The sequence below is a fragment of the Lynx canadensis genome, chromosome A1 (assembly GCF_007474595.2).
Source record: "Lynx canadensis isolate LIC74 chromosome A1, mLynCan4.pri.v2, whole genome shotgun sequence".
NCBI lineage: Eukaryota > Metazoa > Chordata > Mammalia > Carnivora > Felidae > Lynx > Lynx canadensis.
In genome coordinates this window covers 100,208,088-100,352,266 of record NC_044303.2, presented here as the reverse complement: position 1 = coordinate 100,352,266, position 144,179 = coordinate 100,208,088, and the positions used below count along the sequence as shown (strand labels likewise).

The following is a 144,179-nucleotide window of genomic DNA, read 5'->3' as shown; positions in this document are numbered from 1 at the left end:
CCAATTGAAATGATGGCTGTGAAAAAAGGAGGGCTGAGGAGACTCACAACATGGAAAAGCCATCTAATAAAATGTTAACTAACTACAACATAAGATACTAAACTGTACCAACATCATTATTTTAACTGTGAAAACATGCATGTAAAAAGAAATAAAATAAGGATTGCATTAGAATGGTTTGGCTGTGGGTTATTTTCTTCTTTAGCCCACATTTGAAATTCATGCGCTTATGTTACTTTTCTAATTAAAGCATGTACTAAAGGTATTTGTGATTTTAAACGCCAATTATTATGTATTGTGGGTGACGAAATAGGAATCTGAGTAACAGTTATAGTTGAAAGTTTAAAAGTTAAGGTGCTAAGACTGCAAGCTACTATTGACTGGATAAAAGTAGACAATTTACTTAATGTGACAATTTTTTTAAATTTTTAAAAATGTTTATTTCTTTTTGAGAGAGAGAGAAATAGAGTGTGAGCGAGGGAGGGGCAGAGAGAGAGGGAGACACAGAATCCGAAGCAGGCTCCAGGCTCTGCGCTAATAGGGCAGAGCCTGACGGGGCGGGGCTCGAACTCACAAACCATGAGATCATGACCTTATCCGAAGTCAGACGCTGAACCCACTGAGCCACCCAGGCGCCCCTTAATGTGATACATTAATAGAAAATAAATTATTAGTCTAATAACAAAGGTTCCTTTTGCAGAACTCTTTTTCCAAGACAGAATGAAGACAATTGCATTACTTCCCCAGTGAGAACGAAAACATACCAGGAAGGTAGCAATTTGGAGTCATGAGAGGAAAATGCTTGGGCATGTGTTTTCAGAAACAGAAATGGTATGTTTTCATGTGAAACACCTGAACAATTGGGTGCCAAAAAAAGCTGAAGAGATGTAAAGGTAGAACAAGCAAATAACTAAACAAGGGAGTGTTTCAGAAAGGAAATACCATGCCAGGCCTTGGCTCAAAAGCACAAGTCTTTCTGTGCAGGGAAGGGTTCACAGCATCTATTAAATGCACAGTCAATCACAAAAACAAAATCCATCTGTTTAAGATTAACATTCGTAGTAAACATTAAGGAAGGAATGTAGAAGGCAAATACATATTGTGAAACAAAATCTACACTCCTGGAACAAGTAATACTTCCTTTAAAACAATTGCAGTGCTCCAAAACTGATTCTTTATACAAAAAGAAGTAACAATTAGATGCAGGACAGCACGTTAGCAGGGCCATATTCAGTATTTCAGAGGAAAGAAGATTAAGCCCTAAATCAAGCACATGTTCCCATTGTATAAAATGCCAAACCTCCTTAGATGCAACTGACAAAAGAAAAACATATATACCTGGAGAGTATCCGAAAAATTAGAAACACAAATCGCATATTTTAAAACCATGGCTTAGATCTATTAAATTATTTGGCTACTCTAAGAAGTTATTTATCAAGGATTTCAACACAGAATCATGATTTACTAATTTATATTTGGACAATGGCATGTAGAGGCATATATTTTAAAAGATGTATTTGAGAGGGCGAGGCTGGCGCAAACAGAATAATAAAGGCCAAATTGAGGGTTGTTTTTTTCTCATTTTTAAAATATTTTTATGGCTAAGTTTCATGCACAGGGACACAAACCATACTAGATATTTAGCAAGTGGAAAGAAAAAAAAATTTTTCCTGTTTTTTATATTCCTGTTTTTAAACTATTGCTGTTTTTAAATATCTTTGCTGAGAAACATATTTTAATAAGTCTGTCCAGTTCTGAAAAAGTGGCCTCTTGGTCAATAGTGAATGGTCTGGAGCTGTGCTGTCCAATATACTACATGTAGCTACCAAATGTAAATATAAATTAATTAAAATTAAATGTGACATTTTATTCATTTTTTTTTTTTTTAATTTTTTTTTTTCAACGTTTATTTATTTTTGGGACAGAGAGAGACAGAGCATGAACGGGCGAGGGGCAGAGAGAGAGGGAGACACAGAATCGGAAACAGGCTCCAGGCTCCGAGCCATCAGCCCAGAGCCTGACGCGGGGCTCGAACTCACGGACCGCGAGATCGTGACCTGGCTGAAGTCGGACGCTTAACCGACTGCGCCACCCAGGCGCCCCGACATTTTATTCATTTTAAGTACTCAATAGACACATGTGGCTACCATATTGCATAGCTCAGGTTATAGAAATTTTCCATCACAGAAAGTTCTACCGGATAGCACTGGTCTGGGGTGAGTTTGAGACAGGAACTACACGACAGGATCTTGGCTTTGGGGCCAATAAAACTTTAAAGAAGGGGTAATGAGATCTAAAAGGAGAGGGGGTGAAAGTAGCACTGTGGAGGGGAGTTCAGGTCTTTATTTTAGAAAAGAGGGCCTGCTGGTTATAGAAGTGTCTAGGGTAGGTTTATAAACACAGATACCTACCACTCACTGTGAAGGGCTCCACGCTGCTGCACCCACATGTGTGTTCCAAATCTTTGGGAAATTCTCCTCTACACACAGCCTTGGGTCAGTGGTATTTAGAAAAGCAAAAGCCAGGGTTCATACACTGCAAGTCAGATGAGAAGAGATTAAAACTTCAGTAGAAGTAGGAATTTGAGATCAGAGGTAATCAGATCTCTGATCAGAGACAGAGATAAAGATCAGAGATCATCCCCCTCCTTATTCCAACCTGCCCCCAAGTTAGAATCTCCCAGAGAGGTTTACATCAATTATCATTTAAAGTTTATTTATGTTTGAGAGAGAGAGAGAGAGAGCGAGCATGTGCATAAGCAGGGGAGGGAGAGAGAGAGAGGGAGAGAGAGAATCCCAAGCAGGCTCTGAGCTGTCCGCACAGAGCCCAATGTGACGCTTGATCCCACAAACCATGAGATCATGACCTGAGCAGATATCAAGAGTCCGTTGCTCAACCGACTGAGTGACCCAGGTGCCCCTACATCATTTATCATTTAAACTAATCAAAGGATAGCTGACTCCAACTGATTCCAGAGTTATTTTGATTCATCAAGACAATGGTTATACATGCACGAAAAAAATTATAAATTACTATTCCTTTGTCTTTATTTTTCTGGAGACAATAAACACTTTATTAGCCATTAAGATGGGTAAAGAACCCAAATGTACTCTCTTCTGTTTATCCAGCCCAGAAAAGGCTTAAGTTAAAAAGAGCTAAAGATAATGTTTTTGAGGGGGAAATTCCTTGATTGCCAATGAGAGACTGATTTTTGGAAACTGCTTCTTAGCCTTGTTTTATCTCTGTCTGCTCTTTGCTACCAGTTTCAGGAATGTTCAGAATAGAAAGGGCCTTCCTGCAGAGCCTCCTTTTTGAGGGAGATGTTCTAATTCAGAAATAAGGCTTCTGTCATGAGGTTTCTGGGCTGTCAATACCAGAAAGGGCTTTTGCTTTTTGGTTGGGTTCAAGAGTGACTATTCTTTTTTTTTTTTTTTTTTTTTTCCAAAAACCAATAGCATCCACCATATTAAACAGGAATTTCATGTTTATTTGTGGATTTTTTTTAAAGCCTTTTGGTCAGCCCTGCAAATAATAGAGGTTTCCAAAATTAAAGGAATACCAAAATAACTATGGCATTTCCTCAGTTGAACATAGAATGGTTTCTTCAGAGCAGATTTGCTGCATAAACACTGAGCACTTTCCCTCCAGTAACATCTGTGAACAAGTTTACCACTTGGGACAATGAAGGACTAATAACCACGTCCAGACATGGGTAGGCACAGGTGCTCCAACATGTACCTCCATTCTAGTTCCAACAGGTGGGCGATTTCTGAAGAAGCCCTTTAGACTTGGGTCATACTGTGTGGTTGGCCAGGGAGAAGGGCCGTCCACTGGCAGGGTTGCCAGCAGCAGCATCTAAAGTGACTGACTTTTTACTGGCAGAGAGCACTCCCTGAACATATTGACTCTCAGAACAGAGAACATCAGCCCAACAATTTATTAAAAGCAATTGTGTGTTTCCTAGGCCCAGCCAAACATTTGGTGCATGTTATACAATCCTCCAAGACCAAATTTCGGGCCCACTTCTTTCAAGAAAAGCTGCCCCAAACAGCCCAGATGATGATGAACCTCAGATTTCTCATGGCAACCATGGTCTGGAATGTTCCCGGGACATTTAACCATGTAGTGCCTTAGGAGAAGTACCTCTTCCATCTGTAAAGAACAGTTACTCTAAATTTGTATTCTACTTAATTTCTCTCATTGAAAACTTTTGCTTCTTAGCTGTAGCTACATTTCCCACTCTTTGATGACAGAGATGACTTTTTACACTTATTTGTGAGTTTGTCTAATAATACTCAGCAGGATAGATTATACTTAATTGGCCTTAATATATTTGTGTTGATTTGAAAACAGAGTTTTAAAATGGCAATTTAGAAAAAAGCATAAACTCTTAGCCCGTTATACACTTTGGGTAGCAAGATGACATTTGTCTAGCACTCTAGTAGGACAGAGGAAAAGAAATTAATTTCATTTTTTAAAATGATTGTTTATTTATTTTGAGAGAGACAGAGAGCATGAGCAGTGGAGGGGCAGAGAGGGAGAAAGAGAGAATCCCTAGTAGGCTCTGTGCCATCAGCATGGTGCTCAACATAGGGCTTGATCCCATAAACCATGAGATCATGACCTGAGCTGAAATCAAGAGGTGGATGCTTAACAAATTGAGTTATTCAGGTGCCCCAAGAAATTAATTTAATTTTTATTAAAATTGAGAAGTTGCTGGGTATGTAAAGGAAGACAGAACAGTAATGCATATATCAGAAGTTTCAGACTAATCATCTGAGGTACTAGCTGGAGGAAGCCTACTGAAGCAATCAGTACTTGAACACCTTCTACCTGGCTTTATCACTAATCACCATGCTAGGGGCACTTGGGTGGCTCAGTTTGTTAAGTGTATGACTCTTGATTTTGGCTCAGGTCATGATTTCAAGGTTCCATTCCTGAGATTGAGTCTCACCTTGGGGTTCTGTGCTGTCAGCTGACAAAGCTGGAGCCTGCTTAGGATTTTCTCTCTCTCTCTCTCTCTCTCTCTCTTTCTCTCTTTCTGCCCCTCTCCTGCTCACTCTCTCTCACTTGAAAATAAATAAATAAACTTAAAAAAAAAGCAGTTAATCACCAACTTATAAATGAGACCCTCTTCTCTTGCTTCCTAATATCCGGTATTAGAGGTTGATCATTTTGTAATAGCCTGTTAAAATATTTTTGCTATTTACAATTTTTGATTGTTTATCCATTATTAAATTTTGAGTGTTCCTTATATATTTTGGATATAAGCCCTTTATCAGATAAATGATTTACAAGTATTTTCCCCAGTCTCTGACTTGTCTTAATTCTCTTAAAAGTGTCTTTTGAAAAAGCTTTAAATTTTTAAAATTCTAATATAAATTCCAGTTAGTTAACATACTGTAATATTAGTTTCAGGTGTACAAATTCAGTGATTCAATACTTACCTACAACACGGGATGCTCATCACTACAAGTGGTCTCCTTAATCCCCATCACCTATTTAACCCATCCCCCCCCACCTACCTCCCCTCTGGGTACCATCAGTTTGTTCTCTACAGTCGAGAGTCTGTTTCTTGCTTTCTCTCTCTCTCTCTCTCTCTCTTCTTCCCGATGATCCTTTGTTTTGTTTCTGAAATTGCACATATGAGTGAAATAATATGGTATTTGTCTTTGACTGACTTATTTTTCTTAGCATAATACTCTCTAGCTCCAACCACATTGTTGCAAATGGCAAGATTCCATTCTTTTTTTTGGCTGAGTAATATTCCGTGTGTGTGTGTTTGTGTGTGTGTGTGTGTGTGTGTGTGTTTACTACAACTTTATGCATTCATCAATTGATGGACATTTGGGCTGTTTCCATAATTTGGCTACTGTAGATAAAGGTTTTAATTTTGATAGAGTCAAATTTATCAATTTTTTTGTGTGTATGAATCCTGCTTTTGGTGTTGTATCTAAAATAACTTTGCCTAAACCAAGGTCAAAAAATGTTTCCCCTGTGTTTTCTTCTGGGAAATTTATAGTTCTAGAGTATACATTTGAATTCATTTTTGTATGTGGTGTGAAATATACATTGGAATTTATTTGTTTGCATATGGATAGCCATTTGTTCAAGCGCCATCTGTTGAGAAGATAATTTGAATTGTGTTTGTATCATTTTGAAAACCAACTGACCATAAGTGTGTGGGCTTGTTTCTGGACCATCTACTCTATTCCACTGATTAGTTTATCTATATTTAAATCAATACCATATTGCCTTGTTTTCTGGAGCTTTATAAATGTTCGAATTTGGTAGTGTTGGTCTCCTGATTTGGTTCCTCTTTTTCAAAAGTGTTGTGGCTGACTCTTTTATTTCCATATGAATTTCCATATGAACAACTTCTCAGTTTCTACAAAACCACCTGCTGGGATATTTTTGTTGTTGTTTTGTTTTTTAGATTCAGTGCAACTATACATTAATTGGGGTGAATTAACATCTTTATAGTATCTTAACATCTCCTGAGCTGTGAACAAGCAGTATCTCTCTGTTAATTTCATTCTTCTTGAATTTCAACACCATTTTATAGTTTTCAGGACTTATAGTATCTAAAGAAACAGGAAATGATACTGTTTTTAATTTTGATCATTGATGAATTATTGCTAGCATAAAGAAATACAATTGATTTCTGTATATCAATTCAATATTTTGCAGCTGTGTTAAACTTGTTTATTATTTCTATAAACTTTTTTTTGTAGATTCCAAGAGGTTTTTTGCAAAGATAATCATGTCATCTGTGAATATCATTTTATTTCTTCCTTTTCATATTGGATGCCTTTATTTGTCTTGCCCTGTTGAACTGGCTAGATCCTCTAGTATAATGGCAAATAGATGTGGGGACAGTAGACTTCCTCGTTTTGTCCCTTGTCTATGGGGAAACATTCAATATTTCCCCATTAAGCAAGATGTAAGCTGTAGTTTGTTTGTTTGTTCTTCTGTAAATCCCCTTTCTCAGGTTGAAGAAGTTCCCTTGTATACCTGGTCCATTCAGAGTTTTGAGTATTTTTTATTTAGTTTTTAATCAGGAATGGATATTGGATTTCTCAAATGACTTTTGTGCATCTATTCAGTTGCTCCTACATTATTTGTTTTGTAGTCACAAATTTTCGGTTGTTTTCAATATCTCTCTCCGTGCTTTAGAGTTAAGTATTTTTATGTTTCCAATTTTCACTCCTTTTTTTCTGCTTATTACTTATAACCTTTTGTTTTGTTATTTTACTGGTTTCTTTCAGATTTATAGTATACACCTTTTACTTATCACATTCCACTATCAAGTGTTCTTAGACAATTTTATGTATAGTTTAAAAACCTTAGAATAATACATTTCATTTCTCCCCCTGTGGTTGTTATACTATTGTTTCCATACATTTTTATTACACATCTATTACTCTTTAAATAGTTATTTATTCATTCATTCATTCAGACAGAGTAATAACACATGAGCAGGGGAAGGGCACAGAGACAAAGAATCCCAAGCAGACTCTGTGCTATCAGCACAGAACCTGAGGCAGGGCTCTATCTCATGAACTGTGAGATCATGACCTGACCCCAAATCAAGAGTTAGATGCCTAACTGACTGAGGCACTTAGGTGCCCAAACAGTCATTATCTTTTAAAGATATTTAAATAATTTTTAAAAATATTACATACTTGCCTGTATATAATTGTACCTTTTCTGGTGTTCTTCTTTTATGTATATCCATATTTCCAGCACTATTATTTTCTGTCTTAGGGTCTTGCTGTAAATTTTTATATTATACAGGTCTCTTGGTGATGAATTCTTTCAGCATTTGTACCTTTTAGACAGTTTTTATTTTACCTTCATTTTTGAAAACTATCGTGACTGGGTATAAAATTCTAAACTAACACATTTTTTTTTTTCTTTCAAAACCTCAAAGATGTTCTATTGTCATCTCACTTGTATTGTTTCATTAAGAAATGTGGTGTAATTCTGGTCTTTGTTCCTAGTTAGGTAATGTTTCTTTTCTTTCTCTGGCTCTCAAAACAATTTTTTATCACAAATTTTGTGCCACTTATGGGGCTCCTGGGCAGCTTAATCAGTTAAGCATCTGACTTCGGCTCAGGTCATGACCTCGCAGTCCATGAGTTTGAGCCCTGCGTTGGGCTCTGTGCTGACAGCTCAGGGAATGCAGCCTGCTTCCGATTCTATGTCTCCACCTATCTCTGTCCCTGCCCCACTGTCTCTCTCTCAGAAGTAAATAAACATTAAAAAAATTTTTTTTAAATGCTGTTGCTCAGAGGTGAGTCTAAAAGCAAATTCTTTTGAGTCTTTTGTGAAATAACAGCACTGAGATCCAGACCTTGTTGAAATAGAGTTTTTAAAAGTAAATCGTAAACTCTCCTTTATGTATAAAGAACAAAATGTGAAGGTCTGAGCATATTTATTGTAAACCATAGTAAAGTGAAGGATGAAGAATGGTGTGAGGGAAGGCTCAAACCAACAGAATAAAGGAGAGATTCTTCCAGTTTGTATGCATCAGAGCCAAGAAAGGTCGAATTGAGTAAGGGGTCATGGCCAAGTATTCCAGCTTACCTCTTAGGGTCAGTGTTCCAGGGCTGAAGTGGAAAGATATCAAACAAGTCATGGGATGATTCAAGAGCTGATAGTCTCTGTCCACAAAACCCGTCAGGGAGAATACATTCCTTAGCAAAGCCCCACATCGAGTTTGGTGAGAGAGTAACAGCGAAGGCTGAGGGAAGGGCCTTGAGCTGGCTCACAGAATCCTGCACCCTGCCATATTGTGTGCAGAAGTCAGGCAAACACTCTGGAGTTTCCCAGTGGGACACTCATGAACAAGACACACAGACCCAGGAGACTGTGGAACGGGGGTCACTGTAAAATAAAGACAATGGCTACATCCATGATCACTGGCGTATGCATGCCAGCAGAACACCACAGCACTAGTACAGACAAGACCCACTCCAACTCAGCAGACACCACACACTTTCCCAGGAACAAGGCAAGATGAGGGCATCTGAGCAAAAGCTGGTGAGAAAGACTGCCCTCCTCCAGTGTTCAAAGGCTGCTTTAGCTTCCCCTTATATCCAGATGCCAGTGTGGGCAGAGAGAAAGGAAGTACAAAATCTTGAAAGCGAAAGTTAACCCTGATTAACATTTTTGAATTTTAAGAGAATAACGTGCTTTTAATTGGCAAGTGCCATTATTTTTCTGGCATCAGCAGGAATAGGGTTGCCAAGGCAAGAAGAGAATTTTAAAGAAAAAAGAAACCACATTTGGTGTAGATTTGAGTCTTGGTGTGTACTTTTTAACCCCTCCACTCACTGTATTATACATTCCTAAGTGTTAGCAATCACCTCTGGGGCAGAATTCTCTGGAGAAAGTCTGGTCCCTTAGGGTGATGCAGATTCCTTCAATCTCCTGAAGTCAGAGCCTAGAGCCAGATCCTGGAGCACCAGGGCCACTCCCCTCTCTGAGCAACTCATACTGCTGCCCAGTGCACAACAAGAACCTCCTGGAACAGGTAAACACAGATCATAGCGCCTTGTTGGATCAGTTTCCCTTTTTCTTGCACTTTCTCCCACACAGGAGAGGATGAAACATTAGACTCTTGTTCCGATCCTCTTCAAACACGAATAGTGTACGCGGGAGACACAACGTTTATATGAGTCTCTAGTCCCTTCTGTTAGTCTTATAAATAGTTCTATATAGAACATTTATGACTATAACAAAACTCATACTTTTAACTTCTAGTTGGTTCTGTCACATACAGTAGAAATCCTGATGTAATCTGAATTGATAGTTGGTTATTAACTTAAAAATTCAGTTCAAGCACTTATTCACAAAAAATTGGGCTTATCTTTAACTTTCTTTTTCAATTTAAAAATAGACATTTATTCACTATTATGCAAATGCATGCACATTTATGCACAATCTTTTGATGTGTAGCCATTAGGTCAAATGATTGAATACATGCTGTTTTTTTTAAATAAACCTCTTCATCATGCATTACCTATAGTTTCTAATTTTTATTTCTTTAACGTTGAGAGTTTGAAGATTGCTTGTAAAGCAATCTGACTGTACAATCTTTCTCCCCTATCCCAATTTTTTACACTAATTGTCCACATGTAATGCAAAAGCAGTTTTTAGTGACTCACCTCCATCAAGTGTTTTAAAAGCTTTCAACTTAATTTTCTTGGGAACAACTATCTTATTTTATTAACTTATATAGTAACTTATAAGTTAAAGTTGTAAATACATCTTCCATCAATTTTACTAATTTGTGTAAAAATTTATAAAAGTTGTAAATACAGCTGACAAAACCAGACTGGAGAAAGAATACAGCTGTTATATACGGGTAGGCATTTACCTCAACTGGTAAGAGCTTGATAGCCTGGAGAAGAGCCTGATGTCCATGAACATTCAGCAAAAGCTGTGAGCACCAGTAAGGGTGCTTTCCAGAGAGGAAGGTAAAATATTGGTTAGCATGGCAAGTGAATGAAGTAGTCATAAGCTAATAAAGTTTCTTACAAAACCATTCTTGGCAAATTTATATTGCATTACATAAGCAAATTTTTTTTTCTTTTCTTTCCTTTGTTTTACAGTGCCTACCAGCAGCATCTTTTATCAACAAAGTCAACTGAGCTTGGGTACCTGGGTAGCTCAGTTTGCTAAACATCAAACTCTTGATTTCAGCTCAGGTCAAGATCTCACCGTTGTGAGATTGAGCTCTGCATTGGGCTCTGTGTTGGGCTCCGTGCTGGGCATGGAGCCTATTTAAGATGTTCTCTCTCTACAAAAAAAAAAAAAAAAAAAAAAAAAAAAAAAAAAAAAAAAAAAAGAAAGGAAAGGAAGGGAAAGGAAGGGAAGGGAAAGGAAGGGAAGGGAAAGGAAGGGAAGGGAAGGAGGCAGGGCAGGTCAGGGAGGAAGGAAGAAAGGAAGGGAGGGAAGAAAAGAAAAGAAAAAAGAAAAGAAAAGAAAAGAGAAGAAAAGTCAGCTAGCACTCTTTATACAATCCTCCTGTGAATTTTTTAATTATTACCTCTATAATCTATTTCTGGTCTTCTCACATTGAAGTAAAAAGTTGCTTTTTTTTTTTTTTTTTTGTAATGCACATAGGAAGCTCTTAGCCAGGCTATCTAGTTATCTCCAACCTGCTTTTCTGGGACTTGCCTTCTTTTCCTGCCACAGTTTGTTCCACATTTCTATCTACTCCCTGGATCAGTTCTATATCATCTTCTAAACTTGAGCAGGTTTTCAAAATATTTACAAGCAGTGAGGCAATCAGATCATGGAAGTGCCTAATGCTAGAACAGGGTCATGCAGGTTCTCAATGGGGCTACATTCTAACCTTTTAGTTACTGGATCATGGGAGATCCAAAAGCCTGATGTAGCAGGAACGTAGGAGGTTTAGAAATGCAGCTAGTCTCCTATAAGTATCTTAATATTTTACCAAGTATGGCCAAACTTATATGTGCTGACTGAACATAAGCTAACAAACTATAGCATTATCTTACAATTCTAAGGCATTTTCACTGTGTGTTTACATAAGCACTCAAATACATACACATACCAACATCACTTCTCAAAATTGTTTCTTTTGACAAATTATAACAACAGGAGTTTTTTTAAAAACAAGTCAGTGTGGCTGTTTTAGTAGACAAAAATAATTATGTTAGGATTTTCCTTCACAGAGGTCAAATATTAACAATTTTACCCTAAAAGTGGTGGTAACTGGAAAATATTCTTACTTCTGATAGAAAGCTTTATTAAAATTGAAGTGCTTTCATTTGGGTTTAATAACGTGGATCTAGTGAAATCATCAATATATCCTAAATTCAGTGATACAAATTAGAGGGGAAAAAAGAGCAAGGAGAACTTTAAAATTTCTTGGGGCACCTGGGTGGCTCAGTCTATTAAGTGTCTGACTTCGGTTCAGGTCATATCTCACAGTTTCTGAGTTTGAGCCCCATTTTGGGCTCTCAACTGACAGCACAGTGCCTAGAGCCTGCTTTGGATTCTGTGTTTCCCTCTCTCTCTACCTCTCTCCTGCTCGCGTTCTCTCTCTCTCAAAAATAAAATTAAAAACGTTAAAAAAAATTTCTCCCTGCTTGAGTAGAAGTTAGAGCTGGTCATACCAAAAATGTAATAGTACTTTTTAGGGTGAAATCCCATTGTTGCTCATGCTTTGCTTTGACTAGAAATATTAAGTTCATGACAATCATCTATCCTTTCTGGCATATTTTATATTTTTCATTAACAAGTGCGTTTGTTCTCAAGAATGTGTAGAGAAAGTGATATGCACTCACGAATTGCTTTCAAAATAATCCAGGGGCAGAGTGCGGGGTCTCCAGATGAAGTGAGATTGGCATGTTTGGTAAGTGCTGAAGCTGGATGGTGGGTGCCTGAGAGTTCATCCTATTATTCTCTCTACTTTTATTGATGTTTAAAATTTTCCATAATAGAAAGATTTTTTTCTCTTCCATTTTCTGGTTTTAACTTTAGGCATAATTATACTTATGCTTCTAATTCATTTTCTTAATGGAAAAGAAAAGATCATTGGAACAGTATGTATTCAGTTAAAATAAAATCCATCTTAAAATAATGAGTCCTTTCCCATAACCATACCCATCATTATTTGTAATTTACTTATGGTAGTCATTTTTATGGTGACTGAAAAAAATTATCTTGGGCTTATTATCACAGAATTAACAAAATTTAGACTATGTCTTTAAAAATTTTTTTTTAATGTTTGTTTATTTTGAAAGAGAGTGATAGCATGAGCAGGGGAGGGGCAGGGAGAGAGGGAGACACAGAATCTGAAGCAGGCTCCAGGCTCTGAGCTGTCAGCACAGAGCCCAATGCAGGTCTCAAACTCACAAACTGTGAGATCATGACCTGAGCCAAGGCTGGACACTCAACCAACTGAGCCACCCAGGCGCCCCTAGAGTATTTCTGTTCATAAATTCATTAAACAAACATTAATGGAGGACCTCCTTTGTACCAGTAACAGTGCGGTGGGCACTAGGGTTATCTGTGGTAAATGAACAGATACATTTTCAGAATCTTAGTGTGAGAAACAGACATTTATCAAATCTGTGCTGGATTTTATCTATTTTCCTGTTTGGAAGAACAAGGTGTACAGAATGCCTTCTTAAAATTTTCCCCAAATTTTGCTTTCTAACAGGAAATACACTTTTTATAACATTAACATATTTTCACATTACTTCAAAATTAATTTTCAAGAATAGCTTCTCATCACAGTGGGATAAACTGCTAAGATAAATTAATCGGCTTCTGGAATTGGTCAGCAAAATACTAACTGTAGAATGGTACAATATAAAAATATTAACAACTTGGGGAGGAAACTATTGTCAGGTCAGGGATTTGATTTTACCCCACTTACAAACTAACAAATGAGCCTGTTGTTATATTTCATGAGCGCTGGCTGAAGACTTGAGATCCTGAATCAGAAACACAGGACGCTATGACTCATTGCACAGCAAGCAGCATGAGGTTCAGCATATTTACATTGGCTCCCTTGTCCCCACGTCCCCCCAGTATGACCCAATATGCTCACTGGATTCAATGCATACAGTGGATTTGCATCACAGCCAAAGAACAGTGAACTTGGAGAACCACTACTTTGTTTTAACAAACAGGAAGCGAGCCTGTTCTTTGTCTGGGGGAATACGCTTACCTCATCCTTTCAGAAGAGATTGGAAGTTCAATTCTATCCTAGACTAGAGTGTAGACTACAGGACATGTGCATTCACCCTGGCATGTATGCTAATCTCTGTGATCGAAAATTGTGTTTTCCTGTTGAGATACGAAAGACCGTAATTCAATCATGGTTTTTAAACAGGCTTATGAAGATAGGCTTTTGCAGTTATAGATCTCACGTGATTTCATGCCAAAAACTAGGGTAAAATGAGTAAAATTCAGCTGATTTCACAGATACTGAAGATTAACACACAATGGCATTGGAATGCCCCCCACACTGCCCCCCCCCCCACCAGGGTTTGAAGCTCCTGAGGCTTATTATACAAAGGTGGTGGTATCAGCGACAGTGGGGAAGGTGTTCACTGTCCAAGGCTGGCTTCCTGTTCCACCTGTCACTCTTGTCACGTACAAACAGGCCATATGCGGGATGCTCTCCGATTGATGGTGAAGTCATGAGAAAAAGAGAAGAGATTAGCAGGTAACAAACGAAAATATTACCCTACCACACACAGCTAAGCAAACACCGTCTGATGATCAAAAGGGCGAGGACATGGAATGGAATGAGGTCACTTACCTTCAGGTTTCTTTCCTCACATAGGAAGCCCGGCATGGAGTACCTGTGCGGAGGCACCTCATGCTGCCTAGCAAAGCAGAATCTAGAAATAAGCTCCTGAACATTACTCTCACTGACCAGGAGAGGGCACCTAGCACTAATGAATGAAAAAATCCTGTCTACAACAGATTCCTCGTGGACTCTACTACCTGTACTTTACAAATCAATTTATTTCATGGGTCCGTTGCAAACGCCTTTCGATCTCAGGATAATTGCAGTCACACCTTCTTCTTGATGACAGTCCTGTGCGATATAATGTACCAGGTGGCCGAGATAACTGATTTTCCTGTACAGGGCACAGAAAGAAGTCCCTATGAGTAAAAAATAATTTCAGAGGGAAGAATTTATTTGTATTGACAATTTCCCCCCAAAAAAGGAACACATTAGACAAATTAAAATGTATTTAAGCCATCTTTCAGAAGAGGGAGAACATACTTATTAAAACCTTCCTGTACCGAAGCACTTCTGATTCATTCTCCCTCCCATTTCTTACACACACATATGTGGCTTGGTTTAGACTGTGAGTTCAAAGAATTCACCTCTAAACACGTTAAAACAGGGGAAGTCATATTCTACCATAAAACAAAATGTGACACTATATTTGTACCATCCTTTCCCATGCCAAAAAAAAAAAAAAAAAAAGGAAGAAATAAAGAAAGAAACTTGAATTCTATGTATTTCCTTTTAGGTCTAGCACAGACATAAACAACAATAAATTGGCCAACCATATTCTTCAGGCATATAATTTTCTTTCTTCCCAAAGTGGACACTCCCTGGGAAAATACAAATAACTTCTAATTGCAAAGCCCTTCAACACACAAAAAAAGTAGGCCACCTTGACCAGAGCACAAAATAATCTTTTCCAAGAGCACTTGAATGAGAGCCTCATTATCCAAGGAAAAAATACATACCAAGATTTTTTACTACTTTATTTTGTTTCATTTTCAAATACTTTTTATAGCCATGGAAAAAAAACATATTGATGAATCGATTTTTCCAAAACAAAACCATGATGTCTTTTAATTTTAGCCTGAAAGTAGCTCCCCATCTCCAGCATTTGAGAAATAATAACACTGTGGCAGAGTGTGGCTGAAAGACTTGCTCAGGGACCCACAATGTGTCCAACTCTGGAGGTAATATTTCCACACACCAAGCACTGATTTCATATTATAAAATTACCTAGAAATTCCCAACTATTTGTGTCCTACTGGATATAAAGAAATCTCTGTAATCCAAAGTCGTGATGGCTTAATTCACATTATAGCAACTGGAACCAACTTCAGTTTAGGAACCTAATTATTTAACACTCAAAGAAAGTACATTTGGCTCTTGGTTGACAATTATCTTCCCTGTTATTAATGATAATAAACAATGCCCTTAAGGAGTGGCTGCTATGTGTCACTGTCCCCTCGATTATCTTCCAAAGTAGTTTTTATTGTCTCCATTTTATAGAAGACAAGACTGAAAGGCTCAGAGATGTTAAGTAACTGTCCCAAAGTACACAGCAATTAGCAGCAGAGGCAGAAATGGCACCAGCTGCGTCTGACTTCTCGACATTGCTGTCTCCAGTACCCCTCACTTGTCCTTAACTGCATAAATTATTCTATGAAATTGAACCATAGATGCTATTTTCTTTAATCGCATCAGTACCTGCTTTCCTAATTCCTAATTTTTTCAGTTTAGAGCAGAAAGAGATTGCAAAGCAAATTACCTGTATAGGGCACCTCATAAAAATCCAGAAAGGACTATGAATTCTTATGATAAAAAGTATACTTGTATTACTAGTTTGAGGACACAATACCACAATATCCATTTTCTGAGAGATCTTGTTTTTACTATTAAGGCATTTTTGCCTACTTATTTATTTATTTATTTCACTTTTAAGCTCAGGTAAAACTCTTGTTGTTAGTTACAGCCCTGATGATCTAATAATCAAGTTCTTGAAACAACAATGCACATTTATCTGTGATGAAATACAAATTTCAGGAGGTTTCAGCAGATCCTCTCAAAAATCTGTCCATGTGCTTATGCTTGGAGAACCATACAAGTGTTTAAATTGCTTTTCTATGCTTTCATCAAGTTCAAACTAGGTGACATTATCCGCTTTAGCAAACCCAGGGCCTATTTTTAAAAGATTAGGTACATAAAATCTCAGAAGTGCATACAATCCTTTCCAACAGTTGCCATCTTCCCAAGAGCCACGAGTGTCAAAACAACAGGCAAGGTTTTTCATGTGGTTACTGGCTGCTCAAGTCACTCCTTGGCAGGAGTGTTCAAGACCAGCTGAGCCTTGGGGAAAATATTCAGAAGATGAAAAGACAAAAGATAGAATTCTGGGGCTTCAAGCCATGTCAGACTAGCCCCCTGCCCCCGGCCCCGGCTCCTTCCCTCTCCCACGGGTTATGGCAATCGGAGCCCAGCCCTTACCAGGTATCTGGAGGAAGTGTCTGTAAGCGGCCTCTCTGTGGTTAGAGAGCTGGTGTGTCCAAGCAGATGCAGGAGAGAGGCTTTTCCTGCATGTCTCCGGAGCTCTTTATGGACATGGAGGAAGTGGTGGGCTCCCAGCCAGCGCTGGCCTGAGGGCGGCTTAGCCGTGGGGAAGGATGGGATCTGGCATTCCCTCTCACCAGGCTGTCCACCTGTTTTCTTCACACAAGCTACTCCAAGAAAGGGAATTCACCACCTTCTGTTCTGCTGTGCTCACTCCAGCTCTGCCCTCCACCTTGGGTTTGCCCCTGGGATGGAAACGAGAGAGACAGCCGGCTGTGGGGGTATGCCCCCTAGGAGGACTGAGCCCAGGCCCCGGGTCACCAGAGTGGCAGATAAACCGGTATCTTGAAAGGCCGGGGTGTAAGGGAAATTTGTTTCTCATCATATATTCCTTGAATATTGAATACAGTGAATATTGAATATAGTGAATACTGAATATTGAATATTCCTTGAATATTCTTTTGAATTTTATAGCATGTGCATGATTTACTTCTTTTCCTTTAAAGTGGCCAAACACCTCTCTATAAAGTCTCATGTCTACTAGTCTAGACAGACAACTTAACCTTGGATCTGTACAATGATGATAAGACCCTAAGTTAGAACGTGCTCACCATTTTTAAAAGGGACAAAGCTAAAATATATTAGTTATGAGTGGCTTGTGATGGGTTTTCAGGCACTAGGGTGGTAGGTCGTATACATGGGGCAATAGCTTCCTGGATGACACAACAGTTGCTTTCCCTTCTTCTGGCAATCATATCCACATATTCCTTTGGAGAACTACCATCTTCCCAATTCTCAAACCCTGTGTTTTGAGTGGACTTCATGTTTGCTACTGGAGGCTGACAATTAGACCTGGCCAATCAGAGCTTCCCATGCCCCAGTCATACTGAGACAGAAAGCAACAATTTGGCAAGATTGTCCTCAACATACCATGAATAGTAACCCCCCTTCCTGCCCAGACCGCACATACATTGGGCACTGGTGGGAAGACATTTCCTCTTCTATGTGGACCCCAACTCAGAAGAAGTTGAGCTCCATCTAGCGCCAGAAGCACTGTCTTCAATAAGCCATTTCTTTCTTCTACCAGGCCAGATCCTTCTGTGCAGTGAGGTTCCTGGTGAGTTCTCTAAATCTTGTGAGCATCAGCACATTTCTTTACGTCTTTAGTAAGATTTTAAGGGTTTGGAAGTGCAAAGCATTTGTTTCTAAGGTGTGGCTTTGTCACTGGCACCCTCTGGTATCTGAGATTAGATTCTACTTATGGTGGTGTACATAGGATGGGTCATGAGGCAAATTAGCATCCCCAGGAAGGGTGACTACATCAGCAAAGGTCATGACAGGCTTTTAAAGCACTGAAAGACTAGTACACTAGGTAGAAGGAGCTGTACCTGCTGTCATGGGAAGGTCAGGGGCTTTAGTTTGGGATATTAGAAACTTACTCTTCCCAAACAATGTATTTTTAAAATTTTTTAATGTTTATTTATTTTTGGAAGAGAGACAGAGAGAGAGCACAAGCAGGGGAGGGGCAGAGAGCAAGGAGACACAGAATCTGAAGCAGGCTCCAGGCTCTGGGCTGTCAGCACAGAGCCTGACATAGGGCTTGAACCCACGAACCGTGAGATCATGACCCGAGCTGAAGTAGGATGCTTAACCAACTGAGCCAGCCAGCCACCTCTCAAACGATGCATTTTAACATAAGAAATGTGGCAAGTCTTTGAATTCAACCTATGGAGTAATTTGACAGGCTGTAGGGTCAGACTCTGTGATTGATTTCTGTACCAACAACCACAAAAAGAAAATTTGTTTAAGGCTAAAAAAATCCCTGGCTCTCTAGCCATACTGAGTGGAAAATTTAAACCCCTCAATTTCTCATTTCTTTAATCTCGCCAGTGCACTTTTCAGTAGCCAGTTTAACCTCTATTCCTCATGTCATACTGTGCCATGGCCCTTATCACTCGGTTATGAAAGCTGTATTCTCTGTAGGCGCTTTATTCCAGGTGCTGTGGATTATTATTATTCCATCATTTCATGGTTAAGTCAGTATTCATTTCCGAGAGCCCCAAATTGGCTAAATATCTAACCTATTGCCTCCGCTGCTATTGTCAATCAGGATACAGTCAGAGATAACAGAAAACTCTCCATTTTAAGCAGGATGTAACTTAAAGCAGGGAGTTCGGTCTTTATAAAATCCTTGAAAGAGATGGAGAATTGGATGCTAGCCTGGCCTCCAGCAATAATTTCAGAATGATTCTGTAACACTGGCTCGCCAAAGGCGCCGTTACCTAGACCACATTTAGAAAAGCTGGGAATCTGGAAGCCGTCCCTGGAGCTTTTGCTCTGGGAACACGTACCTTAGCAGCAGTCCAGGGATCTGGAAAGTATTGTCGGCTCCAGAGCCATCTTGCCCCTCCTGGGCTCTCTACTAGCCCTAGACCCATAAAGCTACAGAATCGATCCCGTGACCACATCATCACTCTTGCCAGCAAACTCAGCAGAAACGGAAAAGGGAGAAACCCTGCCTTGCCCCAGTGTCGGGTTTTGTGCAGCCCATCTGACTGCAGAGACAAATCCTCGAACCCCAGCTTCAGGGGGCTCTGAAAGGTGTAGATGTTAGCTTTCCTACCTCAGCGGTTCAGGAAGGCTCACGAGGGGGAACCGCACCCCTGACAAAATCCCCAAGCAAAATTCTAACAAGCCTGAAACAGATGACCTCGTTTCTTCTTGGATTTGGAATAAATGTAGTTCTTGGATGCCTCGCAGTTACAAAATGTTAATAAGCTGCATTCTGAGCCTAGCATAGGCTTAAGCACCATGTTTTTTCCCAGCTAACTGCCATTGGGTTGAGCCTAAACTACTTCTTGAGCTTTCTTCCTGATGTGGTCAAGGGCTGAATTCTAAGCAAAGTAAATTAACTTCTAGGGATTTATGAACTGAAAGGTTCTACAAACATCCTTTTAAATAATGTTTACATTTATTTAAAGTAGTTTTGAGGGTAGGCTTCCTATGTCTCAATGGAGGAGGTAAGGAAATATTTCAGATACTACGGATGTAAGGGAGAACTCCTATTTCCTTGAGCATTTTTTGTTTTACCTGTTTCCTAGAAAATGTATTGATCTTTTTATTTACATTAACTGACAAAGAAACCAGATAATATCCTGTTTACGTATAACAATTTTCCAAAATAATGGATATTAAAGTGGATTATGTGCAAGGGAAAAATAGAATGGATGAGAACCCATAGGTGCCCTGAAGCCCCTATAAAGACCCAGGTCCCTGGGCAAGTGGTGCCACATATGTACAAATTCTCTGATGAGAGACCCACAACCACATTACATGGTTTAGAATTTTTTTAAGTATGGATTAGTCAGAGAAAGACTTTGTACTTCTTAGTTGCTTATGTTAATGGTTTGACTTTTAAAAGCAAAAATGAGGGGTGCCTGGGTGACTCCATCCACTGAACATCCAACTCTTGATTTGGGCTCAGGTCATGATCATACAGTTTGTGGGATCAAGCCCCACATCAGGCTCTGTGCTAACAGTGCGGAGCCTGCGTGGCATTCTTTGTCTCCCTCTATCTCTTCCCTTACCCCGATCATGTGGACACATGCATGTTCTCTTTCTCTCAAAATAAAGAAATAAACTTTAAAAAAATTAAAAATAAAAGCAAAAATGAATTGTTCACAAAGATGTTCAATAGATTGAAATACCCAGGGGGAGGAAACAAAAGGTATTCTAACCACATTCAGAACCTCAAAAAGGTGCAATCGTGAAAAACTATTTAAAATTTAAAATTGTTCTTTAATTGTTCTCTACACTTGGGCACATGCCAACGAATACTTTGGAGATAAAAGAGCCCATTCACAAGTGAACTTTTTGAAATGACCTTTGGAGCTCAGGGTATATACCATTTGCTGCTGAGGTGCTTACCTTTATAGTCTGCCTTTCCACAGGTTTGGTCCACACGCTGCCAAACTGGAAAGGGCAACGAGGAAATTCAGAGAGAAAAAGGTCAAAGCTCAGACTTGGACACTGTGACTGAGAACTGTGTAGCCCGTATCACGTGGTTTAGCAGTGATGCCTACGGTCCTTGTCACTGCCTCCATTCCTCTGCATTTCTCGAGTTCCTCACAGCTCTGGGGTTAGTCCCGGTCCGTGTGTGTTATTAAATAATTGACTTACCCTTCTTAACTTGACCTAACTGTGGTCTTTGTACTTACACATCTAAAAGAGTATAAGTTAATAAACAGTGTATTGTTCTAGTATAGAGAATAACAACCAAAAAGAGGAGTAGAGGAAAAAAAAGGCAAAGAAATGGTTAAGAGAAAAGGGGAACTAATAGCAATAGGTGAGTGAAATTCAATGTTCAATTTGCAGAAAACATATACTCCTTTTCTTGGATGTGCTGAGTGAATCCATAAATCTCTTCTTCCAGCATATGGGCTTGACCTACCCACCAACTTTCCAACAGACGAATGTCTCCACCCAGCTACTCGCTCCAGAGTTTTAGTTATTGAGTCAAATGCCTTGGCCATTCTAAGAAAATTCCACAAGTAACAATTACTGTACTTGGCAGGCAGCCTGGTAATACCCGGCTGGAACTTTATTTTTTTATTGATTTAAAAATACATTTCTAAAATATTTCTCAGATCTATTGCTACTTAGGAAAGTGTATTATTATCAAAACATAAAGTGAAGAGAGAGCTAGAAGAAGTAATTTTGGCAAATAAGTAGATAATAGTATTCTAAATCAGTATGTTATTTAATTATAATCTAAATGTAATTGAGTCCCTGTCCCCAAATGGCCTATTTTCAAATAGTAAATAAAAGCAGTTGGAATCTTCAGTAAGTCTCTTGGTGGGGGAAAATGCCTACAAACAGATAGTGTGTTGTTAATACAAGCCACATGACTTAACATTCTTTTTAATGGATAGTTTTCTTACTCCTCATCTCTTTATAAATTTCATCTCAGCCCCTCAGCATGGTCTTTCCACTGCTATCCTCTCTCTCATCTTCCTCCTCTGGAGGAGAGGGACCCTGCGCCCAGTCTATAACCAACAGCTCGAGCTGCATACACAGACCGTCCCTGCTGCATGACTTTCCCTCTGTCACGTTTACTCTTGTCCTGTGCTTTGACTATTTTTCTCATAAGAATCATCCCATCACTCAAACTCTGCATAGAAAATGAGATGCAACCAGTAAGACTTTTTTCTCCTTGGAAGAGAACAAAGTGATGAGGGAGTCTCTGGATATTTGCCAAGTACACTCTTCTATTTTCTCTGTTACCTTTGGCCCACTTAGATCTTTATTCCCACTACCAAGAGGAGAATGCCATATGTGTTTGTACAACTCACCACCACCAGGCATCACACGCCAACCTGGTTTTCTTCTTTGCTTGGGTCAGACAGGTTACTACCATGTGTTGAGGAAAGTTTCTCCTATAAAACTGGAAAGTAGATGCATCAGCAGTTGGATTTTAACGCCCACCCAGTGTCCTTATTTTCAGTAACACGAGGATAAAGGTGATTTCACAGAATTCTTTCTATTACACGGGCATGTGACCACTAGATAACCTGCACCAACAGAAGTGAGGCAGTATGGGACCATGAGGAGCCATCAAAGTTTTGGGGAATCAGAAGTGGTCCAGAGCACTTTTTCTCCTATTCTAGGTACTATCAACTGTAGGGAATTGGGTAGCTGGAAAATTATACTGCTGTTAAATGCGGAGGACCCTTCCCAACCTGGCACTCCTCTAGTAAGATATGGTTAGAAACCTCACTTTAAATAAAACAACGCACCTAACGAGGCTGAGTCAGCCTTGCCTCATCCCTTTCTCTTGAAGTCCTCCCTAGATCTGGGGTTTAGCCTCCTTCATGTGTAATGCTCTTGTAGGGCAGCTACACTCAGCTCATGGTCTACTTCACTAACCACAAACATTCAAGGAGATTCTGAGTGACTATAGTAAACATGAAGCCTGCTTAATGTATTCTCCAGTCTAAGACTGTTTAACAATTCTTCCTAATCAGTCCTTCCCTCAGGAACTTGATCCTGGCAATTATGAGCCTATATCAGACTCTATTGCCCCCTAGAGGATGACTCATTTCAGTGGTTTTCTGTAGGAACGCAAGAGCAGTTTCTCCCCACTCACAGTTAGGAACTTGACATATGACCTCCAGCAACACTCCATCCTGCCATACACTCATTCCTGAGCAGTGAGGAAGTCCACTATGGAAAGGAAAGTATTGTGTGGCTTCAAGCCCACAAGACCTATAGAAAACATTTTTCTGTCTGCAAGGAGGTCTACTAAAGCAGTTTTAAGTCATTTGCTAGCCACACCTAAAATTCCACTTCTTGGGTTCCTGGTGAGACACCTCCCAAGAATTTCTCAAATTCCTAGTAGTAAGTAGCCTGCATCAGTAAATCCAGAAGCTGTTTGACTTCAAGTGTCCCAGTGGAAGCCATGTTCTGAGGACAGGAAATTTTCAGAAGGGGAGTAGAAACATTTAAATAATAAAAGCATGTCTGCTATTGTCTTCTTTTCTTTTAGGAAAAATTGTTACAAAAAGTTGAGACAAATACCAAGCAACCGAGAGTCTGTTTAGAATGGATTAAAAACCAAGCTCAGAGATCCCCTCACTACAACTCTACATAAATCTAGTTCTACATGAGAGCATCCTGTCCCCAAAATTGACATTTTGCCCAGTACGTCTCCACATTTCACTGGCTTTCAGTATTACTCTAAAAACTACTGGCACTTTTTTGGGACCATTTTCTCATTTATAACCATTCTGTTAATAGTATGGCAGGCATGGGGTAAGTATGTAGTTCTAGTAATTATTATGTACTAGCCTCAAAATTCTAAAAAGTGGTCCTTAACACGTGACTCAAATAGAACTTGGGCTCCATGCCAACTCAGCAGGATGTTAATTCAATAAACAATAGTCAATCATCCTAATAGCAATTAAGCAATTAGAAACTTTAGTCAATCTCCAAGGAAAATGTCAAAATAGGGGGTACATTCTTAAGACATAGACAGTTTTCTTATAGTTTTCTCTTTAGACATCACAGTCTCAATCTCTAGCCAATATGAAATAAACATTGAATATTTAATACAGATCTCTGTTCTCAGAAATTAATTTAGAGTACCAGCATGACAGAAAAATCTTTTTGTTAGAGGTGATTCAGAATAATGCAGCACATTGTAGCAGTATTTTATTTAGTGGTCCCTTAGTATCATCAGCAAAGTATATTATTTCCTTCCAGAAATAAATGACTTAATAATAATACCCATTTATCAATACAGAAATGAGCAAATTTTGTCAATTCATTCTCACTAATCACTTATTTAAACTGATTATTGTATTTTTAAGGTTTATTTTTGAAAGAGAGAGAGAGAGAGAGACGGAGAGAGAGAGATGCAGAAGGAGATGGAGACACAGAATCTGAAACAGGCTGCAGGCTCCGAGCTGTCAGCACAGAGCCTGGTGCAGGGCTCAAACCCACGAACCATGAGATCATGACTTGTGCTGAAATCAGACGATTAACTGACTGAGCCACTCAGGTGCCCTAAAACTGATTATTAGTACAAGGTTATAGCACAGTAAAAATGTATTGATAAAAAAAGCAGTAATTTCTGTTTCTGTTTACTCTTTGTTCCTATAGCTACTTCTAGGCAATATTTTTCCATTTTGAAAGCAAGCCTTTAATGGAGACACTTAGAGAAAAGCCTATTTGATTGTGTACATAAGTGTCAACACAAAATCTGCTGTAGTAATTTGTGGATTTCCTCTGTGGTTTGCTTGAAAGATCACTAAATGATCGTTTAGCACTTCACATATGAAAATATCACCATTTGGAATGCAGCTGGAACTGCTCTTAGCAGGGCTTTGTTATTTCCCAGGACAAGTCACAGCATTTTTAGGAACCCTATCTCAATGCTCATACATGTATTTTGCCACATAAGCTTTGCAGTTTACTGTTAGATCATCTTCAAGTTTCTTCTCATCTCATTTACAATTCATCACATAGTTATTGTTGAGCTGCCTAAACACCATTCTCAATAAAGGGCAGTGCACAAAATATCCAAAGTCCTAAGAAGATGTGAATAACAGTTCAGTTGAATGAATTATTCAATTTATAAATGAAAATTTAAATAGGATAAGGGTAAAATTCTTTATTATAGAACTGCTTTGTTTACAATTAAGTTACCCTTACCCTTTTTAAGTTAAGAAACATGTAGCTATTGGTACATGTAAATGTGAGAGCCTGACTAAAGTCAGCTTGGTGTGGTCAAGTATTGGGCAAGATTTCCCATTCACCTCCGCCAAGACCCTGTCATTTTAGTGATATTAAGCTTCCAATTGCTTCAGCCCAAGACCTCTGGAGCAGATGCTCTACTAGTCTGGTTAAATTATGCCCATTTCTCTCCCAAGTGAGAAAACACAAGTTCCCATGCTGAGACAACTGAAGGGATTTTTCATTTGGTACGCTGATTCTGGGAGTGTAATACATGTTTGTTGAAACCATACCAAGCTGAGACAAAGTATTCTTATGATTAATGCTTACTAACATGTATTGAGAACAGATATTGTACTTGGTCCATACACAATACATAAAGTCATCATTCCTAGAGATGGAAATAAACAGCTTGGATGAATATATTGATGAAATTTATATCCTTATGGAAATGATAGTTCAGGTGGGAAGACAGACACTGAACATGTAATTACAGGTGAGGCCAGCTTTACAAAGAAGGGCAGTATACTATATATGTGCAAAAGATAAGGAACTGACATTGTCTAGAGGTTAAGGGAAAGTCTCCAGAAAGAAATTCTGAATTGAGACTTAGAGGAATTGATGAGGCTGGTTAGCAAAAAAGAAGAGGGAAGTGTGGTTTATGTAAAAAAGGTCCTGTTGGAAAAAGGGCAGTTTGGCCTGGAAATTGCAACAAATAGTAGCAGGTGTAAAGGACATAGCACTGTGAGGAGAAGGGGGTGGTGGTACCCTTGAACCCGAGAGGTAGGCAAGAGTAGGGTCCATAAGGCATGGGGTTTCCACTTTATCTTAAGGGGTGTGAGATTCTCCTAAACCATTGTAATGACAGGAATGATAGGGTCAGAAGTGTGTTTGTAATAAAATCATCCTGGCTGCTGTATGGAATATGTGAATGGTGGGCATGGGTGAATATGGGAAAATTGGTTAGGAAGTTATTGCCTAAGAGAGAGACAATTGGTGATGTGGACAGGGGCATTTGAAATGAAGATGGGGAGAAGTAGAAATGCCTAAAAAATTAAAGCAGGTCCAATGAACAATTTGGTAGGTTGCATATTGAGGGTAAAGGACAGAGCAACTTGCAGGATGACTTCCTGGTATCTGGACTAGCCAGATGGGACTGTGGTTATTAAGATAAATGACAATAAAGGAAAAACTGAGGGGCAGAAAAATAATGTTTAGACATATTATATATTAAAAGTTTTGGAACAGATCCATATGCATCAAAGTATTATTAACCATTCATTTAAAAATTATTTCCTTCTTATTCCAGGATTAAGCACAACTTTCATATATATATAAATATTGCTCCTTCCTCCTCTTGTGAAACTCTTTAATTACTCTGTGTGGGGTTAAAATTATTTAAAAAGTAACTATAACACCTTATAATGTTTTATCTTTTAATGAATTACCATAACTATTTGAAGTATTAATATTTTAGATGAAAGAACAAATGAATATTTTTGAAAACGTCTGGCCATTTTCAATATTCTGATTATGTGAAATGAATTATTCATGTTCTTTCCAATAGATTTTTTTATGGTCAAAATTATTTTCCCCAATAAAATGATTCATTCACAGACAGAATAAATTATGTATCATATATATCTCTGAGAAAAAGATATAACTGAATTATGAGTGACTTCATGTGAAAATAGCAGAAGAACCACTCAGCTAACTCAAAGATTGTGAAATAACAGTATGTGCATTCTTTAAAGCACAATGTTTTGGGTTGGTTTGTTATATAGCAAAAGTTAACTGATATGGAATTGTTTTTTTCATTACCTATTTCCTAAAATGGCCTATATAGAATCATTCTGGGTATTTCCTGATATTTTCTTTCTCTTATTTACATCCATCACACCTCTTCTGCAGTCTCTTGTTACTCTGCTCCCTAAATCTTAAAGAAGAAAAGTTTTTAAGAAGTTAAAAAATCAACTTATAAAATCAGTTGTATTACTATAAACTAGCAACAAACAACAAGAAAATTAAATTTAAATATTTTCAGTCACAATAACCTCAACACACATAAAATACTTAGGAATAAATTTAAAACAAAAGACACATAGTTTCTATACTGAACATTACAAAACAGTGCTGAAAGAAATTAAAGAAGACCTGAATAAGTGGAGTGATATACCATGTTCATGGATTGGAAATTTTATTTATTTATTTTGAGAGAGAGAGACACAGAGAGCATAATTGGGGGAGGGGCAGAGAGAGAGGAAGAGAGGGAGAATCCCAAACAGGCTCCACGCACACTATCAGTGTGAAGAGCCTGATGCAAAAACTTGAACTCATGAAACTGTGAGATCATGACCTGAGCTGAAATCAAGAGTTGGATGCTCAACCAAACAAGCCACCCAGGCAGCGCTGGAAAACTCATGTTATTTAAATATAAATGGTCCCCAAACTGATCTATAGATTCAATGCAACCTCAGTCAAAATTTCAGCAGTATTTTAGGTGGAAATTGACAGGCTGTTTCTGAAGTGCAAGTAGAAACGCAAAGAACCTAAAACACTCAGAATATTTTTAGAAAAAAATGATAAAATTGGAGGACTTTCACTACTTAATTGCAAGACTTACTATCTATGATAATCAAGACAGTGTGGTACTAGCATAAGAATAAGTAAATACATCAGTGAAAAATAGTAAGAAGTCCAGAAAGAGATCTACACATTTAAGGCAAATTGATTTTTGAAATCGGTGTCAAGGGGCCGCTTAGAGAAAGAATAGTCTTTTCAAAAAATAATGCTGTATCAACTGGATATCCATGTGGAAACAAATAAACCTCAACTCCTATCTCATACTATATCCCCCAAATATTTCTAAATGGGTCACAGACCTACAGATAAAGTTAACTCATAAAGCTTTTAGAAGAAAACAAGGAAGAAAATCTTGTGAACTTGGGCTGGAAAAAGATTTCTTTGACAGGATATAAAAAGCACTAACCACAAAAGAAACAAACTGGTAAACCAGATTTTATCAAAATTACAAACTCCTGTTCTTCAAAAGACATAATTAAGAAAATGAATAGGTAAGCCACAGACAGAGAAAATATTTGTAATACATACGTCTCACATAAGTCTGTATCCAGAATATATAAAACACTCTTACTCCTCAGAAGGAACATAAAAAAATTAAAAACTGGGCAAAAAGTCAAAACATATATTTCACAAATGTGTAGCGCATGAAAAATAGCACACAAAAGAAATGCTCAAAATCATTAGTCATTAAAGAAATGCAAATTAAAACAACAATGAAATACCATTATAAAGCCAATTGTTAAAATGGAAAAAGACTGAGCTATCAGGGGATGCCAAGCATGTGGAACAATGGGAACTTTTTATGTAGCTTCTATGAAGGTAAATAATACAATTACTTATAAAAATATTTAATAGTTCCTTATGAAATTAAACATGTACCTACTCTAAAGCTGCAGCAATTCTGCCCTTAAGTATTTATCACAAAGAAATGAAAAATACATCCACAGAATTATTTGTAGATGAATGCTCATATCAGCTTTATTCATAATACCGATCTGGAAAACAAATCATTGTATGTTCATAGCATGAAATACTACTCACTAAGAAAAACAAATGAACCTCTGATTGAGCAACATATGTATGAATTTAACAGAGATGATGAGCAAAGGAACAGACACAAAAGGGTACCCTCTGTATAATTCCCAACCATATGAACTTCCAGAGGAGATAAAACTAGTCTAAGTGGAAAAAATAAATCAGAACTGTGGTTTCCTGGGGCAAGGGTGGAGTGGGCTCATGGGGACTTTGTGAAATAATAAGGAAATAACCTGTGTATTGACTGTGGTGCCAGTTTCAAAGGCATACCATTTGCGAAAATTCTTCAAAGTATACACTTAAAAATTATACGTTTTAATTTATTTAAATTATATCTCAATAAAATTTATTTTTTCAAGGAATGTTCGTGCCCCGAAGTAACAAAATGGGCACTTTAAAAAGTAAAGACTGTTTCTGTTTCTATATATATAGAAAGCCTTTTAGCATGATTGTCTATATACACATAGTCTTTGTTGACTTTTCAAGTTGAATACCCAAGTACCAAGTAGTAACAATGGTCATTACGTACTTAGTGCCTGCTATAAGCTAGAATCTCTGCCATACACTTACATTTAATCCACACAACAATCCTGCAAGGTAGGACTTACTATCTTTATTTCTGGTGGAGTAACTTAAGTCTCAGAATAAAGTAATTCGTCCAAGAACTACTTACTAGTAAATAGTAGAGGTAAGAGTTTCTCCAGGGACTGTCGGTCTCCATCACCCAGCTTCCTTCTACTATGTGCCACCTTCCAGTTGACTTGTATGTCACACCTATTCCAAAGCCATTTAACTACAGGCACTAGGTAAGTAGTCACTGCTCGTCTACTCATTTAGTTGGCCTGCCCACAATCTCCTTATCGTGTAACCTTTAATAAGCCAAATTTCTCCAATAATTAACACACTGAAAATCCCCAAAAATTGGAACTTACCTCCTTTCTACCTCACATGGCAAGAGTTTCATATAATGTGTATCATAGGATAGAGCTGGGTTCAAGGTCCAGCTCTGTCAGTTTTTAACGGAGCATGTTACTTAATCTCTCTAAGATTCAGCCCTTTATCCATTAAATCAAAGTATTAACAACTACTTTCACCGGGGTGTTGTGAGGATAAAATGAGGTAATGCCCTTAAGCATTATGCATTGTGCCAAAAACGTAGTTAATGACAAGAAATAGAAATGTGTCTTATTAATGAGAAGACAGGTATTGTCCTTTTAGAGAGGGTGCTTATTTTTCTTATTATTGCATATTTCCTTATTATTTCCTTCCTCTGCTAGGGAACAATTTAGCAAGTGTGGAAAGGCCCTGGGTAGTCAACTCAATCATTCCAGCACTGGCGATTCCTTAGCTGCGGATCGTTTTGATGTATATATTCATTTAAGATTTTTCACTTGATATTTACTATCTACATTTAATATTTTTCAATATGTCACTGTTACAGGCCCCTGTACTAATTACTTGCAAAAACTTACATAGACCAGGGACAATAGAGTATAAAAGATGGGTCAGTGTAGAAAAACCTGTCTGGTTCCCATACACATATCCCATAAACTGACAGTTTCACCACTCCTCAAAGAGTGGTCTTTGAGTGGTCAAACTGTCCAGAGGAGTGGAAAAACTATCCAGGGCCATTAGATGACCTGTAGGAGACACTACTCCCAAAGACTTTATGAATTTCAGTTTTTCTCTTTTTATCAGCTACCTTATGGAAGAAATTACTATGATCCATGAAACAGGAGAAAGGTACAAAAATAAAACAGGTAGAAGGCAAAAAAAAAAACAAACAAACCATGTTTACAACAATGTCCTAACTGTAACTAACTGGGTGTGCTTTAAGAGACTCCCACTGCTTTAAGAACCATTATATATAAAGCTTTGATTCTGTGCTTAAGGTGCTATATCATCAAGAGGAAGTAGATGGTTTAAATGAGTAGTATTCTAATAATAACAAAAAGAGAAAGAACTATGATTCTCAAAACTGATGTCAAGTACAATCAGGAAACAGGTTTTTTCCTTCATAGCCTCACCAAATCTTCCTTCCACTCTGCCTCTACTCCAAACATGCATAACACTCTCAAATGTTCTGAGATCTATTTCTTTGCAGGGGAGGAAAAAAAAAAACCCTCCATATAATTTGGATTAGGTTGTTAGTAATTTGTTGTCTTGTTCTTCCGGGCCCTAGGGTTAAGTTAAAACAGAGAGATGACTAATGGTCGGCTGCAATCATCGCATGTGATGGGCAAAGAAAGAGATGCCCGAGTTAAGCATAAATGTCCTCCTAACTTCTAACCCACCCTCTTAGAGGATCACACCCAGGTTATATGAAATTCAGTAACTTCCAGGGTTCTAGGATGATAGAATGCAGGAAGAGCTGAGGGGCAGCTAATAGACCAGGACATGGACTGAGGAGATCGGTGGGCTCTCCGTTAAAAACAGAAATGAGCCTAGTACACTACAGGGTGAGACAAAGAGTTGCTTCTTTGCCATTGGACAGTCCATCAGGCCCAGTCAAATCACTTGGACTTCACTCGTGGGCAGTTTTGCCAACTGGCTGACCCCTCATTTTTGTGGTCAATATAACCAAACTACTGTGAACTCTGGTTCAGTGAATTTCAAAGAGCCATTCTCCTATCATAAGTTCATCTCTTCTCGTTTTTCCATTTTGTTATAAAGACTACCATTATTTACTTAATCACATATGAATATGCAGAAAGACACTAGAATGAAATACTTTTCCATTCCCTAGGGTTAAGTTCCACATTTCCATTCCCTAGGTGGCCCAAGGGGATGGGTAACCAAACAAGATATACTTAAAATTCATAATTTCTGGAATTCTTCTACTCAGTCTGTTTACAGATTTTTTTTTCAGTTCCGCCTTGACACACAGACAAGTGTGTACCAACTGTCTACTTTTTATATTTGGGTGAGCACCTGGAGGTGGTAATGTGGCATAAGACAAGAATGAGGAGAGAACACAAGCACACTGTGAACTTTAAGGCGAACTCTCTTCCATTTTACTCCAAGTCAAATGATTTCTAGCTCTTGATTTCACTCTTGTTACCCTTTCTGAACTACTTGTTAAAAATGTGCCTCTTATTCACCTCTCAAGACCCACCTTGTGTTGACGGCATACTTCCCTCTTTCCTCGTTTTCCCCTACGCACCTCCAAATTCCCACCTTCTTTATTTGATTCCCTGTGGTGCTTCCCAGGGACGTGGCCCCAAAGCACATAAGTGCATTCGTCTTTACCAAAGAACAAGTTTGATATGAGCTTCCTGAGCCCCAAACAAAAGAATTAATGCTCAGCCTGAGTTCTTTGACTATAGCATTAGTGTTCTGGCCTTGGTCATTCAACAGCACTGTTATATGGTTTGGGCTTCTTGCATAATTCTACTTTCCATTTATATGAATTATCCCAGAACTATAAATACAGTTAACAAACATGGTGTACATAGCTTTAGGGCAAATTCCACTTCTTGGTCAATGGGGCAAACAATATTTCTGTTTAAATTCTTGATATTGATCGGGTACCTGGCTGGCTCATTCAGTAGAGCAAGCGACTTTTGATTGCAGAGCAAGCGATTCTTGATTGAAGGGTTGTAAGTTTGAGCCCCATGTTGTTTGTAGAGATTACTTAAAAATGAAATCTTAAAAAAAATAAATTCTTGACTTTGATAGCCTAGAATAGAAAAAGAGGATTAGTATCATTTCAACATTCTTCTGCATATGGTATATGCCATATGCAGAACTGTCTATGAAAACAAAGTACCAAGGTCAAAGTGGAACCAGGTATGGCTCTTAGCAAAACTAAAATGCTAAAGGTATTTTGATGTAGCTACCATTGTTGTTGTTGTTGTTGTTATTGTTGTTGTGATTGTCATTATTGTTATTATTTCAGTGTATAGAAGGAAGTGTGGTTTCTCCCATTTTGTGAATAATAGTTTTGTCATTGAACAGAGAGCACAATGTGTGGCTAGATTGTCTCCTATAGGGCTTGCACACACTTTACATTGTCCCCCATGTGGTAGCCATATGTTTGTTTTCACCTGGCTGAGTCTTAAGTCACAGAGAGTTTAGAGAAAGTGGAAGAGAGAGAAAACTAAGTAAACATCTCATTAGGATGGGTGACAAAGGGTAATGTGTCTTCTCCCCTAAAGTACTATGTGTGTATTTTAAAGAAAATAAAAATAAATATTGAATACCAAAAATAAAGATTGCATACCACTACTGTTCTAGTTATTTATACTCTAGTTATTTATACTTGTACTGATAAGAATTTTTAAGTCTGTTAGAGCAAATTTGAAACAAATGATAACCCTCATTCAGCTATAAATTCTCCAAATGAGTGCATCAGTTGACATTCATTGAGTATTCATGAGTGTAAACCAGCATTATGATATATTACACTTCAGAGCATAAGTGTGTTCAAGAAATATTTGTAAAACAAAAATGTATACTGAATTTCAGTGAAGGGAAATCTATAAAAAGGGAAGATAGTCTGCAGACTCTAACTCACACATAAAATACATCCAATGTTTTAAAGTCCAACTAAAGGAGTAATTTAATGAAATATTAATAATCATAATGCAACATTATAGTGAATGAATTGAAAGTTGCTGGAATTACTTAGACACACAAAAATCAGCAGTTTTAAAGCTAGGAAAAACACTTGAGAGAGAATTTGGGTTAACCCTCGAGTCCTACAGATAACTAACAGCCAGGGAAAGTAAATCAGCTGTCCGAAGATACACAGCTTTTCTTATTTGAGCACCAGGATGGGAAACAAGAGTATTTTACTCAACATCCAGCATAAACTGTCTACCCTCCCATTAAGGGCTGCTCTGGTCTGCCAATCCGATGGTCACATCTCACAGAAAAGATCTTGCCTCAGCGATGTGTGGTCAACCACTGGCAGTTACGAGACTCTTTCCTGAGGAATAAGCTGTTCACGGGCAGATGAGAGATAATTACAAATTATACTCTCTCCCTTCCTGCTTCCCCCATCATTCGACCTGTCCATCCAAATTATATACACCTGTTTCTTCTTTTAAATCCATCTTCTCTTAGGGGGGGTTGGAGAAATTGAATAGTTTAAGCACTACAGAAAGTCTACAAAATGTCTCTGACTTTCAGAAAGAGATGCAGCACTGTTCACCTGCCATCAGTGGGATTTCCACTTGCATTTTTGCCTTTATCATATAAGCAATAGACTTGCCAATCCACTGGGAAGCGTTCATCTGAAACTCTTTTGTAACCAAGGATGCTGTGCAGTCATGGGCAGAGCAAATCTAGCCCGACTCAAAAAGAACTAAACCCATCATGTTTGGTGCAGAGTCATGAGATCTAATTATCTCAGAGAACCAATCACAACCCCCTTCAGTGTCAGTCATGGTTCTTAAGTGGCAGATAACAGCAACTGACTCTGACCATGTCATAACAGCCACACACACACACACACACACACACACACACACACTGGAAAAATGTAAGGAAAAGCTGAAGAATCAGTTCTTGGAAGGTACTGGCCTGAAACAGCTCAAGGGCAGTCTGTGTAGCAAGAAGTCATAGAAACTTTCTCCAGTAGTGGGAAGGGTGAATTCCAACATTTTTGACCCTTGTGTCCCCCTGCTCATAATCCAATTGTAGGGAGATGGTTTGATGAGCCAAGCTCGGATCTCACTGTCATTGCTCGAAGTGGCAAAACTCTCATGAATTCTCAGTAAGTCCCACCATGCAGTTGAGTAGGAGAGTTTTACCAAAGGAAAATACAGTTGCTCTTACCAGAAAATAAATAAATAAATAAACAAATAAATAAACAAATAAATGAAGCAAGGAAGGAAGGAAGGAAGGATGGTAGGCATTCAAGTCAGCAGCTGTCCACCACATCATCAAAATGTGGTGATTAGGGGCACCTGGGTGGCTCAGCCGGTTGAGTGTTTGACTTCAGCTCAGGTCATGATCTCGTGGCTTGTGAGTTCGAGCCCTGCATCTGGCTCTGTGCTGACAGCTCAGAGCCTGGAGCCTGCTTCAGATTCTCATTCTCTTTCTCTCTCTCTCTCTCTCTCTCTGCTCCCCGCCCCACCCCCCAACTCATGCTCTGTCTCTCTCTCTCAAAAATAAATAAACATTAAAAATTTTTTTAAATGTGGTGGTTAAATACAGAGAGATAGAGACCAACAGTGACAGACGAATAATGAAGTATATGTAGACAACATCTCAATGATGAGACCAATAAAAAGGTTATTAAAGCCTGGTTTTGAGTCACAGCTTTCAATCAGGCTGGTTAAAGATTCTTTTTTTTTTTTTTTTTTTTTTTTTTTTAATGCTTCCAACACTACCTAAACCCTTCCTCCTATGTGAATAACTGCTCCATGAAACATCTCTTTCCAGGGGGCATTACATACCTCCAACCCATCTTCCACCCATTCTTGCCTGGCCACTCCTACTCCCTTGTCCTTACCAGAATCTGAACCCCAAGGCTGTTTCTTCAGCACCCCCTTTGTTTACACTGGAAGATCAAACAAACACCATAGGGTGTTTTATGGGACTTTTCAGCATTTAACAAACAGTAATTTAATTATAAATTCCAAAGTCAATCCTCCTAAATAGTCGTACAAAGAGAAAAGTCAGATAAAATGCTTCTTTGAAGCTGCCTTCTGAGTGCTGTAGCTCGCTTTGCTGAAATATGCTGGGAGACACTGTCCAGAAGAAGGATGGTTCTTCACTCCCACTCACAGTACAAATCAGGCCGGCATTTTGAAAAAGAGACAGGTTTATTCATCCCTTCAGCGTTAGATGGCTTGGTTCCCTGCAAAATTTCACTTTTGGTTATTAAAATATTCACTGTAGGAAACAAATTTGTAACCCATTTCTCATATTACCTACACACAGAAAAACAAAATCTGATATCTCAGGGTTTATTTGCCGAGGGCGCTTCCCATAAAAGCGAGTGAGTATGCATTGGGAAATTTGTCTGGTTAACTCCTTATGGATAAACGTTAGTCACAATCGTCCCTCCCCGCCCCCTCTTCCCCCGACTCTCTCGCCCCCAGCACCCTCCCCACCTCCCGACTTCCCGCCTCTCCAGGGCTGGTGACCTAATAGCATTTTTCTTCGTGCATATTTTGGCGTCGCCCCACGGCCTGGCTGCCTTCGCCTGTCTGAGTCTTTTGAAATTCCTGCATGTTCGCCCCAGATTAAGCCGAGTGTGTCTCAGGATGTGTGTTCCGTTTTGTTCTTTCCCCTTAACGCTGCCTGTGCAACGTGTCTGGGGGGAGGAGGACAGGACGGGGAGGGAGGGGCAGAGGCGAGGAGCTGTCCGCCTCGCACGTTTCCAATCGCATTACGTGAACAAATAGCGGAGGGGCTGCCGGGCCAGAACTGCTTGTGTAACTTTGCAAACGTGCCAGAAAGTTTAAAATCTCTCCTCCTTCCTTCACTCCAGACGCTGCCCGCTCGCCGGGGCCGCTGCGCCGCTCCCCGTCGCCTTCCAGAAAGAAGGACTGGGAAAGAGGAGCCGGGCGGGTGCCACGTCCCGGCAGCCGCCTGTACCGGACGAGGGTCTGCAGCCCACCCTTGGCGTCGCTTGCTGGGGACTGAGTTACCCGCGCTGCGCCCGCCTCCCCGGTTGGAGAGTTGTCCCTCTCTCTCACGTTTGGGCCCCGTTTTTCTGGTCTCCGAGCTACGTCCTCCCGGAGTGGGGACAATCGGGCAAAGGGAGCGATGCGCTTCGCCTGGACCGCGCTCGTGCTCGGGCCGCTGCAGCTCTGCGCGCTCCTGCGCTGCGCCCAGCCGGCCGCCGGCCAGCAACAGCCCCCTCGCCAGCCGCCGGCGGCCCCGGCCGCCTGGCGCCAGCGGATCCAATGGGAGAACAACGGGCAGGTGTTCAGCCTGCTGAGCCTGGGCTCGCAGTACCAGCCGCAGCGCCGAAGGGACCCGGGCGCCACCGCCCCGGGCGCTGCCAACGCCGCCGTCCCGCAGCCGCGCACGCCCATCCTGCTGCTTCGCAACCGCACGGCGGCAGCACGGGAGCGGACCCCGGGCTCGTCGGGGGCCACCGGCCGACCCCGACCCGCCGCTCGCCACTGGTTCCAAGCCGGGTACTCGCCGTCCGGGGCCCGCGACGCTGGGGACTCGCGCGACGGCAATGGGACGGAGCCAGGAGAGCGCCCGGCGCTCAGTAACCTGCGGCCGCCTAGCCGCGTAGACGGCATGGTGGGCGACGACCCCTACAACCCCTACAAGTACACCGACGACAACCCTTATTACAACTACTACGACACGTACGAAAGGCCCCGACCTGGGAGCAGGTACCGGCCCGGATACGGTACCGGCTACTTCCAGTACGGTAAGCACCCCCAAGTCGCCCGAAGCAGCCGGGCACCCCTTCCCCAATTCTGGCTCCCCGACGTGGCTGCCTGGGCGCGGCAGGCCTGAGTCCCGCAGATCCGATCCCTCCCCCTGCGCCTGCAGAGGCAGCCCTGGAATCTGGTGCAAACCGCACTCCCGGCCCCTCCTGCTTTCTTTCCACTTTGCTTTGCAGCCCAGGGCGTCCCGTTCTCCTGCTACCCGCAGCCCGGTTGGGTGAAGGGTGAAGGGTAAGGGACATGGAGGGACCCAAAGCCGGGGGGGTGGGGGTGGGGGGCTGGGTTGTCTCAATGCTACCTCTCCCCCTGCCCCCCCCCCCCAATCGCCTGGTGACGTTTAGGTCTCCCGGACCTGGTGCCAGACCCATACTACATCCAGGCTTCCACGTACGTGCAGAAGATGTCCATGTACAACCTGAGATGCGCCGCGGAGGAAAACTGCTTGGCCAGGTACCGACAAGGATCTCTTCGGCCTGGCTACATGCACCCGTCTTGGTTCAGGCGCTGCTCGAATGCCTGGTTCCCACAGCTCTTGTTCCATGAAGACAAGAGTTGGGCAATGGGGCAAGTGGAATGTGGAATGTGGTCTGCTGGGCATGCTGACCTGGATGGAGAGTGTTTAACATTTTGAAGATGTCTGTGGGTTCTTCTGTCTTTCAAACTCTGCCACAAATCAGGGAGGTGGAGCAAACCCTTACGGTGGAGAGTTGGGATCTCATGATCTTTTTCCAAGATCTTCATACTTTGGAGCTAAAGAACTGTACAATAAGGTGGAAAAAAATATTGTAATGGAAGAGCTTGTTAATATCCCCTTAAAAAACCGAGGGCTAACTTGCCAGTGTGGCAGCCCTCAGAGCAAAGCTTCGGTTTTCTTCTTTTGTTTAAGGCCACAGTTTAGCTTCGTTGTTTTGGTATTACTTCAGCCAGAATAAGCCCGAGCAAGAGCTTTGTTTTTGAATCCGTCCTAAAATAAAATCATAGCAATTTGGGGAATGGAATCCTCTGACTTTGCCGCTGGGAAACCAGCAGAGGGAGCAAACGATGTTTTGATAGGTCTCATAAAAAAACTGTTCAAGTGCAAAGTGAAAATATTCAGTAGTATTTGAATATATATCCACACAACATATATTAGAAGGAGCAAAGTAATGTTGATGTGTTCAGCTGGATCTTTCTCCCACTTTGACCCTCTGTAACTGGCAGGAGGAAGGAAGAGAAGAAAGCCAAAGTTACCATTTTCATTCCTGAGTCTCGCATCACTTACTCCGCTGCTCTCCCTATGATATTATTACAGTCATGCCATTGTTTTGCAGATAGCAAAGTTACAAAATTATTTATCTAATCTGGGCGTATGCTTTTAGAATTATTTCCTCACTTTAAGAAGAAACAATGTTAAATTCAAAGTTCTTTAAAAAAATTTTTTTTAAGTTTATTTATTTATTTTGAGAAAGAGAACAAGCAGGGGAGGGGTAGAGAGAGAGGGAGAGAGAAAATCCCAAGCAGGCTCGGTGGGGTCAGCATAGAGCCCGATGTGGGGCTTGAACTTAAGAACCATCAGATCATGAGCTGAGCAGAAACCAAAAGTCGGACGCTTAACCTACTTAGCCACCCAGGTACCCCAAAATTCAAAGTTCTTAATAAGGGCATACTTTTTTCTTTTTTTTTTTTCTTTTTTTTTTTTTTAATTTGCAATCATTTCTACTCATTCATGTGGTTCAACAAGAACTGATTACAAATACAGAATTTACTGATCGCGCATACACATTTAATGCTGATTTTGTTACTTTTTTTTTCACTTTTTAACTGCAGATGTCCCTAGTTGTCATGCATTTACTCATTCCACAAACATTCACAACTGAGATCGGGCCACTTGCCAGGCACCATTCTGGGACCCAGGGATTCAGCAGTAAACAAAATAAGCAAAATGCGCTGGGCTTTTGCAACTGATAGTCTAGTGGGGGGTGGGAGGCAGTCGCCATTATAAACTGGAAAGGTTTTGCTTGTACTTTGTCTTGAGTTAATATCCTGTGGAAATTAAAGTGCTTCCTTTTTCAAAATCACAGCTCAGCATACCGGGCAGATGTCAGAGATTATGATCACAGGGTGTTGCTGCGATTCCCCCAAAGAGTGAAAAACCAAGGGACATCAGATTTCTTACCAAGCAGACCAAGATACTCCTGGGAGTGGCACAGCTGTCACCAGTAAGTGGATGGGCCTCCTGTCACCAGTAAGTGGGCGGGCATCCTGTCACCAGTAAGTGGACGGGCCTCCTGGGTACTTGTGAGTTGTTTTTTCCTTTTTCAGGTGGTCCTGGAGGTGAAAAATGCCAAGGTTTAGTTTTTATAGAAGAGGGAGAACACTGCTGTTGGGTATTTTACATTTAGAATTTTCTCTGTGTAATGTGACATCATCAAGGGAATCTGTATTTAAGAAAATACATTAGCTACAAGATCCTTTTATCTTTTAAAATGGAAACTCTAAGTCCAGCTGATTAAAACTGCTATAGGATACAACAGTGGGCTTCATGAGAATTTTATTCCAACATACTACAGGTAAGATTTCTAAAAACAACAATAACAACAACAACAACAAAAAACTTGTTAACAACAGCCAAGATCATCTACAGTGAGATAACATTTCAGAAAGACCGCAAGTTGTTAGTAGAAGGATTTATATGCCAATTGCAAAGAAAGAGATGATTATACTCCATGAGGTGACAAGGACTGACCTCTGTTTTACAAGGCCTGTATCAAACCCAGGGTAAATGCCAGTTCTGTCCTGAATTTAAAGATCCTTACATTAGGCAATTCTATAATTCGCCTTGGTAACTTGCCCAGGTATTTAATGACAGGAAATCCTGAAGGATGCCCCTTAAACCTTCTGCAATTTGAACGTTTTTTTTTTTTTTTCTCGTTCCTTCCTTCTGTGAGAAGATAAACAGCTCAGCACCTTTCCTTTAACAAGATGAGAAAAACAGATATGAACACCCAATTTTCTGATCAAGTAGAATTATTTTATTTATAAATAAAAGTTTACACTAGTTAAATAACAGTGGTGGGGAAAACACACCATTATTTCTCCTTTGTATTTGAGTAAAGGTTTTAAATACGTGAGAACTCACTTTTTTAAAAACTCACAGAAACCTCCCAAGAGTGCTCTTCTTTTATTTGGAATGAAACATGAGTACTGGCAGCCAAAAGAAATATCCTAGAGAGCATATGGCAAGGTCTACTTAAACACAGATAGTTTAATGTCTATTTCTATTAAATATTCAAAGATGAAACAGGGTATAATAGGAAAGCAAAATGCTCAAAATAAGTCTGTTTTTCCTAAAAGCAAAGTTAGATCGCTGTCCCTGGGGTGGGGAGGGAAAGCTAGCATGAATCTGGCTTTAAGATAAACTTGATCTTGGGGTGCCTGGGTGGCTCAGTCAGTTAAGTGTTGGACTTCAGCTCAGGTCATGATCTCATGGTTCGTGGGTTCAAGCCCCACGTCAGGCTCTGTGCTGACAGCTCAGAGCCTGGAGCCTGCTCCAGATTCTGTCTCTGTCTCTCTCTGCCCACCCCCCCCACTCGCACTCTCTCTCTCTCTCGAAAATAAACATTAAAAAAAAGAGGTAAACTTTATTTCAATTTCTATGAGTTTCTTTTTTTTAAGTTTATTTACTGTGAGAGAGAGAGAGAGAGAGAGAGAGAGAGAGAGAATCCCAAGCAGGCTCTGCACTGTCAGTGCAGATCCTGACATGGGGCTCACAAAATGTGAGATCAGAGTCGGATGCTCAACCCACTAAGCCACCCAGGCACCCCAAACTTGATCTCAATTTTAATGAGAAAACAAGTGTGGGAGGCAGTGGGGAATTCGTCTAAAATCCTCATGGCTTTCTCTGTATGTTCTGTCTCTGTGTTGTGTGGGACATCAGACATTACCACAGCATGGATGAATTCAGCCACTATGACCTACTCGATGCCAGTACCCAGAGGAGGGTGGCTGAAGGCCACAAAGCGAGTTTCTGTCTTGAGGACACCTCCTGTGACTATGGCTACCACAGGCGATTTGCATGTACTGCCCACACACAGGTAGGTTGGCTGCCTGAAATCGGGAACCCACAGGGGGTCATCCGGTCAGGATGGAAAATAATTGGGAAAAGGAAACTGGTGGCTTGGTGATCTGAATTATTCTTAAAGCATTTCCTCATCACAGAAGGTCAATGTGCATAATCGCTATGCTCCACGATGAAAAGTAGTGGTTTAGCCTCTGAAAAAAGCCAAATGGTTTCCAGTATCTGCACTCATTCTGTATTCTGTAACTGGCTTGGTAAGTAACTGTGGAAAAGACACCTCTGTGTTCTCCCCTTCAAAACCATTCCTCCCTCCACCTATTAAGTTAGCGACAGAATGGTGATTGGGGCTCGCCAACAAAGAGAATCCTGTTTCTTGAAAAGCTCCTCAAAATCAGTCTCTTTTAAGCATGAAAATAAGAATAGAAGGACACAGTTTCTTTCTCCACGCATATATATTTAAACCTACAGTATAATTGATGTCAGATGTTCCTTGGATGGATTTTTAAAAATAGTGCTGACCTCAGCAGTGTGTATGCCTTATAACGGGAAAATGTGTGTCAGTTAAAAGCCAGGCCAGTATTTCCATAAGAAGCCCTCATTTGTAAAAGGACATTATAATTTTACTCTAGCCGGAATCTTGGCAAGGAGTAGAGAATGTACATCAGGCAGGGCACAAAGGGATGAGCAGCTGGTATCTTGGGGAGTAAATTCTAGGGCTGTGGCAGGAAGCTTTTTGGTGACCTAAATGTCACCACTGTTTCTTTCTCTGAGCTTAAAACACCATAGCAATTGGAGGGGGCAAAAGGTTCAATTCTACATGCCCTGGAGGCAGCACTTATTGTTCAAATAAAAGATGTAACCTACCCACACATTACACATATGTGGGCAGAGAGGTTCCCTTTTCATTCGGCAATCTCCGGCCCCACAGTAGCCGCCTGCCTATGCACGGCACCTGGAGTTTATTCCCTCCATGTAGGAAAAGAGGCGCTCTGGAAAGCTCTCTGTCGAAATATCTGAATTTAGGTCTGTAGGTATTTATAAGACTTCTAGTCTTCCAACTCCTTGGGGTGACCCCATTTCATTACTTATGGTAGCTTTCTTATCAGTTACTTTCCATGTTGTATGTCCTGTTTAAACACTGTTCACCAGGTCTTGTATTACAAGTGATTTTTGTATTCGTGTTTTTCACTAGACTGATGTTTCTTCAACACAGACTTTATTTAAAGGGGAAAAAAAAATTCTGACAAAGCCCCAATGATAACTTAGACTAGTTGTATTTTAATGTAGTTTAAACGTACCCAAACATAAAAATAGATATAACTTCTTTATATCTATACTTTCATCTAACTCGTAAGTTCTTAGATAATAAATTTACATGTTCAACACACATGAAACTAGAAACAGTTAAATTAACTTCATTAATTTAATGTAACCAATGGTTCTCTTTTGCTAAAACCAAACAGTGAATTTAGACAATGTTGGCTAAGGTTCTGCATTTCATTTGTGTTTATTAAAGTTTGACTTTGAATATGTGAAATGCCTGTTTGTTTGTTTTTTTAATGGCCTTAAAAATTCCTGTTCTTGGTGTGCTAGTTCAAATAATCAAAGTTAATCACTTAAATTCTGCCAGCTGATGTACCAGTTTCAGAGCTCTTAAAGCTCTTTTGGTAACAAGGTGATCTTAAGCACCAAAGAAATTTTGGGTGCTGAAATTCAGTGGCAACAGTGAGTTAAAATGATTCCAACATATGCTTTAAAATTTACTTTATTTTTTTTTTAAATTTTTTTTTTCAACGTTTTATTTTATTTTTGGGACAGAGAGAGACAGAGCATGAACGGGGGAGGGGCAGAGAGAGAGGGAGACACAGAATCGGAAACAGGCTCCAGGCTCCGAGCCATCAGCCCAGAGCCTGACGCGGGGCTCGAACTCCCGGACCGCGAGATCGTGACCTGGCTGAAGTCGGACGCTTAACCGACTGCGCCACCCAGGCGCCCCTTTTTTTTTTTTTTTTTTTTTTTTTTAATTTTTTTTTTCAACGTTTTATTTTATTTTTGGGACAGAGAGAGACAGAGCATGAACGGGGGAGGGGCAGAGAGAGAGGGAGACACAGAATCGGAAACAGATAAAATTTACTTTAGTATTCGGATGAAAATACAACAGTTAAATCTTCTCAAGAAGGGGCTAATTGCATCAAGAATATACCTATGGACTCCAATTTGAACAGATTTCCCTAGACTGTAACATTCTGGAGAGCAAGGACTGTATCTTATTGGAATTCTCCTCCTCCAGGCCTGTAGAAGGCACTCATTTCCTCATTGAAGTGAATATCTTAGCAACTCGAGTGATGTGGTATTCATTCATTGAGGCATACATTCATCCCTTTAATTTAATAAAATATTTCAGTGACAATGTGAGAGAGAGGGAGGGAGAGAGAGAGACAGAGAGAGAGAGAGAATGAATAATGTGCTGGTTAAGAATAGGGATCCTGGACTCCTGAATGCCTAAACTCAAAACCATCTCAGCCACTTACCAGCTATATATCCTTGAGTGACTTAACTGACCTTACAGTGCCTCATGTTCCTCATCTGTAAAATGGGGATAATAACAGCTCCTGTCCTCCTGTAGTTGTGAACATTGAATTTATAGATGTAACATGTTTTAGATTGGTCCTGGCACATGATACATACTTCATAAATGTTAGCTACTCAAAAATGCAACATAGACACCACCCTAAAGGAGCTTCTAATCTCTAGTGAGACATATTGTTATACAGTACAATTATAATGTAGAGCATGAGAGCACAAACACTATAAAATCCGGGCACTCAGAGTGAAGGAGGGTAATTCCAAGAGAGACTGGAAAGGCTAGTTGAGCTGAGGATGTGTGAGTTAAAGGGATTATTACATGGTCTTTATTGCTGAACTGGTGATATTCTAGAATTTTGGTGGAGGCCTGTCCTGTCACTTAGAGTGTATTTATCACTGGTAACTGATGACACGTGCAAGAAGCTAGATGTACTACTACTTATATTAGTCCTGTGTTTTTTTAGCTGGAGGTTCTATAAGGCTGGGTAATATATACTTCTCAAAGGAAATGTGATAGAAGTATAGCTTTATGTCAAACTCTTGTAAGTACTCACTTAAAATTTAATTTGCAACTACTAAACACATTCTTTAACATGTTCTAACCTTATACCATCTTTTAAAATAATCTTTAAATTTTCTTTCTTCTAGGGGTTGAGTCCTGGCTGCTATGATACCTATAACGCAGACATAGACTGCCAGTGGATTGATATTACAGATGTAAAGCCTGGAAACTACATTCTAAAGGTAGAGAGACCTTTGAAAATAGAAACCTGCAATTTATTTTGATTGCAACTCAATGGACCTCCCCTTCTGAATCCAATGTTAGATAATCACAACCCTGCAAGCAATTATATATCTCATAGGAATATTTCTTTAAAAAGTGTTTTTTTTTTTTTTTTTTTGAAGTTTATTTGAGAGAGAGACAGAGAGAGACAGACAGTCTGGTAGGGGCAGAGAGAGACAGAGGGAGACAGAGGGAGAGAGGGGGAGGGAGGGAGGGGGAGAGGGAGAGGGAGAGGGAGAGAGGGAGAGAGGGAGAGAGGGAGAGAGAGAGAGAGAGAGAGAGAGAGAGAGAGTGAGAGGGTCCCAAGCAGGCTCCACACTATCAGCACAGAGCCTGATGTGGGACTCAAACTCACAAACTGTGAGACCATGACCTAAGTGGAAATCAAGAGTTGGACGATTAATCAACTGAGCCACCCAGGCACCCCAAAATATTTCTTTTTTTAAAAGTTTATTTTTGAGAGAGAGCAAGAGAGCGAGAGAGAGAGAGGGAGCGAAAGCGAGTGAGCAGGGGAGTGGGACACAGAATCCAAAGCAGCCTCCAGCCTCTGAGCTGTCAGCACAGAACCGAACATGGGGCTGGAACCCTGAGCCCCAAAGTCTGACCCTTAACCAACTGAGCCACCTAGGCATACGGAAATATTTCTAAACCAACATACGTATATGAAAAAGTTATTTTAAGAACTTCAGTGAAAAATATATGGCTGCCTTCTGTAACTTCTCCAGAGTTTTACCACTTGCCTCACTTTTTAACCCCCCCGCCCTGCTTGATGAAGTTGATGCATTTCCTTGTTGTAGCCTTGTGGAAATAGGAAGCTATTAACCAGCAAACACTGCTGATAAAATCTGAAACACGGATGATATTTACATTGCCTAGGTCAGCGTGAACCCCAGCTACCTGGTGCCGGAATCAGACTATTCTAACAATGTCGTGCGCTGTGAAATCCGCTACACGGGACACCATGCGTATGCCTCGGGCTGCACAATTTCACCGTGAGTCCTAACTGCCTAGCTTAGTTGATTCTGTTCTCAAAGCGTTTTAGCTCAGTGACAGGCATTATACATGTGTCTCTTTCTACTACTACCGCAGCTTGCCTGGAAAGCAGTCTGTGCTATCCCGTGATTAGGGTTGATCTTCCTTTAATGATGGTGGAGAAGGGGGAGGGCAGATGTCCTCTGGTTTTTATCATCCTAAAGCTGAGTTTGCAGGACAGGATATACACACAGAACAGACTGTTTTCCCGCAAAGCCCCTGGGGCGGATGAATATGTAAAACAGGCCGTATGCAGTGTGGGTGACCTTGGGGGATCCCAAACAGTTGGATTTCCTCAATCTTCACCAGAGTCCATGAAGAAGCCCTGAAGAAATTCCTAGAGTTCTTTAAAGTACATTTTGGAAATCACTGCCTTAAAGTACTCCACCGAAGAGGTCAGACCGCCTGTTCTGTACAAAACCAAGATTTTACAAATTTGAGTTCTAAAACCACAAGTACTAGAGAAATATCCTAGGAAGGGAGGCGTGTGTGGAAGTTCCTGCATACATTTCCTAGCCCCGAAACTCTTCTTTGAATGCAAGCTCAGAGAGACTCCCAGCACATAAATATTAACAGGGGTGGTGCTGTGATGAAAGTAACTGAAGGAAGGTTAGGGAGTTTGGCCTGCTGGTCTCTGCCCTGAGCGATCCCTTAAGCCCTGCCTGCTCTGGCGGTACTGGCTTAAGGACCCGAACCATCACCTGTGCGACCTGGGAGTGCTACATTCCCAGTAATACAAACACCGTTGGAATGATACTGAAAGTGTCCAGCTGGGAGAGGCACCAGTGCCACTGGGCCACTGTGGAAACGTGTCACAGAGCTGCACTGGAAACTCACACTTAATACCCCTTTCTCCTTGATACACAGCCCAGGACAGTGGTTGGTTGGCCCCACGTAAATCTGTGGTTTGTGGGATTTCCCAGACCTACCCAAACCCAGTAGTGCAGGCTTTCCCCCACACCTGGGCTCCTGGCCAGAGGAGGTGTGGGGTTCAGAGCAGCCCACGTTCCATGCTCTGGGCCGTGTGCTGTGGCTCAGGCTGTATTCACCTGAGAGGGAGCCCTTTCCTTATTCTGTAAGGGAGCCGAGCCTGTGCTTTACAAACGGCACCACGGCTTTACAGATACATGCAGCCTAGGACGGCACAAGGACGGCACCGAGAAAAGATAATCAAATGTATTCTTGGGAACATGCCCACGGTGCAGAAAACCTGGCTGGGCATATGGCCCATATTGTATGGAGTTCATCAAAGGATAACTGAAAATCCTTAGCACATCAGTGTAATTAAAAGAAAAAAAAATATGCTTATTTTTGAGAGAGAGAGACAGAGCACCGGGGTAGGGGCAGAGAGAGAGGGAGACACAGAATCTGAAGCAGGCTCCAGGTCTGAGATGTCAGCACAGAGCCCAATGCAGTGCTTGAAGTCACTCATGAACCGTGTGATCATGACCTGAGCCAAAGTCGGATGCTTAACCGACTGAGCCACCCAGGTGCCCCCACATCAGTGTAATTTAAGCTAAACTAAAATAGCGTAAAATGCATAGATTAATTAATTTCTCTCAATTTTTATGATTCCTTATTCACTCATTCTCTATTTGTTGGCATTCTTGCTTTTGCACTGTGGATTCACTGAGGTCCTAAACTAGCTATTAAAGACTAATGCAAAGATAAATATGGTTTCTAACCCTTTACTGTGTGCCCTTGGAACTGTATGACAGGAATTCTCAATTACTTTACATGTGAATCTGCTGTGTAATGTCTGTCTCCTATCTGTCCCGTCATGGCTGGGACGCAGTCTCTTGTCCATCACTGTATGTACCCGGGTACAAACCTGCCACCAAGTAGCCTCTCATTCAATGCTTGGACAGTAGAGAAATGACCCTCTCTTTCAGGGAATTTAGGATGTGGAATTGAGAGGCTCAGAGAAAGACACATAGAACTGTAGGAGAGCTACACTCTGAAAATTCCACAAGGGGTAAAATAAAATGCAGGGAAACAGAAGGATCTCTGCTACAAGCCAGGTGACTTTGCAGGTACAAAGGCTGACCTTGTGCTAAGAATGGGTCTGGAGATGTGACTGTTGTAGCACAGAGTGTGTCTTGATTTTCATCAGTAGAATCTATTGAATTGGTTATCGCCAGGTGTTTGAAACAAATAAAAAACCTTTATATTGCTCCAGCACAGAGTGGTTTTATTTTTCTTTCTTTCTTTCTTTCTTTCTTTCTTTCTTTCTTTCTTTCTTTCTTTCTTTCTTTCTTTCTTTCTTTCTTTCTTTAAACCAGTTGTCATTGACTGTAACTAAATTGCAAGACTGGTTGAGGTAAAATTTTAATAAGTAGTATTGATCAGATAGATGGAAATAGGAGAAGGTGAAATGATCTACAGTGATATGTAATCAGATAACAAGATGGTACTTCTCGAGGGGTGGATAATAATGGGAGATGTGCAGAGACCTTGACTCGAGAGAGGAAGACTTGCCTTCAGATGAATGATGCCTGCCTCCTTTGTTAGGACTTTTGCTTCTGGTCTCCCTTGCTAGGGATAAGCATTCAGAGGAAGGAGCCATCTTCTCTAGCTGAGATTCAGGACTGGCTTTAGGAAAGAATTTGAACTAGGACTTGAAGGTTGAAGAGGACTGAGCTGCAGGGGGCAGTTGGGGAAGGGCATGTCAAGAGGAGTTAATATCACTGGTCCCCCCATGGCAGGAAGAAACTGTAGGACAGATTTGGAAAACCAAGTCTTCTTGTGTGGCTAAGGCATGTGTTTCATGGGGTTAAGAACTGGGCTAAAAGGATGCTAAATTGGGACCAGATCAAAGGGATCACTGAAGAGGAAGCCAGAAAGTTTGAACTTCATTCTGAAGGCCATGGGGAGTCTTTGAAGTTCCTTGATCAAGGAGTGTAACTTGCCTAAAGCCATGGGGTCAGTCTGGTGGCTTGTAAGTGGCACTGCACCTGATTCCCTTGGTAATGTTATAGTACTTTTTTAACTTTTAAAAAAATAATTTTTTAAAAATGTTTATTTATTTTGAGAGAGAGAGAGAGAGTGAGTGAGACTGGGAGAGAGAGTTCATGCATGCATGCACATTCACAAACAGGGAGGGGCAGAGAGAATCCCAAGCACAGAGTCTGATGTGGGCTCAATCTCATGAACCATGAGATCATGACCTGAATGAAAATCAAGAGTCAGACACTTAACTGACTGAGCCACCACCCAGGAATCCCTACCATTTTTAACTCTAAAGACATATCATCTCTCGGTTCACTGATTGTTTTTCATGCTAATCAAACACTGGAGAGTATTCCATTGGTGTGTAAAAACTACCCAGTAGGACAGGGTATGCCTTTGATATAGTCTCTCTCCCTCATTGTCCTCACTGTAGACAAAATGTATGGACCCAGAGACTGTGGCCCAGTTCAGTTTCATGATACTGTGATTAAGTTCTCCACTCACAAAACTTAGTATCTGGAAATTGATGGTCTGTGACTTAAGACTGCTTATTTTCTTTATGTGGGGATCTGTGATCATAGTATAAATACTGTATTTCATTGATTGGCTTTGACCCTGTATCTGCCTATGAATGCATCATTCTACATCCAAAACTGTGCTGAGAGAGGAGTAACGTGAGACAGTGCAGAGGCCAAGACCCTGCGTCTAGGTGGACATACTGTACTTGCTCCCTGGAGTGAACTCATCTGGGCAGGGCTTCTGGTCCCATAAGGCCTGCTTTACTCTCCGTTTTTTTAGAGGCTGTTTCTTTTACCTCTACACATCAAGTCTGTAGATACCAGACATACACTGTCTATTAACAAAGCTACTAACAAAGTCACCTCCTTCAAATCAGTATTAAAAGAGTGTATTCATGGGTAACTTCATAAGGTGACTGTTGCTTAGGTGGAGAGAAATTGCTACAGATTTTTTTTTAAAGGGTCAACTTTAAACGTGTCTACTGTACTCATTCATAATATTATCAAGTTAATAACTTGTCTTATTTTGTTTTCTTAATCTAGGTATTAGAAAGCAAGCCAAAACTCCCAATGGATAAATCAGTGCCTGGTGTTCTCAAGTGGGAAAAAATAGATTAACTTCAGTAGGACTTATATATTTTCAAAGACAGAACAGAAAACAACAAAAGAATTTTTTTTTTTGGACTCTTTTACACCCAAGCACATAAGTGGATTTTGGACATTTAAATTGGCATTATTTGGGACATTTTTAATATTATTATTTGTATTACCTTGCGAATGAACACAGTGTTTCCATTCTGTAGATGTACACGTGGCCCTTTCAAGGAAATCCAAATTTCTTAGGCTCCTTCAGAAATTACAGTGTAAAAGGGAAAATAACATTTCAGTGAATGAGCCAAAATTACTATGAACTGAGAATTTTCTTAAGTGCTGAAACTTCAGTAAACCATAGCAATAACTGGCTTGTATATGTCTTAGCATAGATCCGTTTAGAAAGGAGGTTCCTACTGTGCGAATAGATATGGACACATCTGGTGCTGAGGAAGGACCAAACATATTACCATTGGTGTCAAGAAATATTATTATATAGCAGAGAAATGGCAACATATGTATTCAGATAGTTACATCCCTATATAAAATTTATGTTTACATTTTAAAATTAGTAAACTCCTGTCTTTCTGTTTAAGTGTACCATTTCATTCTGACTTAAGTCAGCTTTGTTTTGGAACAAATTAAGTAACTGAGCTGCCCAACTCCTGTCTGACATTCACTGTTGCTGCCTCAATTCTTTAATTTTCCTATGGGCAGAGACCTTTTAAGTGGCATTCTTAGAATCACCATTCTGGGGACTGGTATATGGAGGACGACTGTGTGAATGGGAAGTCATTCTGATGATAGATGTGATACATTCAGAGATACTATGTATGCATTTAAGTATATGGACCTATTAGCTAAAAATATTTTCCTTGTTGACATAAAAATCATACAAACAAGTCCCCAAAACCACAACTGTCTCTCAAATACTTTAAAAAAAAATTGATGAAAAACATCTTAGGATTTTCAACTTTTCTACATTTTTTTAATGTAGAAAATGAAGAATGCTTTAAAATGAAGAATGCTAAAAATTTTTTTTTTAATTATCCAGAATAGAAAACACCATATCTGGATATAGGAACATTATCAGGTCATCCAGGAATCAATCATACATTTTTTTTTCCTGTGTGTCTGCAGTGTAAACCAAATTAGCAAAGCATGTAACACTACATACTTGAGGCGTTGGTGAATAAGGGAAAGAGAATCTTTCTATACAACGAAGGGCTGTGCTGCACCATGAGACAGCTGTGATTTTATTTTCAAACTGTGAAACCATGTGCCACAACAAAATTTGGAAGATTCCTTTTTTTCCCCCCTAGATCCAAAAGGTACAGAGAGAAATCAAATGACACTTTTAAGTTAGTGGTGCTCAGGCAGAAGTCTTCCTACGTGAACCAGTATTCAAATCTCAAGCAAGGGATTTCCAGTGCCAGGACATGTTTGGTAGAATTTAAAAGTGAGGTGACATCCCTCACTGTTATGTCACGTATATCATACGTCATAGACTTGTAAAGTCAACACCAACTACTAAGAATCGTTCCCTACTCACTAGTGCCTAGCGTGGCAAGAGGGGCTAGAGATGGACCATCGTCCAGGTGCCGATGTGATCCTCCTCTACCAGGGCACACGCTTACCAACAGAGAATGCGGCTTGATAGAGACCCAGAACTTTTACTGAGCTAGTATCTGAGCTACGGAATAGCTTCTTTGATGTACCTCTTTGCCTTATGTTGCGTTTTTTAGTTTTAAGACTGTAGAGTGATCCTTTCAAATTATTATCTTTTCTAATAGAGATATTTTAATATACTTGCTTAAGAAAAAAACACAACAAAACTACTGTCAGTATTAATACTGAGCCAGACTGGCATCTACAGATCAAGGCCATTGAGATTCTTATCCTTGTAAAAATTATAGCATGGCCTTTGAACACATATGAGAAGACATTTACTATCATTCATGGAGCTTTCCATCTGTCTGTCCATCCATCATCATTCAAGGGCCTAATTACATGCCAGGTGCTTACATGCTAGGCCTTGGGATATTAAAAAACAACAACTGTCCCCTAACCTCAAGAAGTATTAAAAATGTCATTATCTCCCTTTAGGTCCACTTTATTTCATTTTTAACAACTATAAGTACATGTCTGAAATTTTTCTTTTTTTAGCACTATTGTTTTTCATGACCATATTTTATTTTTAAAAAATAAGTTAAAATAAATAGCTATATGCATGTATGTGTTACTAATAATTAAAACTATGTTTTCAATCCTTGAAATGTCTGCCTCTTAAATATAAAGCCTATTTGGTTGATTTTGAGAAAAAAAAGTTTCAATTAGGAGGCTAAACTTTCTTGCTTATTCCTTATGTAAATATTCCTTCCTCCCATTACCCTTAAACACTCCCGAATAACTCATAAGTATTGATTTAACACTCAATATTTTTGAACCTCAAGGGATCTCGTCTCTGAATAACCACAAAAATTCACATATAGTGATTAGCTGGTCAAAGTTATTCATTAATAAAATTTAAACAAAAAACATAATCCAGCCTTACCAAACTCCAAATAAAATATTTTTTAAAAAGGAGATAGAAATAATCCCAAGAATGTGGAGTGCTGGAAAGAGATTGGCTTTTAAACTAATAAAGACTCTGAAAAAAAGGACTAAATAAGAAAATAATTTATTGACTCCTTCCATATGCCATGTTAGTAGCCTCATAATTATTTAGACTGCAGTCTGCATTAAAGATGTCTTGACCTTTGAGGCTAGGATTCAGTCTCCCAACAGTACTATAACATACGAATCCACAAGTATCCACAAGAATCCATTGCCTGTTTCCAGGAAATCTTTATATTTTTACATAGTAATTTTATCCACAATTTCTATCATCTAATTATTCACTATGTTTTGTTTGTAATAATGAACAATTTTTTTCTCTCTGAAATCTCATAGGATAATCACACTTATAAACATTCATAATATTCAGATTCTGAAGGAAATGCAGTCCACTAAAATGATCATGGCACTGAGAATTCATCTTTAGCAAACTGTGTGAAAATACAATTTAAAAATACCTTGTTTTGATATTAACTGTATAGTAAATGATAAGTAAAAATGCCCCTTTTCTGGATTTTTTATGTTCAGAATTCATATTCACAATCAGCATATTCAATCAACAGCTCTATCTCATTCCCAACTACCCAAAGGCCTGGGCCACTTTTGAACACTTAAAGCATTTCATTTATCTTTCAAACCAGAATGGTGCTGAAATATTTCAACTTGAATGTAAAATGTATTAAGTCTTAGCTCACAAGATAGAAACATTTAATTAATATATAACTGCTTGCTATGAACTAAATGACATGTGATTTGGTATTGTAATGTTTTGATGAAGTTTTAGTTTCTTCCAAATTTTTCAGGAATCCTATTTGTAAAACATCTGTAACTTTTTAAAAGAGCTTTTATTTTAAATGCCCAGACACTGGCTTTATATTCTTCTTTACATTCTCACATTCTTTTATTATATGCCTATACTATGATTGCAAGATTATGTAAAAATGCCTTGAATAAATGATTTCAAGTGTCTATAGTGGTCATTTGTTGTTAAATACAAATAAATGATATGATTTTCATTTTAGGTTAAAATCTTAAAACCATGACTATGGCTGGTGGTTTTGCTTAGTTGCCTTTTGTATTAACAAATTGTTTAACGAGCTCACATGGCTTGAAACTTGTTTCTGATGGATAAAAATGTAGCTGATGTTTTAAAAAGAAACTTGCACATGAATTGATCCTAACCTCTCTAAGGATGCACAGCAGGCATTATGAGAACAACCACACTCTGATTTGTAAGAAATATACATGAGCATATATATACTGCTAGGGGACTTATCCAACTCAAGCTACAAATTATTTATATAAAGAGAATCATTGCTATCACAGATGTCTTATCTAAAGGTACATCAGATTAGCCTGGGAGCTGATAACCTGGAAGGACAAACAGGCACCAAAGTGTGGACAAGTGCTTTGGGGGGACAATTTGCAAAATCAACTCACAATTCACCTTTAATGAGCTCTTGCAGGTAAAATGGATGTAGGCTTGTGGCCAGCAGGTTGCAGACCTGAGTAGTCTGTTCTCAGTGACACCACAAATTTCATGCTTCCCTTGCTTGCTCAAGGCAAAGTATCGGAACACACTTTCATTATTAATAAAAATATGATTTCTCTTATCTCGTCAGTGGTCAGTGTTTTGAGTACTCTTCATTCAACCAAAAGCTCATGAAACAAAGACAGGGGAGAGTGGACCTTTCCTTGTGTTAGAAAAGGTGCCTGTCTTATGACACTCATTTATTAATATTTCTAATCCTTGCCACAGGTATTAGTAGAGGATTAACAGAGAGGTGGAATAACCAATTAAAGCATGTATAGAAGAATTCTAATTTTGCAAGATACTGTTACTCAGAAAGAATCACATAGAAAAATAGATACGGGAGATGTTATCTCTATGGTGGAGATTCCCAATACATATTAGCATATTAAAGAGTCTCAGAGATCCTGCAGTAAAGAAATCAATTTGTCTGTGTTATCCAGTATTTCTCACATTTGTTTTGCCACAAAAGTTTTGTTTTTTGGTTTTTTTTTTTTAAATAGCACTTGTTATTCTGTTAAGCCATTTATCTCGGACAACTCTGGCATATGACATACTAAGTAATTACCAGTTCATAAAAATGAGATAATTTATTAATTAATTAAAACAAATTGAAGAGGGCATCTTTTGGGATGAGCACTGGGTGTTGTATGGAAACGAATTTGACAATAAATTTCATATAATAATAAAAAACAAAAACAAAAACAAAAAACAAATATATGATAGTGATAGTATTTGGACTGTGGGACACAGAAACACTTAAAACCCACAAATTCATTGCTTGCTTTGCTTTCTAAAAACCTAATGGTTAAATAGGATCCTTTCAGTTGAGATCATTATTTCAGTCTCTAAACCATGTTCTATTTTAGAAGGAAACATACATCTTTCCTATCTGTCCAATAATTTGAATGCTTTAGATACTCCTCATTAAAATCTCTCCTCTCCCAGATATCAGTTGTTTATAGCATTCAGGGCGAATTAATCATTTTCTTCATGGTTCATTCATTTTGTATAGTTGAAATAACTTCATACGTGATAGCATCATTTAAGTAAATTTCAAGTAAATCTTAATATTTCTCAACAAGGACAGGGAAAAACAGGATTGGGAATGAATGACTTGGAAGGATATATGCATATATTTATAATTTGCTGCCAATAATTCGCTGCTTAACTATGGGTAACAGGCACCAAATCTGGAGAGAGAGAGAGACAGAGAAAACTCACAAACCAAAAGGTGAATGAACTGTCAATACAATGACCAAGAAAATGGACTGTTAGAACACTGCTAGTTTTCAGTACCTTTACAGACCAAGTCAACCCAGCGGTCATGACAGCTGTATGTACCAAGGACTAAGGACAAATATAATGGTAGAGACGGGTCAGAAACAACTCCTTTTTGCAAACGGTTCAAATAATATTGGATCTTCACTGCACTTATCTTTACTGAACGAATGCAGATATCTGGAGCCAATGTTACCAACGAGTTATTTGCAAACTAGTGAATTATACCACAGCAAACATCCAAGTCAACCATTTTTAGTTATTACAATGACATTATCTTTTTAGAGGGATGGTATTAGGAAAAAAAAAACCTTTTATGAGAATCTATAGCTAGGGTGCTGCTGGAGGTAACATTCATGGATAAATAAACAATCTGGTAGTTGTGATCACTTCATTTTTGTTTTAGTGCCCTTTGGTTTCTGGTAACAGAAACAGATCTCCAACTTGCTCAGTCCAAAAAGGAATTCATAGGCTCATGTAACCAAAAAGAAGAAAAGCAAAGTTAGGGTTTGCTGAAGGAGCAGCTGTTATCAGGAAATCAAACACCATCAAGGCCACATTCTTACTGCCTGTTCTCTGTTTATTTATATGTCAACTTCAGGCCCTCGGTTTTAGTTTCTTCATGAGGATGGAAACCTTCTTGCCTACAGATACAAATCTGGGTGCACAACTACCTGGCTCGCTGATCAGAAAGAAAATACCAAAAACCTGTAGCTCAAGTTTGAAAATCTAGGGAAGGTATTTCCTAAGCTCAGACTCAGTCATGTGAATATTATGACAGGTCTAGGTTGAGTCAAGTGCTCTTTCTTATTCAATCACCAAAGTCAAGGATGAATCGTCAGGCAAGAGACCGGCTGCTCCCATCCAAGCACATGACTGCATTTTGGCTTTATGCGTGGGTGTGAAAGGAAAGTGAGGGAAAAGAAAATGGTTGCTCCAGAGGCAGGGGTGAATTATTATGGGTACTGTCAATGAGAAGTTTACTGGGAGCCAGCAAGCCACCCTATTTATGTCTAACAAAAAGATTAACAAAATCAACATCTATATGGTTCAACTCATGACCTTTTCTTCCAGCTAGTCATTCAACTGATTTCTGCGAAGACAATCCCATATTATCAGTATCTAAGGGCTGATTTTTCCTCCAGAAGGAAACAGTGCTGTCCTGCTCTCCCTTTCAACACTGCCCTTCCTCCCCTACTGGCAGGTCTAAACAACCTGTTCACTTTCACCCCACCTTCTGTGTTTCATGAAGTTTTAGTAGGACATTTCAGGAGGGAGGCTTATCCTTACAAGTGAGAAGACTTTAGTTCCTTCCTATCCAAACACAGTGGAGTTGCAAAAAGGAGGGTGGAGTCAAAGATAAAACAGGAAAAGAAGAAGAGGAAAAGCCATTCTTTTAAGGTTTTGCTCCCCCAGTTGCTACCCATTTCCAATGACCCCTCTCCCATCCTTCTATTTTCTTGTTAATCATTGAGCATCAGTGAGAGGCTGTCTCTGGAAGCAGTACCTTGGGGAAAGGGCATTGCACTCTTTATTTCTATTAGTTACATTGTGCTTTTAACACATTTACAGTCCCTGTAGCATGGGTACAGTTCAGTGGTGGAAAAAAGTCAGAGGGAAAACTCAGAAAAAAGCGCGACAACATACCAGTGTTCTGGAATAACTGCAGTGGTATTGAGAGCCTTGGGTGACAGTAACTAGCAGTCAGCTATGCTCATCTATCTCTCAATATTCACCCCATTCATTCTTTTTAATCCAGGATATAGAAAAACTGATGTGTGGTTGATGCTGGAGAGGTGGGGGTGGTGCAAAGGTGTGACAACTCATCCCAGAGGTTTCTGAACCTGATTCCAAGAGCATCGGTGGTTCAGCTACATTTGCTTTGCAGATCAGAGATCTAAGGAGATGAGGTCAGAGGGATGGGAACAAAAACACACACATGGTGTGGCTTCTTCCCTAATTTAGGCAACCTGCTCTCTGGAAAATTCCCTACCAAGCCAAGATTGTGTCCAAGGTCCAGGCTGACCAGGGATGCTTTTTAGTCCACAGGGAGTTATCCTGTTATTGTTTCAGAGTTTGAGAAGGCTTATCAGGCGTGAGGCACACATAGCTTTATTCCCTACCCCCACCTCCCCAATTTTCTCAGGAGAATATTCTGTGGAAAAAAATGACATATTCTCCTTTTCTCTCTCCTCATGCACAGGATTTCACAATTTAGCTACAGGGGGTCCTCAGGGATTCTTTCTCAGTGATCAACAAGAGGCCAGTGTGAGTACTTTAACCTCAGACACTGGTCTCATTTGAAAATGCAAGGAAAAAAAAAAAATCCAAGACTTGGACTTTACCCTATCAGAATATTTTGGACCTTTACTCAAAATCAATATGTCCATCCTGTTTTAATGGAAATCATTTAAGTTCGTTGCCATTAATAAAAAATACCCATTTCTCACAGTTCTCTAATATCATGAAAAATCGAGTTAGTATTCAAACTTCAAACACTGTCTCATGACTTGTTTCTTTCTCTTTTTTTTTTTTTTTGAGTTGGTTTATTTAAATCAGGATCAAAGAAGGACCACACATTGAATTTGATTATAATCTGTTTTTAGTCTCTCTTTTTAAACATCTTTTTTTATCATTTTTCCTTTGTCTTGCTATTAATATGTATGAAAAAAATAGGAATTTTTATAGGATACCTATTCTCTCAGAATTTTCTACATTCTAGATTTTGTCGGTATCCTGGTGGTGTCATTTAATCCACTCCTTTGTTCTTTGTATATCCTATAAAAATTCTGGAGGAGTGACCAGATAGGGGCTGGGTTTGATCTGGGGGAGCAAGAAGACTTGACAGGTGGTAGTGTGCCCCACACAACTGCATCCCATGAGGAAGCCCAGGATGTCCCCAGCTGTCTCTCTTTTTGTGATGGTAAGAATGATCTGGGGATTCAGTGTTGTCTGATGCACCCACTGTAAAATTCCCCTCCATGTTTTCACGCACTCATTTTAGCAGCCATTAATGATCACTGCTAGATCTATTATCAAATGACCAGAATCAGTAACTTTTTCTGAAGAGCTGAGAGAATTCCATAATGGCATGTATGGTCTCTCATTTGAAATGAACTACTTGTTCCGTTCATTAATGTACTTTATTAAATTAAATAACATTTAACATGAAACTTGATAACTGACCTTTTTTTCCCCCCTCCTTTTTGTAATTTGAGATAATTTTGGAACCTTATGAAAGACATTTAAGGTGCTGTGCTCTTTCACAAGGAAAGCCAAAACGTTGTTTTTGGAGCTGTTTTTATCGTGCGTGTGTATTTTTCCCCCATTATTGTCAAGTGTAATTTTAACCTTACACAAATGATCTGTTGATCTGAAATATCATGGGAAAACTTTGACCTAGAACATTTTCAAAGAGGTCAGTTACTGGAAATGCAAGAAAGCTAAGGACACTTGGCAAGGTGGATATATTACATGCTTTAAATCTCTACACAAGTCCATAGCTTTCTTCTTCCTCAGACTTTTCAGTTTTACATTTGGTTTCTCAATTTCCTGTTAACTAAATCTCAAGAACCCTAACAACATTCAAGACCTGCCTTTATCTGGCCCCAATTCCCCACTTCATCGGTTGTATACCCTACTATTTATGTGCATTTCCCTTCTACCCAAGCTAGACAAATGTCCATTCCCCTTACACCTCTTCTCTCTGCAAGAGTAAAGTACTTGTGCTCTGAACACGCAGGAGTTTTACTTCTCTACTGCTTAAGGTAAACACCTTCTTTATAGATTCACGTATATGCATGCTCTCTTATTAGACTTGCACTGGAAGTTACTCTTTCATGGTTAACACCTTGTGTTTCTGCTTTTGTGTGTGTGTGTGTGTGTGTGTGTGTGTGTGTGTGTGTGTGTGTGTTCTTGCTTTTAAAAGAAATGAGCACCTTAATTCCTTCTGGGGTAATAATACCTCCCCCACATGGCCTTGATAATCATGGTGTCCTTTGCCAAATGGTAGTGAGTTCTTGGTCCCAAGCTAGATGGATTGAAATATACTTTCTCCATAAAATTTTAATTATAAGAAAAGTAACTAAAATATTAATAATGGTTAGAAGTGATTATTGGCAGCCAGATGAGTTTTGCAAGAATAGCTAACACTCACTGAGTGCTTGTCAAAGAACCCTACATGCTATGTAGAGACTCCTATTTGCAAATGGGGCAGAACTACGTCTTAGTGTTTATTTTGTTCTGTTCAGAGTATTTCTTATCCTTTTTTCTCTCTCATTTACACTTAATGGGTCATTTCTCTACTCCCAATTCATATTCACTCAGCAGCCAAGATTCAAAACAAACCTTAGCCCTGAAGTGCCAGATGAGTTCTTTCAGGCACACTTGGGGGGCTGTTTTCTCTGTCCCCAAAAGAACAGATAAAACTGGAAGGGGAAAAAAGAGTCAGAGGGAGGGTAGAGTGGAAGTCAACACGGAGAAGGAAATAGTCAGAAGGAAGAAGAACAAAAAGTTTCAGAGGTTCAGGGACAAAATGAAAGATTTTCTGATTTTTCCCCTACGAATAACCTGTCACTCAGTAATCCTGGACAGCCGTGGGTTCTCCTGAAGAAAAGGAATAAGGGAACTTGGATCCTTTGTATGAAGATGAGGGCATTAAAACAACAAACCATACCAAACTCTTAGTGTAACCACAGTCACATTGGAACTGAATAAAATACTATACATGAGGCAGTAGTAAAAACCAATATTAATTCTATTTCTTCCTTTCAAGTTAGCTGCACCTATCATATTTCTTTTATTCCAATGTACTGGCTTCAGCTTTCAGTACAATGTTAAATAGAAATGTAGTAACAATATAATAATAGCCACCCTTGTTATGTTTCTAACTTTTAATATTTCTTCATTAAATACAATATTGCCTATCAGTCTAAGATACCTGTTTTCATGTTGATGAGTTATCCTCTATTCCTAAATTTTTAAGTGCTTTGCTTAGAAATGGGATAGATTATAGTGAGTCCTCCAGTTTTTTACCGGGATGAAAAAATATTTTTTATTGGTCTTACTGGAGTGATGTTTTTAATTAAATTCAATAACATTTGAATTGAATTAACCATGATAATGTTGAACAACTTTAAAAAATATAGAGAACTTGGTTTGCAGGTTTGACATTTTCACATCCACATTTATAGATGATTTGGCTCCTCTCAACCCCCCATAATTTTTGTTAGGTATTAAGATTAGCGAAGCTTCAGAAAAAACATGGCAGCATGATGTAGTTAACAACACAGGCTATCCAAGTTCACCTAGTATCCTGGCTTCAACCACTTACTTGCTATGTGACCTTCAACAAGTCACCTGACCGACAAAGATAGGGTGACAGAATAGAATGTAAATGCTCTAAACCTTATGGTTAAAATGGCACAATTAACTAAGGTTGAGAAGCGATGGGAAAGAAAAGATGCGTTTGCTACTTCTTTACATTTTCATAGTGTGGGTTAAAATATGTAATTTAAAACTGATAAATACATCCATCTGTCTATTCTGAGATTTATTAACATAAAGATAAACAAACCCTAAACTCATATCCAGCAGTGGAGGAAAGGATGCTGAAAGGAAGAAGAAATATATTAATGTAATCATTATTCAGAATAGACTGTCAAAAGCAGGGGTTGAAATATAAGAACCAGTGGCTAACTCAGGCATACCACCACCTGTTTTGGCAGATAAAATTTAATGAAATACAGCCATTTGTTTACATATTATGTATGGTTGCTTTTGTGCTACAACAGCAAAGACAGGTAGCTGTCAGAGATAAGCTCCAAAGCGGCCAAAAACGTTTGTTGACACCTGCTCTAAAGCAACAGAGTACTGAGTAGAGCATGTAAAATTACGATTATAAAGATAGCCTCTATTAAAAGATACAAATATTTCATATTATCAAAGAATCACTGACACACAAAATTGCCTAAAAGGGATGACAATGTGATTGACAGCCATCTTCTCAATAGAAACTACATCAGAAAACAAATGATATATTTTCATAGTAGCGGAAGAAGATAACTAGCCAAGATTAGTTCCTCTACTAGACTATCGTTGAGAAAGAGATTAAAATAAAGACATTATTTTGACAGACAAAAAGTTAGAAAGCTTACTAGTGATAGATCCTCACTTGTACAAGGCTGAAAAATATGTACTTAAGAAAGTAGTTAATAATACTAGAAATAACATTGGAAACGAAGAAAAATGATGAACAAAGAAAATGGTAAGAATGTGAGGAGATCTACATAAACACTGAATAAAGCAATATTGATATTGTCTAATTCTAGCTAAAAATAAAAAGGCAGAGCTAAAATATTTGACACAAATACATGCAAGATAAAAAAAAGTGGACTAAATCTATGAGGCCCATGTGTCGTTCTGGTAGGCTTAATGAAATTAATTTAGATTTTAAGAAAAGATTCACTTTAAAATTTAAAGAGTAGTTACCAAAAGAAATTCCAAAATAGCAGAGAAGGAAAATGGGGAAAACAAAACAAAACAAAACAAAACAAAAACAGACACATTTGAAAAGCAACTGAAAAACAGGAGAGAGAAAACCAGTAGCAGAGAAATCGTGATGTATCAGAGTCTGTGGGATATGGTGAAAAGAGCACAAAGAGAAAACTATGTATCTTACTTATGTACACCATTAATCTAGAAAGTATAAAGCAGATATTGAAAATAAGACAAAAGAATTGTGAAACTGAGTCAAAGAAGAAACCTCATTTAAGGTGCCATCGGAGGACAGAAGGGGGAGCTCTCACCCCCTTGGGTTCCCCACAGGAAGAAGCCTCCAGTACTGCTCCAGCAGGAGAGAGGAAGGATTTCTCCTCAACCAGCAACAGGTTCAGACAATAAGAAAGTACTGTAACTGAGTCAATGAGAAGCCATCACCCTCCTGAATTCTCACTTCCCTCCAATGGACTTGTGTACAAAGTAGCGCCTCCCAATTTTCTCCTTTTCTCTATAAAGTAACATTCCTTTCCTTTGATCTCTGGACTTGCCTATGGTTTGCCATAGTTTGCATGTGCCGAAGTGCAATTCTTCTGCTGTTTCTAAAGAAAGCCAATTTATTGGTAAAATAACTGGCCATTCTATTTTTAAAGGCTGATGGTGAATTAGCCCAAATGTGCAGAGGTCATTTTAAAAATCAGAGATTACACTGTTTAGCTCTGTAAATAAAATATGTCATGAATAAAATGGTTACTTAAAAAAAATGTATATATAAATTGAGTTCAGGTGAAAATGTAAAAAAATTAACATAGAAAACATAGGGAAAGTTGTCAAAATGCACCAGGCTGAAATATTTTTTTTCAGACTTATTCTATCCACTAAAATCACATAGAACATTTTCATAAATGGCTTGAAAGGTGTTTGATAAAATTCAACATCTATTCTTGATTTACAAAAATACACCTAAGTAAGAGGAATGGTTCTTCACACCTTAAGACATATCTACCGGCATCTAAATAGACAGCACCAGAAGTATTCCCATTAATGTCGGGAACAGAGAGGAGGTCCACTCTCAGGGCTATTATTTTATGTTGTCCTGGAAGTACCGGACATTCCAGTTAGGCAAGGGAAAGAGTGTTACAAAAACTAAGAGCAAGTAAATGATCACTATCTTAAAATGATATAATTCTGAGCCTGGAAAAATGGAAGCGAAATGATGGGATAACTATGAAAAACGGTGAGAGTTCGATAAGGTGGCTGAGGAAACTAATGATATACAGAAATTCACAGTCTTCCCATACACCCACCATAACCAGTTAGAAGGTTAAAGAATTTACAACATGAATAAACCATTTATAACATGAATAAAATTTAAAACATGAGTAAAATCATATACTGTTTGGGAAAAAATCAAAGTCAAGAGACAAACGATAAGATGAATTTTGTTTTTTTGTTTTTGTTTGTTTTTTGCAAATCACGATAGACAAAGGGCTTATTTCCTGAACATATGAAGAGCTCCTACAAGTCAGAAACAAAAATACTACCAGGCGCAAATAATTATGGCCAAAAAACAGGTCACAGAAATGAAGATTCAAATGGCTGTGCTAATTTCTCTGACTTCAAATTAATGACAATGGACGTCAAATGGGCTCCTAAGGCTGCCCAGAATTCATACTGGTTTCTGACTTCAGTTATTCTCATACTTTTCATAGATTAATTCATACCTTCTCCTCTATAATCAGACATTAACTTCTCTCCCATTTTCGTTCCCCATTGTTACTGCCCAAGTCCAAGCCATCCTATCTCTTACTCGGGTTCCTCTAATAGATTCCTAACTGGGAGCTGCAGCTAGTCAATTACAGGAGTCATTAATAAACTGAGAAAACTTGTATATAGCCATGATTATTTATTCAAACTAGTATTTATTCATATATTTATAGCATATGTATTCAAAAGGCAAATCTCTAACTGAGCACCTACTATATACTAAGCACTGGTCAAGTATGGAACATGACAGAGAAGAAAACAAAGTCTTTGCACTCACAAAGGTGGGGAGGCTGACAGCTATATAAGCGTAGCTTTAACGTGGTGGAAGTCAAAGAAGAAAAATCAAGTGAGGAGGATGGAATAACCAGTTGATGTTTTCAAAGGCAGGTCAGAGAAGCTCTCCCTGACAGAATGACATCTGAGCACAGACCTGAAATACTGAGGGATGGACCAATCTCAAAGTGGAGAAAACAAATGCAAGCACCAAATAAAGTAAATCCTATGCATTAATTGTGCAATTATAGCACTTCAAAATCTTAAAAATTTGATAGGGCCTGAAAAACCTCTCCTTCTTCACAACTGGTGCCAACAATGAAAATACAAAATTCAGAACTAGTCCACATCTATTTAAGACACAAATAAGTTGGTTGTTGTTGGTATATGTGAGGACTATGAACTTTGGTCCATGATAGGGGGAGTTAAGCTAAACACTGAATTTTTATACCATGCTTAGTTTAAAAATAAACACAAATAACCTTCCTTCCTTCACTCACCCTCTAAGTTTTGGCTGTCTTTACTAAAAAACATCCTTTTAATTTAATCCTGAAAACAACATGGAGAATGACTTTCTTTCAAAACAAGTTTTCCCTTGAAGAGAAACACATGTTCAAAGTACAAACAACATTCCAGTGTCTGACTTAAGGCTACTTAATTTCTGCACGATGACGTCATACTTAGGCTACTGAACATGTTCCTGTATGTATCATTTCTTCTACAAGTCTAGAATTTAGGCCCATTCATGGAAACAGACCTATCATTTTATGCAACTAGAGAATAAAGAGAACCTGTGTACTTCCCAAGTCACAATTTCTCAGAGTAATCAAAATTAATATTCCAACATAATTTTTGAAAATAAAATTGACTAGCTACTTTTAAAATCTGTTTGTAAAGAAAAGGCCTAAGAAGAGCTAAGAAAATTTTAAGAAAAAAAGGTCAATGATTAAACCAGGGTATTGAGTATCTAGGGAAAATATAAAGCTATAATAATTTTTAAAATATTTATTGTAGTAATGCTTTTTTTGATTTTGATTTTTTTCTTAAGTTTCTATTTAAATTGCAGTTAGTTAACATGCAGTGTAATTATTAGCTTCAGGTGCAGAATTTAGTGATTCAACACTTACCTACGGTAACACCAGGCGCTCATCACAAGTGCACTCCTTAATCCCCATTGCCTATTTCACCCATCCCCCCACCCACCGCCCCCTTGGTAACCTTCAGTTTGTTCCCTCTAGTTAAGAATCTGTTTCTTGGTTTATGTCTCTCTTTTTCCCCCATGATCATTTGTCTTGTTTCTTAAATTCCACCTATGACTGAAATCATATGCTATTTGTCTTTCTCTAACTTATTTTGCTTAGCATAATACTCTCTAGCTCCATCCACGTCGTTGCAAATGGCAAGATTTCATTCCTTTTTATGGGTGAGTAATATTCCGGTGTATATATACCACAAATTCTTTATCCATTCAGCTATAATAATTTAGGGTGTAATACTGGATCAGAGAGATAGATAAAAGAGAGCTAGGAGCTAGGAGCAGTTCTGTAATTATAAGGTGACATTTCAAATGAGTAGTGAAAGGATGGCCCAACTACTCAAAAATAGAATTCATATTCACATTAGAAAAACAGAATAGTTAGAGCACCACCACTTATTATACATGTATCAAAATAACCCTAGCTGAGTAACAGATAAACATCCTACATCTCAATGACTTAACCAAATACTCACTCACTTCTTGCTCATGTGAAGTTCAATAGGTGGCTGGATGAAGTTCAGGTTCTCTTCCATGCAATCATGCAAAGATCCTGGCTGATGGAAACTTCATCTTCAAAAGCGATCCTGCAAGGGTGCCCAGGATGTCAGCACCCTGCTGGAAAACAAGGGAAGAAATGTGGAAGACTGCCTGGAACATTTTGTGGGGAGGTGAACATCATGTAATAATTTTTACCCACATTCCATTGGCCAACATTTGCCTCACTTCAAGGAGGCTGGCAAATGGAAGTTAGCCAGGTACCTAAGGAAAAGAAGTAGATGAAGTGAGCACTTAGGTTTGACACAGTACATCTTTCTGGTTACCAAGTATCCTCTACCACAACTGGAACACATTTCTTTCTTTCTTTTTCTTTTTTCAAGGGAGACAACCCAAAGTTCTATCCAGTTACTGCAAACAGCTTCAAGTGCAACATCTCTGAATGATGGCATGGTTCTTTCCATCAGCTCTGGATATGGCTCCTTGATCTTCAGTGATATTTGCACCAACAACACAGCTACAGAAATGTCTTTACTGCCACCTGGCCCAACATACTATGATGAAACAAGGATAAATTTGTAACAAAAACTGCATCTGGTATAAGGTATAGCAGAGACACACAGAAGGCACTGGTCTATAGTAGTTACAAAAAACTTCTGGCAGGAATTTTTAGTTCCCCCTATTCCAGCATTAAGAACCTATCCTTGATTTCAACTTGGCTACCTGGGAGGAGATACTTGTTCAACATTCTTCATAGCTCTGAATCTACTCTTTAGCAGGTTTTTTGTCTATTAGCACATTTGAGATACATGATGGGGACTGACTCTCCTTGGAGGCCTTTAAAGTTTTGTAACCCATATCTTCCCTGAGCAAGTGTAGGAGCCCTAAAATACTTTTAATGACAGAACATCCGAAAGCTGGTCAAGTCCAGGCTTGCAATTTTTTTTTTTTTTTTGGCATTACAAATAAGCAGGTTATTGTTTTTGAGAGAAAGGGGATCTATCCAGCGCATAAGCCCATAGCACTTTCAAAGCTCTTTCCTAAATATAATTCTCAAGGTTGACTTACTTTCCCCCTCCTCTGCCCCGTCTTAAAGCTATCATCCTTAGGAGGAAATGCCACTGTTACTCAGATCTGTGCTGTAGCCAGAAGTCTTAATGGATTTTTGTGCATAATCTCTTGTCCTTTGGGACTAGAAGCAATGGCTTTTTCATCCTATTACTTTTTGTTTTTCTGTCCTTGCAAGCTAACAGGCTACTGTCACATCCCATCTCTTGTTTTCTATCACATTGATAAATGCAGGTCATAAAAGTCAACATTACATTTTCTAGCCTTTCCCTAGAGCTATGGGGTCAAGGGCTCAGGTTCAAATTCCAAGTAATTGTAAATGACCTTTCTAAAAACTGTTTTGTCATTGCATTACAAAAACCTCATTTTCTAATACTGGATATTAGTTTTCGTCTTGTCTGTGGGGGCAATGCCATGTACAGTACTTTGGATTTATTTTTACAGTAGCATCCTCCTTCCACCACCCATTTCTGAGAGTAATGATACTTGTTCTATCAAAATCTCTATTGAAATCTCTAATTTTTGCTGATTGAACACGATAGGTGTTTGTTATATAACTTAAATCCAATTGGCCTAAGTGGAGGAATAAGTAGAGGACTAGAATTCTCATAGCTACTTAGGTTCCTAGGCTGATGGCTATTCCTTCGTTTTAAAAATTGTGTCTTCTAGTGTCTCGCTGGGAATTGACATCCAGCGGGTGGACACAAGAAGAGTGGAGGACAGAAGAAGAGTTTATGGGCTGGACCTGGAAGTGGTTTACAAAATTTCCACAGGCATTCCACTAAGCAGTTCTTAAGTCACAGGACCTCAACCTAACTTCAAGCGATGCTGAAAAATACAGGTTGGTTGCGTACTAATTGATTTGATTAAGGAGCATACCAATCTGTCAGAATACGTAGGGGTAAGTTCCAGACAAAATAAAGGCTAAATATAACATAAACCTATAAAAAAGTACTAGAGGAAAAAAGACCTCTATTTATGTATGTTAATACATTTGCAGAATATGGGGATTCCATGGGCCTACACTGGGCACTCAGGATTCAGATGGGGAACAGAGTGGAGAAAAAGTTTTCATTGATGGTACAAGCCTGAAAGGAGAGGGTACTGCAGCAGGACACAAATGCCCACAAGGACTCTTTCTCCCTACTAAAAAAAGCTTGTCACTATAGGTCACTGTAAGGTCATCAGATACTGTCAAGAGGGAGCAGGTAAAAACTCACCGTGGGTTGGGGAACGGTAAATGAAAAAGAAAGAAAAAAACCTGTATCTCTGGTAAGAGTAAGGAAGCTAATGTGTGCCCAGACTACGAGATAGATATCCTACATCGGGGTGGGGCAAAAAAAGTCTTCCAAACAAGACTCACCAAAGATGCAAGAAGAGTTTTGCTGCCACAAAGAGCTGCAGAATCAGTGGATCCACCATAATCCTTTAACATATGAAAACCACAAAAAATTTCGAACATCAAGAACTCGAAGAATTCTTTCCATGAGTCCTTTCTTGAGGAATCTACTAGAGAATAAACCCCATCCAAACAAAAAATGACTTGGAAAACTCTAGCACTTCATTGAAAATCTAAGATTAAAACTAATCTCAGAAGCAGAATAATGTTATACGATAATGCTCTATATCATGCATTGTAGGTTCCAATTAAGTAAAAATAATGCAACCAGAAATGGGAGGTGAATGGAGATGAGATGAGGGAAGTTAGAATAAGCTCATTAAAGGTAATTTAGACAGTGAAATAGAACATGGGCAACACAGTGAATAAAAAAATGTGACAATGGGCATTAAGAAAGGTGTAACCACTAGAACAGAAATATTAATCTTGCTAAACACAAAATTAATTTAATAGAAAGTACAGTTTGAAGAGAAAGTAAAATAATAAGTATGATAATTACAGTATAAGATGACAGAATTGAAAGCAAACGTATTTGCCTTATCAACAAATGTGCATGGGTTGAATTTGCCTATTAAGTGTTAAGATTTTGAGCTTAGCTCATGAAGACCTAACTATATACTGTACTGAAGAAACACACCTAAAACAGAATGATTCAGAAAGGCTAAAAATAAAGGGATGGACAAATGTATTCCAGGAAAATGGGAACACTAAAAAAGCAGGGATAGCAACACTGACGTCAGATCAAGTAGGAAGCAAACAATAGGGAAAGATTTTCTATGATTTCAAGCGCATATGCAAAAATGAAATAAAAGGAGAAACTGAAATATCTGACTACATACAGTAAGTGACAAAAAAAAAACATGATAGCAAAGTAAATAACACAAAATCAGAAGAGTTAACAAACTGGGAAAAAATACTTGCAATACCCGTTAAGAGATAAAGGGCTAATGTATGTAATATATAAATCAATCTTAAAAATTATGGGGAAAAGTCAAAAACAAAACTCACTAGTAGAAAAAAGGGCAAGACATGAAAAAAATTCACAAAACCTGATGTAGAAAGTATTTAACAATTTTGAAAAAAGTATCCAACTATACCCATAAGAAAATACATAGTAAAACCACAATGGAGAAGTTGTGAAGAAACAGGCCTCTACTTGTACTGAAGCACAACCTTCATGTTGGAAAATTGGCAATTTTTAAACAAAACTACATATGCACTTACCTTCTGACATAACATTTCCACTCTAGGAATAAATCCCAAAGAGAGAACTCCAATAATATGAAAACATATACCGTTGTTTGTATTTTCTTTGCAATATTTTTTGTAACTGCAAGACAGGGAAAATAACTTGTACACCCAAACATAGATGAGTGGTTGAATAAATTGACGTCTACCTAACGGGGTACTAGAAAGTTTCTTTTTGTTGTTGTTCTTTGTTTTAAATAAGGAAAATCTTTATGGACAAATTTGCAGTGATTTCCAGGATACATTTTAATTATTTTATTTATTTTTATTTTAGAAAAAAGAGTGTGAGTAGGGGAGAGGGGCAGAGGGGGAGAGAGAATCTTAAGCAGGCTCTGTGCTCAGCACCAAGCCCGACATGGGGCTCAGTCCCACGACCTTGGGATCATGACCTGAGCCTAAATCAAGAGTTGGAGGCTCAACGAACTGATCTACCCAGCTATCCTTCAGGATATATTTTTAAATGAAAAAAGTAGTTTATAAAATCATCTAGGAGTGTTAAATTCTGCATTAAAAAAGGAGAAATAAATACATACACATTTATTCATCTGTGCAAAGAGAAACACAGAAAGGATACCCCAGGGACTAATGAGATGGATTATCTAGAGGGGATGGGTGGGAATTGGGTAAAAAGAAAAGAAACAATTGGAAAGAGGAGTTGCCACCACCGCTCAGAGTATACCATTTTGTGCACCTCTGACTTATGGAACAATGTTCATGTTTCACACACATGAAGAAAAAATAAAGTAAAATTACCAAGGATGGAAGAAAAATCCTTTAAGGAAAATACATCAGAAACATGTGAACTAAAGTTCATTTCAAATGATGTACTTACTACATGGAAGGAAGGCATGGAAAATGCACTAACCCAGGTCACTTTTTACTGTTATTACTCTAAAAATTAAATATAATTCACATACCATATATTCATTCTCTTAAAGCACATAATTCAGTGGATTTTTGTATATTCACAAAATCGTGCAACCAACACTACCATCCAATTGCAGAACACATTCACCAATCCAAAAAAGAATGCCTCCATATCCATTAGCGGTCATTCAGTCACTACTCCTCCCTCCCCTAGCCCTTTGTAATCACTAATTAACTTTGTTCCCTATGGATTTACCTATTTTGGATATTTCATGTAAGCGGAACCATGTTTTTGTTTGGCTTCTTTCTTAACCCAATGTTTTCAAAGTTCATTCAAGTCGAGGTATATATCAATACTTCATTCTTTCTATGGCTGAGTAGTATTCCATGGTGTATATATGTGTGTATATATATATATATATATATATATATATATATACACACACACACACACACACACACACACATATATATATATATATATACACACACACACACACACACACACACACACACACACACACACACTACTATTGTTATCCAGTCATCTGTTGATGGTTTTTGGGTTGTTTCTTTCTGGCTATTACGAATAATGTTTTATGAACATTCATGTTTTACTTTTTGTTTGAACATTTTTCAATTCTTTTAAGGTCTACAGCTATTAGTGAAAAGGCAGTTCACATGAGACTCTCATTATGCTTATGTTGGTACACTTGATGGTATTCCACACATCTTTGAATATCTGTTGTCATTGTTTTGTTTTGTTTTTTTTTTAATAGGAAAAAAATGACCAATCTTTAGCTTCACCAAATATTTCTTCTGCCTGCTCCAATCTGCTATTGGCCACTTATGTTGAATTATCTGTATCATTTACTGTACTTTTCAATTCCTAATTTTTTTTTCTCTTATAATTTCTATCTCATTGTTGATATTCTCTATATGGTGAGACTGTGTTCTCAGATTTTATTTTAGTTTTTTAAACATTGTTTCCTTCGGTTCTTTGTACATCTTCTCAAAATGGTTTATTTAACGTCTTTGTTGAATAATTCTGAAGTCTGGGCCTCTTGGGGGGCAGTTTGTTTGCTTTTATTTCTCCGTATATGGGACATACTTTGTTTCTGCAGGTCTTCTAGTATTTTAGAAAACTGGTCATTTTAAGTACTATAATGGTGCAAATCTAAAAATCAGACATTCCTCTCTCCCTAGGGCTTGTTGTTTGTTTTTTGTTGCCGTTTAGTGTACTTTTGTGAAACTGTCAAGTCTGGATTCTTTGTTGTGTATGGCCACTGAAGTTTCTGCTTCATTAGTTTAGTGGTACACTAATAACTGGACAGAGATTTCCTTCAATGCCTGGAATCAACACTTCTCCAATTTTGCTGAGAGGCTCTGTGTGTGTGTACGGGGGCACACCTTCAGCACTTAGCCAGGAAGTGGATAATTCCACCTGAGCCTTCATTTCCTGCTTGAGTAGAACCTCAAGGTCAGCTTGAAGTTAAGAGCTGAGCACCTTCTCAGCTCTTTCCTGAACACAGACACAGCCCTATGCATGCACATGACTTGCTTAATTCCAAGAAATGTCAAAACTTATCAAAGTCCCTAAGGATACTGAATTCTCCAGATTTCCTTTTAAGCTTTTTGATAAACGCATTTGCCTCAACTGTTATTCACTGCCTTAGGCAGATGTGATGTTAAACAATTACCTCTGATAGTTTTTGAAAAGTGACATCAGGAGAAAAGGCTTTTCACACTGAGCAAGTTCTTGGTCAAGACAGACTTGCAAGTGGGGTCTTCCAGTGGATAACCACACTGGTCAAATAATGACAGTTCTCAGTGAATGTATCTTTGAAGCAGGTCCAACCCTGTTCTTCTTCCTCTAGTGGCTGCCAGGGTACTGGTTTTCACTATGATTGTGAGCTGCTGGTTCTCAAAACTATCAAGGATCTGAGGAGTGAGAAGTTGAAAATAGGGCAAGTTAAAATGTCACAAAGATCACTGTTCCTATCAAGATGCATCCTTTCCTGAAAAATACTCCCTGGATTGCAGTCAACCTGTGGCTAACTCCATAGTTCAGAACAGGTTGATTCTGACAATATAGTTTTCTCACTGCTTTTTAGGGAGAGAATTTCGGTATGTCTTTACTCCACCATTTTTGCTGACATCATTTCGGGTAACTTTCAAACTTCGTTTTGAGACCATTTGTCCTTGAGCTAAAGAAAAAAGAACTCTAAAACTATACTGAACTTTGGCTAGTAGACTTGTATTTTGCAGAGGCATCAGTTAGCAATTTTGAAACTAACTTCTGTGTATTCTAGGGTTGAGAAAATAAGTAAATATACTGTGGATAAGGAGAACCATATTTCTCACTGTTAGATAGCAAAAGGACACAAGACAGCCTGAGTAGGCTCCGACTGGCCAAATTAAGGACAATTTGAGCATCAAAATAAACAATGGATTTCTAATGCTGACCATTATATAGTAATAGGAATTAGACTGGCCATTCTATATTAAATGACCAGAAGACTGGATAAAATATATAAAACTTAGGTTTTCAGACAATGGACAAAAGGCAGTACAATATAATAATAACTCAGAGAATGAAAACAAACCAGTTGAGCGCTTTAGCTCATTGCATGGAGTTTCAAACTGCACTGCTGAGGGAAGGAACCCTAGAATAGCTCAGTGGCCTTACTGAAGAGACAGAGTTCAGAGTTTACATAGACTACTGTGACTAGAATTTGAAGCAAAATACTAGAGAAGAAGGAGATGAACAGAAAACAAGTGCTCTGGAGATCTTTGGCAGGACCCTGTCAAGCCTATGGCTTAAGACTGATCTGTGCAATGTATGAGGAATCTGCCAAGGCCAAGAAAAAATTCACCAGAAAGGAGTTTGTGAAACAACCTACAAAGGGCCAGGTGTAGTTTGTGTTCTCATCTCACCAGATATAACAAAAGGACTTGCTAAATAAAAGACAAAGCATCAGGCAGGATGCTCAGAATGGGAATGCCTCTGGAGTGGAGCCAAATGAACCCTAGGCCAAGGTTTCTCAATCTTGGCACTGCTGACATTTTGGGATGGATAATTTCTTGCTGTATACAAAGTAGAATGTTCACTAGCATCCCCGGCCTATATTCACTAGATGTAACACAAAATATCTGCAGATGTTGCGAAATGTTCCCTAAGGGTAAAACTCCCCAAAACTGAGAGCCACTGCAGACAAGATCATTAAAACAGCTATTAACGTCCCATGTGTTCAAGGAAGTAGAGAAAAACCTGAACATGATAAGGAGACAAATGAAATATTATAACAACGGCAAAGAGGTTGGGGGGGGGGGGAGAAGAGGAGGAAGAGGAGGAGGAGGAGGAGGAGGAGGAGGAGGAGGAGGAGGGGAGCCACGGATAAAGCAAATGTGGTAATGTTACTGTTTGGAGAACCTGGGTGAAGAATATTGTGCAGTAAAGAATTTGGCTTTGCCCAAAGAGAGAATTGCCTTTGCCACTGGCTTCTTGGAGGTAATCTGAGGAATACCTGATAGAAGTCTCTTTGTTTAGGGCAGCAGCTAGCTACAATCATTTGGGCAATCAACTGATCATGCTTACATATTGCAGCCACCACAAAAATTCTGGACACCAAAACTTGAGTGAGCTTCTAACACTGGCCAAACTCTAAGCACACTGATGCCAGGATGGTAAAGTGTCTTGAGGACAACAGAAACTTTGTGTTAGTTAGAACCCTCACAGACATGGCCCTATGCATCTCTTCCTTTGAGAGGTTCTAATTTGTACCCTTTCCCTGTAATAAACAGTAACTCTGAATAGGTTTCAGTGTGTGTGTGTGTTTGTGTGTGTGTTTGTGTGTGTGTGTGTGTGTGTGTGTGTGTGTGTGTGTAGGTTTCAGTTAGTTCTGGGAGTTTTGTAGCAAATTTTTGAACCTAAGGGTGTTTGGGGAACCCTTCCCCCACAACCCCCACCTCCAAACCTGCAGAGGTATCAGAAGTATGAGAAGTGACAGTGGTCTCATGTCTTGTGTGGGCTCTTCCCTCTAACCCTGTAGCTGGGCCCTAATTCCTTGCAGTAGGATAAGAAGTCTAGGACAGACTTGGTGGTCTGGAGGACAGTACTCTCCAAGTCACAATTTGGCTAAACCTGGGTGGGCATGGACACATTTTTCTTTCACCTGTCCTGTAATAATTTTTCATAATTAAAATTTCAATGGAAATTAATTTTAATTTTATATAATTGACATGTCAAAATAAAATTTTTAAAGCAGGGAAAGTAAATTTTGCATTCAACAGCAAAAAACAATTTTCTTTCTGTATACTCTCTTGAATTCCATTGCTTTAGTTATCTAAATTCTTAAGCTCTTGAAAATGACAGAAATGACTCTCCAGAGCTTATGAATTTCTGCTAACCAGAGGCCTTTTCCTGCCATTAACAGCAACATGGAATTTCCTTATCTTTAGTTAACCAAGAACCTTTAATTTCTTCCAGAGAAGCCAAAGTGAAACATTTGAAAGGAGTTTCAAAATCCTGTCTTCCTTTGAAATAACAGTACTGTATAGCGAGAATAGTCCCTTCCCCTGTGAGGCATCTCATAACCTCATTCAGTTCTCTGGAAATGCTCCTTCAATCATACCTCCTTCAGGATTTGTCCTTATAAATAAATTCCCATCCATGATTCCACACAAAAAAAAATGTTTCTATAAAAGCACATTAAAGTAACTACATGTTACACATTCTTGATATAAACAAGTATTTCTATGCAGTGACATATATAACCAATTTTTTGGTCGTGTTGCTATACTTAAACACGTATGTTTCCTAAAAACTAGAGATAAAACTCAGAAATCAAAAACTGGGAGCTTATTTTAAAAGTCAAAGAGATCACAAATCATTAAAAGTATAATAAAAATTAACATTTATTTTTATAATTTATTGTCTTCATACCCATAATAAAAGTTAACTTAGTTTTGCTAAGAATAACTCTTAGGAAAGATGATCTATTTTAAATAACTATAATTTCCTCATATTTTCCACTGTAAAATATATCTCCTAAACATTCATTTTCAAGGCAAGAAACAAGAGCTACACTTGTCATATTCACTTCATGATTAAGTGCACATGACCAAGACCGAGAGAGTTGTGATCTCAGAATTCTTGCACAGAGGGAAGAGTGCGGGTATATTATTAAGAAACAATTTACGTATGTACTTGATTTGTGCACTGCTTATGTAAACATAACTTTAATAACAGGCTGGTTCACAGAAAGAAGTCCTAATCAATCATCAAATGTAATTTTTTTCCCCTGAAACACAGCAATTTTAGACTGCTGTTCTTTCCGCCTCCTGCTTGCTTCCCATGAAGGATGAAGAGGCAGCTGCGACTGCTGTTTTGTATTTTCAAGTCCTCTCTGTGCACTCTTATTAAACGGATTCTTGAGCTGAAGTTCATTTTGCCGAAAACCTGGGAGGAGAAAGCAAAAATAGTGAAAACTAAATGCCTAAAGACCATACAAGAGAAAGACATTTCATTTTCTCACATCAGCGTTTAAAGAAGGAATTTAATTTTACTTCAATGGAATATATCACAATTTAAAATCTAAGTCTAACAGGAATAGTTTGAAATTGTAATATACGTATGAATAGGCAATTTCGTGACACATGCCTTCTAATATTTTAAACAGATGTTTATTGTGTATCTCCTCATGTATGTTGTGCTGTCTTATTTGCATTGAGGAAACAGTTTAAGAAAGGAAACAATGCAGACAACATGGAAGGCCAAGAAAAAAAAAAGAAAAAAAAGAAAAGAGCATCTCATATTTTCAAAGGAACATCATTAGTTTAGGATATCTGTGTATGATGTAGCCAGAAAATTCACATGTATTTACTAAAATACTCGATATGACCATGGTGATGGGAGGAGAGATGAATTTTTAAAGGGCTACTGATTGATTCCACTGCCTTGTTATTGAACATAAAATTATTATGAGATAAATTACTAAATTCACTCCAATTTAAGACAAAGCTCTTTTTCAATCATAAAATTATCCACCAGATACAAGGGTGGCAAGTTGCTTCTAGTCCTTTCATCCTCTTAAATTATAAGATACTTAAAACTACGTTATTTTTTTTTTATTTTTTTTTTTTAACGTTTTATTTATTTTTGAGACAGAGAGAGACAGAGCATGAACGGGGGAGGGACAGATAGAGAGGGAGACACAGAATCGGAAGCAGGCTCCAGGCTCTGAGCCATCAGCCCAGAGCCCGACGCGGGGCTCGAACTCATGGACCGCGAGATCGTGACCTGAGCCAAAGTCGGCCGCTTAACCGACTGAGCCACCCAGGCGCCCTAAAACTACGTTATTTTGAACAAGAAAGTAGCGTTTGTGAGAAACACATCAGCCAGAAAAGACATGAATTAATGCATGTTTATAGAATGAGAGTGGGGGAAAGGGAGACAAAAATGTAACAGAGATTTTAAGTAGTACATGGGAAGTGTAATTTCTTCACTGCAACTTAGACATCATTCACTGTCAAAAGCATTCTCAAGATCTCCTTAAAAAGTAAATGTCATAACATTACACAAACAAACGCACAGTTTGGGACATTTCCAAAACATTTATTGTACACAGAATTCAAAACGTCCTGCATGCTACACAAATCACATGTGGTCTAGAAATCTGATATAATACTCAGAGTGGCTCTAGTGATGAAGAACAAAGAGTTTAAATGTTGAAAGAAACTGCTTCATAAAAAATGAGATTTAAATAAGGCAGTCTTCTAAACTAATATATATTTTAGATAATTAGGTAAAGTATATTTGTAGGTATAAACACATTATAAATTAAATTCTATAAATATATAAGCTAAGCGAAAAAACAAAAGCCCTTCCACTTGGGTCTCCTCACTGGGAAAATGTGGGGGGTGCCTGCAGTTTACAGTTACTCTGTGTCTGAATATAAGGTGAATGAGGCAGATGCCAAGTGTCTGCCAGACCTACTTTTCTTTTCCTCCTGGGTGCACAGCCAGGATGCATTCCCCATCCTGACCACAGCTAGATGAGGCCATGAAGCTGAGTTATAGCCAAAGACGTGTGAACAAAAGGTCTGATCAGAAAAACCTCCCATTCGATCCTTTAATCTCTCTCTCTCTGCTCCCAGAGAGCACAGAGAAATCCCAGAGGCACGAGATGGAAGGAGGCTGCAAAGAGCACACAGGCTGTGACGAATGAGAATTCAATCACCACGATTTGGTGGCTGCTTGCTACAGCAGGCAGTCTACTACGAATAAGAGCAAAGTGCCACTCGGAAGGAGGATGCAGCCATCACAACAACATGTACAGTTGGCAATGGCTCGGCCGTTCAGTGGTAGGTGGTAAGGAAATGGATACCCGAGGCTGAAAAGTGGGCACATCTCCCATGCCAATGAAATGGGCAGAACTGTGGCCATTCTCACTGTTGCCAAGTGAGAACCTGGGAGGCAGGCTGTATGCCTATGGAGTTCCCAACACCAGGGTAGGTGGTGGGAAAGAATAAAAGAATTAGTGTACTGATGGCTCTTTGGCAACAGACTACAAAAAAAGAGCAGCGTCCAGGAAAGAACTGGCCAGCTCACAGACAGAAACTGAAAGCAACAGAGAATCCAGATATCTGGGAACTAACTTAAGGTTAAGAAAAGCCTTTGGACTTTGAAAGTAAGACGGGAGACTAAGATTTTAAGCAGTAAAGGCCTCTGGAGATTCAGCCCCAGAGCAAAGTTAAGAGTAGAGTATGGCCTTCTCAACCAAACCTGAGAGTCTCAACACAGCAGACACATGGAATGATGCTTGGGGTGGGGAAAAAATACCCTCAAACATAAAGAAAGCAAGTTTGACAACTTGCTCTAGGAAAAAATTGGTGGTATGGTGACTACCTCATGGATGGACTAACGGGAAATGAAGAAGTCAGAAATCCACTAAGTTTTGGAGGGACCTGTGTTGTGAGAGAAACCCTAAGTCTGGGCTGAAAAAACTCTCTTGAATGTTAAAGACTCTGAACGGTCTCCAGGACCATATGTTTTTACCAGTCACTTGATGCAGCCCCCAAGGAAATTATACCAAATGTCTGCTTCAGGTGTGGCCATAGAACAAAAACCTCCCAAGAAGACAGTCAGAAGCCAGGAAGAACAATGGATAAGGAAGTTCCTCCAGCTCCTTTACAATTTTTGCTCAGTAGTGGTAGACATGTTATGTGCCTCCCAATTCTCTCTTAACTGACTGGAAGTTTATATTGTGGTTACCTTGTCCCTGATCTGCCACTAAATATTTGGTTATGAGCTGGGGACAGGCAGTCTGTGTTTAAGTGGCCAGGCCACCAAACTTGGGGCAGTCCCATCCAGGAAACCGGATGGAAAGTATCGCCTCATCCAGGGGATGGATGATGCTGGGCTGGGACTCTGAGGTGGATTCCCTGGGAAGGAGAGAAGTGTGCTCTATTTGGGGGAGGGGCAGTGAAATGGAATCTCTCACATCTGGTGAGGGAAGGATGGTCAGTGGCAGACAGTTACGTGTTTAAGAAATTCCACTTTCTTTTTTCCTCCTAACCACACAATTAGACAACGTTTTTAGCTCCCCTGTGGCTAAATGGCACCATATAATTGAATTCTGGCTAATGAATTATGAGTGTAACTGATTCCTGCCACTTTCTGGCCTGGCCCATGAAAACCTCCTGCACAATTCTCCATGTACTTCTTCCCTTCTGCTGGCCAAACGGAAACTGCAGGAGAAAGGAGCTACGAGATGAAAGGAGCCTGATCCTTGAATTACTCTATGAAACTGTCAATTCACAGTGGACTGTGATGTGAGTGAAAAATAGATTTTCATTATTTTAAGCCAGTGAGAGTCGGGGATTATGTATAGAAGTGAGACTACCCAAATATATTTAATTTGACTTGTTATGAATTAATGTGAAAATACTTTGATTTTACTCTTAACCCAGAAAGTAACATACTTGTTACTGAGTATTTAATGGTATGGTGCTAAGACATAACGTATATGATAACTCAGTTCAAGAGAAATCAAATAGAGCCAATATGTCCTGGTAAGTTTTATTTACACCTTTCCTCCTGGCACAGATAGGTAATAACAACAACAACAACAACAACAACAGAAAAACCAATTACAATTTAAAAATCACACTGATAATTAGAAAATGTTCTGTTCCCCTTTCTGTGGGTACATAATTCATTCAGACTATTAAGCAACCCGGAGTTTTTATCCTTCCATTCTGGAAAAGCATCAGTTAACTATATAGAAAGGGCAAGAAGCCAGTAATACATACCTGGGGTTTTGCTTTTTGGAGCCTGTTCTCTGTAATTTCCAAAAGAAGAAAAGACCATTAGGACTTTAAAAAGATAAATAACTTTACAAAGATAAAATAAACTAGGGATAAAACTCAAAGGACTATCGCACTCCCTCATCCCCCCAACAATCGATAAAAAAATAACCCCCCCCCCCAAGTTTTAGCTGTATCAAAGTTTGATTTTACAATCAGTATTTACAACCAATATTACAACAGAAACGTGTGAATTTCCTTCTCACCCCACTTCCTTACAGGGACTTCTGGTCATAAAATATCCTATCTTGGTTACATATGTACTGTCTCCACTCTTGAAGACCATCCAGACAAAAAATTTCGAAAGTCTTCATAAAGCAGGAAAGAGTCACATGTAACAAAAATTAAGATTTACATTTTGTGAGAGATGGAAGGGATAATGGTATGTTATTCTCAAGTGAGAAAAGAAATGGAGCCTTGTGAGGCAGGTTTGGGACACATAAAAACGATTTTAATTAATTTTAAGGTTCCAAATATGGTTGTGTGTCTTTCTACACTTACTTCCCTGGAAAATGTTAATATCACAAGTTTCTGTTCTATTAAAAATTATCCTTAACTTTACAAAAACAATTTTCTGAAGAAAATAGCTGTTACTGAAGAAATAAGCTAACCGTGTGAAGCTATCTCCTACCAGATTAGAATTACAAATGAAATTAAACTTACTGACTTATCACAGGAGAGCTGTGGAAAGTGGTGGTGAATAGCAGGGACAGAGGCAGCAACATTACCAAATACACAAGAGTCCGGAGAAGCTCAGTGAGAGCAAGCATTTCATAAGAAAAAGACTGATGTTTAAAATAATGATGGCTCTGGGTTGTCAAAAACATAGCCCACCGTTCTTTTTTTTTTTTAATTTTTTTTTTTTAATGTTTGTTTATTTTTGAGACAGAGACAGAGCGTGAACAGGGGAGGGGCAGAGAGAGAGGGAGACACAGAACCGGAAACAGCCTCCAGGCTCTGAGCTGTCAGCCCAGAGCCCGACACGGGGCTCGAGCCACAAACTGTGAGATCATGTCCTGAGCCGAAGTCGGATGCTTAACCGACTGAGCCACCCAGGCGCCCCACAGGCCACTGTTCTTTTCAGAAAGTTCTATTTAAAGGGTAAGATATGTGAGATGTTTTCAAAAGGTTTTCATGAAAAGCAAATTCAAAGTTTGAAGACTTTGGTCATCTAAGGGATAAACTTAAATTAGCTGGACAAATTACCTGGCTACAGGATAAATGTGGCACTGCCATTTAGGTATTTTAAAAAATTTTTATTTTAAGATGTCCCCCTTTTTTTTAAAGTTTATTTATTTATTTTGATTTATTTATTTTGAGAGAGAGAGGACAAGCAGGGCAGAGAGAGGCAAAGAGACAGAGAATCTCAAGCAGGCTCCAACAGTCAGCGCAGAGCCCAACGTGGGGCTTGAACCCAGAACCATGCGTGAGATCATGACCTGAGTTGAAATGGAGTCAGATGCTCAGCCAACTGAGTCACCCAGGCACCCTCCCATATGTGTATTTGTAAATATGATCCGAATATAACATTCAAAAGGGCCAAGTCCAAACAAAGGATGTGTTGTATAAACTACATGTATGTATGGGAGAGATTCTGTCGTAGTTAGGATGTGCAGATATTTCTTATCTTTAAAAAAATTAAGAACTAATAATTATTTTAGGATAGAAAAAATACTCTTACCTTCTGGAGATTTTAGATCCAGATAAAGAATGGAAAAACACTGACTCAAACTTCCTTGATTCTTTACTTGGCGGGTTTTTGTCTTTTCTTATATTCTGATGGGTTTCAAGGAGATCTTCTTCAGGTAACGCTTTTTTGGGGGGGTTTTGCTCCTTAACTGAAGAATGGCAACTACTTTCCTTCTTTCGTGTCCGTCTGACTTTCCCAATGAAGAAGTCATCACCACTGTCACTATCCTCAGACATTGAAGACTGTTTGTAAAACCTTTCTTCTGTGCTATCATCAAAATACTCCTTTTCTTCTTCCTGTAAATCTTCTCCATCACTGTTATCACCAAGGGAGCTATTGGACCCTTTCCTTTTTTTAGTTTTACTTATTGTTTTCATTTTTGGGTCAGCAGGTGTCTTCCGTGGTTCAGACGGAACTACAGAATCCCTTTCAGAAGGCTTTGATGGAGAATCTGGAATGTCTACAGCATTGGGTCCATGTTCCATCTTGGTTATTTTTTCTTTTGAATTTCTTGGTTTCTTTGCCAATATTTTGGCTTCTTTCTCTTTTTGCTCACTGACAATAGTTCCTTCATGCTGTAACTTACTGGCATCATCATTTGAACACAAAGTGTCCTTGGAATGATTTTCTACTGAAGCATTCTTTGATGAGTTAATTTCAACAACATTTTGTCTTGCATCTTTAAAAGCTTTGACAGCAGCTGCAAAAGAAATAGCACATGACTTGTTTCAGCATTAAAACAGATAATAAAACATAACTGTTTCAGTACAGTATTTCTTCAACTATTTGGATATACTTAAGAGGACAATTGCAATTATATATGCAAATATATATATGCAAATATATATGATAGATCTGAACCCACAGAAGAACTCTAGTGACTTTAAAAACCAAACTGAGAAGAAATGCTCAGAGGTATTCAATTTAAAACTCTAAAATTAACCATCCTTTCAGGCCTTGGAATTATGAAAAATAGTGGAAACTTCAGTGAATACAAATAAGAAAAATAAAATGGCCACTTCAATTTCTTTAGCAAAATTGTGTTGATATGGTTGTGGCACATTATAAATTGTGCTTTCAGACATAAAAATAAATATCTTCTAATCTGTGACAACATTTAATTCTTTCAACGCATTTTATAATAATGAAAATTATGTGAGTACGTGGCCACATCAAAAGTAATATTATGAATTACATTAATATTTAGCAAACCAGTTGTATTAAAATTTACCATGAATATATGTTATATATATAAATATACATATTTATATATTAGAATTTAGGAAAAAATACAGATTTAATTTTTCATTAGACATCAGATAACTTCCATATCAGGCACCTTACCACATTTAAAAATATTTGAAGGAGATATTTATAAAAGGTCCTCAAAATGAAAAAAAAAAACCATAGAATAAATAAATCAATAGCCATTTATTCAGAATCATACACCCAAGTGCATTTAGGTACATGGCTTAAAAGTCATTTAATTCATACCTTTTAGCACATCTATTTTTTTCTTCAGAAGAGGATGCACTGCTAGTCTAGCAATTGCTCTTTCAGTTGCAGTAGAATCAGGCTGCAAATTGAAATAATAAACATGGGAATAAAAGCCAGATAGTACTATTAAGAAGTGAGTAAAAGAAAATCTATCGTAATTTTTTTAAAACGAAGAGCTAGGCAACAGGAATTTGTCAGTATTCTCATTAGATAAATCACTTGTATAATCCATGATGAAGAAAAAATAAAGCTCATGGTGACAAAAATAATACTGCCCTGAACAATTAAATCATCTAATCAGGAACACCTCGGTGGCTCAGCTGGTTAAGCAGTAGACTCTTGCTTTTGGCTCAGGTCATGATCTCATGGTCTGTGAGATGGAGCCCAGGGTTAGGCTCTGTGTTGCCAGTGCAGAGCCTGTTTGGGATTCTCTCTCTCTCTGCCCCTCCTCCACTCATACTCTCTTTCTCAAAACAAATAAACTTAAAAAAATTATCATGTCATCCATTAACAAATATTCTTTGTGGTCTTAGTATATTTCCAGAACTGTGGTAGGCATCCTGTGTGATGGGGGGGGGGGGGGGAGCTCCTGCTTTCAAAGAGCTTAAAAAATCTAGTTAAAAATAGACTCAATAAATATGAAAGAACCAAATAACATATTAGCACTAAGCTGGGTGATTCAAAATATTATAATGTTTGAAATTCCAGTTAACAGAGATATAGAAATTATCTGATGTTAAATATATGTATTTTGAATGTCTCAATATCTCTACTGTACTCTCAGAATGTTCTACCAGTGCTTGGCTGATAGCCAACACTTCATAAACTTGATGATGCCTGAATGGAAGCTGATTATATATAATAGTTAATATATTTATGAATTTAGAAAAACCAATGATTTGGGATAATTTCTTTGAATATCATCTGTAGGCTGACAACTTCCAAATTTCTAACTGCTACTCTCACTTGAGATTGAGGCTCCTGTATGAACCTCCTGCTTGACATATTAAAAGAGAATTCTTTGATATCCTTCCCAAACCTACTTCTTCAGTCTTTCCTATCTTATTATATGTAATTTCAATTTTGCTGGTTGTTCAGAACTAAAACTTTAAGAGTTCTTCTATCACATTTCTCCTTCCTTCAGAGCTCACAATTATTCCTTTAGCAAATCCTATAATTCCAAATGCAAAATAGACTCAGGGCCAGTCACTTCTCACCACTTCTGCTGTTAAGACTTTTGACCAATTCACCAACACCTCTCACCTGCAGCACCAACGAAATACCCTCAAACCTGGTCACCTGCTCCCCTACACCTGATTTTCCATATAGCATCACAGGGAGTTTTTAAAAGGTAACCAGATCATGGTATGTCCTTATCTCTTCTTCTTCAAGCTTTACTGCCTTCTGATGCTTAGGCTATTCCACTATAAGCTCTTCTCTACCTGGAATGGTATACTCCCAAATATATAAATGGCTGATCATCTCCTATTATTCATGTATCTGCTCAAATGTTATCTGAACTAACACAACACTTGCCATAATTCTTTATTTACTTCACATCACTTAGCACCGCATGTCAGTGCAGGTATTTTCCTATCTGTGAGGCAGGGGCTTTGTTTTCCTCATTGCTACAGACATAGTGCTTGGATCGGTAACTGGTAACAGGCTGGATTCGATAAACATCTCATAAAACAAGTGAATACATTTCACTAGTGTGTCACGTAGAGTTGTCAGTCTTAAATGTCTTTATTTTAAATTTACTCTTCATTGTTAATAGACCAATATAAAGCTTTTTTTCCCTTAGTAATACAAACTTATGAGTACATTAGTAAGTGCAAGATGATGGCAGTTTGAAGTCTACCGTGTTTGAAGGACTTATCCAGGCAATGTACAAGAATCAGTTGTATTTCTATGATATAGCTAAAAGGAAAATAAAGAAAACAATCCTATTTACAGTATCATAAAAAATGATAAAATACTTAGGAATAAATACAACAAAGGAAGTAAGTGAAAGATCTTTACACTTAAAACTCAATAAGACTTCAATAACAAATCAAAGAGGTTGCAAATAATTGTAAAGGTATCTGTAATTATAGATTGGAAAAATTAGTATTGTTAAAATATCCACAGTTCCAAAACTACCTATAAATTCAATGCAATCCCTATAAAAATGCCAATGGCATTTTTCATAGAAATAAAAAAAAAATCCTACAATTTGTATGAAACCACAAAAGACCCTGAATAGCCAAAGCAATCTTGAGAAAGAAGAACAAAGCTGGAGGCATTATGCTTCCTAATCTCAGACTGTAGTACCAACTTTTAGTAATAAAATAGTATGGTATTAAAATAAAAACAGACCCATAGACTAATGGAATAGAAAGGAGAACCCAGAAATACACATTTGCATGTACAGTAAACTGCTATTTGATGAGGGAGTCAAGAATACATGACAGGAGAAAAGACAGTCTTTTAAATAAATGGTATTAGAAAAACTGGATATTCATATGCCAAAGAATGAAACGAGACCCCTATCTTACCACTCACAAAAATTAACTTAAACTGGACTAAGAAGACTGAAATGTGAGAAGTGAAACTGTAAAACTCCTAGAAGAACACGTAGGGAAAAAAATTTCATGACAGTGGTTGTGGCAATAACTTTTTTTGGATGTGATACCAACGGCACAAGTACCAAAAGCAAAAATAAACTAGTGGGGTAAGATCAAACTACAAACTTGCTGCGAAACATAAGAAACAGTCAACCAAGTGAAAAGGCAATCTACAGAATGGGAGAAAATATTTGCAAACCATATCTCAGATGAGGAGCTAAAATCCAAAATATGGAAGGAACTTATACAACTCAACAGCAAATAAATAAAACCAAATAAAAATAAAATCTGATTAAAAAATGGGCAGAGGACTTGAACAGATACTTTTCCAAGTAAGAAATGGCCAACAGGTACATGAGAGGAAGCTCAACATTACTAATCTCTGGGGAAATGCAAATCACCCAAAACCCTGATGAGAGATCATCTCATACCTGTCAGAATGGCTAGTATCAAAAAAGAGCTAACAAGTGTTGGTGAGCATGAGGAGAAAAGGGAACCCTGGCACACTGCTGGTGAGAATGAAACTAGTACAGACACTAGGGAAAACAGAGGAGGCTCCTAAACAAATTAAAAATAGAAGCAAATGAAGTTCAATTATCTCAGAGAGATGCTGTGTTCACTGAAGTATTATTCATGATAGACAAGACATGGGAACAACCAGGAGTCCACTGATAAATGGAGTGAATAAAAAAAATGTGGTGTCTATATACATATATATGTAAGTATACACATATAAATACACATATATATACACAACGGAATATTATTTAGCCATGAGAAAGAAGAAAGTTCTTCCATTTGCAACAATGTGGATGAACCTGGTAGGCATTACAATGAGTGAAATAAATCAGACAGAGAAAGACAAATACTGCATAGTAGGACTTGGAATTTAAAAATACCCAAACTCACAGAGACAAGACCAGATTGTTGGTTGCCAGAGACTGGTGTTAGTGGTGCAGGAAAAGTGGTGGAGGGGGAGACTTCGGTCAAAGGGTACAAACCTCCAGTAAAAAGATGAATAACATCTAGAGATCTAATACTCACCAGGTGATTATACATAACTATACTCTATTATATACTTGCAAGTTTCTGAAAGAGTAAATCTTAAATGTTTTCACCACACAAAAAAATTTTAATTATATAAGGTGACAGATGTGTTAATTAATTAACCTTATTATGGTGATCTTTCACAATATATATGTGCATCAAACCATCAAGTTGTAGAACTTAAACTTACACAATGTTTGCTACATGTCAATTATATCTCAATAAAACTAGAAACAAAAAATAAAAAAAAATTACCAAAATATTTAAAGTTACTATATCAGCATCTGTAGGCAAAAAGAAAAGAAATAGTTTCTCAAATTCTCATTCATTTAGCTGGAAATCTATTTAACAATAACACTGTCTTGTAGTTAATGTGACAAACCTACTTTGTGCACTATGATATCTGCAAATATACATTTCAACATGTCCTTATTACTTCTAATTTTTATAAATTGGCAATTTTGATAAGGTCAGCTACTTAACACCACCGCCAAATATCTTAGAGAACAAAGTACTCCTGTTATACTGAAATCTGAAAAAATGTCAAAGCTATTTAAGAATACTTAAACATCAAGAGATAATACAGTGTAGAAATTTCATGAAAATCTTGGTGAGTATGTGAAGGTGCACAAAACATTTCATTTTTCTGGCAAAATGAAATTGAACACTGAGAGGATCAGCCCCGTCATTTTTAGATCTGACACAAAAAGGACTTTGGAGGGGGTTGAAAATGCATTACGAGAATGTTTGATCTGGAAGAGTTTATTACAGAAATGAAAAAACACAACAAACAAACACAAACAAAACAAAACAAAACAAAAGCAGAGCCAGAGATAGTCAGTGCCCTGTCTAAAGCCATGAAACTAATGGCAAATCAACAGTAGCCAGAATGCAGAAACTCCTAGAAATTTAAGCTTCTTCCCTTTGCCGACCAGCAATTTTTGTAAAAAGAATGCATTGTACAGAACTCCTTAAGGTACATCTAGTCCTTCAAACTTCCTTACATTTAGTGGCCAGTTGTTTTTAATTAATTTAGATCTGTTCTTGATGGTCTGTTACTAATTTGCAAATCTGAGTAGCTTATGATTTGGGGAGTAGAATTCTAACTGGGAAAAAGGGCAAACCGAAAAACTGTTAATGGCATATACATACTTACATGCTTTATCAATACTAAGGATTTCAGTTAGACCAATAAAAAATGTGACACATGTATTTCTTAAAATATTTGATTTTAAAAAAGCCTTAGTTAGGGGCGCCTGGGTGGCGCAGTCGGTTAAGCGTCCGACTTCAGCCAGGTCACGATCTCGCGGTCCCTGAGTTCGAGCCCCGCGTCAGGCTCTGGGCTGATGGCTCGGAGCCTGGAGCCTGTTTCCGATTCTGTGTCTCCCTCTCTCTCTGCCCCTCCCCCGTTCATGCTCTGTCTTTCTCTGTCCCAAAAATAAAAATAAACGTTGAAAAAAAAATATTAAAAAAAAAAAAAAGTCTTAGTTAAAAATACCACATTTTATAAGCGAAAACATCCATTTATTTTTTATTTTTTTTTTTTCAACGTTTATTTATTTTTGGGACAGAGAGAGACGGAGCATGAACGGGGGAGGGGCAGAGAGAGAGGGAGACACACAGAATCGGAAACAGGCTCCAGGCTCCGAGCCATCAGCCCAGAGCCTGATGCGGGGCTCGAACTCACGGACCGCGAGATCGTGACCTGGTTGAAGTCGGACGCTTAACCGACTGCGCCACCCAGGCGCCCCCGAAAACAACCATTTAAATAAACTTTATTTCTCCTAAGGAAACAATGCCAAATTTAACATTTTAAACTTCTTTTGAAGTTTATTCTTAATACAGCAATTTGAATTCATTCAATGCATTTTTTGAATTCAAATTTTAACAAGAGGTAAAGGGAATACAGACCAATGATTTTACCCAATAATTAGACTAAACAGTCCTGACTTGATTTCAAGATTACCCAGCAAGTTGGGAAGAAGCTAAACTCACAGTCCAGTTTCTGAACTCAGTCTAGTATTCTCTATCAGTTTTCTTCTAAAGTATGTGAGATGACTTTTCTCTCATTCTGTGACTCCCCTCCAAGCCCCCTCCAAGCTTTCTGGAAAGGAATCAAACACAATTATGAACAAAGAGGCTTGTGAACTGAGTGGGTGCAGATTCATGGCGCTGGCAGTGCCCTGGGTCTCCGCTGCAAGCCGCCAGGTCTCCATTCTGCTGAGGACACTGGGCGAGGTGTAAGAGCTCACAAGAACAATCAGGGCAGAAGCTGCCATGAGACCCTTCAAATCCTTTACCTCTCCTTATTTTGTTACTGGTCACCTTTCTGCCTCACTTACGTTTTCCCTCTTTATATTTACTGTTACTTACATTTATATAAACATGCCTCAATATATGAAAGCACGGACTTACACATTAAGGACACAAACATCCTCTTCCGAGGCTCACAATCTTGCCCTAATTTCAAAGGTTAAGACAATAATGTACAAAATAAGTGAATGTGATAAACCTCCTTGGAGAGATGAAAAATGTTATGGTGGTTTATAGAAGAAATTCAGTCATAGACCTTATTTTAAATGAACTTATTTATTGTGAAGCTTAAAATGCTAAGTATTCTCTATGAACAGATTTTACACCTGCATGAAAAAAGCCTTCACAATATTAGAGGATGTGTGAAGGAACCACAGCTTTCCTTATTTAACACTGACACAACATTTGCCATGGAAAATTCTCAGGAAACTGTGGTTTTCACACACCTCCAGTTTCTTCCATTTCAAATAAATTACATAAAAAAAGGGAAAACACCTCATCTTTTTATGGAAAAATTTTATTTTGGCATCTGGGTATTTATTATGAACACAAGCATTTGGTGTTCAATTCTGAAAGGAATTTTGAGAATGTACATGTGAATATAAACAACAGTCTAAAAATGAAAAAGCTCTCTTACATGCACTGTTCATTCCTGTGAAATGCTGCCTAGAACAAAGGGACTCTTAATGCCGTGGTAGAAGTAGAATGCTGGTATGTTTCTGACATTAATTAGACTTAATTTCAATTCTAGGTTTTACCTAAAGATATATGAATGTTTGTATTTATTAAAAATATCTAGGGAGGTAATATGAACCAGTCCTTTCAGCTGATTCAGAAGAACTGTGGCAACCTAAGGCTCTGAGTCCACATTTAAGGCAACGGGAGACCTTTCTAGATTTGTTCAGGTTGTATAAAACCTAGGACACCATGTTTCCAAAATGTAGTCTGACCGACAGGGGACCCATTCCAGCATTTTCTTCTAAACTTCTGTTTTTTGGGCAGGACCAGGGTTGAGACCTTGGACCTGCCATCTTCTAATGACTGACTATAGGTGTATTTTTGACCTTTCTGGGCCCCTGTGTCTCATTTGTTAAATGGAATTATTATCATCTTCCCAGAGAAAGCTAATGTATAAAAAGCATCTAATGAGTCAGGCAACTAGTAGATGTTAACAGATATTAATTTGCTTCCCCTTATCCTGTAGTTGTTTACTATAACTATCTTTTACTCCCCAGAAGATGACATATTCCTCTAGAAAATACTCCGTGTCTCCTATTCCCTTCCTATATTCCACACTGCCCGGCTGATGGCTTTGCAAGCAACAGATGTTTTTAATTGAGAAGCTCCTGAAATTCTGGCACCAGCTGTCTGGAAATGTCAGAATTATCATCCTTCAACTCTCTAGCTTTAAAATTTCATCATATACATATTAACTGCCTACTTAACCTTTCCACCCCTTTTCTGCATTTCACTATTACGACTACACACACACACACACACACACACACACACACACCCATGTGTGTGCACATATACACACCTGAATGCTTTCCACATGAGATCACTGTTGCAAGATTAACTAAGACTGTATATGGAAGAACTGTGCAAGTTGTAAGATACTACACACATTAGTTTGCTCTGCTCTGCTCATCAGACAGCCTCAAATGTGCAGAGCTCTATGTAACAGACTTCATTTCTGTGAGGTTATCTTCCACTGAGCAGCTTTTCTATGACACACTGAAGAACAGTCCTCCCTCCACAACACTGCTATCTGCCTCATTTTAAAGAAAATTAGCAAATTTTCATACACAAGAACCAAATCGAGTGGAAGAACATCACAAATGAAATAAAATACTAACAGAACAGGTGAAATCAAATAGCTTGAGAGGAATCTGAAATGGTTTCTTAAGCACAGCAGTCTCCCTTGGCTTTAAATCCCTGCAGGATTCCATCAAGAACTTTGATGAAATAAAACAATTTTTCCTCCCTTCCTCTCTACCTTTCCTTCCTCCCTTCCTTTGTTTGGAGGAAGGTACTAACAGGGCAAAAATATAACCAGGTTTCACTTGACACTTCACAGTGAGATCCTAAACTTTTTATCTGAACTGCTATTAAAAATCTCATGACTACAAATATGGTCCTATGCAAATGATTTTACTTATACAAAGTAACAATGATAAGCTAACATAGACATTTGTTTCCCCATTTTTTGGACAAAAGACATTTCACACAATGGAAAAGCTGAACAAAGGGTTGTACGTAGAAGATACTCTAAAAAACCGATGTGCTTTAAAAAAAATGTTTATTTTTTGAGAAAACGCGCATGTGCACGAGCAGGGGTAGGCAGAGAGAGAGAGAGAGAGAGAGAGAGAGAGAGAGAGAGAGAGAGAGAATCTCAAGCAGGCACCGTGCTGTCAGTGCAGAGCCCGATATGGGGCTTGATCCAGCAAACCATGAGATCATGACCTAGCAGAAATAAAAAATCGGACGCTTAACTTACTGAGCCACCCAGGCACTCCTAAAAAATGTACATGACACATGTACTAATATTAACCTTCCAAAGTGAAAACAATCAGGCTAGGAAGATTTAAAAAAAAAAATACAAACATTGGATTTTTTTATTGTGGGTATTTTCAAATACTGCCAAGTTTTACTGTTAAGAGTTTAAATGGAAACTTATTATTATTAGGATACTACATTGCTTTTTAGTCTCACCGTAAGTGAAACATTAATGAAATACTTCTAGAATTTAAATTTAGCATCCAGAAAGTTCAAAAAATTTATTTCAGTAAAATCTTAAAAGATTATTTTTTTAAACTCTCAAAACAAAAATACATTCTATGATATTTTTTACAGTTACCACTATTCTATTTAACATGTATGTCACCATTATGCCTGAGATACAGACCAAACTACAGTTTAAAACCATAATAGGATCATATTTTTTCCTTCTCTTCATGAATAAAATCCTATGAAAAATTACTGTAAAATTATGCTGCTACAAAATAGAGAGACTGTTGTAAAACCACATTCAAGACTTAAGTGGTTTTTTTTTTTTTTTTTGGTTAATGTTGGACAATGACAACAACAACAAACTCTCCCTCCCTTCAAACAAACAAAACTCTTTTATGTTCTTACCATCTTAAAATGCTTTAAAATTCAGGGATGCCTGGGTGGCTCAGTCCAGGTCTTGATTTTGGCTTAGGTCATGATCTCATGGTCATGGGATCAAGCCCTGTGTAGTGCTCTGTGCTGAGCATGGAGCCTGCTTGGGATTCCCTCTCCCTCTCTCTCTGTCTCTCTCTCTCTGTCCCTACCCCATCTGTGTGTGCACTCTCTCCCTCTCAAAATAAACAAACAGCTTTTTAAAAAATGCTTTAAAATTTGATATGTCTCATACCAATTGTAGAGAAATCAGTGGGCAAACTGACATTCATAGTTGGAGATTCCAACACGTGTCTCTTGGTACTCAATAAAACAAGTAGGCAGAAAATCAGTAAAGAAAGAAATCACCTGAACAACACCAACAACTCATGTGACCTACCTGACATTTTTAGGACACTGATCCCAAGAGAAAACATATCGTTTTCGAGTGCACAGGAAATATTCACCAAGATAAGCCATGTTCTGAACCATAACACAAATAAAAATCAGAGAAAATGTGCTCATGGATCATAAAGGGAACAGTAATGAAAAGATACCTAGAAGATCCCCTAATTGCTCAGAAACTAAACAATACACTTAGAATTAAACCACAGGTCAAAGATGAAGTTTCAAAGGAAAATTAAGGTCTTTGAAAAATTGAGTTCTTTGAACTCAAAGAAGACGAGAATACAACATACCAAATTTAAGGGTGCAGGTAAAAGAGTGCTTAGAGGTAACTTTATAGCACTACGTGCTTCTGTTACAGAAGAGGAAAGGTCTAAAATCAGGGCCTGAAGTTTCCACATTAAGAAACTAGAAAAAGAGCAAAATGAACACAAATGCACGAAACAAGAAGCAATACGGGTTAGAACAAATGCCAATGAAAGTGAAAATAGAAAAACACAAAAACATCAATTAATCCAAAATCTGTTTTCAGGTTGGAACTCTTATATGTAGACACTACAGAGTGAGTGGAAATGAAAAAGGGGAAACAGGAAGGGAAAGAGAAAGGGGGGGGGAATAGTACGGAGCAGAACTGGTTTGCAGTCCTAACTGTGCCAGGTAACAGTAGTCTCCTTGACTCAGCTCACTCCATGCTTTCTGATCTTCCGTTTCCTCATTTGTAAAAACAGGGCTAAAAATAATCTTTCAAAGAGCAGTAAATATGTTGATTAAATAAATTAGTAACAAAAATTACTTGGAAAAAAATAAAAATACTCTTTGTACTCATTAGTAAGAATAAGAGACTAATTGTTGTCTCACATAAATACCACATTTTAAGTTCAACATACCTTTAAGGACTTTGAAGGTGTGATGTTACAAGCAAAGCAGTATTCATAAATTACCATAAAATATTTTTTTAGTGGCAATATTGGAGCTCAAGTGGGGAAAAATCATCATACATTAATAGTAACTGGCTGGTTGGTAAGTTTTCAAGGAAAAGGGTGACAAGAAAAAGAAAGTCAACCAATTATAGATATACCTTTTTGCAGAGTTTTTCGAAGTTGATATCATCACCGAGAGCAGATTTAGTTACTATATCAGGTTTCAATTCCTATAAAAAAAATAATTTTAGTTATGAGTCTAATTTTAAAGCATCATTCATTACTGATTATTATGAGGTACATTTCTTCCCATGTTTTGCTTTTAAGAAATTTGATATTAAATAAGTTCTTAGTTTTTAGACGAGAATAACTCTTATCATAGTAATAAATTATCATACTCTGAAAAACCACAGAAAAAGGAATTTAAGAGCTAATCCTCCTAAGATAATTACACTCAGATTCCAAGGAAGCCAGAAAATTCAATGTGCCAAGAAATCTCTACCATAATAAAAACTCTTTAACTGAAATAAGATTAAAATAATTCAAAATGTTAATTTAAGATTTCAAGATTCAAAGAAATTACTTATTTCAATGACATTTCAGGACATTGGCAATTATATCATTTTATATCAAAATGTAAATCTTTATAGAGAAATACTTAATTTTAATTATTTATTAAAAAATCTAACCTACACAATACTTTTATATTATGCAAAGAGTTTATTTTAGAAAATTGAAAAACAGAAAAGCAGAGAAAAAATAAGTAAAATTACTAGCACTGTTTATTTACATGGTTACAATTCTATTACACACTCTTGTACATGCTTCTTTAAGAGAATTTAAGTTTGATATACATTTCACTAAGTAACAAAGGGTGACTTTAGACCATACAAAAATGAAGTTTCTCTTAACAGCTATCAAGTTATTCTATTGTGCAGGAAAAAATACAGTGAACATTTGCATATTTTTTTTCATAATATTGTTGAGAAGACAGCTAAATAAAAAATTAGCTAGTTGGTTTTAAAACAACATTGACTGACAGTGAGGTAGACGTGTGTGATATGGTAAAAATTGTGTAGGTACTATTACACGAAAATGATTTAAATTATATTTTAAATAAAAATAGAACCATAGCATTTTGTGAGCTAGCTTTATCATCTAATGACAGGGCCAATGTTTATCCTTTTTTTTTTCCCATTCTCTTACATCACTGTCCTTATTTGTTTAACCAAATTTTTATTATTGGACATATTTTCTGATTTTTATCTTTTAATAAATAGGAGCAGAATGATATCCTTGTATGTACTGACTTGTGTATCTCCTGAAAAATGTCCACATATTCTATATTAAAGAGCTGTGTAAAACTATGTTTTTGGGAAGAGGAGAATGGAAAAAAAATTAAATATTGATAATTATGATCCAATGTCATAAAGATCAGAAAGCACGGTTTCTGAGAATATTCATTCTTATTGTATATACACTAATATGACTGCACACTAATATAAATATTTGAAAAATCTATATAAACAGCATAAAAAGAAAAGACTCTTTTAAGTGTGTGTGTGTGTGTGTGTGTGTGTGTGTGTGTGTATGTATACATAATACGTCTTTAGGAACTGATGAATTAATATGAAAGATTAGCTTCCCCGAGGTAGTTTAAAGTCAGTAAAATTATTTACAGTACAGCTAAAAAAAAAAAAAAAAAAATCCAAATCTTAAGACTTGCCCTGCTTTTGTCAATGGCTGGCTATAAGTACTTTTTTCTACTCTGTAAGTGAAAAAGTCATTCTAAAGAGTGAATCAGTTAAATTTTATTGCAAATATGAACATAATGCTTCCAGAAGGGAATGATGTTGCCTAAATCTCAAACCACCCACATACTCCCTCCTAAAGAATAAATTCAACAAGGACTACAAGAACCATGCCTTCTTCATTATTAGGAGATACAGGATAACGGAAACTTCAAAACATCAAGTTGAGAAACTTAACACCAAATTCAACAGAGCACTCACTGCATCACAATCTTGAGCACACAAAAAGCCAGGGAATACAAGATTAAGAAGACTCTGGGAGAAAAAAAACGTGAGTGAAGGACATACATGAATGACAGACAAAAAGCACCACTAGAAAACAAAAACTACTACAGAGAGTCAAAATGGATACAAGACTGAGACTTGGTAATTCATAGCAATGGCTACAAGGGAGGACTTGAAATCAAGTGGTTCTGAAGGCAGAGGCCTCAAGAAGCAGGCATAGAATCAGATAAATAGGGGCTTTGTTCCTCCTTTCAGATATAATGATGAAGGTAAAGGAAGAAAGAGAGAAATTAAGGGCCCTTTGGAGACAAAAGAAAAGACAGGTAAACTAATTCCTCCTTATCAACATTCATTAAAAAAAATGATATATGGTGGATCCAGATGGCTAGGATTTCAAAAAAAATTAAATTCATATAAAATTAAGGAAAGAAGAAAACAGAAAATGTAAATAAAAACACTTTATTTCATAGATTCTCTCCTAAAATTATGAAACAAACAAAAACTGTAAACACCCTCCAAACTGTATTAGGTAGTCTCAAACAAGCATTTGGATTTATACAAAAAATATGCAAAATTAGAAATTAAGACACTAAGAACAGAAACAGGTAGAACAAAGAAATACATGAACAGCTGATAAAGTTTAGGAAATAAAATGAAAGAAAAGAAAAATAAAACATCTCAGAGATGGAGAACAGATTCAAAGAAAAATTCAATAAAGCATCTTGAAGAAAATCAACTGGGGCAGTTAGGTGGTGCAGCTGGTTGAGCGTCATCCAACTCTTGATTTCAGCTCAGGTCATAATCTCACAGTTTCAATGAGTTCGGGCCTGATGCTGGCTGTGAGCTGATAGCATAGTGCCAGCTTCCCCCTTCCCTCTGTGCTTTCCCTGCTTGCATGCTCTCTCTCTCTGTCAAAATAAATAAATAAACTTAAAAACAAAAACAAAAACAAAAACCTGGGAGGCTCAGTTGGTTGAGTGCCCGACTTCAACTCAAGTCGTGATCTCACAGTTCGTAAGTTCAAGGCCTTCATCGGGCTTTCTGCTGTCTGTGCACAGCTCCCTTCGGAGCCTCTGCCCCCTCTCTCTGTGCCCCGCTCCTTCTCATGCTCTGTCTCAAAAATAAATAAACATTAAAAAAAGAAAAATAATTTTTGAAGAAAGTCAAGAAAACTACCAAGAAAATGAAAATGAGATAAAGAAAATAGCAAAGGAGGATCCCACATATCTATAATTGATATCTCTGAAGATGAAAAACAAAACAATGAAAGAAACCAATACTTAAAATTGTGATTCTAAAAAAAACACCAAACAATAGAAAACAAACAATGGGAAACTTAAAAACAGAAAACATTTTGTTTGGGAAAACAAACAATAGAAAACTTTGTTTTCTAGAAATATTGTTTGGGAAAACAAACAATAGAAAACTTAAAAAACAGAAAAGCTAAAATGAGTTGCAATGATCAATAATGCAACCTATCTTTGTAAAGCCATTAGACATTAAAAACAAAGAAAAAATCTTCAGAGACTGGAGGCAAAAATAACAATTTAGTTTAAGAGTAAGAAAATAAAGGTTGTTATCAAGAATAATATTCAAAGCGAGTTCAGAGAAGCATTTTCAAGGTAAGCAGTTTCAAGCCAAGGATTTTATACCTAGTCAAGCTGCTCTACAAGTATCAAGTCTACAGGAAAAAGTTTTGAACCTGCAAAAATTCAGAGAATGTTGCACACATCTGCCTCTCCAGAGGAATCTTCAAGAGGAAAAGCTTTGGCCAACAAGAGATAACTTTGGTAAAAGGACTGATGATGAGTATCTATTTGCCGAGCTATAATGAAAACAAATATGGGGGCACAGGATAAAGAATTGAAGGTAAACTTGACATAATCTAAGTAAAATGAAAATGCAGTTGAAAAAATAGGAGAGAAAGGGAGAGTTGAATAAGATCACTCATTGACTACTGTTTAGGTAATATGCAGGAGTCAAAGGACAGGGTTTAAAATGGACTGGAAAGTAAAATATTACATAAGAAAATGGGAAAGTAAGGGCATTATATAAAATATGTAAATACAAAGATAAATAAACCATGGAACAAAAATATGTATCTTTCTAAATACCACAAACTTCTTAAACATTGCAAAAAGAGACATCTAGACAAATACAACATAGAATACCCAATAATTAGAATGTACAATATTATATGACAGAGTTGAGAACACAAGGAGTATATTTTAATGTGGATTAGTTTAATGTACCTACTAGAAGGAAAAGATGTCCAGACTAGATCAAAAAGCAAAACCTAAGTCTATGCCATTTATATGAGACACACAAAAATGTTATTCAAAAACGCTAAAAATAAAGGAATTTGCAAAGATACATGAGGCAAATAGAAACAATTAGAAAACAAGAGTTGAGATCATGTATCAGATAAAAAATAATTTAGATAAGGACAAAAAATGTTGGGGCGCCGGGGTGGCTCAGTCGGTTAAGTGCCTAACTTTGGCTCAGGTCATGATCTCGCGGTCCATGAGTTCGAGCCCCGCGTTGGGCTCTGTGCTGACAGCTCAGAGCCTGGAGCCTGTTTCCGATTCTGTGTCTCCCTCTCTCTCTGACCCTCATCCGTTCATGCTCTGTCTCTCTCTGTCTCAAAAATAAATAAGCGTTAAAAAAAAATTAAAAAAAAAAGAAAAAATGAAACAAGACAAACAGAAAACTACAGGATATGGAGAAATAGAAATACGTTACTAACAGAAGACTTTCACACAACTCTCCATTCAACAGATCTCAAAATAAGAGGAAAAAGGCATTAGAAAGTCTTAACCTAATAAGGTATATCTATCTGTCTTATGGATTTGTTACGAACATTATGCTCTTATAATACAAATTATACCTTCTCAAGCATACATGGAACATTAAACGATTGATCAAATATTAAGTCAAAGTAAAGTAAGTATTATCACGCAAAATATGAACAATACTCCGTGATCACAATGAAAAAGTAGGAATTAAAGAAAATCAACCTATAAACAAAAAAGCTCTCCTACCAGGAATTTTTTAAAAAACAACAAAATCCTCAAACAACTCTTGAGAAAGGGAAAATATAAACAGAAATTTCAGGGTTTCTGAAAATTAATAAGGAAACACTATATTTTGGAATTTATGGGAAGTAGTTTTTATTCTTTTTTTTTTTTTTAATAAAATGAGGATTCCTGAATCTTTTAAAAATGTATTTAGTTTTGAGAGAGGGCATGAGTGAAAGAGCAATAAGCAAGGGGCAAAGAGAGAGAGGGAGAGAGACAGAGAATCCTATGCAGGTTCCAGTCTGTCAGCGCAGAACCTGAAGTGGGGCTCGAGTTCACTCGAAGCAAGCCTTGAAATGATGAACCGTGAGACTGTGACCTGAGCCGAAGTCAGACGCTTAACCAACTGAGCCTAAAAGTGGCTCTCCTAAAGTGGTTTTTATTGTTAAAACAACTATATAAATAAAAATAAGGTATGAAAATAAATGAACAAATGCTAAACTAAAAGGAACCCAAATTATCTTTGTTCAATTCTTTATCAAATGGAAAAGAAGACCCAATTAAATCATGTGATTTGTCCAAGGTCCTATAGTTTGTGGTAAGACCAATTAATTAGTGCTTCTACTAGATCACTACTTATTTTATTGCTTCTATGATGTAATCCAAAAGATCTTCACCATATTTAAAAGCATTCATGTGAAAACTAACACAAAAGTAAACCGTATTTCATGGTTTCCAATGTCATATGACCATTTGAACATCATCAGAACCTTCTACTGTGTAAGAACCTTCTAGTTTTAAATGAAGCAGTAATGATTTCTATAAGCTGTGTTTAATGTACTTTTCAACACACAAAAAAAGTGTGTTTTTTAATAAATGTGAGGTGCTGAGCAATCCCAGTAGGTAATTTTGGCAACTTCTGTGGTCTTTCAGTACTACTACAGGGAAAATGTTACGAAGGTTCAAAATAAACACAATACACTTAGAAGTACAGACTGAAGTTGATCTGAATTTAACAATGTTGAATATATTTAAAGAAATGTTGCCACTAAAAAGACTGGGCATTTTTTGGGCTAATTATAAACAACAGCCATTATCAAGATCTGTGAAGGGTCTGAGAATTTACCCTCCTTGAAAGTTAACAGGTTAGCCTGGCATAGTCTGATGGATGACAGCAGTAGACACAAAACTCCTGGGCCAGAAACAAAGGACAGTTTATTACTCAAACAGCAAGAACCAGAGTACCTGCTTTTTATCTTATCCATTGTTTTGCAAAATACCAAAGGCCCCAGACACATAGTGGACAATAAACTTAACAAATGCTGCAATCAAAACTAAGGGAGATTTTTAGGAATATAACACCTTTGAAAATTGGCTATTAAGTACGGAGCATATTCTCAGAATGAAGAAGGACAACTGTTTACATTTGTATCTTTGATAGTACAACCCGCAAACACAAATTAGGGTTATAATAAACCCCTAGTTTTACAACATAAGCACCTATTATTTACACATTCAGTACTAGGTTGAATGGCTTCCCAAACATGCCTTGAAGATGGAGGAAGGGGCCATGAGGGCAGGAAGGCAAGTGGCTTGTAAAAGCTGAAGACGGCAGCAAAATGATTCTTTAGGGTCTCCAGAAGGCATACAACCCTGCTGACATCCTTGTTTTAAGACTTCTGACTTGTAGAACTCTAGGATAAAATATCCTTCTTGTTTTAAGCCATCAAATCTGTGATAATTTGTACAGCAGCACTAGGAAACTAACAGACTTTCTATCTCCTACCAATCTTCATATTACAAAGTAATTCATTACACTACATTATTTGGACAAGCACAATGTACCATAAATAATTACGTATCTTAATACCAAGTTATGAAATTACCAAAGTAAATTAAGATGCAATATGGATGGCTTAACCTTTCCATATGACAATACTCACTCTTGGAGCCAAGTTGGTTATTGCCTTAGTTTTAAATGTAACCACATGACAACATAGGGAATGCTACCTCCCAAGTTATAGCCCATACAAAACTTTTAAATCATGTTTAAATACCAAACCTATATGGGTAGGGATGCTGTACCCAAACTAAAATTTCGGTTTAGTGCTATCGTAAGTAGGCACGGAGAAACTAATAAATCCAATGTCTTTCTAGACCATGCAAAAACACCATTAAATATTATATTATGAAGTTATCCCCCCTTCCCATATATTTATTCACAAGAAATCAGGCACTGCCTTTTAAATAAGACTCTTCTTGATGTATTATCACAAATGGATAGATAGCACCTCAAATGTTAGTATTCCCTTCAGCATGGTAAGAGGAAATTTAACCCATAACCTTTTTGCATCCTTCTCAGAGTGTGTTGTGGAGTTTACTTGGGAAGTTCATGTTAAACTTTCAAAACTCACAAACTGTCTCTCATTGCTCTAAATTCTAGATTTATGTACATTCTGACTCAGAATATCTAATATTTATTTATTTATTTATTTATTTATTAAAACTGTTCATTTACTTTGAGACAGAGAGAAGGAAAGACAGTGCAAGCAGGGGAGGGGCAGAGAGAGGGAGACAAAGAATTCTAAGCAGGCACCATGCTGGGAGTGCAGAGCCCAATACAGGGCTTGAACCAAGGAATCCTGAGATCATGACCTGAGCAGAAATCAAGAGTCTGATGCCCAAATGACTGAGCCATTCAAGAGTCCCCTCTAATACATTTTTAAAGTGAGAAGTCTTAAACAACATTTTCATTTTTCTTGGATTGTATGAAAAACTAAATAGGTTATAATTTGGCCATATGATTTTAGTCATATTTTAAGAATGAATTACATTTCAAATGGATTATGAAAGCCAGTTGCTATAGCAAATTCCACTAAGGTCCACTAGATTAATGATTTTAATTGCGAAGATAGGGAATTTATTTATTTATTTATTTATTTATTTATTTATTTAAAATTTGAAGTAATGGACAATTTTCAAAGAATGCTTTGGATGATGGGTAATTTTTAGGATTTTCAGCTGTGGTGTGTCTTACCTGACAATACATCTACTCTCTTTGTTATCAATGAATGGCTCCGCACAAGAGTTTGAAAAACAAGTGAAATTGCAAGGTTTGGGGATAACACTCCAAAAAGCCTTAATTTAGTTAAAAAAGTAGAGAGCTCTGAAAGTACAAATGATATTTAGAGGCTTGAACAATAAAGAGATGCGACAATTCCAGCTTTTTGGCTAACTATTCAGAAGTGAAAGTACATTCTAACCAGCTTGTTGGGAACAGTTCTGCTTCAAGAACATAAGAAGGAAGCAAACTTTAACATGGCCAGGTAGTAAGCTATCTAGTCCAAACGAAATGGTTTTAGGCATTATACAAATCAGTCACCGAATAAGTTACGCTTATATTAACCTCTGCCTTCCATTTCCTGATATAAAAAAGGAATGAAAAACACAGAGCGTAAGGTTCTTCCAGGTTAAGAAAGGTGTCTTACACATCTTTGCCCCTAGATTCCAGTATAAGACATTTGTTGAAAGGACTGGACCAGAGTAAAGAAATTTAAAATGCCTATTTGTTAGTGAGAAAAAAGAAAATCTAAAGGAGGTCAGTAAAATCTCTTATCAATAGAAATGGCCAATTCAGGATTTGCGAATAAAGTTTCAGTTGCACGTTTGGGCGTTTTCTTTATGAAGCAAAGGTAAGAACAAATAACTGGGAGAATGGGAGAAGGTAAAATATGACTTAGGGACTCATTGAAACCTACATATCATATTATGAATGGGTGGGAAACTACCTTAGCTAATAAGCCAGCTAAAAGATTTATATTCTTTCTGAGAAAAGATTTCATACCAACTGTAAAACTAAGATCCATTTTTACACCCAGCAACAGATATTTTTCATAGCAGCTAAGTAATGTATTCCAAGGACATTTTATATGTACTTGGTGTTGAAAGGTTATCTGGTCCCTGCATGCACCACACATGAACATGGTGAAAAAAATATTCATTAGAAATTGAAAGAAAACACACCAGTTCAGGGCTTATAAGATAATTTTGCACTACGACATTTCTAGTGTATGGGGTTAATTCTACATAAAATGACTAACCAGAAAGGAACACTTAGCTTTCTTTCATACAAAATAAATTCCAAAACCTTTTTGCAGAGAAAAGTATTTCTCTTAAATTTTAAAAAGGTCTGGGCACCTGGGTAGCTCAGTTGGTTAAGCGTCCAACTTCAGCTCAGGTCATGATCTCACGGCTTGTGAGTTTGAGCTCCGTATCGGGCTCTGTGCTGACAGCTCAGAGCCTGAAGCCTGTTTCAGATTCTGTGTCTCCCTCTTTCTCTCTCCCCTTCCTCGCTCATGCTCTGTCTCTCTCTTCTCAAAAATAAATAAAAACATTAAAAACGATGAGAAAAAAACTTAAAAAGGTCTTTCTCTATTGTAGATTGAATATAATCATCTCAAATATTCTACAATTTCAAAAGAACAAAATCCATTACTCCATATGGAAATTTGATTTTGTATCAAAGTCATATGCTACAGACTTAGGGAAAAAATACCTAGATATATTTCAATTTAGGAAAACGTTTTGAACATTTCTGAGTCAAATAAGTATGGCTTAACACATTAACTGACAAAAAAAAAAAAGGAAAAACGTTACAAAAGACAAAAGGAAAGACAAAAACCACAAATGAAACCATTCTCAACTAGAAAACCATGGATCAGGGATAAATAATGGGAAAATGAAGATACCAGAGTTATATTGCAGGTGCTAAATACGGAATACTGCACTAAACAACTTTAAAATGAGTGCAAGAAAGACTCATACTAAATTAGACAAGCAAAACTTGAGCAATTTTACTCAACAGTACAGAAATCCTATAAAGGTTTTCATTTTAAAAAAAAAGGTCTTTAAATTTATCACCAACACAAGAGAAACAAAAATGATCAGTAATTTACTAATCAAATACTAACTAAACTTAGCTTCTGAAACTGGGCTTAAGTAGTTTCTTTTCCTTAGGTTTCCTTAAAATTACTGAAGTTTGAAAATCTTGGAGTTTATCCACTTGGGAGTTCACTCGTCAGGGGAGCAGGGCTCTGTGTTGACTTGTGCAAGACACACCTTCTTTTACTGTTAGACATTCAATCCAGCTTTATTTTCTAGCATCAGTATAATTTCTTTTATTTAAGATTTCAAATAGAATTATCCAAACCATTTTAAACATTAAATAAAGCATTAAATTCTATACAATTTATATGAGAGTAGTTAGCAATCCATTCATTAAAACACTGGAAATATAAGAGACTTAAGCTAATGAATAATTCTACCCCCATGCGGGAAAGGGCTAACTCAGCAGACCTGGGATGCTCAAACTTCATGTAACTGAGAAAGGTTTATCCTCAGGACTGGCCACTGACTAGCTCTTTGGGATGAGTTCAGAACGCTTGGATATGTACACATAGAACCAATGTGATCAGATAGTTTATGCTAACAATGTGATTGATGGTGGCTATGTCTTTGCTCTGGGAGGCTTAAGTCTTAGCAGTTGAGGAGGACAGTCATGCAGATTAATTCATGCCTACGTGACTGGCTCCCAACAATGTGGGCACCATGACTCAAGTGAGGTTTCCTGGTTGGCAACTCTTTGCAAGTGTTGTCACACAACATTGCTGGGAGTGTGACCATGTGACTACACTGGGAGAGGATGCAGGCTGCAAGCTTATGCCTGGTGTCTTCTGGACTTTCCCCTCATGTGCCTTTTCCTTTTGTTGATCTTAATTGATATCCTTGAACAGTAATAATCTGTAACTGAGCATAACAGCTTCTCTTGAGTATTATGAATGCTAGTGAATCAATGAGCCTAAGAAGAAATGATAATCCAAGAAAGTTTAAGAGATCCATTCAAAGAATTACAATAGGGCTAAGCCTGGAATCCCCACAGTTTGCTTTTTGCCATATCCTGTCAGTGGTGATATATTAGAAATTGTTTTCATTCTTTCCTAATCACATTCAACTAAAGTTGCTCAAGTTTCCTACATTAAAAGTAGTCATCCACTAATAATAAGATTCACCAGAATATTCCAGTTCCTTTATTCCATACTATGCTGCATGCTACTGCTTTGCTTATATTCAAAATAGCAAATGTAACTGGAATTAGGTAATCCCAATTTTGATTATTTGGCTATCTCCTTGTCTTTGTTCTCTCCAGAGTACTGAGTATACTGACTCAAAACTAGATAACCAGTGTAGTGTTGTCTCTCATTCAAGGGAGAAAGTATGTTTGCATCCAAACTGTTCTGTATCAGGCTGTGGGGAGGGAGACTGAGTCAAGACAAAAATAACTTAGACGCAGTAACCATGCTGACATTTTTAATTCCAAGAGGCTCTCATTAAAGTTGGGCTTTTAACTTAATAAACTACAAAATATGTTTGTATTCTCCAAAATGTGATTAAAATTGGAGTATGTTTAGCTTATGAGGGGCTAATACTGGACACAAGGAATTAAAGGGTGACAAGAGAAGTCTGAATTCTTAAAGATTTTTTTTTTTTTGGTCTATTTGGAAATGAGGAAAGAAATGCATTTCTCTGAAATAGAGAATCTGAAATAACCCGTGAGAGCTACTGACATCCAAATCTTCATGCTTTTCCAGATGGAAATCTCATTATGGTTACCCTTCAGTGACAACAAAAAACTCTGTTCCTAAATATTGTTCTACTGTTTCCTAAATACATTTCTACCAGATGGAACTTCAATAAGGTATACTCTGTCATCATACTGCCAAAGGATTTTTTCCAAATAAAATATCTCCATCTTCCTCCTTCACCTATTCCTGTGTTCCCGACTGCAATTAATGGCATCTCCAGCCTCTGCTACTCAGATGAGACAGCTTAGAGTAATCTGACACTGTGGGCCTCTTCGTCATGCTTCTGTTATGTTCCTACCCTCCCCGCCTTTTGCTTTCTCTCCTGTAATTCTGTTGAATTTGGTCCCCTCTTTCTGACTACCCATAGGTTCAGGATTTCATTATGGATTATGTGTATTGTAACAGCCTAACTGGGTTTCCAGCCTCCAGGCCCAACAACTTCCAAGGCCCATTGTGTCAAATGCTGAATACAGAACAAAGACAAAGACCTTTAGTCTTATATTCAAACTCTTTCATTATCTGGTTTCCATGTATCTTTCCTATACGTATTATTATATACTATATAGTATATATAATTATACTATAGTACATATAATTATATATAGTATAAATATATAGTATACACTATATACACTAGTGTATATAGTATATATAATTATTATATTATATAACAATATATAATATATACAGTAATAGTATATACAATTATATACTATGAAGGGTCTCATAGGCCATCCAGCTTTACATAACATCTACAAAAATTTTACCTCCTCCAGTGTCAGCATCTTTAGTAACTGTCTGCTTTTTCAGTTTTTATTTGTGGAATGCCTTTCTGCCATCGGTCACCTACCTTTTACACTCCCTTGGTCTCCAGTTAAAATCTATCCATGTTTCAACTCTTGGTTTCTAAATGCCACTGAAATGAAGCAGGGCTTCTTAGAGAAATGGCTGATTACAGATTGGAAATATGAAATGTATAATCCCTACAACATTTTGTTATGACAGAAAAGGAAGAACTAATCAGATTCTCTCAAAAAGAGAATCTTTCTCTCAAAAGTCACGTAGCCAGCTTAGAAGGGATACTACTGGTCAAACTTGGGTGTCAAATAAAACAATGACAGCAAGAGATCATAAACCCAGTGACCACATAATTTGTTGTTCAAAACAGAACACATGTGGGAGTGACATGATGCCATATTAAAAATTAAACTGAGACAGGTGGTGATTATCAGAAGAATCCTGGGGAAATCTAGCCTTTAGGGAACCATATAACTGTAACTCTAGTTATCTCCAAAAGCTCTTTATTTTATCTTAATTCCATTGCAAGTAGGCTTCTGCCCCCAATTATTCCCCTATGCATATTTTTGTGAAAGTCACCAATGGCTTCCATGTTGCTCAATCTCATGAACAGATCTCAGTACTCCTCTTACTCAGCGTATCAGTACCATCTGGCTCTTCCCCTAGTTGACAATCATCAGCTTTTAACACGTTAATTCCTCCTTCTCCTTAATTTCATTTGACTTAGAGGACCCACAGTCTAGGCTGTTCTATCTTAGCCTCCTTTGCTAGTTTCCCTTCTCTCTGGCTTGAGAGTGGACCAAGATTCTGTGCTTGGTAATTTTCTATTCACTAGTATTTAGTATTTAGTGATTTCATCCAGTATCCTGACTTGAAATATCACATAAATGTCAACAACTCCCCAAAGTCACTATCTCTAATCCAAATCTCTTCTGCACCCCAGACTCATTTATCAAACTGCTACTTCACATCATCTCTCCTAATCCTTCCTACTTTACTGTTTTTTCCATTGCACATTATTTACTAGCATGATATATAATTAACTTAATATGTTGTCTTCCCTTGGCCAACAGACACATGAAAAGATGCTCGACATCACTCACCATCAGAGAAATACAAATCAAAACTACAATATCACCTCACACCTGTCAGAATAGCTAAAATTAACAACACAGGAAACAACATGTATTGGCAAGGATGTGGAGACAGGGGAACCCTCTTACAATGCTTGTGAGAATGCAAACTGGTGCAGTCACTGTGGCAAACAGTATGGAGGTTCCTCAAAAAGTTAAAAATACCTATTGTCCTTTGATCCAGTAATTGCACTACTAGGTATTTATCCAAAGAATACAAAAACACTGACTCAAAGGGATACATGCACCCTGATGTTTACAGCAGCATCAACAATAGCCAAATTATGGAAAGAGTCCAAATGTTCATCGACCGAGGAATGGATAAAGTTGTAGTATATATACACAATGGAATATTAGTAGGCCATAAAAAAGAAAGAAATCTTGCCATTTGCAACAACATGAATGGAGAACAGAGTATTATTCTATGTGAAATAAGTCAGAGAAAGACAAATACCATATGATTTCACTCATATGTGGAATTTAAGAAACAAAGCAAGTGACCATAGGGGGAAAAAAAAGAGACAAGGACTAAGACACATACCCTTAACTATAGACAACTGATGGTTATGACAGGAGAAGTGGGTGGGGGGATGGATGAAACAGGCGATGAGGATTAAGGAGGGCACTTGTGGTGAGGTGCACCGGGTATTGTATGTAAGGGTTGAATCACTAAATTCTAAACATGAAACTAATATTACACTGTGTATTAACTGGAATTTAAATAAAAACTTGGAAGAAAAAAAATACGTTGCCTTCCCCAATTCTCCCAAAAAAGAAGTTATGAAAGATCAGGAAACTCTGTCTAAATTTCCCCCCCTCAGATGTATCACAGGAGCCTAGAAAATCACATGGCATGTGGTAAACGCTAAAAAAATACTTAAGCTATACATGCTTACTAGGTATTATGAATTGTTAAAGAAAGATCTTTGTTACCTCACTATTGGGTATATAGCACAATCCAGACCTGCCAGCAAACACTGTCCCTATTCAGGAACTATGGCAGAGAGTACACTTAATAACTATGTCTTTCATTCAAGTTTACTACTTCTTATTTTTCTAAATAAAAAAAAAAAATGGGGTGCCTGGGTGGCTCAGTCGGTTAAGCATCCGACTTTGGCTCAGGTCACGATCTCACAGTTTGTGAGTTCGAGTCCCGCGTCGGACTCTGTGCTGACAGCTCAGAGCCTGGGGGCTGCCTCAGACTCTGTCTCTCTCTCTCTTTCTGCCCCTCCCCCACTCGTACTCTGTCTCTCTCTCTCAAAAATAAATAAAACATTTAAAAAAATAAAAAAAAAAAACACCAGTTAATTTTTACTCTTGCCCACATTGAGATGTGACTATAAATATCGAACTTAACACAGAACTTCTTGTAAGAAAACTAGAAAAATAATCTAAAAACTGTATTTCTTGGTTCTCTAAGTACTTCACAACCTTTTCAAACTAAGAATAAAGCAATATAAATTTAAATCTACATTTTATTACTTGTGAAGTCACAGTCAGTCACCTTTTAAAGGCTCAGCTTCATGCTACAGAAAGCCTTCCTTGAATCCGCAAAGCTATATTAAATGGCCCTCCTCTGATACATCTATGAGTGTTTTGTACATTGTACTGAAATTCTGTTCATATGTCCATCTCTCTCTTTATACACTTCTCAAGGGCAAACATATTAATTCCTATATTTGTATACAGTAGCAGAGCATCTGGCATAAAAAAGCAGAGACCTAATGTATTACTGTTGACCTGAAATAAAGAGCCTTGGTCTTAAGAATAGCCCAGATAGGACATTATAAAAGTATGCGAAATTTTCTGGCAAATTACAGGACTAAATAATATTAGGTAACTTTTTTTTTTTTTTTTTTTTAAATCCTGCAGTACTAACTAAATTAGTAAGAATGATTTCAGCTTCTGGTCTAAAGTCACGACGCAACGTGGACAATGATGATGGACTGTGTAGTATAGTGGATTTCTAAGAGATCTCTGTTCAAGAACACTGTCACTGAATAGTTTTAGCATAACTTTACAAAAGGCTATTAAAGGCAACAGCTATCTTAAATATTTTCTCTAAGGGCGCGTGGGTGGCTCAGGCTCAGGCGGTTGAGCATCTGATTCTTGATTTTGGCTCAAGTCATGATCCCGGGATTGTGAGACTGAGCCCCACATTGGTCTCCGTGTTGTACATCTCTCTCCTGCCCGTCCCTCTGTCCCTCTCCCCAACTCATGCTGTCTTTCTTTCTCTACAAAAAACAAGTTTTTAAAATTTAAACATTTCATTCTCATTTATATAGAGTAAAAAACTACAGATTCAAAATGTTACAAAGCATAAGAGACTCTTAAAAACTGAGAACAAACTGAGGGTTGATGGGGGTGGGAGGGAGGGGAGGGTAGGTGATGGGTATTGAAGACAGCATCTTTTGGGATGAGCACTGGGTGTTGATGGAAACCAATTTGACAATAAATTTCATATATTAAAAAAATTTTTTTTAAAATCTTAAAAAAATATTAAAAGAGTACTATGACAGGAAGACTGATGTTGCATATTTTATTTAATCCCCACAGCAGTCATATAGGAAATACTTCCAGTTTTAAGATGAAACACACAGATGAGAGTACAAAAACATATCAATCCAACTTGTTAAACATTTCAGGAAATGACATAAATGGCTTTAATTGTTGTTTTTTTTAATTATATTTTTCCACATCTTAAAAGTTATGAACACATTGCCAAATTTATTTTGAAATTCAAATTCTTAAACCTGAAATGAAAAATTAACTAACAACAAAGTCTAAAGCATTAACGTTAGATAAAGGATAAAAAACAGGAAACTAGAAAATTCACAAACAACTTTGATAAAGACTTATCTTCACTCTGATTAGAAAAATTTAATGGTCTGGGGTGCCTGGGTGACTCAGTATGTTAGTCCTCCAACTCTTGATTTCAGCTCAGGTCATGATCTCACAGTGAGTTTGAGCCCCATGCTGGGCTCTGTGCTGGCTATGTGGAGCCTGCTTGGAATATTCTTTCTGTCTCTCTGTCTCTCTGTCTCTGCCCTCCCCACTCATGTGGTCTCTCAAAATAAATAAATAAAAACTAAAAAAAAAAAAAAAAAAGAAAAAAAGAAAATTTAATGTTCTTTGCTATAGCCTCTTTAAAAACCTATTTATAACAGATATGCATATGAATATTTAAACATATTACTGAGTTTTCTATTGTGCAGAATATCAGGCACTGTGTGAAAAGACAACCAAATACAATATTATTGTTAGTACATACCTATCAATAATTACTTTATTTATTTATTTTCCTACCAATAATTATTTTACATGTAAACAGACTAAATGCTCCAATCAAAAGACAGAGGGTGAATAAATGGATAAAAAAAAAAATAACACCTACCTATAAGCTGCCTAGGAGAGACTCACTTCTGAGTGAAGGGATGGAAAAAGATAATCTACACAAACAGAAATGAAAAGAAAGCTGGGGGAACAAAACTTGTATGAGATAAAACAGACTTTAAAACAAAGATTGGGGACTTCAACGTTTTCCATGTGTAGTATAAAACAACAATAAACAATGAGAGTTTTATTTTTTCCTTTCCCATTTGGAGGCCCGTCTGTCATGGCTAGGACTTCCAGTATTGTTTAATAAAAGTGGTGAATGTGGGCATCCTTGTTGTGTTCCTGATTTTACAGGGAAAGGTTTCAAACTTTCATCACTGGGTGTGTTGGCTGTGGATTTGTCACACATGGCCTTCATTATGTTCAAGCACGTTTCCTCTTTACCCTCTTCACTGAGAGTTTTTATCATAAGGGGATGCTGAATTTGTCAAATGCTTTTTCTGCATCTCTTGAGATAACCATAATCTTTATTCTTCATTTTACTTATGTAGTGTATCATGCTGAATGGTTTACAGATACTGAACCACCCTTTCATCCTCTGAATAAATCCCACTTGACCATGATGTATGATTCTTTCACTGTACTGTTGAATTTAGTTTCCTAATATTTTGAATTGAGGATTTTTGCATCTCTGTTCATCAGGGACACTGTCCTGTTAAGTTTGTGTGTTTTTTTTTTTGTAGTGTCTTTGTCTGGTCTAGGTATCAGGGTAATGCTGGACTTGTAGAATGACTTTGGAAAAGTTCCTTTCTCTTCAATTGTTTAGAATAGTTTGAGGAAAAAAGGAATTAACTCTTCTTTAAATGTTTAGAATTGTGAAGCCATCTGTTCCAGGACTTTTGTTTGTAGGGGGTTTTTTGATAACTGATTCATTTCATTACTACCAACTGGTCTGTTCAGATATTAAGTATCTTCCTGATTCAGTGTTAGAAGATTGTAGGTTTCTAGGAATCTATCCATTTCCTATAGGTTATCTAATTTGTTGGCACAGAATTATTCAAAACAGTCTTATGATCTTTGTATTTCTGTGCTATGTGCTGTAACTTCTCTTTGATTTTCGATTTGATTTATTGGGGGCTGTCCCTTTTTTTTGAGGACTCTTTGTAACGACTTACCCATTTTGTTTATCTTTTGAAGGAAAACACTTCTTGGGGTGCCTGGGTGGTTCAATTGGTTAAGCATTAGACTTTGGCTCATATCATGATCTTGTGGTTCAGGAGTGTGAGGCCGGTGTCAGGGTCTGTGCTGACAGCTCTGACCCTGGAGCCTGCTTCAGATTCTGTATCCCTCCCTCTCTCTGCTCCTCCCCCATGTGCACTCTGCCTCTCACTTAAAAATAAGCAAACATTAAAAAAACAAAACAAAACAAAGAAACACCTCTTAGTTTCTTTAATCTTTTCTACTGTGTTTTTTTTTTTTTTTAAGTCTCTATTTTGTTTACTTCCACTCTGATCCTTATTATTTCCTTCCTTCGACTAACTCTAGGCTTTGTTCTTTCTCTAGGTACTTTAAGTGTAAGGTTAGCTTGTTTTGAGATTTTCCTGTTTCTTGAGGTAGGCCTGTATTGCTATAAACTTCCCTCTCAGAACTGCTTTTCTTGCATCCTATAGATTTTGGAGCATTGTGTTTCTATTTTCATTTGTCTGAAGGTGTATTTTGATTTCCTCTTTGGCTTCTTGGCTGACCCACTTGTTGTTTAGTAGCACGTTGTTTAGTCTCTATACATTTGCGTTTTCTCCAGTTTTCTTCTTGTATTTGATTTCTACTTTCATACTACTGTGGTTGAAAAAGATGCTTGATAAGATTTTTCTTGAATTAATTGAGACTTGCTTTGTGGCTTAACATACGATCTGTACTGGAGAATGTTCAATGTGCACTTGTGAAGAATGTGAACTCTGCTGTTTTTGGATGGAATGTTCTGATTTATCTATTAAGTCCATCTGGTCTAATGTGTCATTCTAGGCCAATGTTTCCTTATTAATTTTCCATCTGGATGATTTATTCATTGATGTAAGTGGGTTATTAAAGTCCCCTACTATTATCTTATTATTGTCAATGTTGAATTCCCCCTTTGTGTCTGTTAATATTTGCTTTATATATTTAGGTGCTCCTATGTTGGGTGCATAAATATTTACAAGTGTTCTATCTTCTTGTTGGGTTGATCCCTTCATCATTTGGTAATACCCTTTTTTCTCTTCTTACAGTCTTTGTTTTAAAATCTATTTTGTCTGATATAAATAATGCTACTGAATGAAATCAGTAAAGTTGTAGAATACAATAATCAATATGGGCATACCTTGGAGATATTGTGGGTCTGGTTCTAGACAACTGACATAAAATTAATATCACAATAAAGGGAATCAAATGATCTATTAAGTGTCTAATAGTATTATGTCTAAAATACAATGTACATTCCTTAATTTAAAAAAAAATGTTGCTAAAAAATGCTAACCATTATCTGAGCTTTCAGCAAGTCATATTCACTGAACACAGATCACCATAACAAATATAATAATGAAAAAGTTTGAAATATTGCAAAAATTATCAACATGTGGCACAGAGATGTGAAGTGAGAAAATGCTATTGGAAAATGGTGCCAATAAGCTTGCTCAACACAGGGTTACCACAAACCTTCAATTAGTAAAAGATGCAGTATCTGTGAAATGCAATAAAGTGAAGCACAATAAAACGAAGTAGGCCCGTATAAAAAGTCCGTTTCATTTCTATACACTAATAACAAGCTGTCAGAAAGAAAAACTAACAAAACAATCCCAATTACACCAAAAGAGTAAAATATCTAAGATTAAATTCAACCAAAGAGATGAAAGACCTTCTCTGAAAACTATAAGACACTGATGAAAAAAATGGAAGATGGCACAAATGAAAGGAAAGTTATACCATGCTCATGACTGGAAGAATTAATACTGTTAAAATGTCTATACTACCCAAAGCAATTCACTGATTCCATGTAATCCTTATCCAAATACCAATCGCATATTTCAGAGAACTAAAACAAATATTTCTAAAATTTGCATGGAACCACAAAAGACCCCAAGTAGCCAAAGCAATCTTGAGTAAAAACAAGAAGCAGGAGGTATCACACTTCCAGATGTCAAACAATACTACGAAGCTATAGTAATCAAAATAGTATGGTTCTGGCACAAAAAACACTTAATCAATGGAAAAAGAATAGAGAGCCCAGAAATAAACCCATGATGTACGGTCAATTAATCTATAACAAAGTACACAAGAATGTACAATGGGAAAGAGGCAGTCTCTTCCATAAATGCTGGGAAAATTGGGCAGCTACATGCAAAAGAATGAAAATGGACCATTTCCTTCCACCATAAACAAAACAAAACAAAACCAAAACTCAAAATGTATTCAAGTCCTAAATGTTAAGACCTCAAACCCTAGAATAAAACATAGGCAGTAAGCTCTTGGACAATGGTTTTACCAATATTTTTTGGGATCAGCCTATAGGCCAGAAAAACAAAAGCAAAGATAAAGAAACAAGGACTATAGCAAACCAAAAAGCTTTTGCTTAGCAAGGGAAATCATTAACAAAACAAAAAGGCAACCTACAAAATGGAAGAAGACACTCACAAATGACATATATGATAAGGGTTTAAAATGCAAACTATAAAGAACTCCTAAAACTCAATATTAAAAAAAAAAAAAATCAATCCTCTAATTTAAAAGCAGGTGGAGGACCTGAATAGATGTTTTTTTCCAAAGAAGACCTATAGATGGCCAATAGGTACATTAAAAAGATGCTCAAAATCATTAACCATCAGGGAAATGACAAACTACAATGAGATACTACACCATACCTGTCAGATTAGCTATTATCAAGAAAAATAAATAAATAAATAAATAAATAAATAAAATAACAAGTGTTGATGAGGATATGAAGAGAAGGAAACCCTCATGTACTCTTGGTGAAAATGTAAACTGGTGCAGCCACTGTGGAAAACAGCATCCTCAAAAAAAAAAAAAAAATTAAAAATAGAACTACCACATGATCCAGCAATTCCACTTCTAGCAATTCTGCTCAGAAAATGAAAACACTAATTTGAAAAGTCACATGCACCCTAAGTTCACTGCAGTATCATTTACAATAACCAGATATGGAAGCAACCTAGGTATCTACTGATGGACAAATGGATAAAGGAGACGTGATGTGTATGAGACAACATGGATGGACCTACATGGTATCATGCTACATGAAATAAGTCAGACCAAGAAGGACAAATACCATATGACTTCACTTATATGTGGAATCTAAAAAACCTAATAAATGAACATGCAAAACAGAAACAGAATCATCAATCCTGAGAATAAGCTGCTGGTTGCCACAGGGGAGGGGAGTAATGGAAGGATGGGTGAAATAGGCGAGGGAGACTAAGAGCTATGACTTTCCGTTATACAATAAGGAAGTCACAGGGAAGAAAAGTATAACAGGAAATATAGTCAATAAACTTGTAATAAGTTTGTGTGATGACAAAAAAATAACTAGATTTACCACAGTGATCATTTTATAATGTGTACAAATGTTGAATCTCTATGTTGTATACCTGAAACGAACAGAATGTTGTATGTCAACTATACTTCAATTAAAAAAAATAGGGGCGCCTGGGTGGCTCGGTTAGTTGAGTGTCTGACTTCGGCTCAGGGCATGATCTCACGGTCCGTGAGTTTGAGCCCCACATTGGGCTCTGTGCTGACAGCTCAGAGCCTGGGGCCTGCTTTGGGTTCTGTGTCTCCCTCTCTCTCTGCTCCTCCTTGACTTGCACTCTGTCTCTCTCTGTCTCTCAAAAATGAATAAATGTTAAAAAAAAATTTTTTTTAATAAAAGCCAACCAAAAAGAGAATTTAATTTTCAAAGTAACATGCAAATGACCTGAACTGATAACACAAAGGAAGATACAATGCACCACACTGTTAAAAACTCCTTAGCTAAGTACTTTTGTGCATGAAGATGAAGTTAAGCAGGGCAACTTCTGGTTAGGACTGTACTTCTCAATGGTGGGAACAATAGAAAGATACAAATGGCTGTGGGACTGTTCTCAAATTGTACATATTTCCCATCCATTATGATATTATTTCCCCAGGCATGAATCTTCATGCATTTATCCCCTGCCTCCCCCAACCAAACCACTGTTTGTGAGGTTGGTGAAGGCTGTGACAATGATTCACTCTAGTTTTCTAAGAGTGTGTGTGAGGTGGTGATGACTGTTGCCTTTTCGGAGCTAGAGAGTCATAAAAACAGGAATGCACCAAGTACATGTGGGAAATATAATGGTGACTGTTATATGCAGACAGAAATAGAGATGAAAGAGAAAGCTGCTCAATATGAGAAAGGCCAAGTGACAAAAAAGCTTTTAATACCTATGAGGAATTAGACTTGGTGTGGGAGTCCAGAGGAAGCTAATTTAGGCTCCTGAGCAGGAGAGTGATACAATAAAATAAATCAGTCTTACTACTGGGAAATTTTACTAGTGTCAGGTTTTCTGCTGGCAGCCAGTTAAAGAATTACTAAATGTCTACAAATAGTACTGTCTCACTTCAGTTCCAAGTTGACTTTCATGTTTAAAATTACATCTTCATATTCTCAAAATTAAACTGCATACATCTTTCTATTATAAATTATTTTCATCAAGATAGGAAAAAAAATTACTGATACAAAAATAACTACAATCTCAGGGAGCAAGCGCTAAAACAATTTATATAATTCAGTATTTCTAAGACTTGCATTTCACTTAACAGTAAGTATCAAATAATTTAGCCAAATTAAACTCCACAACCATCTTGTCATTACCTAGTCCTAGCTCTCACAGCAGAAATACGTTTTAGAAAACAAGACAAAATTGCTTGTTTAACCCAAGCAATCAAAATGGGATATATCTTTTAAGACAAAAAGAAAAAAATCTAAACTCTTCCTAACACATAAAATTACTCACTTCTAACATGTCCAAAGCGATAGAGATAAGGTCCAGCATTTACATCAACCTGAAGATTCTACCAAGAGCACTTCTGCATTCTAACAAGTCCGAGGAGACAGATTTTTTCGTTGTAGAGATTTTTTTCTAACAAAACGGCTGGCACTGGGAAGAAAGGTTTACTCTTTTTCCTTTGTTTAAAAGAACATATCGTGGTCAATTTATAAGGAGTAAATGAAATACTTAGAACCACTTAATTTTTATGTCTTCTCAGGATAACGTGTTAAGAACAAAAATAATCAATAAAAGTGAGAGGTTTTTAGATAGTACGTGTTATTACTCAGTACATCAAAGAAAAAGAGGAAAAAATTACAGCTTGGTATGAACATACTGTATTTGCTTTTTTACTCCGAAAATATTTCATCTACATATGTTTGCTAGTTTTCCTTGCCCAACCATAACCAGAAACAGAGAAAACCTCAAACTCAATGGACAATTACATAGGTCTATAGCACATTCCGCCCCCCTCTTCCCTCCCCAACCGTGAATCACCTTGAGAATTCATCAAAAAGACTTAGTTAGGGAAATTACATGAGGTGATTGAGCCAGCATTTTCCTGTAATTTTGGAGTTATGACTAAGATATACAGATGTGCTAGAAGGAATATAGGAATGTATTAAAAGAGTGGTGTTTAAAAGAATGAGGGAAAATCTTTCAAACTCCCAATGAAGTCAAACTATTTGTTATTATAAAATTCCTTCAAAGTATTTTCCCTAGAATCCTCAAGTTACTGTAATCTTTTTCAAGGGCACATGATAATGAAATCCATATTCATTTCTTAATTATGTGTTAACAGTTTAAAAAGCCTATACCAATTAATACTGGAGTCGAGTTACATTCAATGTTTTTATAATACCAAATTTGGCAAGAAATGGGAATTTTTTTCCCATTTAACCGAATCATTACTAATTCACGGTCTCAAGGAAATTATTTTGGTCTTTAGCTTCCAGATAATATTTCTAAATGTTAAAATCACACACAAGACCTTTTATAGATATTGAGGCACTCTGTATCCTTAGGAAGGCCCAACTACTCTAATTAGGTCAAATTATGAACCGATCCAAACTTTTTCCCCCAAGAGTCAATGATGATATCTCATCTTTATTTTCCCCTTTCTATTAACATTGATCATTAAAACTATAATGCACAAGCACATTTCTCTACCATACCTAGTTATTCTTGATAAAATTATATACTTAATACTTTTAGGGGGTTAGGTTAGTAAAGTGTTAACACATGGACTACCAGTTCTGACAGATTTGGATTGAATTCTGGTTTTATCAAGGGTGTGTGACTTTGAGCAGAGCAATTATCCCTTAAACCCCGGTTCCCACATCAGTAAAATGGAGGAGCTCAAGAGGAACCTTGGAGAGATACTGCGAAGACGAGAGATACTACATGTAGGCTGCAGCAAAGTGCCTCCTGGAGCGGGGTAGGCGCTCCACAACTAGTAACTAACATTATTATTACATTGCTTATGAGCAGCGGTGCTCTTACATCCCAAGGTGAGCTTCCTTGTGCTAGAAATAAGTAAGTCTGGGATATGAAGTTGTTGCATTGTAATCTGCTATCTATCCTTCAATTAAAGAATATTAAGGAAATAATCAATTTGTTTAATAAGTAACATTAATATTTTGTATTAAACTGTCAGCTTTCCCAGGAAACCTTCTAGCTAAAAGCAATCTCTTGCTCTTTTAAAAATTTCAAACCACCCATTGTAACTTACAGCCTGTTTTTAGAACTGTGTGTCCCAGATCCTTTCTCTGACAGGGTTAAGATTTTTGCAGAGCAGGAACAATGAATCACATGGCATAAGACCTTGTGTAAAGACATGTTAAGTAAATGTACATGAAAAAATGAAGTCAGTCATTGCTTTCTGTCTAGTTAGCTGGTCTTCAATGTCTTTTCCCTCTAAATCAATCTTCCGTGGTCCTTCAGATTGGTCTTGCCAGAAAACAAATATGATTACTTAAAAACCTTTGGCCATCCACGTTTCCTAAACAGCTTTAAAAAGTAACTTCATCTACCATTGTGATTACTATCTTCAACTGTTTGTGACTCCATTCACCCCATATTCCATCCAGGACATTAATTCACTCAAGAAGTCCTTGGCTGAATGTCTGCTTTTTGCCAATTAGTGCACTAGCACTGGGTAAGGCCTTATCCTCAAAAAAGGTGACATACAAAGAAAAAGCTGCAATTCAACTGGCAAAATACTATAAAAGACAGAACTGAATACTCGTCCCAAATCACACCATGTACTTTTAGGCCTGTATGCTTTGTACTCAATGTGCTCTCTTTACCTAGATGGCCTTTTCCAAACCAGAATCCTATCTATTCTTAGAGCTGCAACTCAGTGTCCCCCATTCAGTAAGGTCTTTCCTAAGTCCTATAAGTAATTAAATTAACGGATCCCTTTCTGGACTTCTACAACTCTGTGGTTACAATACTGGAAGAGTATGTATCCTAAACAGACACTTATGCTTATTGCTTGTTTCCCACAGAACAGTAGGTCCCCTGACAGAAGAAATCCATTCATCTACATACACAGTAGGAGGTTCCCAATCAAAATTTATTTAACTAACCTGAGCACGTAATACAGAATTTATTGTAAAATTTACAAATTTTATCGATCTTAAGGTAAATGATCATTAATAAACTGAGATGCTATCTTACATTGCGATGAACAGAAGAATAATTTTTATTGGTTAACTAAACCCAAACCTACAAGTTCTATTTTAATACAGAGTTTTAACAGATATCAATAATTAGAAAAGTGAATATTTCCCTCTCCTCCTTCTCACCGGTATATAAAATGGAACACCCTATAAAGGGTTTGGGCAGTGTTTATAAAAAAGGGGGGTAAGTAAACTATATATTTTTATTGTAATTTCTAAAGAAGCATTTTCAATTGAAACAATCACTCCCCTTAGAATTACTGTTATTTCTTAGAAGACTACACAGCTTACATAATTTAGTGGCAAGTAGAGAACACAAAATAAAATTCTTCATATTCAAGAAAAAAAGCTAAAATAATATTTTCTCTTGTGATCATAAAATAGTAATTCTTTGAGGAGCCGAGACCCTAATACCAGTTATTCTAACACGTAGGAAAGAACAAAAAGAATACAAGGTTTGCACTGCGATAGAAATCTAGCAAAGTTGGAGATGTGTTCAAGTTTAGGAGTGTAAACGTTTGAATGTGATTTGTCTCCATTTAACCAAACTTCAGGTGACGTTCAGTTAAATAAAAAAGAAAATCCTATTTTGCAAGACCCGTTATTTACTCTTCTTATTGTTGCTTTTCTCTAGGGCCTGTTCTCTTCCATTGTGTGTTTCCAACAAAGTATGTTGTAATATTTGCCTCTTTTCTCAAACACCACATTATTTCGTACTGGAATTATGATAGTACTATTGGTTGTCCAAATTTTTAAAATTAATAGTTGAAAAGGGCTTTGGGTACTTTCACAGTTAGTAAGAATGTTCTGCCAAGGTTGTAAGTTCAAATTTCCAGAATTACAAAACTTAAAAAATTAAATAAAAACAATACAAAAATAAGAAATATTTTTTAAAAGGTCATGGGATACTCCTTTTTTACTTCCTACCCCTAAATCCTGTTTATCCACTCAGGAGCCTTTGAACTAGGCTGATCTCGAATGAAGCAATTCCAAAATCAGTTTTTTTTAAATTAGGTGTGTAGAGTGACTCAGTAAATGATAACCACATATTCATCACTTTTGCCAACAAGAACCTCTAACTTATCCTCTGTTTTCAAGCAGAAGTAAGCAGGTTCAAAGTGAGGATGGGCACCACTTTTATTTGCCACAAATACTCTAACTTAAAAGATAAAAATAAAATCTGTTAAGGCCACCAGAGACTTGATACACTATCTTCCAATCAACACAGCTTAATAATGCAATACTGTTAAGGGTTTCAGGAATATGACTTACTCAGAAAGCTGGCTTAAAGCTGCAGAAACCACATGCCAGGAAGCAAACTGAAATTCCAATGTCATGATCTGTTTCTAAACGCTGTTCCATGAGTGAGGGGAGCGGTATATACTGATCTTTTAAAATACCGCTATGACTTCCTGTTTATCATTTCAAATACCACAAGTTGGGTATACAAGGCATCCTACACTGCCTTGGAAGCAATATAAATTCTGGCTTAAAAAAAATTAAATTAGATGGAAAATGGTCCAAGAGCAATGGCTAAGGTGACTGTGAAATGAAGAGCCTACTCATCTTCTGTTGCTGATATTTAACATTAAAAACGACTCTACGATTTTAGACTGTTCTCAATAATGGGTGAGTGTTCTACTTGTCTACAAAGACACAGAGCAACCCTGACATTCTAAATAATGCCAATAAAAGTAAAAAAAAATATGCTTAAAATTCACTCAGTCAGCTAGCTAGGCAACATCCACTATGTACCTCACACATTAGTAGGTGTGGGAACAGAGAGAACTGAATAAAACCACCAATTTTCTTCTTTTTTTCCTTAAGGACTGATAGTTATTTTTTTAAATGTTTATTTATTTTTGAGAGAGAGAATGTGTGAATGCACAAGTGGGGGAGGAGCAGAGAGAGGGAGAGAGAGAATACCAAGCAGGCTCCATGCTGTCAGTACAGAGCCTTACGTGGGGCTCCAACTCACCAACTGTGAGATCATGAACTGAGCAGAAATCAAGAGTCAGATGCTTAACTGAGTGAGCCAGCTAGGTGCCTTAAACCACTAATTTTCTTAAGGTCTAAGTAGTAGGAATGGCATGAAAGGAGAATGTACTGCTATGCAACAGAAGAAATACATACAAGGTAAGGGGGCTGTATGGAGGAGGTGGTGAATAATTCTGGGGTCAGAGTGGTGGTATGAGAGACTGTCTCCAAAAGCAAGGAACCTAAGAACTAGGTGTTAAAGAAGAGAATAAGTCTATTCAGGACAGAGAATATATAAAAAACCTGATCAACAGCAAGGAGGCATGAAATAGACTGATACGTCTGGGATTTGGCAGAGCTGGAGCAAGAAGTATGGGGTACATGGAAGGGAGAGGAAGAGGAGAAGTAGAGCCAGAGTTCAGATCACACAGGGCCTTGTGTGCCACACCGGAGACTCCTGATCACATCGGCATTTTAAATTTTTTTTTTTTTCAACATTTTTATTTATTTTTGGGACAGAGAGAGACAGAGCATGAACAGGGGAGGGGCAGAGAGAGAGGGAGACACAGAATCGGAAACAGGCTCCAGGCTCTGAGCCATCAGCCCAGAGCCCGACGCGGGGCTCGAACTCACGGACCGCGAGATCGTGACCTGGCTGAAGTCGGACGCTTAACCGACTGCGCCACCCAGGCGCCCCACATCGGCATTTTAGAGAGGTCACTGATCACAGTGAAAAATGTGATTTGAAGGAGGTGAGACCAGATGCAGGAAGTCAAGATGAGAAAGAATAAGCACCCAAGCTAAAAGTGGTTACATACTTTAAAGAGACAACAGATTTGACAAAGGACAAGATTTGGGAGCAGCAGGTAACTAAGGGAGAAGGGAATGCAAAAGGATTCCTAGATTTCTGGCTTAGGAAACTAGATGAACAGTTTAAAAACCAAAATCAGGAACAGAAGAGAATACCTGAATAAGAGAGTCATGGTGAGTCATAAAACATTAGGGTCAATATTCATATACTGACATCTTTTAGACTATCTGGTCATCCACCATCTCTTCTCTATGGTACAAGTGAAAGCTGTCTGGAGAGTCAGAGAGAAGGGGAGGGAGAACAACGGGACAAGTGGGTGAAGGGATGGAAAATGAGGAAAAGCAGAGACGAGCAAAAAATGGAGGCAAAAGGGGCAAGAAGGAAACGTGTAAGAACCAGCTGAGTTTCTTTTTTTTTTTTTTTAATGTTTATTCATTATTGAGAGACAGAGCATGACAATGGGAGGGGCAGAGAGAGGGGTGACACAGAATCTAAAGCTGGCTCCAGGCTCTGAGCAGCGAGCACAAAGCCTGATGCAGGGCTCCAATTCGCAAACCACAAGATCATGACCTGAGCTGAAGTCAGATGCTTAACTGACTGAACCATCCAGGCACTCCACCAGCTGAGTTTCTAAGAGCTCTCTACATTCTGACTATAGTCCCCAGCAAGAAACTGCGTTCTTGCCCTTAGGCTTCTTAAGAAACTCCACAATCCTAACAAAAGGCCTTTGTAGCTTAGCTCTGTGAGTCATGTACAATGTTGAATTTCAAGTGCATGCACAAATACCTAAGTGGAGCTAATATAAGCGTGCATATCTTATATGAAAGATTTGCATCAAAGAGAGATTATAGTGTCCAGAATAGTGATCGTAGTTCAACTTGCAAGCAGCTGGGTTACAGGGTGCAGTGTGAGAAGCTAAAGAAAGAACTGAAGGGGAGGGGCATCTGGGTGGCTCAGTTGGTTAAGCATCTGACTTCTGCTCAGGACATGGTCTTATGGCTCATGGGTTCCCGCCCCTTGTCAGGCTCTGTGCTAACAGCTCAGAGCCTGGAGCCTGCTTCAGATTCTGTGTCTTCCTCTCTCTTTGCCGTTCCCCTGCTTGTGCGCGTGCGCTCTCTCTCTCTCGCTTGTAAAAATAAACATTTTAAAAAATTAGAAAAAAAAAAAGAAAGAACTGAAGGGGAGCGCCAATATACAGATAAGAGTTAATGCTACTCAAAGAAACGGAGGAACAGGGAAGAGCGAAACTCAGTGGCTACCAGGGGAATGTGAACTGAGGAGGTCAAGGTCACAGTGGCTATACTAGTAGGAACAAAGATGTTATTCTAATAAGGGGAAAAGAAGATACTGAAAGGAGTTAAAGGAGGATGATGGGTGTTCAGGCACAGACTAAACAAGTTTATTAGCTGAGGAACAAACAGAAAGAGGGAGAGTTTGAAGCTATTGGTGAAAAAAGGCATAAGTAATAAAAGAGACAAAAGGGACATGGCAAATTAAGAGGGATGGGTCCTGAATAGAAAGTGGAAAAAAAACAAAAAACAAAAAACAAAAACAACTTTCCCCTCAAGACCAATGAGAACAAACTATCAGTCTGGGGTTAGTTTCTGAAGAAACAAAGACCTATAATAAATTTTAGAATCACCACATGTCACTTTTTAAATACCAAAGTACAAGGAAGATTGTATCTAAAACAATTATTACCATCACAAAAAATTAGATGTTAAAAGGGTAAATGTCTAGAAAGGCCTTACTCTACCAAAAATATAAAATAAGGAATTGCTGATTTAGTAAAACAGGTATCTAAGGGGTGTAAGTAGTATCATGACAACATGTTAAAACATGTCAACGGCTGCTCTGTAATTAAAAGAGAAATTCCAAATATTACACTACTTCAAAATCTAAATACTATCTCAGTATGAAGCTATAAAGGCACTCTTGCTCATGCCTGAAAGACACAGGAAAGTAAAAGTTGCGAGTAAGCAAATTCATATAAAAGAAAAGAATGTAGGAGCAAGAAATGACTTTTTGAAAGCTTAATCCATTTGATCTTCTTCATTTGATGGTTGCAAAACGGAAGCCTAGAGAGAGGTTCAAGTTCATCACATGTATTATAGTTGAACTTTACAACTTAGATCTCCATTTTTTAGTTATCAATTTATCCTTACTTTTTTTTCTTTTGGCCTAAGGACAGGGGTGGAAAAACTCTTACTACGTTCTAACAAAAAAGTAGGCAGAAGCATCGAAAGAAAAAACCTACTCAGGTCAGCAGGATAAGACTGCTTGTTCATGACTGATGTCCTCTCCAGCAACAGATGCTTTTCAGATTTACCTTAGTGCAAGAGCCACTGAATAGTTCGGTCTCCCTATTCACCTATTTTATGAGCTATCTATTCAATAAAGTGTCCACCAGAACAGATACTACCAGGAGCTACAGGAAAAAAGAAAAGCAAACAAGGGAAAAAGAAGCAAAAATATGATGGGACAAGTAGGAATAAAGCAGAAAAATTAAACAGTCCTGCAGGTGGAACTGTTCTCATCGGTGCCTGGATGGCAAAACTGTTTTGGAGAAGAGTGTTACTTCTCTCCCTTTTATGAACGAATACCATGCTGAGTTTTTATTGGGGATCTTTAAAGTTAACCTAAAGGTTTCAAGAAATCATTTATTACTTGATTTCCTTAATGCACTACAGAAAAATAACCTAATAAAAAGTACAGATTTATGAAAGTTACTTTCAAGTCACAGTATGGATTGTTGCAGACCCAGGAGCCATAAAAGATCATAAGGCACACATGTTCAAAGAATCTGGGAAGTAAATGAGAAAGAGAAACACTATACCTCTTCCATGCTTGGACCAATGTCTGCAGCTTCTAGGTTTCAGAATTGAAGAAAAACGGCTTTGAAACAAATTCAGCCTTCAGAGTTGTCAGACATCTTTTTATAGGTACAAAACAGGATGGGGACAGGGAGGAGGAAAGGCATACTCAGGATCGCAGGAGTAAGAACAAAACCCATTTTGTTGCGATCAGCATGGTTCTGCAAGGTAGGCTAGGCCGCAGAAGAACTATAACTTAAAAAACTCCTCAATAATCATCATCAAATAATGGAGTCTGCACACTGAAAATGATGCTGCTAGCTTTGAAAACACAACCACTACCACTGCTAACAAAGACACCTAGATGATCACTCCCTTCTTGAACGAACCTTTTGGTTTCCCAGATACCAAACTCTCTTGGTTCTTTCTCCTCCCATGGCTATCCTTTCTCAGTCTCTTTGACTTATTCTTCCTCATCTCTCTAAGATGTAAATCTACATTGTCTTGGAGTGCTCAGGTCTCTTTCCTTAGCTAGTTACAGTTACTTCCAGCTTTGGATACCTTCATTTCTGGGTAGGAGACTAAGATACTAACAGATCATACAGTTAACTCCCTTGTCCCTCACTTCCCCCAGCAACAGCCATAAAGCTTGGACATGCTAGAAAAAACCCTGCCTAAAGGTAATAGGGAGTAAATGAAAGCAGAAATACGGATAAGGAGTGGAAGCTGACTAAGCTAACGTAAAGATGGGAAGCTTTACAAATAAATACATTCTCTTCAAAGTATACTCTTCAGAGTACGGCCCAAGACTAACTGCAGTCTGCATGGTTAGGGTTCAAGAGCAGTGGCAGGGGAACATGTGGAAGAGCCAGTTTCAAGCAGGTCACTGAAGCAGAAAAGACCTGAACTGAGGCTGGAGCTTCTATCTAAGAAACAAAGTTTGTGGATAAAGCCTAACAAAAAAATTAACTGCTAATACAACCACTCTTTGCAGAAAACCAATCAAACCCAGAATCTCTACTATCTGACCTATTATGTCCAGGGTAAAATCCTCATATGAAGAACCAAAAAACAGAAACACCTGCATTCTCCAGAGGCAAAAATGGCTATTATAAATAACCTTAATGATACATACCTGCATATATTTGTAAAAATTCTCCTCAGTGAATTACAATTTTATCAGAGAAAAAAATCTCAGCAGAGAAACAGAAACAATAAAAAACCGTTGACTGATTCAGCCACAGAACATCTATCACTGGGTGAAAGATTACAAGATATTCATATTGTCTCAAACTTGTAACTTCACAAATTTACTTAATAATTGCAAACAGAAAAAGGTGCCTTTAAAATGGAGAAATTGAGACAACATCCAAACCAAATGATTAGAACTCAACACCAATAAACATGGATATGACACAATGTAGCATTATTCTTATTATACTGCACAATCACAATTTTTCTATAGGTTTGAAACATTCTCCAAACAGGTAGAGGGAAGCACAAACAAAGCAAGCCAAAAGACTATTACAAATCCGGGAAGAATTAAAGCAGTTGTCCTGGGATCCATTCACTTTATCAGAAAGAAACTCTAAGAAAAGTAGGTGAAGGAGTTTGATGTACTTGTTAATAATATACTGTTAACTGGTCCTCCTGATAAACAGATTAGTGATTTTTGTTAAGAGGAAAATCTTTACATGAGGAATGCTCTTAGTAGGATGTCCTTTGTTAAGGATGTTTACAGTAAACAAACTCAAAAATCTACAGACTTATGAGGCATGGCCCACTGGAGAAAATCACTTACACTATACAACCCTGGGGAATAGAAGGGACAAGTTTCAAAATCTATATGCTCTCTGCTATGAGGTAATAACTACACCTCCTCATTTAAAGACCTCATCTATTCTGGGCCAGAAAGTGCCTGCCTGACGTAGAAAGGACGGACATGGGGAATCACCCAGAGTTCCAGATATCTCTCCTTGTTCCAGATATGTGCTTCTGACTGCATATCCTTGCAACTATTAGTAAAGTTGGATGGTTGGTAAGATCTTTAATATGTGTCTGATTGATTCTTTGTACTGGCTTATAAGCAAAAGATGAAACCATCAAAAATAATTATGATCTAAGATGAATTTAAATAAAAACTAAAACGTTAGATTAAGTGAGCTGTTCTATTGATTTGATAAAAACAGTTAACACAGTATACTTACAGGAAACATAAGGCATCTTTTATCCTATGGCAAAATTTCTTTTTAAGCGTTCACAGAAGAAAACTTTAACTAAAACCTAAGTATATGAGATTTCTCCACCAATTTTTAAAAAGCAAATATAACCAGAAATATCACAAAATTTTAACACATGAAAATATATGATGATAAGCCTGCAATTGAGTGAGTGTATGTAGCCCAGAACTCTTCTCAACATGTCTTTTGAAATACGAATATGCCTAATTTACAGAGTTGCAGTGAAATTCAAATGATATGACATAAATATTATCATAATCTACACCATTTTTCCTATCTGTGGTCCACAATGACAACCACTTAGAAACAGGCTATGAAGGAGCATGAGACAAGGCGATCCTAACAGTTGATGCCAGCTCAAAGGCTGCTTTGAGTAAGAGCCCTGAACATGTAAAAAATAGGGGATGAAACAAAATTAGGAAGTTTTAAAACAGAGAAGTAAGGGCAGCAGGCCGGATAAGGTCTCCTAGAACGTGCAAGTTCTCAGTGTCCAGGAATACTTGGCACAGGGAAGAGTAACAGCCTCAGCGAGGAACAAGTAAGAAAAGACACGCAGACACAGGTAACTGAACATATTTAGCTGGGAGGAATCAAGGAAAGGGAAAACATGTTGCACGTCTTTGGGCCTTAATCCTCTAGAGGACAGCTACCATGTTTATTATATTATCTCATCTGGGAGAGCAGAATCTAGATGCATTTCAGGAAATTCTTATCTTACTGAGGCAGCACCATCAAGTAGCTACCTCCATTCACTTCAAAATAGTTATGAAGCCCATCCCCTAATAGCTGTGTGACCTTGGTCAACCTGCTTAATTTCTCTAAGCCTCAGTTTTGTATTCTGTAAGACTGAGACAATAATCATGTCAACTTCATTAAATCATGAATATAAAATACACAATACAGTACCTGGCACATACTAAATGCTCAGTAAAAGCCAGTCATTACCTTTATTACTTAAGAAGGAATTCCTTGAGCATTTTGGTTGGCTGCATGTTATGTCTTAATTTTACTATCTCCTTCTCTGGCTAGCTAACAAGAATCTGTAAAAGTTAATAAGCTACTTTAACTTACAAAGAAAAAGGAACTGTTTCAGAAGAAGACAGTACTTACATCAAAGTTTTAAAAGTATGAATACTATTAGCAAAGACAGCAAAGACCTGGTATTCATACATTACAGTCTATAAAATTAGAACCTATGATTTTAAAGTAACATAAAGATCGGGCCTTTTTTTTTTTTTTCTTGGCCAGAAAACGCAAACTCCCATTTCTAAAAATATCTCAGGTTTTCTTCTTGAGGAAGTCAGCTTGCAACAAAATACCCTATTATCATAGAAGGCAAGTATAGGACGATATGTCATGAACAAGTCTATAAAAATGTAGTGGTATAGGAGCTAAAGAAAAAATTCATCTGGGAAAACAATTATATAGAGGTTTTTCTCCAAATTTAATTGAGACTGTAAGTTTTCTGTTTTGTAACTATTTCTTTGATACTCCCATGTAGATGATGAACATTTCCTTAAGAAATCACAGATGACCTTTCAATTTTCAAAGTCCTCTACGATTTGCTTCTTTTAGAAAAGTACACTGATTGTGTAAAAGAATCCGGAGCGAGAAATAACATTTCAAATGTAAGGAAAGCATACGGTCTTTCTAGTACACTTTTTAGTCTGTTTTTTAAATTTAAATGTAATCCAGTTTTTAAGCAGCATTATGAAAGAAGTTGATGTCAGAGTAACCAATCTAGACCACTAGAACCAAGAATTCAAAGAATATATACACTATTAATTTTACAAATACAAAGAACATACAGGTGATAACTTTTAGCTTTCTATGAGCCAACAATTCCATAGCGGTCTTATATCATCTAGGAAAACAAACAAACAAACACACAAGGTCATGACACAGCAATTTTGTAAACCTATAAACTTGAATTATCACTGGGCCTGATTTCCTATTGCTGATGAGGTTTAAGAATAACAGAAAACAACTTTCACATGCAGACCAAATAGGCCTTTTCTTTTTAATTAACTAAACTATATTTATCATTGAGACCTACAGAAGGGAAAATTAATGAATGTATTTTAATCTCAAACTTCATACACCACATATAGGCTTACTGTATACAAAACATCCTTTCCAGGGTAAAATAAAATCAGCAGTTATACAGTAGTTCAAAGCATCTCAATAATCTAGGACTGCAAAAATGACTATTTGGAAGAAATTACAGGGAAAAATTTAGGTAAGGAATGTAATTTAGTAAGGACCTTGGTTAAGAGAAAGTGAAAGAGAAAAAGGGATAAATCATAATTTCCTATCTCAGTGTTACACTCAAAACAAAAATCTCCAAAGATTTTATTTCTCATAGGAATTTCACAGGAAAAAAAAAAAAAGTCTATGGAAAGGCCTACGTGATGTGTAATCCATAGTCAGACAAACAATAATTAGGAGTCACATACAGAATATTTTGACTGAATGTCTTGATAAAACGGGGATTAAAACTACGAGAAAGGAAAGATGTATCAAATGAATTCCATGATTTTTGTAGACCTGTGAACATAAATCAAATACCCCATAAAAAACATAATTCACACTAAAGGAGAATCATGTCCTACCTTTATTTCTAGTCAGATTAACTGTGATAACTTTGTTATAAAACACTTTACAATCCCTTCAAAAGGAAAAAATGGTGAGAAGCTTTGATGACCTAACTCAATTAGAATACTGTTAGAGAAATCTCTTGCTCTTTTATCTATCTCAAAACTTGGAAGATATACCAAAATGTAATAGTCAAACATACATGCAAAATGACCCTGCAATTAAGATAATTGCTGGTACCAAATGTTGTTTTTAAGTTCTGCAATAAAACAGTCTCCCAGACATTTAATAGTATGTCATTTGGTAAATGAAAGTTTCCACAAAGTAAGAGCAGTGAGAAGACCTAAAAATTATGCTAGTGAAGAGTCTGGCTGAAAGAAACAAAAATACGGATCATTTTGGTCCAACACTAATTTTATTTCAAGTTACTACAGAGCTGAATAAAATGCTGACACCACCACACAAAAATTTATTGAATTGGCAATAGGCAAAGCATGATGTCAGCCACCAACATCACCATCCGCATTACCGAACAGCATAAACGCTTTAATTCTAGAACTTAACGTGGACTTGATGTGTGTAGTTTGGGTAAAAATAAAAATCTTAGGCATGAGGCATTATTAAACATAGATGAGTTTAGTTTGGCAGAGTTTCGATGCAAATTATTCTAATGCTTTAACAACTTCAGTAAAAAACATGGAAAAATGTAAGCTTAAACATACAATTTTCTAAATGTGCTACATTCTTCAGCAAACAGACCCATAAAAATAAGTCTCAAACAGCAATTAACATTCAAATAACAACACACACACACGGCAGGCTGAGAGGAGACAAGGAAACACACATGTATATTCACACTCACACAAGGCCTGACCTTCATTGCATGAATTTCTTCAAGCAATCGTTGTGCCCGTCTCTGGTTTTTTAACAGTGCATCTTCAGTACCCCTGTAAAAATTACATGAAAATGTACAGCCAGGAAAAGCATTTATTTTAGACTCACATCATAATAAGTCTTCATTTTTTCTAGAAGAGCACAAAAAGTCTTTAAATAACAAGCACTATTATCCTGCATTGTCCTGCACATCCACTGCCTAACACATACCCCGATTCCATCAACAAACCCAAGTTTTTGGCAAATTATAAGCATTATCTGGCATTATATTAATGACTATTACTACTGAGAGACAGTATGCCTTTTAACTCCTTAAAGGAAAGGCGAAATAATATTTTTTAATCAAATGATTAACAGCACACTGCATTTAACGTAACATAGGCTAATGAGCTACCATTAAAGTTTGGATACAATTTTATTCAACAAAATTTTATTCTCTGCAATTAAAGGAATACAGAAAGAGAAATACCTGATTATATCAGAGAAAAAGGTTATTTATAATACAAAGAACAAGACATTAAGCAGGAGCAAAATATCTGAAGACTATTCATGCTTAATGAGTAAAAACTGCAAGTAACACATTTACTTTAATATTAGTGACAATGAGGTTTCAAAATATTAAAAATTGATGGAGGGGCGCCTGGGTGGCGCAGTCGGTTAAGCGTCCGACTTCAGCCAGGTCACGATCTCGCGGTCCGTGAGTTCGAGCCCCGCGTCAGGCTCTGGGCTGATGGCTCAGAGCCTGGAGCCTGTTTCCAATTCTGTGTCTCCCTCTCTCTCTGCCCCTCCCCCGTTCATGCTCTGTCTCTCTCTGTCCCAAAAATAAATAAACGTTGAAAAAAAAAAATTAAAAAAAAAAATTGATGGAAAACAATGCTTTGATAAAGACTTCCACAAGGTTCTAAAGATTTCAACTCAAGTAGCAATTCAATGGATAAAGTGCTATAAAATTTTTATTACTGATTCAAGGTATTACCAGATTTATTAAACGACATCAAACATCTTAAAATAACTTCTAATAACATAAAACACATAAGTAACTCTGAAGGACTTTCACTCTGCAAAGGCTTCCAAAACGAGAGCTCTGCAAGAACAGCAGAATTCATCATGTATCTTAAACAAACGTGGCCCAGACCACGTGAGGATGTGCTGACATAGCACACTGTATCCCACTCAGACCCCCTCTCCGTATAAAAAAAAGTGCTGCATGAGTAAGATACTTAATTATTCCTCCAGGTCCCACCCACAGATTTTGTAAATACTGAATAAAAACAACTTCTGACATTTCATTAGTCATAGGACCATGACTTCAAATGACTAACTTTTTTGACTTGAGTCTGCCAACGCTTCTGACAAGTTTTCGGATAACCAGCACTCGGATTCTCTTCACGTCTTTTCTCATCTTCACAACCTTTGAGGAATGAAACCAAAATTAGAAAGGTATTCTCTTCATTCAAGGAGAAACACACTTTATTTTGAATCTTAATATTAGAGATTAAGTCTAGTCACTCTAACTGAATTTTTAAGCACAGTTACAGTTAGATGAAATCCAACTTGTTCCATCAACACTGAAGCAATAAATCAACATTCTAAAAATGTGTCTGAGGACTTAAGAGAAATGAGTCACAATTTTTTAAAAAGTCACAGCATTCTCAGTGATTAGTATTTTAATACTGCACTTGTGTTTTGAGCTCCCTGAGATGGGAGAGCGTCATATTCATCTTGGTACCCTTGGGTTTAAAACAGAGCTTCACCTATAATGGTAGGAATTTAATTTACTGAGTGTTCATATTACCAAAAACAAACGTGTGAAAGTGGTAACATTTTCCTTATTTATGCAGCATCCCTTGCATGTGTTTCCAGTAACAAATTTCAAGCATAACTTTAAAAGAGATGTGAAAAACACAAGGGGCATGCGCACACGCACGCACACTGACAGATGCTTTAAATCATCGTATTAGAGAGGAGTGTTGAACTCTAAGAATGAAACAACAGAAAGATCAGCCAAGAAATGGAAATATTCTAATAACGAAGAACTACATGTTATAACAGTACTTAGTACAACACGATGCTATCATTCTGAGTTTGTATTTCGTCTATCATTATTAGGAGTCATATATCATTCCTTATAATGCCCTTCTTCCCTTCTCCACTTTAAGAACTAAATAAAATTCAGTTCAGATAAAATCTTTCCTGAGAAAATTTCCAATGACTTCTTCAGATAGAGATAACCCGTCTGACGTTTGCATCCCTAGTAAACTTTGTAGGCAGCATCTATTTCAGTGAACTGTCTCTATTTATTCACATGGCCATCTTTTTTTTTTTTAATTTTAACGTTTATTTATTTTTGAAAGAGAGAGAGAAACAGAGCACAAGTGGGGAAGGGGAAGAGAGTGAATGAGACACAGAATCCAAAGCAGGCTCCAGGCTCTGAGCTGTCAGCACAGAGGACGCGGGGCTCAAACTCATGAACGGTGAGATCATGACCTGGGCTGAAGTCGGATGCTTAACCGACTGAGCCACCCTGGCGCCCTAAGTGGCCATCATTTTCAATGCTCTGGGCACTCCCAAGAGGACAGGGGCCTTGTGGGACTTACATGATGCTTTCTGGGCCTTGAAAGAATGCCTGGCACATACAATCCCTCAAATTCTCCTTATTGAAATAACAATATCAACATGATCCTGTCTCTTCAAGGCTCTTGCATTTGGCTATTCTCTTACCCTCAATACAACTCACCTGCTTATTCCTTGAAAATACTGGCAACCGACTTACAATTTATTTCCGCCCTAACATTTTACACCATTCCAGGTGACGTAGATGTCCATGTTACAACCTAGCCATTATTATATCCTCACTTCTTCATTTCCTCTTTATGACCTAAACTATTCTATCTCCGCACCCATTAATTCAAATACTCCACACTAAGACCACAATGTCTATTAACTTCCTTTTTCAAGTCTAACCACTACAACCATTTTTTACTTCATTGTAACCACCAGTTCACTGACCCCTATACTTTCTCTCATATGATTAGTCTTCTTCTTTTAAACTTTCCTTTTATTCAAGTCATATGCATCATCAACACTTGTGAATACCTGAAACTCCCCTATCCCTCCTTTTAGCAATCCCTCTAGTTAATCCTGGATGAAAACAATACCCTGAGTTCTTTATCACAGCACCCCAATAGCTGGGAAATACATTCTATCTACTTTAAATTCATCACAACTAAACTGAAATGGGCCCAATACTCTTAACTCCTATCCTACGTTTTTGACTAATTCCTTCCACAATGACTATTTTAAACCTTTGCTCTCTAAAACAAGAGACCTTCCTCTTCCTCTCTCTTTTCCAATTTCCTAGAGAAGACGAACATCAGATGGGATCCATCATCTTTCTACCACCTACCACCATGAATGCAAATTATCCTCTATTCATAAAGTTACAATGTAAGAAATTCCCCTACACAGCATCTGATGGTAATGTTCTAGTTGTGTTTTGGATCTCATCTTTTCTGCCTTCTTAGAACCTTTACTATAGACTGTCCCTTTACTCTAACTCTGTCTATCTCTTACATGGATGTTTCCATTAATTGTTTTGTTTCTATTAATTTTTATTCAAGCTTGACTCATTTTCACTAGAGACAAGACAGACAAAACATCCTCACTATGAAGATCACTAGGAGTACCTTCTCTCTACAAATGCCTCAGAGCCAAGCTTTCAGACAGGTTCAAACTCCCTATCTCCACTTCTGAATATCACATAATTTCAGTTGAATTTCCATCCCCATTATTCCACTAAGAGCTATCACAAAAGACACCGATGATTTTTAAAAGTCCCTCAAATCCAATGGAAATGTTTCAGGCTTCATTTCACTTGAAGTCTCAGAAGCATTTGACACTGTTGACCACTTTCTCCTTCTTGGAACACTTTCCCCTTGCTTTCCATAACAGAATACTCTCCTGGGTTTCCTCCATCATCTCTAGCCACTCCACCTTGGTCTTCTTTGAAGGCTCATCCACTTTAAACCAGTCATAAAGTTCAAAGGACAATCCTAAACCAATTCTTCTTTTCACAATATACTTGTTAGCCCTAAGTGATCTTACCTACGTTATTGTAATTTGCCAACTAAACAACGGTGACTCAATAATTTCTGCCTTCAGCTCAGATTTCTTTTAGCTCCAGACCTAAGTGTTCAACTCTCTACTTGACAGTTCCTTTTAAGCATGCTTAAACTCATCTACAACTTACATTTAAACTCATGTTCTTCACCCCCAAATGGATTCTTTTTGTTGTTTCATATTTCATGGAAAAGAACAATCCTTTTGTTCAATTATAAACCCCGGGCTCATTATAAGTAGTTCTCTTTTCTAAATTCCTCACAATGAATCTGTTACCAAGTTGGGTTAATTTTATCTCCTAATTATATCTCAAACTGTACTGCTTTTTCCCCTATCTTGACCTCCTAGCTCTCCTGGCTGAGTTACTGCTAACTGGTTTCTCTACATCCATTCTTGCCTCTCTCCAATCAGTTATCCACAACTTAGAATACATTTTTTTAACACAGAGATCTGATGACAGACCTTTACTTTATTCTTTTCGGTGGTTTCCAATTTATCTTAGGATGGCACACGGGCTTTCTTTTATTCTTTGGTCCTCACCATGCTCCCACCTATTACCAAGCCTTTACACTTGCTGTTTCCTCTGGTAGGCATACTCTTTCTTATCCTTCTGATTTTGGCTCAACTGTCATTTCTCAGCAAAATCTTTTCTGGCTTTCTTAAGTGGGTCAAAATACGCCTATATAAACACTTAAAGAGTGCTACTAGAACTTATCATGACCATTATTTTAAGTTTAATATTTTACTTGTAATCCGATTACAACCTAATGTGTCTTCTTCCCAGTAGGTTATAAATTCCATAAGGATCAAGTGTCTGGTTTTAGTCAACATTACGTCTTAACACCTAACATAGTGATGGTATAGTGTAAGTTTTCAATAAACATGTGTTAAATAAATGACCAGAAAGTCTACAATACTCACTTGTTCATTCACTGTTTCATATGTATAATATATTAACAAAGTGCAGAGTAATCAGGTTTTTTTCCCACTAGATATGCTAACCTCTTTGGAATTTATTTTGAAGTTAGATTGAGAAAAAAAAATTTACTTGTACAAATAAAAAGCCATTTAGACCAGGTTTAAGTGAGAAAAGCTTACATTTCATACACAGCAAAGTGGGAGTTTAGGATACATTTTTTTTGAAAGTCCTTTATAAATCGATAGTGAGTGACAAATTATGCATTAAAATATACTAACAACTGTTTCTAATTGCTGCACCCTGAAGTTGCATGAAGTGATTATATGCTCTTTTGCTATCTGCTGTGAGCCAAACGTAACTAAGAAACTACAGTGAGCAGAGTTGGTCCTCAGTTATGTTCCGATCATGGGAAAGCTAGATTCCAATTTTAAAACTCCAATTTAAGAAGTACTATGTTTGTCATTACTGCATTAGGGAATTCTAAATGAAAAGGGAATGCTTTACGTATGCAGCTTCATGTCAAAACCAAAAAATGCTTCTCTAACGTATTGACTTTTCCAGGATTTCTGTGCAAGCTATAAAAAAAATGTCATTACTATATTAGAAAACTAAGTACATTCATTTTATGTAACAATGGAATTATAATTTTATTTTTCTCACAACTGCTTGCCTCAAGCACTTTACTTTCTTCAAGCACTTAACTTTATTTTTGCAAAAGTGACAAACAGGTACCATGAGCCTCTGTTTTACAAATGCGAAATTCATTTGCACCTAGGAATTATGAAGTTGGTTGACGAAAACCCACAAGTCAACAAATAGTCCTAAAACATTCAATACTGTCAGAAGGCCAATGCACTACTTAAGGGCAATGTTCTTGGGTTTCCCAACCCAAAGCAAACAGAACTATCACTGTTAGAAATGTGAAATAAGTATGATACTGTCTGGGAGGGAAGGAAGGAAAGAGAAGTAAAGACAGCAAGGAGAAAACAGAGGCATAATAATGGAAATGAAATGTGTTGACAAAGAAGAAATAAAAAGGAGAAAAAGTAAAAGGAAAGAGCTTGAAGAAAGAAACTGAAGGACAATTCTGTAGGTCATGACCAGCAAGACTGCCAAATCCAAGCTGAGGGCTTCCAAGCAGCAAAAGAATGTATTTAATTTGTAAGAGCAGAAGAAAAGGACACACACACACACACACACACACACACACACATATATCTGATGCATATGCTCAAAGTGAGGTGTCAATGAGAACTTAGGCATATGGATGCTCTCAGTTTACCTGGTAAAATCTTAACACATTAACGTAACTTGGGTCAACTCTTGGGTAGACAGTACAAAAATAAGATCATAACTAAATTAAGTGGAAAGCTAATACACCTGCTTGAGGAAAGACATGTGGGCACATGGGGAAGAATCAACATAAACACAGGAAAGGGAGCCACAAAGAGCAAAAGCTAGCAGTGTCTAATTCAAGGAGGTTCCAAAGAAGATTTCCCAGTTCAGAGACGAGTAATCCAATTTGTACTGGAATAACTGAATTATGGGGACACATGTATCAGAGCCCAACAATGAACTGTGTGCAGCCAGTGGAGGTCAGCAGTGAAAGAATCTTTTGCAATGTAAGCATTACTGTCCTACATCAGATACATTTAATAAACCAGCTTTCTCACTTATACAGACTCTTATAAGCTATGGTTAATGTGAATTTGCTTTTGAAAGAGTGAGCTATACTTTTGGGGTGACAAGGATACCAAGTTTCTGATATATAAAGCTGAGAGCAACTACAGTCCCAAGATAAAAGTAAATACTACTCTGAATTGACCCTTGTTAGCTACCTGAGAACCAGACTACTAGCCAGCGTCTTTTGGTAATTCATTGACTTTGTCATGCATTTAAATTAACCTATAACAAAATCCCAGAGTTATTAGAAAACAATTGCTCCTTAGACCTTGTATTGCTCTAGGGGAGCTTGCAGTGCTAAGAAAAATCTGAGCATACCTGTGTTTCATTACCCATCTATCAGACCGTGACACACACACACAATCATGGCACATGATGTCCATGAGGCTGTTAGGAAATAGGCACTCTTACGTGCTATTGATAGAGGACTACAAACTGGTGTACTCCTTCTGGAGGGAACTCTGGCAACACCTGATAAAAATGCTATTTCTAGGAAATCTATCCAGAGGATACATCTCCAACAATAGGAAATGGCAACGCACAGGACCGTTCACAGCAGCCTTCCTATAAAATGCTACATTAGACATAAAATAATGCATATAAATAAAGCACAAACAATGTGGTATTCTAAATCAATGCAGGACATATGCAAGTATAATTAGCAGTAAACTCTAAAAGTGATGAAAAGTAATTTTTAGAACAATACATGTGGTATGACACTGCATTAATACAGTAACACACGTAAAGTATAAAAATATACAACATAAACACTGGGTACACGTAACATAATACATGCTGGTAAATATGCTACTAAATTAAACATATAGATAATAAAATAACACTGAAAGAATAATAATTACTTCTGAAACAGAGAAGAAGGTGAGTGGAATTAAGCATTAGAATATGGCAAAACATTGACACTTGCTAAACACAAGAATGAGATTATAGGGACATTTGTTATGTCATTTTCCATATGACTGAACAATTTCATATTTGATACAATTAATTATGATATGATAACTTATTATTAGTTATTATGGTATTAATTATACAGAGGACTTCTAATTTGGCCGCTTGGATAATTTACTGTTGAATTATACTTTTTTATTTTTGACGAGCAACAATTTAAAAATTCTAGAATACTTGGTGATTATAACTTAATCATTGAGCATATGCTGCCACCTAGCACAACTTCTCAGAATAGTTTAACAACAGAACAGAAAACAGTTCCTTCTTTTGGACAGACCCTCATTTACTATTTCAGTAAAAAATATTAAAAAGGACTACACACTCAATTATGAAATAGAAGCTTTGCAACTTCAAAAGCACATACAAACAAGGTTCTTGACATTTTTATCTTTTACAATACATGGAGACAAATCACTTTGTTCTCTGGCAATTCTGTTTCACGTTTAGGATCTAAGAGGAGGTAGAAAGCAATTTTCTAATGAGCTTCTTGGTAATGTGCTATCAGAAACAAAATAATGTCTGCTTCACATAAAGGCCCTTGGCCCCCCTATGGAATTAAAGTTCATAATGAGATTGTTTCACCTCCTAATTCTGATTGTGCATGTCACTGCTGCCTAAAGAAAGAGATGACTGGAGCAAATCCAGCACTAGTTTTGCAAATTGTGTACTTACTACATGCTAGGGCATTGTTGTTTCCAATTGTGCATCCTTTCTCCACTTCAATGGAGAGGGAGAAAAAAAAAGTCTACAATTAGGAGATTTCCATCATTCATGTGAACATGAAGTACCTCAGGTTGAGCTATCCATACTGTCCTCTGCCCAACACTATTTACTCATTGTTAACTGTACAAACTAGGTACTATGCTTAAAGTCAGGGAAGCTGCTGTAAGAAGTCAGTTAGATAGTCTCACTTTGAACTCCACATAAAGTACAGGTCAAAATAAAACATGTAATAAATAATCATAAAGTGAAGTATAAAGTGATTTTTTAAAAGAAAAATAGAGGTAAAATTAAAAAGGGAAGATTTTACATACTTAAAAAGAATAAACATTATTTTAAGAACTGAGAATCAGGAAGTCGTCTATAAATGTCAGCTTTTCTCCTTGGAAAATTTTTGAAAAGAATAAAAACATTAAGGGTAGAAGACAATGAAAGTCAGTACAATAGGTGCCTGTGCAGGCAGGCTTTTTATTTTCACAAAAGATATTTTGGAAAATTAAACATGCTATAAATTAGATGGCCACATAATTTATTAAAAGAAAAAGCCTTAAAAATTTTGCACAGATAATGAGTATCAATATCACAAAAATAATACCAGAGATTTATAAACATTTGAGAATCTGGGGTGTGTGGGTGGCTCAGTCAGTTAACCGTCTGACTCTTGGTTTTGGCTTAGGTTATGATCCCACAGCTCATGGGATTCATTTCTGTGTCAGGCTCCAGGCTGACAGCATCGAGCCTGCTTGGGATTCTCTCTGCCCCTCTCTGTCATTCCCCTGCTCGCACATTCTCTCTCTCAAAATAAGTAAAGTTAAAAAAGAGAGAGAGAGAGACAATCTGTTGAAACCTGTGGACTTCCACCCCCCCCCCCCAGAGACACACATATAAACACCAATTTACACATAATTTCAGGCAGTTATTGGATCCCTGAATTCCTAAATCTCAGTTAGGGAGAGCTAATCTAAGTTATTAAGAATCATAAAAATGATGGCTCGAGTTACTCACTGAACAGATGGGTAGTGAAGATATGATGGTGAGCAAAAAGCTTCCAGATAAATGGAGGAAATAAGAAACCTCTCTCACATTCACACACATATACCCTAAGCAACTATTACAAGAGCTAAAAAGTAAATGCAGTTACAAACGCTTATAGAAGGGATAAAAGGATAAAGTCAAATTCAGTTTTCCTGAGAAAATAACAAGTAAAGTAGAAATATGAAACGGACTAATGAGAAGAAAAGGAGTTTTGGGTACAAGGGAGAATACGCGCAAAGGAGGAGTAAGAGTGCGACGCTTCCTAGTAGAGGAAGGCCAGTGAGGCTGAAGTAGGGTGTGGGGTGGGAGGCAGTGGTGTACTAGAAGGGGGAGAGGGGACTGGTCTTGTTTAGGCAGGTTTTTACCAAAAGCAACAGGAAGCCATCAAATAGGCTGTAAGCAAGGGAGTCATGGGATTAGATTTCTATTTTGAAGCGAGCACTCACTCTAGCTGCACTATGGAGATCAGACTAGAGGGAGAGAAGAATCAAGGAAAATAGTTGGAAGGCTAGTAAGCAGTTCTGGTCAGAGATATAACTTGGACTGGGATGGGACGGTAACGAAAAAGTAATGGATTAAGATAGTGAACTCTTTTTCTGATACATTTCTTCCTTGGAGGAGTTATTTCATTTCTTTTACCAATTTTCTATGAGACGGTTTCTCCTAACTACTATTTAACAGTAATGACATTAGCCATTTATCTGTCATATTTGCTATATAAGTATATTTTGTAATTGGCTGTCTTTCTTAAATTTCAGGATATTTCTCATTTTTATATGGACAACTTTATGCTTGTTTTTCCCTTTGTAAATTTTCCCTCCCATTTATTTTAAATTATAATGTATGTTTACAAATATATGCTAAGATCTTCAGGATTTCCCCCTTCAATGTATCTGTACTCCACTGCCAAGTGAAATCTAGACTCAGTAACCTGGAAGTAGGGCAGTATGTAATATATTTTAATTTCCTACTTCATCCACACGTTCTCATCAATGGAGAGTTACCTAGCCCTATACTACCCAAGGGGGTCCCTACTACCATCTCGTTTTGGTTTACACCAGTCCTTTTGCCTGGAATGCCTTTTTCCCTTCAGTGAATCACTGACTGAAATGCCAGTCTAAGATCCTTAAAGACAAAGAATAATCACTTCATTTAGCCTTCTTTGGAAACTTTTCTGCACTACTTGTCTTTCTGGGCATTATTCTATACCATAGGCGGGTGCTGCTTACCCTTTCCTATCTGAGTTGCAACCTACAGGTTGCCTGAAAATAGAAAGTATGTCTACACACAACTGTGCAAAGTGAACAGTAGATCATGCTCATAGCAAACACAGAGTCACTGAATACAGGATAAAAAACCTCCTTTGCATTAGCTGGGAGGTCCTTATTTGATTCTTGCTTCTCCAGCTTACTTTAAATCTTCAGATGTCTTATGATTCCTTAAATAGAACCAGAAACTGGAAAGGGGATAGCGCTAGAAATGGTAGCCTAGTGACACAGACACGATACGTTAGCAGTGATAAGAGCAAATACCTGGTTTCAGACTGAATTTAAGAGAGAACGAGAGAAGGGGAGTTAGCGACAGCAAGTATAAACAACTCTTTTTAAAAATTTTGCTGTAAATGAAAAGGAGAGAAATGGGACAGTAGTTGCAATAAGAAACATGGTATTGAGTGTACCTCCTTACAAACGACACGATCTCACTGTAGATCAGCAATCTCTTAGCATAAGCTAGAGTTCTTAACCTCCCGCCTTCACTTTCAGCACCCGATAAAAGGCAGGTAACGCTTAATGAGAGTTTATTAGCTGTCCAGCACCGTGCAAACACTTCCCATATTCCAATTAATTGCTCACAACATCCTTGCGAAGAAAGTAGGATCAAGAGCTTCGTTTTACAAACGCGGACAGTTACCATAAAGATTAAACGATACTCCCAACGTCTCAGAGATAAAAATTCATGGGGCCCAAGGGCAAGAGACAGGTCTCTTGCTTCAGCCACCTCGGAACCGTGAAGGGAAGTTACTGTGACGAGGCTCCGAGTTCCGGTAAACCTGCCTGGGCCCATCCAGCGGCTCCTTCAGCCGCACTCCTTACCCTCGCCCCCAGGAGACCACGCGCCTGTCAGAAAGACCCAAAGAGCCGTTCGTGGGGGGAGGGAGGGTACTAAAGGGCAGTCCCACAAGTTCCCAGACCTCGGCGCCTACCTCGTTATTGAGGTTTAGACTCCCCTGTTGAGCCATGGTGGGTTCAAGAAGCGCTGCGACCAGCACGTGAACTCTGCGAATCAAATCGCTGTTGCGTCGCCACGCCCCTCTACGGCACGCTCTGTGGCCCAAAACTCACCGACCAACCTTCCGCGACGACGCTTGAGGCGAAGGGAGATTGACTCTTTCAGGGACAGAACGGAAGTGAGTGAGAACGACTTCCGGAGTGAAGGGCTACGCGCCGGAACTGCACGTTCCTATGGAAACCGAGCCTGCGCAGGTGGTTCAGAGGAGGCTCGAACTGTTGGCAAATTTGGAAGTTTTTTAAGATGCTTATTTATTTTATTATATTTGTTGGTAGATTTGGCTCGGCTGTTAAAGACCTTGTTTTTGTGTCCCAGTGGGGGGTGAAAAGACGTTTTGTGAAAGGAACAGTTGAGTGACCAATTTTTGCACCGAATTTTTTTTATCTGGGGTTTGTGAACATTCTTGCGCTTCTCACAAGGAGCCCTAATTAGATGCAGCTCTCCCCAACGCCCCCCCCCCCCCCCCCCCAGGCTTATACTATAGCTGAAGCGTGGACCTATTTTTTCTGCACACTGTAATAAGGTTTGAATTTAGGTTACGAACGTTTAAATAGATTTAATACTAATATAATAATAGTAATAGCTGTTTAAGTAGATTTAAATAGATTTTTCCCTTTAGAAAAGGAAACAAATAATTGAACATTTGAGGAAAACTTTAAAAGCACGTTTGCAACTGCCTAAGGGAATGACTGTTTGAAGTACTTGCCTGCAGGTTGAAGAGACATTAAGGAGTAAATCTGAATTAGATAATCTTTGAATTAATACTTAACACCTGGTAATATTGATCATTAAAATGGGTCAGAGGCTGGGGCAAAAGCTTTACATGAATTATCTCCAAAATACAGACATGCGATGAGATAGGAACTATTCTTATTTTACAGATGTGGAAACTGACTTCGGAGGAGCCAAGTGTCTTACCCATAGTTTCCTAGCTGGGGCCAACCACTGCCACAGGACTGAGGGAATGGTTACATAAATCTGCGGAGCCCAGTGCAAAATGAAAATGTAAGACCCCTCATTGAAAAAGTAGGAAAAAGGTGTTTTTCTTTCTTTTTTCTTTTTTTTTTTCATGTCTTGCATGGTGTTTCTTGACCTGTCCTTTGTTTTTATTTGGTATGTAATGCACAGGCATATTGGTGAATCTAGTGCAGACCTTTACAGGTGCCTGGGACCTGTACCCCAGGACTCAGGGTAGGATGCATGTTTTGTAACAAGATGGCAGCAGTTGCTGAACAGAGGCAGGAAAGTGGGAAGCCACAGAATCCAACTGGAATATGTGGGAGGCAAGACCAAAAATGACCCAGGACTAAACCCTTGAGATATGTTTCATTGTCACACTGGACTTCACTTACAGAACTCAAATTCACAGATAAAAATTGACAATTTCAAGACTGATGAAAGAACATTTAAGCTAGGCCTCCTTAGGCACCTCTGTCCAAAAAAGACAGCTGTGTCCAGAGTCTGTGCTCTTAACTGATGATTCTGTATTCAAGTTACATTAACTCAGACTTGTATTGTGGTGGTTGTTTTTTTTTTTTTCTTTTTTTAATTTATTGTGTGATTTGGGCACAAATCATTGATGGTTGACTTCCTCTTTGAATAATGTTGCACAAAGGTAGTTTTGCCATTAATAAGCCATACACTAAATTGTAATTGTCTCCTTAGTCATCTGTTTCTCTTTATTAAAGCTGAACTCCTAGAATGTAATGGCTTCTTCAACCTAGGTAGGTAGTAGGCACTCCATACATAAGTACATAGGAAAGGGCATCTTAAAGATAAGTGTAGAGCTTTATGGAAAATATGTATTTTAACTTGGGACAAGGTGTTTTTATGATTCCATAATAATTCAGAAAATGTATTCTTAATATGAAGTTTGTCTGTAGTTCTTAAAGGCCCTGTAGTATTTTCTCTGGATGACTCCTCTTGTCCAACACTTCAATCTTCTCAGCTTCAAGGTTTGTTTTCTACCTTTTCTTGGCCCAGGCTCTCTCCTTTGCCTTTCCACATGCCAGATCTGCTTTCTCAATGGCTACTTTTCAAGACTGGATTAAGTTCCATCCGTCCTTTTAAAGAATCCTTTCCGTAACTCCCAACAGAAGTTAATTTTTTTTCATCAGCACCTCATTTTTTATATTACTTACAATAGTCTGACTTGAAATTTCTTCTGTAAAAACTATTCTCATACATTATAAGCTTTTAGCAACCTTAGATGCTCATTTTAAACTACTAGTAGTTTTCCATTGTCCCTGATACATCGCTAACAAGTCAAACCATTTCCCCCTTTTGATGGTACAATCTCAAAAATTATCTTGAGTCTTTGCAAAGATGATTCTACTAACCTGCTCTTTTAAGCTACATGCATTTCCTCTAGTAATAACAAGGTATTTGTATTAATCAGGGTACAAGTTTCTCTGGAAAGCAACACATGAAAACACCTCTTCCTTTTATTCCTGAAGTGTTGACCTGGATCAGTTAAATGCTGCCAGATACGTGAAAGAACAATTCTATTATCATTAAAAGCAACTACTGTGAGACCTCTTACCTCTTTATTAC

General features: G+C 37.7%; 2 protein-coding genes across 2 annotated transcripts; one reads left to right on the top strand and one right to left on the bottom strand.

Annotated features, from left to right (window-relative positions):
* The first annotated feature begins 36,260 nt into the window (after nt 1-36,260).
* On the top strand, nt 36,261-45,479 carry LOX (lysyl oxidase). The gene is made up of 6 exons (XM_030317097.2): nt 36,261-37,037; nt 37,398-37,506; nt 39,117-39,254; nt 40,973-41,129; nt 44,348-44,443; nt 45,360-45,479. The coding sequence occupies exons 1-6, from the start codon at nt 36,413-36,415 to the stop codon at nt 45,477-45,479; spliced, it is 1,245 nt and encodes a 414-aa protein (XP_030172957.1). The 5' UTR covers nt 36,261-36,412.
* Nucleotides 45,480-74,763: 29,284 nt separating this feature from the next.
* On the bottom strand, nt 74,764-141,640 carry SRFBP1 (serum response factor binding protein 1). Its single transcript, XM_030317094.1, has 8 exons — nt 141,541-141,640; nt 131,215-131,303; nt 129,873-129,945; nt 93,020-93,091; nt 82,424-82,505; nt 80,921-81,629; nt 79,186-79,214; nt 74,764-75,332 (listed from the first exon to the last, which is right to left on the bottom strand). Exons 1-8 carry the CDS (start codon nt 141,574-141,576, stop codon nt 75,148-75,150), a joined length of 1,275 nt encoding a protein of 424 aa, XP_030172954.1. The 5' UTR covers nt 141,577-141,640; the 3' UTR covers nt 74,764-75,147.
* Nucleotides 141,641-144,179: the final 2,539 nt, after the last annotated feature.

Bases quoted from the DNA above. Each gene is read 5' to 3' on its own strand.
- SRFBP1 (XM_030317094.1), bottom strand. From the start codon at position 141,576: ATGGCTCAACAGGGGAGTCTAAACCTCAATAACGAG. The intron at 79,215-80,920 runs GTAAGAGTATTT...TGGAAATTACAG, and splicing joins GGATCTAAAATCTCCAGAAG to AGAACAGGCTCCAAAAAGCA. The intron at 75,333-79,185 runs GTATGTATTACT...TTCTCCTCCCAG, and splicing joins TCCAAAAAGCAAAACCCCAG to GTTTTCGGCAAAATGAACTT.
- LOX (XM_030317097.2), top strand. From the start codon at position 36,413: ATGCGCTTCGCCTGGACCGCGCTCGTGCTCGGGCCGCTGCAGCTCTGC. The intron at 37,038-37,397 runs GTAAGCACCCCC...GGTGACGTTTAG, and splicing joins TACCGGCTACTTCCAGTACG to GTCTCCCGGACCTGGTGCCA. The intron at 44,444-45,359 runs GTAGAGAGACCT...TACATTGCCTAG, and splicing joins CTGGAAACTACATTCTAAAG to GTCAGCGTGAACCCCAGCTA.